A 144,179-nucleotide genomic window follows, 5' to 3' on the forward strand; every position below is an offset into this window, starting at 1 on the left:
AAGAGGCATGGCAGAAACGGCAGAAATATTGTACGTGCCAGCTCATACGCATGATGAAAACTCTTGGAGTTCTTGATTCAATGAAGCAAATACCTCAGCTAGGAGGACGATTTCGGCTGAGAAGCTTGACTGAACTTGGTCGTTGGTTCTAAGGCATTGATGAAAGCAAACTATAGGTCTTGGTCATATTGAGCCGACGAGTTCTGACTTCGGTAATAAATGATGAAGCAAACTTAGCCGACGTGCTAGATGAAAGAGATAATATAGGTTCCATCACCTTAGTTTGCCGAGGTAATAGAACCTAGGAGGCAGTTGTGGGGACATATTTTTTGGGTAGTCCACGTGGCCGAGGTTGTTAGCCGAGGTGCTACGTGGGCAGATCATGTTTGCCGAGATATTTGGGGCACTGCTAAGGTATTCTGCGGCAATACCAGAATCCGGGATAAGCGGAAAAAGGACAAGAGTCCTAGAACGGGGAGAAGACTTCAGTTTGGGTAAAGATAAGACTCTTAGAGAGTTTATCCTAATCCTACTGGGAGTCCAAGATTAGCAATAATCCTAAGTCCATTAGAGCTAGGCTTCTATTGGGACTAGGATTGAGTTTGTTATAAAAGAAAGGCACCCCCATGGGCCTAATGTATGCTTTTGATATTCTGTCTAGTGAGTTAAGCACTATTGGTTATCTTTGAGAGATATTTTACTGACTTGATCGTCGGAGTGCCCCCGGGTGGACGAGCCACCGCCGGAAACTCTTCTTTCTGTTACAAGTCGTTCGGGCTTAATCTATTCTGCCGGTGCTCTCCAGTTGAATAACTAAGTTGGCAGTGTGATCAGAAAATCATGCACATGACCTATCTTTAAATAACTATTTTCACGTTGCTCCAGCTGTTTCTAAATAGATATTTTCGACCTAAGGCTCATGTTTTCTATATATACATGACCTATCTCTCATATTTCAAGGTTAGAAAAACTTTGGGAGAAAAAATATCCTCTCTCTCTCTACAATTTTCTCTCTCTATAATTCTCTCTCTCTCTCTTTTGCAAGTTTGTGCACATTAGCCTACATACACTATACTTTTGCCTACACCTCCTTAATCAAAGTTGATCACCTTTTGATTGAGGTTCCTTAGGGCCTTCTTGGAGCTTCTGAAGTTGGTTTTGGCTTAAATTGTTGCCTAAAGTTGATCTTTGCTTCAAGAGGTATAATACTTGCATTTTAAACTTGCTTTGCATACTTGTTTTTATTATCTTTTCCCACTGATTTTGGGCTGTTTTTGGGCTATAAAAAGTCTATTTTTGTGGGCTGAAATTGGTAGTTTTAGGCCATTTAAAGGTAAGGGTGGTTCACCTTTCTTTCTTCCTTGTTTGTAAGGCCTTTCCACCTTTGTTTCCCACTTTCAAACCATCTTTTTTGGGGCTTTTGAAAATTGAATTTCAGAGTAATTTCAGTGGTGAAAATCATGTTTTGAAGTCCAAATTTGGAGGGGTTAGCCTTCCCTCATTTTGCCTTGTTTGCTAGCCTAGTTAGCTCTATGTGATAGCTAATTTTTCTAGCCTTTTGTAGCTTAATTTTAGCATGTTTTAGGCTGTATTTTAGACTGTTTTGCCTTTGTTTTTGGTTAGTTGTTGCATTTGAGTCTTATTTTGCATGCTTTTAGTGTAAGTGTCCTGACAAGCTTGGTGTTTTAGGCCTTTAGACACCACTTGCTTGAGTTGATTGCATTGTTTTAATGCTTTTCTCACTTCATTTCAGCACTCATAATCTCTACAACCTCCCTCACTTCTTGACTCTTTATTTGCTTTGAGGGTTGTTTCAACCTTGAGATTGTTTAAGCTTGAGATTGAGGTCCATGCTTAATGGTTTAATCCTCTTTTGGGGGTTCATTATCAACGGCATGGCATCTCTCTCTTGCCTTAAACTATCCCTTGTTTGACACTTCCTTCTCTTTTAGAGGACTTAACTCACCAATGGACTTAATTGGTTAAAGAATTGAAGGGTAATTAAAATGAGTAACTAAAAGTTGAAACTAAAATTGTGCAAAGATAAGAATTTGGTTATGTTTTGGTGTGTTCAATCGGACGTTAATTGAACACAAGAAAAATTGGGGCATTTCATACTCAAAGTGATGAAATGTGCCAAGTTTCCTATGTCTCCATTGCCCTTGATCATGCATGATAGGGTGATGATTTTTGGTCTTGTTTGTGCATTTATTAAACTTGTACATCTTAGTACCTTAGCCATCATGCAATGAAGTTGCTTGAATTAATGGTTTGAGGACCAAGTGTATCACTCATTTGAGATGTTTTGATGATAAGAAGGGATACACAGTACAACAACCTGTGAGAATACCATTTCTTTGCCCTGTTTGCTCTCTGTTACAGCAAGGAATGGTGCATCATCAGTGGCCGGCCGGGCACTATTTCTGGCCTATAAGCCATCAGTGTTGGACGGCAACCCCCTATTGGTGGCCGGCCGGCCACCACTTCTAGCCTACTAGCCACCAGTGAATTTTGAGCAGAATGTTTGTAAAGCAAAGCAGAGTTGATCTAGAAACGGAAAAACCAATCCAAGGATTGTGCAACAAAGGCTTTCGGGAGCAAACAGAGGACATTCTTCGGGTGGAAACCGAGCACGCATGGGCCTCCCTCTCTTCCCGGGACTAGTTAATTAGTTTAATTAGCAATTAGTCATTTATTTGTTGTACTTAATTAGTTATAGCTATCTAGTAAAGTGTTGTACTTAGTATCCATGTTGTAATTAATTAGTTGTAGCTAATTAGTTTGTTTTGTGCTTATTTAATTAGTTTAGATTGATTAATTAAATTAGTTTATGTTGTAAATATTTAATTAGCTTAGCCTAGTTAAATTATTTAATTGTTGTAATTAAATAATTAGCTTAGGGTAGTTAATTATTCAAGTTTTGTAATAATTAGTTAAGTAGTTTAGCTTAGCTAGTTTATTCATTCGGATCCTCCTGCACGGGGGCATCAATGTTGTAATAATGTGTATATCTCCCAACTCCACGTCTTTCTCCTTTTTATTTATCCGCTTTTGATGGTTAGATTAGGGGCATCACGTTTCAATTAGCATATCAGATGTTTGCATCCATTCATTTGTATTGCATGCATTGAGGCTCTGTTCATCATTCAAACTTGCATTGTCATTTATTACCTCGTTGAATACGTGTTTAAACGCATGCTATGAAATTGTTGCAAATAACATGTTAAGTAGCCGAGTCTATTTTAGTTGCATTATTACATGCGTTGCATTAGCCATCTTGTATAGTTAGGTATCATGCATATTATTGTAACTCTTTTGTTTTATCTTAGCTTGGAGTACTAGGTGAGTTTTTAGTGCTTTAGCATGCTTGCATGAGTGTGAGTGACTACCATGACTAGCATGCTTGCCATGAGGCTAAGTGCTTACTTGTTAAACTTCTTGAATGCCTGTGGATGAAGGCTGTTGCTTGAATTGAAACGATTCAATGAATGTACGTTTAAGCCCACTTTGTTAAGTGGCAAATTCACAAACTTTAAGCCTACTTTGTCAAGTGGCAAATTCTCAAGCTTTAAGCCCACTTTGTCAAGTGACAAATTCAAACCCTTTTCGAAAAACGAACATGAAATTGAATTGTTCCAATTTGAGAAAACTAGTCTGTACTTGTGTGTGCACATCACATGGTAAATGCTAGCCTAATAAACCGGAATCAGTGCATATAATGTATATAAGAATCATATCACGATTAGTAGAGGCTGATCTTTGATCGAGCGAGCGGGGGTGCTCAATTCATGACCTTCTGCTCTCGTACCTAAGTTCCCGAGCCGAGACAACCTTGGTGATGACGGACACGTGGCCTTTAGCACCTATCATGGGTTTCCTAAAGTTCCCCAAAATAAAATATTTAGGTGGCGACTCTGTATCTGGCAAAGCAGTCCATTTTTTGCATTTTTTTATTCAAAATCAATTTTTCAAAAAGATTTGCCGGATTTGGACTCTTTGGTGTTTATCAATTTCACATTGCACTTGTGAGATTAGATTTAGAATCGCGGGAGTCTGAACTATAGGGCTTCTCGTTCTTCCGAAAGGGGGGTGGAAAAATCAAGCTACAATAGTTATGTTTAACTTTAATTATTTTCTGATGACATGTAATGATCGGTTTTCGGAAATGCTATGTTTTGTATGAATGAATAATTATCCAAGTTTCTGAAATGTATTCGTGGCATCCTTAGCATCATATGACATGCTTCCCTTTCTGGGTCATCAGAATGCCTTTATGGCCGTTTCTTTATGGGTCATCGAAAATGTTTGTGTACATGAGTCATCGGAATACCTTTATGGCCGTCCCTTTTATGGGTCATCGGAATGCCTTTATGACCATCTCTTTATGGGTCATCGGATTTGTTAGCGCTAATGGATGTACCACGTATGATCATATGGAATATGTGAACTTTGAATACAAATATGAATATGGATTTGTTTCTGATCTGAATTTTTATTTTTGAATTTGTTATGGACATCATTCATTAAAACCTTTACTCTGTTATTATTCACGGGGCTCCAGTTCACCGTATTATTTATGTGTGTAGGTGATTAGGCGCATGATCAGGCCTAAGCTGCTGCCTGGATTCTTTTGTGTCAGCTAGCCACTATGCCTCCCAAGGAGATTCCCATTTTGATGTGGTCATATTCTATTATCAAGTTTTAAGTTTTTGTTTTCTTCTGTTTGATTGAACAAGTTTTTGTAAGTTGTATTTATGTGGGTTTTGGTGGCATAAGACTAATGTAAATATGACGTCACTGATATGTATATAAATTTTTAATTTTTCTGTCTCATGTATGTCTACACAGTTCTATGGACGTTATATGTTTGTATTTGCTTCCGCTAGCCCTTGTATTTTGTTTAATTCATTCAGAGGCCTTTGGTAATCTAAGGATTACTGGCTGGTTGCGGCACTAAACCTATAAGGGCGGGTTTGCGTCGTGACAGCTCGAGTAACCAAACCATGGCTCGAGTGAAGAAACAGTGCGCTCAAACTACCCGTCAGTCTGAGGATGATAAATTGTACTAAAAGTCAACTTAGTGCCCAAAGCACTCTATAGGCTCTACCACAACAGAGCCGTGAAACACGGATCCCTATCTAAAACAATAGTCATGGGGACCCCGTGAAGTCGTACAATGTCTCTAATATATAGCTCGACAAGAAAGTCCATTGAGTCACTCGTGTGCATAGGTATGAAGTGAGCAGGCTTGGTTAATCGGTCGACAACTAGCCACACGACATTATTACCCCCATTGAGTCCTCGGAAGACCTACAACAAAATCCATCATGATATGCTCCCATTTCCATTCAGGTACAGGTAAGGATTGCAACAAATCCGCTGATCGTTAGTGCTCGGCGTTCATTTTTTGACAACCAAGGCACCTCGAAACAAACAAAGCCATATCTCTATTCATCCCCTTCCACCAAAACTAGAGACAATGATCGTGGTACATCTTCGTGCCTTCCAGGTTTACTGCAAGACGTGAATGATGGAACTCTCAGAGTACCTCCTTTCTACAAGACTTTGGTACAGAAAGGCAATCTAAATATCTCACACTCAAGTTCGAATGAACATTCAAACCTTTCTCTACTTTCCCATTGGAGATCTTTCCCCGGATAGTCTCTACCTTGTGATCATGCTATTGTGCCTCCATAACCCTACTAACCAAGGTAGGTTGTGCAATTGCATAAATAAAATGGCCAACTCAATGGACTCACTAAGATGCAGGTCAAACTTGCCGAGGACACACATGCTAACATAATAAACCACAATCACACTCCCTAACCAGATTCACCAAAGGTATACACCTATTTTTCTCAAAATAATACAGTTTCAATATTTAAGTATGAAACAATGCTCAATGTAAGATGTATGAGTAATTAGTTTCAATTAACCTAATCTTCATGCAATTTATACGACAATCAAAGCTATCTTCTACTGATAGCCCAAAATAGATATTTCCACTCAACATATAATTGTTGGCAATAAATATAATGTGATAAATTTCAAAATGGGAGCGATAATGTATATCAAACTCCACTCTCATTATCAACATTTACATACTTCTTATCTTTTCAAACCCAACATCTTTTCCCTTTCTTTCATAAATCAAACATCAATGATTTTTCAAACAAAACCTCCTTTACTTTCAAAATCACATTTAAGGAAGGAAATTCTAATATTTCAACACAACCCAGCAATATACATACTCCCACAACCTTTCTTAAGAATTTATTTGAAAAACCCTTTTTTTTACATTTCAAAATCAAACCCTAAACCTTTTCAAAGATAAATTAATTATGTTAGGAATCATACCAAAGGTAGAAGAAATCTTTACCATAAGAGTAGAAGAGAAAAAGAGCAAGGGTAGAAGTTTGACAGAGCCAAAAAGAAGATCTTCTTCGATTAAAATGAAACTTTCGACGAGCTCTACCTTTTTCTCCAAGGAACTATTGTAGAGAAATCAATGGATTAGGGAGTATTTGAGGTATTTTGAAAAGAACTAGAGAGAGAGAGAGAGAGAGAGAGAGAGAGAGAGAGAATTAGGGTTAGGATTGTTTTATAGAGAGAGAAGAAGTGAAATAGTGACAAAAATCCCTTTTTTTCGATCTGATATATGCACAGACCGCTCAAGCGTCAGACACAATAGGTGACACCGCTCCAACGTCCAATGACCTCCTCCCAGAAGTTCAGACCTGCAAAAGACAGCTTGAGCGAAGATCACCCTATTTCCAAAAGTTTTTCAGACCTGCAAAAATACTGAGAGATCTCATAGACTGCTCGAGCGACCAAAACATCGCCCGAGTGAACTAGAAGTGAAATAGACAAAACTCTATTGACAAACTAACTCTCAACCCGTTTCAAACACAACCAACAAGTCTAACAACCAAACTCAACTAACAACAAGAGGATAAGGGTATAAACAACAAGTAAAGGTACAGAATCCCGAATCTAAGAGCATGTAAAGGGTCGGGTCTAAACCGGAACCGTTATAAGAGGGGTCGGTGTAATCTACTTTCAATAAGGGCAAAAAGGAAAAAATAACACATTCCCAACAAGCTTCTAAGGCTCTGTTTGTTTTAAGAGGTAGCAGTTTGGGATTGGATTATTAGTGAGTTAGGAGTGCTAAAATCATATTTGTTTGAAAACTGGAGCTTGGGAGTGGTAGTCTATTGGGACTAGCATGGGCCTTAGAAGAGGGGATTAGCAAAGGACTTTAAGGGTTGGGTTTCAAAATTAGGGAAGGAATTAACTTAGAAAAATACTATTTTCCCATGGTGTGTGTTTGTGTGGGGGGGGGGAGGGTTTACGTCATGTTATATATATGTACATATATTAAAATAATATTGTACAAAAAAATATTTATAAAATATAATTTTTAATATTAAAATATATCAAAAACACCAAAAGGTATTTATGGTATTTCATATAGTTAATCCCAAACTAAAATATATCACAAGCAAGCACAATTTTCTTAGTCCCCTCACTAACAATCTCCTTACTAGTCTCATGCATTTGAATATGTGAGCCATGGTCCATTTTTTATTTTTTTTTCTTTTTTGAGCATTAAGGTAGCGTTTGGTAACGTTTACATTTTTTGTTTATGTTTTCAAAAATTTTATAAATTGGTTTTTGTTTATTTTTATAAAAACATAAACTACAAATGCGTTTGAATTGAACAAAATGTTCGAAAAATTTTAAAAATATAAACTAAAAAATATGTTTGTTCAATCCTAAAATATTTATATTTATTTTTTATTATTTATGACAATGTGATCATACACATTACAATTGAAAAAACAAATTGATAAAAAAAAATTAATAGAAAAAAAATTAATTGGGAAAAAATTAATTGGAAAAAAAATATTTGAAAAAAAATTAATTGAAAAAACAAATATTTAAAAAAAATTAATTGAAAAAAAATATTTGAAAAAAAATAATTGAAAAAAAAATTGTTTGAAAAAAAAAATTTAATTGAAAAAAAAAAATTGTTAGTCAAATTTTTAAATTTCTATTTAAAAACCAATGTAAACTCATTTTTTTGATATGAGTTCACATTTTTTCCTTAAATTAACAAACTAAGACAACCATTTATAAACCAAAAAAATTATCAAACAAGTTTCTATGACCGTTTTTAAATTTTTTGTAAATATAAGCTGAAAACTAAAAACGAAATAATTCCCAAACAGATCCTAATTATTTACTTTTGCGGCTAAAATGCAATAATACAAGAAATTATATTTTTCGCAACGCAACAAAATATGTTGCTAAAAGGGAAAAATCGTCGTTAAAATGTTTCGCCGACACACAAAGCTACATCGGTAACCCGTGAGTAAAAGTGAGTCGGCAAAACTTTTTGACGACAAAATTATTATTGTGTTGGTAAAAGTAAAATCTTTAGCGACAAACATAATCGTCGGTAAAAGCCTTCATCCATCGTCGGCAATTTACCTTGCGTCGATAAAAATAGTTCAAACATGATGATTGTGTGGCACTTTTCCCAACAAAAAATTGTGTCAGCAAAAGTAAACTTTTGGCGACACATTTATGCTTGTAAATGTTAACATTTGCCGACGATTTGTTTGTCGAGATAACTTTACTTTTGGCAACGACAAATTTGCGTTGTCAAAAAATACACTTCTAGCGACACAATATGAGTCGGAAAAAGTAAACTATTGACAACACATTTATCAACAAATTGTTTGTCAAGAAAGCTTTACTTTTTGACAACGATAAATTTGCACAAAAATAATTGAAAATCATTTATAATTTTTATAAGATTTACATATTTACAAGAGACATCCCTCAGGCGCAGTAGCTTATAAGATACATTTTGGACTAAATATAAAGCCAACCTCAGCTTTCCGAATTGGCAAACTTTATACTAATACACTTTTGAATTTAAGACTCATCCAATAACAAACAACAGATGAAGCTGCTCAAGTTTTCCATTTGTCTAAATATTCTTATCAAGGAGCTCATTAAGAGAAATTGACATCTGCAAAAGAAGTTCTATTATTAGGTGATGCTCCCAGACACGGCCCTTGTTGATGTTGTTGGATCTTGCTTTCAGTACAGCCCAAATTTGGTCTGGTAAAATTCGCCATAAGATCTCCAACTGCAGGTGTTCTCATCTCCTCGATGGATGCCAATCTAGGCGCTGCTATTATCTGCAACTTCAGAGTTGTACTAGTATGCTGATCAACCTGTGCAGAATTACACTATTTAATAACGCTGCCTTTTCCAACTGCTGCCCAGAGTAATTGACCATATTTGTGCTGCAAATTCAAACCAAGACAATTACGTGGCAGAATTACTAAATGCACACATATGTAATGAATAACTTGCAACTTTAGTCCAAAGCCTTAGGTCATGGCAATACTCAGGGTGCTAGAAATACTTTTTTTTATATAAAAAAATAAATAAATAAATAAAAACCCTATCCATCTGTAATGTAATTTGAAATGTTTTCAAATGCCCATAAAAGCAACTGCTTTTGCAATGTTACCATAAACTATTACACATTCCATACAGAACTTTTCTCAGGAAAAAAAAACTCCTTGAAAGCTAAAGAAGCCTAACGAAATATAACTTATTTTTTAGAGAGAGAAAAAAAAAAAAGAAAAAAAAAGAACATAATCTTGAATGCCTCACCCAAATCACATAAGACCCATTTTGATTTAGAAACCCATGTTGCATTTACTAATAATCTTCATTCACTACAGACTGGTTAGAATACATGAGGTGAAATTTGACACTAATCACTGCTGCCATGTTAACAATTTCCTCTATAGCTCACATGGTTCTTAGATGTCAAGCAAACAATTCTACCTATTAATTTTGGCAAGAAATGTAGTTAAAAAAGACTCCCCATAGCTGTTTTCTTAGCTGTAAGAGATGCTAATATTGCCGCAATTTTTTCCATTGCCTGCTTCTCTTCTCTAGCAGCCTCTTCCTGTTTAACAGCAAAGAAAAAAACAAACAAACTCAATATACTTCAATCCCAGAAAATGCTTTAGACCCCTAAAACATCATCCCTAAATTTAGTTTATGAATCAACCAAATAAGATCCACATAAGTATGAGAAAATGATGTAAGATTAACAAAATTAACATCCAAGTTTAACATATGAAAGAGACATCAGCTTTCAGTTCATACGTCATATTTACAAGCAAGAAATGAAGAGACATGTTCCTCCATGCATCTCAATTGTTGCTGTTGCTGAGAAACTGACCCCAAGATGGTCTTGTGCAGGTCTTTTAATGACAGAAAACCACAACAATGGAGAGAGAGAGTTCAACGGTAGGGGTGATGACTTTGACCAAAACAAACTGTTGAGCTAAAATTACCAAGAAGTGGCACAGAATTACCTATAGAAGCATGGACTATAATAACAATTAAAGATTTCTCCTTTTCCCATTCAAGAAGTGTGTTTAAGCAAAAATACAAAAGAATCAAGTTCCAACATTTCAATTGACGATGATGAGGGGGAAAAAAAAACTTAAAATTAAGAGAGCCAAATTTACCTGTCCGGAAAAGCAGCAGAGTTGAAAAGGCACATATGACTGACCCTTTCAAATTTAAATTGCTGTAGAGTAATTTCTTGTTACTACTATAAATGACAGTTGGCGTATCTGATGCAGCAAATACATGTGTTGTATTGCAAAGAAAGCAAAGTCAAATGGCAGATCTGGAATCAAGAGTGAGTTATATTATATGTTAAGCTAGATAACGTCTCCAAACGAACTATATGCTAGTTTCTAATACACACAAAGCGAGTTCAATGGTAAATGTGCCCACGAAGCTGTAAGTATAAACACTACGAATATAGAGCTTGAAATAAAAGTAATTTATTAGTCAATATTTCCATTGAAGAGATTTAACTTTTTGTCTCCAAAATGAAGAGAGTGCTGCCACTGTACATGTCAAGTCTAGTTTGAAGAATTTTAATGTCACACCCCAAGTGACCTACTGGCCAAACAAATTGAACAGAGTGGGTATACCAAGTTACCAACATGGCCCAAAAGCTTAAGCCCAAGTAATATACCAAATTAAGGTTTCATATTATAAAGAGGAAGAAGAAGAAGAAGAAGAAGAAGAAGAAGAAGAAGAAGCGACAGAGAAAAGCCGAAAAGAAAGAAAACGGTATGCCGATGTATCTTTCCAGAAAGATAGTTGGGCAACAATCCCCCACTCGTTAATCTTGAAAACGACAATGACTGAAGGCGTATTAAAAAATTCAACAGAAGACGAGGCTCTGTGAAACACATCCAGTGCAACAAAAACAATCGGGTTAAGGTTTGAGATTATGTTTGGAAGCAAAGATCAACACTGAACAACTACATTTTAAAAGTTAAAAGTAAAAAGCTTACCACCTTCAATAACAGTAGATCCACTATTTTTGACGATTTCAGAATTTTATGAACCTTCAACCAGTTGAAAAGTAGAAAAAATATTTTATCACAGTACAGAGAGTTCAATAGGCTTTGCTTATAAACATGTATTTTTGTCATAATTTACTTCTTTGCCATAATTTCTGTGTGATATTCTAGAAGCATACAACTCAACATCTTATTATAAAATGTGAAAAGAAACAAAGGTACAAGTAATGCCCAACAAGCTGATAATTCATAATTCAAAATCAATGACTACCTTCTGGCAGCAAATGTAAGAATCCGTTGCCGAGACCGACCCTCCTCATCAGTGCCAGTCACACTATTGATCAATTCCATGGAAGCATTGTTCTGGTCTACATGTTGCTGTTGTTGTGTACTCTCTCGACTGGAACAATTCAAATGCATGAAAATGAAATGATAACAGCTTGTTTATGAGATAACCACATTGACTAAAAAGCACGGACACGAACACAAACACTGATAACACTACTTTAACATGAAAAAAACACCCAGATTTTATGTCCCAAGAACTAAGTATGAACAAGCATATATGAGGGGAAAAAATAAGTATGAACTAAACAGGGGTCAGATTAAAGACACAAGAAGTGAACAGGATGAAATGCCCAGCCTTATGATCATTCTCTTCTTTTCTTTTCCTTTTTTCATATCCCACCCACTTGTTTTCAAATTAGTACATCACTCTACCAAACCACCTTTCCAGAATTATAATAAAACCCAAAACATGTCCTGTGGTGTGTCCAGAAATAAGACATGTGTCCTCGACGTGTCCTCCAACATGTCCACTAAAAAAATTAATATAAATGCCCCATGGCATGTCCGACACATATCTGAGTGGTGTCTTGTCCGACATGTGTTGCACACTACTACGGCAACAAAAATGGAATGTTTCATAGCATATAGAAATGAGAGCACACTATAGTGGGTTATTTTTAATATAAATTATAGACGACAGAAAACACCTCTTCTAAGCTATTTGCGAGTGTATATGTTAGGATATATACATGAGTATTACCAATACATGAATGAGAGTATTACTGAACAAGGTATATAAAATATTGCAACAAAAGAAAAAAAGCAACTTGACAGAATACTAATTGTTTGCAATCAATGCGACTTGAGTTTTTACTTTCTTGACACCAAAATAAATTTTCAAGGAAAAATAAATCCAAGTCAGCATGAAAAACAGATTAATGCAGATGAAACAAAGGCAGAGCATCTTAGTTGAAGAAAGCCACGAGAATGATCATAATGCAGGACATATCATCTTTGATGAGAAAGTGTGGAGTGTTATAGGCGGGGTCCCAAGGGACACCTTTTTCCTATCTGTCAACTCCCCAGTGCTTATGTTCAATAAAAAGTGATGACCATCTCCAAGGGCACATAGCAAATAAGATATCTGAAAAGAAATCAAGCATTGGGAGCATGAAGTAAGGATAAACTGCGTAGATATATTTTACAATTAACATGTTAACGAAAGTGGCACACGCTCAGTTCCAAAGCCATTCAACTTCATTTTTCAGGAATCTAAATGCCAAATTGGTCCACATTATTATGGTTCAAAACAATGCTAAAACAAAAGGGATCAAAGATCCAAAAATTTAAGTGGTTTATAATGGAAGACCGAGTCTAGAACGTGTGCCATTTGCATATATTGCAGTTGTAGAGCATTCTGAATCTATAATAGAAAATCCCACATTCCCTATCACAAACAATCTGCATGCATGCAAATCAAGATAAATACAGAACACAGAGGCCCATAAAGCTTACGAACAAAACATACCCCTTCAAACGAACATAAAAGAACAGAGCGTGGTATAATCTCTCCCCCCAAATTTTCTTTCGTAATGAGATTCAAGTCAGGTAGAGAAAATATTCTAACACTTATATCAGTCTACATTCCCACCGCAGCTAGCTGACTGCAGTTGGGATTTTCACCAACGGGATTTATATCAAGGCATGATATATCATACTCCAATTGTGCATGTTTCACTTCTGTTGATATCCCATCACCAATTTCTAGGTACACTAAATGACCACCATCAGTAGCCAAGAAAACCTATTAGAGAAAACGTATAATGAGAGGTCAAAGCTTGTAACATAACACTATATTGGATTAAGAGAAACTAATCATAAAGACAAAATGCTATGTCAACAATATAAAAAAGGATTCACTGTAGAGATCACAATCACAAATTCATGCTCTTGAAAACATTTAACATGTTCAAAGCGTTGTCAAGCTAATAAGCCTCAGCTGCCAACCACCAAGAATAAGTACAGAGGAATAAAAACGTATAGACTATATGGGAATTACACAGATGAGACAATCTCTGGAAAGTACACAAAATAATGCATTCGAAACCTTTGCATCCCTCCATGAGTAATGGCATCTAGACTTTGAAACATAGAAGCTTAAGGAGTAAAAACAAAAAAGTAATAAATGATAACTAGTATCCATGTTAAGCTAGACTACCTCTCCTTTAATGAAAAAAACCTTGGTCAGCATCTTCAGTGGATTTTAGCATAGTTGGCTCTCCAGTCAAGTAGGAGACTACAGTTAACAAAGGAAAAAATAATAATAACTAGCAGATATAAGTGAAAAGAAAAGGTTGAGAACTAGAGACATTAACAACCCTTAACCCAACAAGTGATGATGTGAGACAAAATTAAATCATATGCAGAGATAACAAAAATAATATTTTTGATAATAAGATGCCAAGACAGTTACAATCTTCCCATGCCTTTGTTTCAATTTTACTACTCTATATGCTTTGCCTACTTAAACATGGGAAGATAGAGAAAGAGAAAGGGGGGAAGTTTTCTGGATGATTTATTTAATTATAAACGTCGTTTAACTACGTAGACAAGGATTAAACGAACCTCTCGCATTTCCAAATCTTATTCCCAATTTGTGACGCCCTACACCATTCTTTGAAATTTATATCCCAAATTGAGTCTCATCATCAAAACCACCCAGCACAATAACATTCACACAACCAGGATTTGTGTCTTCCTTGGACCTTACTTCAGCACAATTTGAGTAAAATTCTGGCCTTATAGGTTACTAACTAGAGGGACTCGTAATCTCAGTTGGCCAAGTTTTTGGATTTTCACCTTCAAACTTAAAATTCATAAGCACTTCATGAATATTTACATTATTTATATAGTTCAAAACCAAGATTGGATATAGCAATGAATAAGACTATTATCATTCTCAAATCTTGTAACATGTTATTCATCAAATTCTACATAGTGAAAGACATTTTAAGGTGAGAAATCATATAGCACTATGATTCTAGAACTCCTAGAACTCCTCCCATCCAACACAACAACACTGATTTTATCCACAAAAGTGTACCAAAAAAATGAAAACTGTTCTACCCCCTATCTGACACCAACAGCACTATGATTCTATTCATGAAAAAACCAAGAGGGTATACAAAAGGGTATATATACCCCTCTCTGACACCTACAAACTCAAATAGCACTATGATTCTGTTTTACTCAGTGTATAAAATTTCTAGTTCTAGAAAAAAAAAAAAAAAAAGGTCAGTCTTATATTCAACATCTCTGTAACTTTGAGCATATTGTACCCAATCGGGCCTCTTTAAAATGTTCTTCAGATGATGAGAGCCGCATGAGAGAAAAGAACCAAGAGGGTCTCAATCTTTACAATAAATAACAATAACCCAGAACACTTTTCAATTTTCTTGACACAAACAGCAGTTACAGAACGAGTAGATAGAGACAGTAGTAGAAGAAGTGAAAATAGACAAACATTGATTCGAAACAGAAATTGAGAGACAAGTAGGGGAAATGAGATGCAAAGCAAAAAGGGAACAAACCTATGTGGGTGTGCGATTGTGAGGGGGGAGAGAACTACGAATTGTGAGAGAATCCTGTGCAAGAGTGAAAATCGTGCAAATTGATGAGGGCATTTACCTATCCTGGAAATAAAAAATAAAAAATAAAAAAAAAAAGAGGGAATTTTGGGAGGGAAATTTCCACCGCCTCATATGATTTTATTGCCTCTTTTTTAAATCAGTTTAAAACAGTTTTTAGGCAAGTTTCTTCATTTTTTATTGCCTTTCTCAAATTCTCAATAGTCATCGAAGCAAAAGTCAAAATTCAAATCAACCTTCTGATTTTATTTTATTTTTAATGGAATTAATTCCCAAAAATACAATGATTCTTTGTCAGCATAATATCTTTCTATTTAAAATTTTCACATTCTTTATCAAACAGGACATCTATAAATAGGCCTTGATTGCCCTAATATTGTTTGTCAAACAGGACATCCAACTCGTGGGAGATAAATGGGGTCTGATTTTTCTAAGCCAATGCACCATGGTTTGAGATCAAAAGGTTCTTTATATATATTTGCTCTCTCCTTATTTAATTTGCAGTTGCAGTGTTTATTTGCAACTATGTACAAGATTATACACTTGGACTACATAGTTTTTTTAATCACTAGCTTTTGTTTCATTCTTATTTTCAATCTCCTCATTTTATTGTATTGTTTTGTTTGGTTGTATTTTTGTTTCTTTCTATTTTTTGTTTTCATTTTTCAGAAAGCACAAGAAATATGTTTCATGAATCGTTTCCGAGAATTGTTTTCAAAAATAATTTTTGAAGACAATCCACTTTTTAAGAAACACTAAAAAAGTTTTTTTTTTTGTAATTTCCAAAATTATTTTTGCACGGAATGAAAACACTCGATGTTTATGAACTTTGATGAATGTTTGCAAACTTTTCTTGGTTTTTGTTTCTAAAAACACAACAAAACCAAAAACGGAAAAAAAAAAAAAAAATGAAAATCCAACCAAGCAGAGCTGTTAACAATATAATTCTTTCTTCTCTTTTCTTTTCTTTTCTTTTCTCTTTATTATGCTGAAACTTTGCAGTGTAACAATCACTTTTTGATTTGTCAAAACCTCTTTCAGGGAGATCATCAAGAAAACCAAAATACCGAAATGCTGGTGGTCAAAACGACTCGATAAGGCATAGCATTGGGGACCAAACAGATTTCCGAGCCGATGATATCAACCACTACGATGGCATTGATCATGCAAATCCAAGAAACAACCACAACCATGGTGTTCGTACAAACCATAGAAACAATGGTGTTCATGCAAACCCCAATACCAATACTGAAAGAACACATAGCTTTGGCATCCAAGCCAACTCATCTGATGATGATGATGAAGATGATCACGAACCGAGCTTCCCTCAGAGATACACAAGCGATGAGAAAGAAAAAGGAACAGCCATTGATGATGGATTTTCAGAGTCTTCTTCTCAGTATCCTCCAATTTATGACTCCGATAGGTCTGGACCGTCGTGTCATCGTCCGTTTTACCATGGTCAAGAGCCTGAAAGTGTGTACCAAAATTGGCAAAGAATGGAAGAGGAGGTTCCACATTGTGGAGGGTATGATCGTCAAATGCCTTGTGTAAACTATTATGAGCCTCCTCAAAATTATCGTGTAAACTATTATGAGCCTCCTCAAAATTATGGTGGAAACTATTATGAGCCTCCTCAAACTGATGAGCCTCCTCAAAATTATGGTGGAAACTATTATGAGCCTCCTCAAAATGAGCCTCCTCAAAATTATGGTGGAAACTATTATGAGCCTCCTCAAAATTGGGCATGGACTGGCTATCATGATAATAACTATGGAAGTTATTGTTATGATCATAATATGAATCATCAAAGTTCAATGGTTCGTGCTCTTGATGACCCTTTGAACTATGAACCTCAAAGTCATGGCCAAAATCAGGGAGTCTCATGGGGTGAAAGTTTTGCAAAGGATGCAACGGATCAAATTTTTGGTGGAGTCGATCCTTACTCTGAAGTTGGAAGATATTAGAGAGAGCGAGAGAGAGAGAGAGAGGGTGTTTCTTAGCTTTGTTAATGATTTGGATTTAGTAAGCATTGATATTGTAGGGTTCATAATTTTTTTGCTTTTTTTTTGTTTTTTTTTTTTTTGGGAAGAAGGGTTTATAATAGTTTTAGATGTGGAGATCTTTGAATTTTGGTTTGCGGTGTTCTTCATAGGTAGTATATCCTTTTTATTCAAGTATTGTGAACTTGGGTAATATTTATACATAAAAGATTTTTAGACAAATTATACCCGTAGTTTTTATATTTTGATGTTTGTATCATTTTAGTTTTTAATTTTAGATTTTATATCAATTTAGTTCAATTGATAATTCAAATTGAGTCACTAAATTAATTAAATTTATAATTTTATTTCTAAAAGTATGACACCTACTCATGTGTGCTTTTTTCATTAAAAAATAATAATAATAAATAAAAATACATACAATTGAAATTAATTAGACCAATTTGAGACAATCAAAAATTCATGATTAAAATTGAACCAATTCAAATTATAGTGACTAACATGACATAAGGGTTAAAATACCAAGACTAGCGGTATAATTTACCCAAGTTTTTTTTTTTTTTATCAAATTTTCTTATTACTAACACAAAAATCATAAATATATGTTAATAAATATATGTGAAATTCATTGTCCTTGTCTCTATTGATAAGAAAGTTTAGTTAAAAAATCATTTATGGGCAGCATTTTCTTATGGTGTTTAAATCTAGGGGGGTTTTTTGGAGTTGATTTTTTGACATTTTATAAATAAATAAATGTGTAAAAAAATATTTTAACAACTTATAATAATTTTTGTAACTATTTGAAGCCTCTTCAAACGGGCCTAAATACGGATAAAAGCTCTATCAAATCCTAATGATTCTCTTGTTCCATTCAATTTTAAACCTTTTTACATTGTTATTATGATGGACTAATAAAAAAAAATGGATATTAGCCCATTTTAACGTGGTTAAACCCCCCTAGGAAATCTTGCTTGATTTGCTTTTCCTTAAACCATCCCAAGTGACACTCTTCGAATACTGAATATTTTCTACATATCAAACTTGTCTTAGGTGATATTTGATAAAACTGAATATTAAAAATTAAAGGTTATTTGATAATGTACTAAATTCAATCAAGTTGACTGATTTATATAATTGATTGATTTATATAAGCAGCTGAAGTGGTTAAATTTTTAATTTTACCTTTTTTACTTTTTACATTTAAATATTTTATTAAATATTTTTCTCACTAATATAACTAGAAAAAAGAATATTATAATCACAATCATAAATCTAACCACTGAAAAAGTTTAGTACTCACTTTGTATGGTGTTTCAAGAAAAAAAGTCATGTTCAAAGTCTCTCCAAGATGTGTTGGAACTCAAGCTCCCCATACCTCACCGTACATAGAAGTTTACGCTTAGATTTAGCTTATGTACTTGTAAAAAGTGTGTTGGTACTGTTACAATACTAGTGTCATCATCTAGCCTATAGTTCACCCTCTCTGTTAGCATATAGGTTGCCCCCTCTGAGGCTTGAATCATTAAACAGTAACTCATATGATCCTATACTCGACATGGTAGCCAAATTTTGTACCAAATAATAAAAATCCATAAGTAGAATTAACCCTTGAAAACTAGCTTGCAAGGAGAGAATACCTAAGAGCTTATATTCACATGATCAAACCAACTGTTAAGAGATGTAGGATCACAACACTCAGCCTTTTAAAATCAACCAATATATGCGATAAATATATTACTTAGAGTTTACCTCTAAGAAATATGCTTCAAATTACAAGCAACCATGATTCAGAACATGCTTCCACTTATAAATTTGGCCTGATAATATTTTCACCATGCCGTGTGTGTGTGTGTGTGAGAGAGAGAGAGAGAGAGAGAGAGAGAGAGAGAGAGGAAGAACGTCAACATGATTTCAGCATAGTTCACTTCATTGTTAGGTTACAATCAAAAAGGTAAAATTGCAGCTTTGAAAAAGCTTTATAATGACATCCAAAAAGAGAGGAAAATGTCCAAGGAACAAAGAAACTCAAGTGAGACAGCTACTAAAGAAATGATCATGTAATGCCACAATGGCATATGGTTGTAAACCTGAATTCAAAATAAAAAAAAAAAGAAGAACAAGAAGAAGTTGCTTCAATATCCAATTCTCTAATTCAGCTCCACCTTCTCCAATCCTCTACCTCATCTACTGGAGTATACCAGGATTGTCGCCGCTTTGAGTTGCTTAACCGGTAGTTCAAGAGCACCTCTTCATCACAAAGTGGCCTGGTGGCCACAAGGACAAGAGCCTTAAGAACCAGAATATCTGATTCACCGTTGCTAGATCCCCAAGATTTAAACCAAAAACTTCCAAACCTCTTCATCTTCGCTTCCTCTCCACTTCCAAACTTTATGTTTGGTATATAGGTTCTCATATCCTTCTCAGTTAACGGAAAATCATAAGGGCAAACCATTACATTTGGGACCATCTCTTTTGCAGAGTGGTTCGCAAAATGGGCAAAAGCTAGTGGGTTTCTCCGCTCCAACACATCGCCACTACTGGCCACTCGTGTGGCTTGCAAAGGTTTATTGAGCATCTTCCAAATTTGGTCAGAACCTTTATTATTAGCATCATCTTTCACATTTGACCTAGATTTAATAACACTCGAGAGGTCCCACACTTCACGGATTTCACCCCCAACACCCCAAGGCTGTGCATTGATAACAGTTCCGTCGTACCTTGTGATCAAGTACGGGTTGTGTGTATCGACTCTTGGATATCCAGGAATATAACGGTAGTAAGCTGGAGAGTAAATTATTCCAGGGTAGAATGCTATTACAGTACCAACATCGTCTTGACCATCTATGAATAAACCTTGGCCAGCGTCCTTATGCGGAATTTGAGATGGTTTGAGCTCAAGAGCGTAGCCTATGAGATTCTTCAGACTCTGAGACAACTCAGCAGGTTTTAACGGTTTTGTATCAGGAACAGCTGTGCTGAAAATTCATGATAATCAGATTCCAGCATTAAAAGTTACTCAAAATTATTGGGAGTTCCACACCAAATAATATAGGTATAAATTCACCAGATGACCAAGCTAGGTACAGACTACAGTGATTAAAATTTGATACAGGCACAAAAACAGATATAATTATGTAATCTTCTGCTATTTCCATTGAATGCAATCAAGATAAATTCAGAGAGGCAATATAGTTATTTTAGTACTAGAACGTTTAAACCACAGATAAAATTGTCAGACAGTTTTAGTGTGTGTGTGTGTGTGTGTGTGTGTTGAGGGGGGGTGGGTGGACAAAGCATTGGTTGATCATCAATAGATCTTAATAACTTCAATGCTCCAAGAGGTCCTGGAAACCTCATTAAAGGAAAAAACAATATAACAATAATTTCATATGGATGGTTAATCATCAATAACATGTCACATAAAAGGACAGAACAACATCAGTATCATTATTTGGTAAAGAATCTGCGGTTCTGTATATCATATCGAAATGACTAAACCACAATATAAAGAAATTCGCATATAATAAAACAACCAAGATATGCATAAAAGATGACTAAATGCTCATTAAAAAATAAAGTTTGTAAGATCATACAATGCTAACATCCCAACTATTTATTTCAGATGCACACGCACACATACACACACAAACACACAAGGGGTCACATCAAATGAAAAAATGAGTTCTGAGTCGCCTTATGAGGCTCTTTGATACCACTATCCTTCTTTCCTAGTTCCCACATACCTCTAATCATTTTTCACAGTCACTAACTTGTTCTCTTTTTCTTTTTCTTTTCTTTTTTCTTCTTTTTTCCCCTGAATATAGTCATGATTGATATAGTGAAAATACAAGGAAAGAGATGTTATCTGAGAGATGTGATTGTTATAGTATTGCTGGGAACAGCAGAGGTGAAAGCCAGATTGGAGGCCTTGCTTTTGATAGTGCCAAATGTCAATGGTAATGGGGAAGTGAGATGGGATAAGGCATCAAGCACAAGTCAAGATCTTTTGTCAACAAGCTTAGATTTCTAAGAATGATCTCATAGTTTTGCCATAGTTGACTACTAGGATTCACATACCTAGACCTGTCAAGCTCTTCCATGTCAAGTTACTTATGCAACAAGACCGTAGTTATTGTTCATAATAACTATGTTATTATGCATTGTGTACTACCTAAATTGCCCATAATAAGATGATTTTTCAAGACCTGCTGCTATATAGTTTCGGCAAGGAGCACTTAAAGGAACCAATTTATTCGCAGTTCACTCACTTTTTTTTTTCCAGATGCCAAATAAATTCAATTTAAATCAATAACACAAAACTATGAAAGAAAAATAACAAATAAAAGAAAAAATAAACAATGTCTTAGATGGTTTTAGTAAACTATCTATTCGTTCTATAAGATAACAATAAATATTCTAAGATAAATTTTACAAATCAGGAAGTGGGTAAATTTAAGCAAACTCAGTGTTAGCTCAAATACAGTAAAAAGCTGTAGTAATTCCAAACACTAATAAAGTGAAATTTAAAATGCCCCGGAGTTGATAAAAACAAATTTTTGACAGTTTGAAATAAAGATGCAGATAAATACTCACCAGGACTTTTATTTTGTGGGCTCATCCTTCCAACAGCAAGGCCAAGGCCACTACGGGTCACAGCAGTATTCCTTTGTGAAGTTGATTCAGATGATTCATTTATGCTCTTTGAATCAGGAAGAAGAATTTCATCCATTGATGCACAGAAGGTTTTAATTTGAGAATGAATGTTTTCTTGAACCTGTTTCTGTTGATCAGCAAGGGAGGCCTTACCAGCCATATCAATGATTGCCTCTGCATCTGATTCATCAGCATTCCTTCCTAAACGATTATAGCTGGATATGCAAGGTTTTTCATAAGGAATTAAGTCTAGCATGACAAAAAGAAAAGAAGGCAACTATATGGCAACAAAGGCTGCATCGTGTTCACGTGAAAGCACATGGTAGATTAGAGCATCAATACATGACATGCAGAATATTAATCATGATGTTTGTCTCAATCTTCCAACACTATGAAAGTGAATTACCTCATCAAAGCTCAACAATCATCTATGTTACACGGACTCGGGTGAGGGTGTGTATCTAAGGGTCGGATACTTCAAAACTAAAAATTAAGGATACGTGGATATGGATCCAAATTTGAAAACAGGTACGAGGATACGTTAAATAGTTATTTTTTAAATATATTTATTATATGAAGATGAGTTAAATTGTTAATTTTTAAATATATTTATTATTTTTTTATCTTATGTATTATTTTTATTAATAATATTTTTAATTTATTTTATTTTTAATTGATATATATATATATTATAAATAAAAATATATATATAACAAATTATGTTAAGATAAATAAAAAATAAAAAATGGATGATTTGTTTTATAGATTTTATTAGATTTTTTTTATTATATATGATTTAATTGAATATCTTTCGAGAGAGACAGAAAAGAGATTGATATTCACCGACATAGAGAGGAGAAGAGAGAACAAAGAAGAGAAAAGCGATCGACAAAGAGAAGAGAGAGAAAACAAAGATCGACATATATATATATAGAGAGAGAGAGAGACGAAGACAAAGATTGTCTATAGTGGTGTTCATCGAAGTCGAAGGGGCCATGCTTGTCAAAGTCGAAGGAGAAGTCAAAGCCAACGACACAGGATTGAAGGGGCCACACTTGTTGAGTCGTCGAAGGGAGGATCGAAGCCAGCGATAGGTTCTCTCCTTGCTCTCTCTTTCGTTTTTTCTGCATTTAAGGCAAAATAGAGTCGTATCCACTTGTAAAGAGCCATATCCCGGCCGTATCCCGCACCCGTACTCACGTCGTATAGTGTTGTGTCGACATAGGTACCTCTCAAATTTCAAAGAGTCCGTGTAACGTAGACAATCATAAATACTTGTACACTTATGCCTAGTGTTATTAAAGGCGCACCTAGACCTAAGTCCCATCCAAGTCCAAGGTTTGAGCCTTGTAGTGTTCCAGGCTAGTCGACTTCGATAAGGCGCGCCCAACCGTGCGCCTAGGCCCAAGTCTCATCCAGACCCAAGATTTGCGCCTTGTAGTATTCTAGGCTAGATGACTTCGATAAGGCGCCTAACCGGTCCAAGGCACAATAATGTCCAAGGCTTGTGTCTTAGGGATTTTTTTCAGTATTGCTTTAATTAATTTTTTTTAAAATCTAACCATTGATTTAATATGGTGCAGCTACAGAAGATCCCTACTTTTATTATAGATGCCAATACATTGGGCATTCAACCCCAAATCAATGATAAAAGAAAAATTACCCTAATTCCTAATCTCTGAAGAACACTAAATGTTTAACATTTCATTTTGTTTATATTGAACCCTATCATTTACTTATATTAATTTTTTATTTTTATTTTTCCGTACAAGGTACGCCTCACTTCAATGGAGCCTGCTCCTCGGCTTGCACCTTGAGCCTAGGCCCCACAAGACTTTGGCGCCTTGGTGCACCTATCGCCTTTAATAACACTGCTTATGCCAAGTATTGCTATTCTATTATTGGAATCATACGGTTCGCGATTCGAATCGTACAATTCGATTCAATTCAATTCAGTCAATAATCGATACGAACATGTTGCATAAATCTCAAATAGTTGTGAACCGTGAGTGAATCAATGAATCGATTGATTCACTTTTGATTCGCTGAAATCAATTTTTGACTTCTTTTTTGCTTTTTTATTTTTGAAAAAGAGTTCACACAATTTTTCTAAGGTCTTTACAATTACTATATGCTATCCTTTGACTTTCTCCCTCCCTATTTACTCTCAAAGACTCAAACCTTGAACGAAAAAGGAAAAAAAAATAGAATCTTCTCTCTATATAATATTCTAGGTTTTGATAATCAACTTTATCTAAGTGTTTACAGTTATAAAAGGAATCTTTTAAAGGTATCTAGTGAGAATGGTTGATAACAAATATTTAAAAGGAAAAAGGTAAGGTGGAGATCTTATATTGGAACATGTGTTAACTTCTTATCTATTAGACTACTTTATCATTATTCAAAACAACACTTTTACAAGTTTGAGTCTAAATATTTCATATTATGAGATATATTTAATCCCTAAGTAAGTGTATAGATATATTTTTCTATATAATCAAAAAAAAAAAAAAAGTGACCGAACCTTTACAATTCACAATTCGATTTTATTCGCGATTCGATACAATGCCACTTTGATTCACAATTTGAATCCTGAAAGTTTCAAATCATCACTAGAAATCAAACTACTTCCTCCAAGTTGAATAAGGGAAAAAATAATAATGATGTAAACCAAAAGTTGTTCAAGGTCAACTAAATCTCTTAACTCCTGCTAGTCAAGATCTTTTTGTCATTTAAGCTAAGTTCATTAAGTATTTAATAAGTTAATATTGTCCCATTGGGTAGATTGTTATCTTGAAAGGCATTATGTTAAGAATTTACAAAATAGAATGCATACCCTAATTACAAATTCAAAGCCTTACTACTAGATTTCTTGGTAGAAACAAAAATTATATATTGCTCAAATTGAAATACCATAAGATTATTGTCGATAATAGATACTTCAGGAATTCAAGATGAATTTGCCTCTTATTATGACCTTTCCAGAATACATGACACCATTTTCAATACATTAACAATTGTTAAAATTTCTTCTTTTTCAAGGCCACAAAACTCAGGTCAATCAAGCATTAATGCATTCATAACTTTAAAGCACGAAACACAGGTGTTGTGAAAGGCAAAAGCAGGCTCGGGACAAGAGTAACATGAACAATGGTTAACTCAATAACCAAATGATATGAACCTCGTGTAAAGAAAGAGGCGATTTATATCAGCCTCAAATTGAATGTGCCTTGGATTTCTAGCAAATGTGGGACTTTTTGCAAGAATTCTCACAGCCTGATAGCAAAATGAAGAAACAGAAAAACCTTATTAAGAAGACGATGGAAAGATTGAACAGCAACAATGTTTAGGACTAAAGCAGGGGGGGCCACATTTAACATATGGGGAAATCTATCAACTAACAAATTCTGCAGTACTGTAACAAGATAAATTATCCCAAATTGGATGCAGATGCCATGTTGTAATTTTGTGGCCAACCCAATGGGGTCATTGATATTGTAAATACATATTTGGAATAAGGAGGTGAAATCTGTTAGTTGGTAGGAAAACTCCCAAAACATGCCTAAATATAACACAAGTATTCAAAATCTTGGCATGAAGGCATCTAAAGCAGTGGTATTGAGCATACTCTATATAACTCTTTGTCCCACATGTAACCATAAATTTATATTAAAAAATAAATAAATAAATAACATTGGAGATAAAGGTGCAACAATGAGTAAGGTTAATTGACAGTGGCGGGAAGTGAATAAGAGGTAGTGACAAATTAAAGTATGGAAGCTCAAGCTGCTCCACTATTTATGTATCATCTCAAATATGGATTCTTCGAAAAAACCACCTACTTCTAATGAGTAAAACCCCCTTGAATGTAATGAAGACAATTGATTCAAGTTAACAAACCAAGTGGATGATGTGGTTTGCTTCCACAAAAGAACCTTTAATAAAAAGGTGTATGTGCGATTAAAATATATAAACTCCTTCTCTTTAGAATCTTTTGGTGCAAAACATATCACGTTAAAAACCTAGCCAAAGGTTAAACAACATGGCTCTAAATTGTGGTACTAGGAGACATAACTGTAAGGGTGGTCACAGTGTAACAGTATCAAGTATCAAGCGATACACAAGCTGTTGTTGGACTGAAAAACAAAATCAAAAAATGAAGAAAAACTATTCATCATATTTTGATTGGCCAAAGCTAATTTCATTTCCCCAGCAAATAATAAATAAATAAATTTTGCAAATTTATTACATTTTTTTGTGTGTGTGTGTGTATGTGTGTGTTTCTCACATAATAGTTTCCTATGTACGTGAGGTTGTTATCCGCATCAATAGAACATAGTTTATTTCTCTTTTTGTCCCTTTTCACATAAATGTTCGAGTGACCTAACATGTTTCCCCCACTCTGTACTTGTCCCACCAATTACAAAACCTTTGTGCTCTTATCATTTCCGATACAAATTCTAACTAGTGACAATTGTCCATAAGATTACAGGTGACCCTCGTTTTAGATTGCCCAACCCATCTAGTGGTCTTATGTATACATCAATCTTCTAGTGGTCTTATGTATACATCAATCTTACACATCTACATCAATCATACTATTCATTATTTTTCTTCCTAACCAATTTTATTTTTCAAAAGCAAGTAAAAATCTTCATTTTTTACCATAAACTTATAAAATTTTCGGTAAATATATCCACCCAGGTTTATAAAATATACAATTGATTCCCTCACATTTTGAAAATTACATCCCGCTCTTTAAGGTTCCAAATCTCATTACAATGCCCCCTATTAACCCACAATCAACTAACGAATTTTGATGACATCATCATCAAAAATTTCAAAAATACCAATTTTAACCTTAATAACCCAAACCCAAACCCAAACCTAAACCTAATCCCCAACCCTAAAAATAATAAGATGTGTTATGATGGAAGAAAACAAAGAACGAAAAGAGGGGTGAGGCCAGCGATGGTTTGCAATGTTGTTGGGTGGAGGTGTATTGGTTGCTACGATTGAGGAATTGCTGCGTTGTTGTGCTAGGGGTTGTGTCTCTCTGGAATGGTTTGTCGATCAATTTTTTATCTCTTAAAACTTGTGATTGTTTGTAGGATGGCTACAATGGTGAATGTAGTGGTTTGATGATCGATTCAGTGTTGGTTGAGGGTGGAATGGGGGTGGGGATCACAAGGGAGGATGGATGAGTGATGGTAGAGGATAGGGGTTGTGGGGAGAGTGGAAGAGGATTGGGGGTGGCAGGGGAGGGTGAATGAAGGATGAGGGGTGGTATGGAAAGGTGGGAGTTAGCAGTTGAGGGTTAGGGGAGAATGGTGGCAACCCCTTGTCCCAAATCTTACTCACAAATACTTACAAGTTGTTTGAAACTTTGACGTAACGCTTCAGTGATGTAAGATTTGCTATGTTTAAAGTTGAATTATTGGGCCACCACTTTCCCTCACACGATACAGCATGCTCACATCCTCAAATTCCTCTTCTACCTCAAATCAATTTGGGGATTTCTCTGGTAATGATAGGAATTGGGGGTAGCCATAGGTTTCACACAATTTCCACTAACAACGGCGTTGTGTTGTTGGGGTTGTTGTCGTGGAATTTGTTGGTGGATGATGGCAGTGTTGTGACAATGGGTGTTGGCAACTGCACTGTTAGCCATGGATAATGAATAGCAGTTGGAGGTGGTTGGGTGCAGTGGACGGGGAAGTAATGAAAAATGGTTGGAGGTGGTTTGGTGGCACTGTTAATCGTAATGTTATATAATTTTGAAGTAACAGCAGTTCAACCAACTTATAGTTGCCTCTAGTTTTCCTCAAAACAAAACCATTTTAATCTACTTACCCCATATAAATTTTAACAAATTGAAGCAAAGAAAATACTAGCCTTACTTTTCCACTCAATGCACACCACCATAGGCACATATAAAAAGGAAGGGACCTCAATCCAAAGAGATTAAAACCATGAAATACAGCATAATAACTAGTCACTGTTTCTATTGTACTTGGGTTAAAAAAAATTGAGAAATTAGCTTAAAAAGCTCCGCAGAAATATTTTTGTAGGAAAATGAAAGTAGTAAATTTGTAAGTACATTCGTTCATTTGCCGGGCCCAAAGTCCAATCCTTGTCGCAAACAAATTGGGGGCTCGGTAAATATCCGATTTACATTACGAACAAATATAATAATAAACCCTTAATTTGGATGTTCATAGTTATGTGTGGGTATGCCAATTAAACTAGTTTTGAATGTAAAATGAGTAGTTCAACCAAACAGAAAGAGAAAGAGAAAGAGAAATGAATTGGAAGCAATTTCAATCAATTGCAAGCATTGTCCAGAAAGAATCATAGATATATACCAATAATCAAATAAAATTAACAACAAATGTGTAAAGCATTCATATATATATATATACCAATAATCAAATAAAATCAACAACAAATTTGTAAAGCATTCATATATATATATATATAGAGAGAGAGAGAGAGAGAGAGCGAGAGAGCGAGCGAGAGTACCTCTTGAAATTTCTGGAAAAGAAAAGCCATGAGATGTGTGTTTCTGTTCTCTCTGTATCTCTCGGAACTGAAGCTGGGGTTTGGGTTTTAGAGGCACCAAACCAAACCTTGTTCGGATCGGAGCCCCAAACCGACGCCACGCATCGGATTCGGGTTGATCCGAGGTTCCATTGTTCCACTGAATTTGGGTTGGTTCAATCCAAATCTGCTAGCATTGTTTGAGAAAAACGAGTTCAATTGCCTTGAGTTGAGTTGAATTGCATTGAGTGGCTTAGAGCACCACATCAGTATCAACAAACATATAGATTTTGGTTAAATATAGTTAATAAATTATAAAATTCTTATTGTATTAGTCTTAACAAATTATCTTAAACTAATTTTTGATTAATTTTGTTACAGGACATCGTTACATATAGTGATATACTATTTACAGGTTATACAATGTTTTATTATTTATTCTTAAGGGTGACGTCACATCCTGTCAAATGACCGGTTGTTGCACATTTATTTATATTTATTTTTTTAGGAATATAAAATTGCATAGATATATACTATGTACTTTAGATATCCGGCCAGACAATCGTTATTGGGCACAAATTTATTTATTTTTAAATATAAAACTACGCATATATAACAATACAAAATTAGCTTCTCCTATGCTACTTTGTCTACTTTTAACAATACAAAATAAATATTTTTCAAAATTTAATTTTAAAATAGAGGGTCTAATATCCTGTGTATATACCAAAAATACTAGCTAAAATAGAAAAGTAGCTTTTTAGTTATAATTTAACACAAAATTTGTTGAGACTGGTGTGGATTAACATTGGCAAATTGATTAAGCCTTCGCTTGGGAAGAATTTTTTTAACCTGATTTGTTAGTTTTTTTTACTATTTTAGCATAGTCCAAAAAGTTTCGTTTGAAATAAACTTTTGACTTTTTTTTATAGTTTTGTAAAAAAAAATGAAATAATTATAGTCTGAATGTGACATTTTATCTTATTAACTTTTTAACTTATTTTATCTTTTTAGTTTCAACCATCTTACCAAACAAAACTTAAAATTTATCAATTTACCTATAACCCGCTTACACAAATGCAAAATTATTTTATACTGAACTTTTTAAAATTCTAATGCCAGTAGTTGGGTGGCACTTATCATTTTCATTGTATAATTTTTCTTAATTTGATTATTTTGCTTATTACTTTGTAAAATATAATTTTGAATAATATGTATATTTGATTAATTTGTGAGTTTTTTTTTTTTTTTTGTCAATATTTAGAATAAATCATAATTTTTAAAAGAAAACACAAAAACAAAAATGAAAAAACCAAGGTTGTATATTAAGTCACTTTTTTTATTTATTTTGTATTTCTACTTGTCCAACTTACTCAAACTATTGGCTTAAAATAGTCAAAATATTCAACTAACTTGTCAATTTTAAGAATAAGTTGGTACCAGATTCAATATGTCAAAATTAAATTTGTTTATGAATTTTTCACAAAACCAACCGAAATCAACTTGTGTGAACCCTTATTTGTGGGACAAAAGTCCAGTAAAAATAAATATATAAAAAAAATGAGAAAATATCATATAAATACTTGGAAATTAGTAGAGTTTAAGTGAGTTGTGTTTCTAGTGCAACTAATTGCAAAATTTCTACTAATTTGAAATTAATTTTTCCATTTTCATTTATCTATATTTCCCTACAAAAAAGGTAAAATAATAAATTATTTTGAACAAAGAGTAAAGTAGAAATAATCTTACCAAAAGTTTAACAACATATTAATGAAGTTAAATTTTCTATACATATCCATGGAGATGATGATATTATTACTGAAAATTATGAATAACCACTCTATAAGTTTTTGTTAGAGTTCTAGTACACAAAAAGTTCGCTTACCCCCCTCTCTCTCTCTCCCTCCCTCCCTCCCTCCCACATGTCATCTTAGATTTTGAACGACACTACCTTGGCAAATCACAACCACCATTGTTATTATCACCGATTTCTTCATTAGATTGTTTATGCACCGTCACCTTCACTTGACTTCAATGACCTCAAACAACGACTACTGCCTTACGACATTGTTCACGTATAATCTCTACCACCTTCATTTCAAACATTCTACCACCAACGCCATCTTATTGCTTCTTCGTCTACTTCTATGGTCCAGATTTGTATTGGTTTCTCTTTATCTTTTTCCTTCTTTATTTCTCTCTCATTCATTGCTTTGTTAAAAAATATGTAAATTCAAAGTCACATAGTGAAATACAAACATAATAAAATACACAATGAAATTGCACTGTGTCTCAGTGAATTTTCACTGTGCGAGTTAATGAAATTTGGCTTTTTGCACCCAATGATATTTTAACTAAATATTAAAAATTGTTAAAAGGAAAAGAAAATGCAAAAATGCATTTTTTTAGTGTGTTTTTTAGAGGTAATATCATTTTGCTCCCTAAATTTTCATGTATTTTTCAATTTGACCATCAAATTTCGATTAATATCAATTTTCACATAAACTTTTCAAAATTTTGATCAATTTGGCCCCTGCCGTCACATTCTATCTATAATTAGACGAAACAAAATTGTTTCATAGCTCGAAATTTCAGAGGCTCTAGTGCCCTGAATGCTAAAATGACGTCGTTTTGCGTTTTGGGCATTTTTTTCCCTCTATTTTCTCTTTAAAATAAAGAGGCGAGAAAAGAAAGAGAGAAGGAACAAAGAGAAGAGAGAGGAAAAGAGAAAAAGAAAAGAAGAGAGGGGGAACAGAGAGAGAGAGAGAGATATATATACAAATCTATGTGTGTATACACAGATCTATGTATACACACAGAGAAAGGTCGCAATGGACAACGGTGATGACAGCGTCGGTGGGTGGAGATGTCTGCAACAGTGATGGCAATGAGCGACAGTGATGGCTGCGCTGGTGGGTGAAAGGTTTGTGTAAGGTCCCGGTGTCCCACATCGGGAATGGAGGGGGAGTTCCTAGGCTATAAAAGTAAAAATCTGAACCCTTATCTAATATCGAGGCCTTTTCCCAGGTGGTGAAATCCCTAATAGAACTCCCAATTAAGAATACTTAAGCTGGAGTAGTTCTGAGATAGGGGACCCACTGGAAAAAAACAAATCCATGCGGGCGTAGCCCACTGGGAAGAACAAATCCGTGCGGGCGTGGCCCAAAGCGGACAATATCGATGACATGTGAAAGGTTGGGGCGTTACAGTTTGCAAAGGTGATGGCGGCGCCGGTGGGTGGGAATTCCGGCTCTCTCTCTCTCTCTCTATTCCCTGTCTCTCTTCTCTTTCTCTCTGATCCCCCTCCCTCTTTTCTTTTCCTCCCTCTTTTATCCTTCTCTCTTCTTCCTCCTCTTCTTCTTTTCTTCTTCTTCTTTCTATTTTAGAGAGAAAACAGATAGAAAAGTAGGGAAAGAAGAAGAAGAGAAAAAAAAAACGTACCAAAATGACGTCGTTTTGGCACCTCGAACCATTCAAGCCACAAGTTATTCGAGTTACCTAGCGGGACTATTGGACGAAATGTGCTTACGTGACACCAAAATTCATTTGAAATTTTATTTTACCCCCAAACTATAAATTAAAAATCAATTTGTCCCTCAAATTAAAAATCAATTTGCCTTCCAAACTATACCTTAAAAATCAATTCGCCCTCTACGTCAGCACATTTCGTCCAATTGTAGACGAAATGTGATGGCAGTGGCCAATTTGATCAAAATTTCAGAAGTTTGGGTATAAAATTGATATTAATCGAAATCTTCAAATCAAATTAAAAAATTCATAAACGTATGAGGGGCAAAATGATATTTTTCTCGTGTTTTTGGTGTCCCCATGTGCACTGATAGGATATGATATAAAAATCTCAACAAAATATGTATGGATGCTTCATTTCAAGACCCTTTTAAAGCAATAAGTCCCACAAAATAGTTAATCCTAATCCTAAAGGAAATCTACTATAAAAATAATTACAGATTTAAAAAATTTAGGTTAAATTACAAATACACCCCTTAATTTTACTTAAAATACGAATTGCTCCCTGTGGTTTGAAAAATTACAAATACCTCCCTGTCATAATTTTTTATTTAACAGAATTAATTGAAAAAGTGAAATTTCTAACTGTTCACCAATACAACAATAAAATTATCTGAATTTATTAATTGAAATAAAATTTTAGTATTATTAAAAGCTGTTAATTAACTTAGTGATTTATTAATAAAAGGACATATTTGTTATAAATTAGAAACCTTAGGGAGCATAATGTAATTTCTAAAATCACAGGGGATAATTTGTAATTTAAGTAAACCTCATTGCTGCAAAAAGGTCATTATTTATTCTAAAGGCTTACGACTTGACCTCAATCCTATTGAACTTTTGCCCTTCCTAATAAGATTTGGGTTAAACCTGGGCCAAAGTATTGAAGCTTGGCCTGCAAGCCCAACAAAAAATATAAAAAAAAAAGAAAAAAAAAAGTTCAAAAGCCTGAATATCAGCTCATTGCGCTTAGGATGCGAGCCGGCTCATTAGCCTGTTTGGGAAAACCCGGCCCATACTTTTTAATAACAGATTTCGATGATATAACCAATATACAATAGATATGAGACAAAAGATGACAAATGGTTTGTGCTACTCATTTATCATTGTGTTAATACATGTTAGATAATGTGCACCTGATAACTACTGAACATTATTAATTAACCAATAATATATATAGTTCTAATATTATGAGATTGTGCTCCTCATTTATCTTTGTTTAAATACATGTTGGATAGTGTCGATCCTAATATTACTTATATATGGTTGGGACAACTATCTTTTTATCTCGTTTGTAAATCTTTTTTATTATAATATAACATCAATGACTGTGGACATAAATTTTACTTTTGGAATAAATCTCATATCTTTATGTGCGCATCTGATTTTTGCATTAAGATTACAACTTTCACACTGTCAAAACTCACAATTGTCTAAAAAAAATATTTAATAATCAGTCCTAGTTATGGTAAGGTATTGCAAAGCTCCAACTAGGCTATGATAGAGAGATGGTTGAGAAAAGGGGATAAGTATCTCCGAAGGAGGTGGAGAATTGGTAGCCACGGGAGAAGAGTAAGATTCACAGTTGGACATTCTTGCTTTAGCAAAAATTTCTAAAGCATACTTATGTTGAGACAGAAACAAGAAATATTTCATAACTCTTTCATGGAGAAAACAGAGCACATATGCTTAATAAGAGTTGCAATTTGAGCTAAATCATTGCCAAAAATAAAAATCTCATCTATATAGACTAGCAATAGTGTGATACGATGAATAAACAAGGAAAAATCACGGTGGTTATTTGTAAAACCAGTGGACAGAATAAATGAGGAGAAGGTTGAATACCAGGCCCTTAGAGCCAATTTAAGACCATACAGGGCTTTTTACAACTTGCACCTATGAGAAAGATGAACAAAGTCTTCAAAACCTTGAGGGCGAACCATCTCTTCTTCAAAAACACCATAAAAAAAGGCATTGGAAATGTCCAATTATTTTATTTGCCAATTTTAATGAAGAGCAAGACTAAGAAACACTCTAATGGTGGGATGCTTAGCCATTGGGTTGAATGTTTCATGATATGCCTTCCTTTTGCAAATAACCCTTAGCAACAAGACAAGCCTTATGATGAGTACTTGAACCATCAGAATTCTTCTTAAGACGAAACACCCACTTACAACCAATGGCTTGCTTATCAGATAGAAGAGGAACTAAAATCCAAGTCTTTTGCTTTTGTAAAGCTTGATATTCCTCATTCATGGCTGCAGACCAAGCTGGAGTTTTAATATCCTCATAGAAGGAATTGGATTCCACCAGAGCAAGATCAAGAGAAGAAAGAAGAAGAATGAAAAGGAGTATGAGCAGCCATAAGAGACTGCATTTAAATCTAGTGATCATAGGATGATTATTGCAGTTAAAGCATAGGGAAAATAAAAAGAATTGAGATCAATAACTAGAGATTCAAAGGGAATTCCAAAACTTGAGAAGAATTGACTAGTAAAATATATGGTAATGGGACTAGAGATGAAATAGGAGATAGAATAGTAGAAAGGACTATAGTAAGAGCTACAACAGTAGGCCTAGAGGAGTGGAAACGATTGGAACAGGTGAAACAAGTGAATTAGGTGGAGAAGCTATGGGATTAGGACAAGAAGATTGACATATGAGGGCTTAAATGAAAAAAGAAGGATTTGATCAAAAGAATGAATGAAGCTAAGGAAGAGTAGGAGTAGGCAAGGGCAAAATAGAAGGTTGAGGAACTAAGGGAAACAAAGTTTCATAAAAAACAACATAGTGCGACAAATAGAGTTTACTTGTCAGAGGATCAAGACATTTGTAGCCTTTAACAGATAGATAATAGCCAATGAAAACACAAGGTAAGGAACTAGGTTGAAGCTTATGAGAATTATAGGGCTTAATCCAAGGAAAACAACTATAACGAAAACTTTTAAGAAAATGAAAATCAGGGGATAGGTGAAACAATATTTCAAAGAGAGTTTTATTTTGCAACTTGGAACTAGGCAATCTAATTATCAAAAATACAAAGTTAACTAATGCATCAAACTAGTAAGAGAAAACAAGAGCTAATTGGTGGAGAAGAGCAATGGTAGTAGTGATAAGATGGCTATGCTTTCTTTCAGCAAACTCCATTTTAAGAAGGTGTATGAGAACATGAAAACTGATGCCAAATGCCATGCTTCTTAAGATACAACTCAAACTAATTTATTGTGAACTCACTACTACCATCAATACAAAAAATCTTAAGCCTTGTTTCCAATTGATTTTCAACAAACACTACGAATTCTTGAAACTGAGAGAAAACTTCACTCTTACAAATGCAAATGAACTTCAGTCATCCATAAAGAGAACATAGTATTTAAAGCCAAAACTAAATGAAGAAAATGGTCCCCAAACATCACTACAAATGAGGGACAACGATTTATTTACTGTAGAATTAGACAAATTGAAAGGTAGTCTGTGGCTTTTGGCCATAGCACAATGAGTGCACATATGCATATTACTAGTAGTAAAAGTAGGTAAATGAAAATTCTTCAGGAAAAATTAAAACTTCTTGTCACGACCCAAACCCGGCCCTATGGGTTTAGCACCGTAACCTGCCAGTAATCCGAGATTACCGAAGGCCTGCAGAACACTAGAATAGTAAAACAGAGTGCAGGGCCTGGCGGAAGCCAATACAGTAAATGAATAGTGTCCATGGAGCTGTGTCAGTCTGTATGCCAAAAAGATTTTTCATGCATTCACATATACAAACAGTACAGTCTATACAAAATTTACAGTCACACAGTACAGGGACCTAATCCCTCGATAACAGTACGGTTAGCAGTTAACAGTCTATACAGTAATCCAAACAGTATGGAGACAGACGGGGGAAAAACAAGACACCCCAAAGCCATAACATGGCAACTCGGAACCTCTCAGTGAGGCACAAAGGCTGGCTTGACAAAACTGGAGTCTAACCCACGCTCCTAGCTTCGATCTGGCGGCTGAGCACCTACATATGTATATAAACAGTGAGCTAAAGCCCAGTGAATAACATAATACGTAAAGGGGTTATGAATGAAATGTCCTTACAGTAATGAAATCAGTTCATTAAACAATACTTCAGTCTTTCAGTCAGAACAGTTATTCAGTCATATGTGGTACATCCATTAGCATAGCAGTAAACAGTAGGTCTTAAAGACCGAACAGTAATGATGGCCATCAATCAGTAAATAGTAGTGGTTCCACGAGGGAGCCGACAGAGATCTCTATAACAGTAACAGTAAACAGTAGGTGCTAAGGATGCCACAATACAGTTCAGAAGATAGGACATACATTCATTCAGTAAACAATATCAGTTCAGTAAACAGTTCAGTTCAGTATTCAGAAGATAATCATTTGAACATATCTTTACACAATTGTTACTCACAGAGTTTGGGCTACAGTATGCTAGAGAGTGTCTCCCCAGTCGCCAACCCTACACAGTTCACAGGTTGAACACACACTAAGCTACACAGTTGGGAAAGATAACAACTTAATCCCTAATTTGCGGAAAAATGACAAGAGTCCTAGAACGGGGAGAAGACTTCAGTTTGGGTAAAGATAAGACTCTTAGAGAGTTTATCCTAATCCTACTGGGAGTCCAAGATTAGCAGTAATCCTAAGTCCATTAGAGCTAGGCTTCTATTGGGACTAGGATTGAGTTTGTTATAAAAGAAAGGCACCCCCATGGGCCTAAGGTATGCTTTTGATATTCTGTCTAGTGAGTTAAGCACTATTGGTTATCTTTGAGAGATATTTTACTGACTTGATCGTTGGAGTGCCCCCGGGTGGACGAGCCACCGCCGGAAACTCTTCTTTCTGTTACAAGTCGTTCGGGCTTAATCTATTTTGCCGGTGCTCTCCAGTTGAATAACTAAGTTGGCAGTGTGATCAGAAAATCACGCACATGACCTATCTTTAAATAACTATTTTCACGTTGCTCCAGCTGTTTCTAAATAGATATTTTCGACCTAAGGCTCATGTTTTCTATATATACATGACCTATCTCTCATATTTCAAGGTTAGAAAAACTTTGGGAGAAAAAATATCCTCTCTCTCTCTACAATTTTCTCTCTCTATAATTCTCTCTCTCTCTTTTGCAAGTTTGTGCACATTAGCCTACATACACTATACTTTTGCCTACACCTCCTTAATCAAAGTTGATCACCTTTTGATTGAGGTTCCTTAGGGCCTTCTTGGAGCTCTTGAAGTTGGTTTTGGCTTAAATTGTTGCCTAAAGTTGATCTTTGCTTCAAGAGGTATAATACTTGCATTTTAAACTTGCTTTGCATACTTGTTTTTATTATCTTTTCTCACTGATTTTGGGCTGTTTTTAGGTTATAAAAACTCTATTTTTGTGGGCTGAAATTGGTAGTTTTAGGCCATTTAAAGGTAAGGGTGGTTCACCTTTCTTTCTTCCTTGTTTGTAAGGCCTTTCCACCTTTGTTTCCCACTTTCAAACCATCTTTTTTAGGGCTTTTGAAAATTGAATTTCAGAGTAATTTCAGTGGTGAAAATCATGTTTTGAAGTCCAAATTTGGAGGGGTTAGCCTTCCCTCATTTTGCCTTGTTTGCTAGCCTAGTTAGCTCTATGTGATAGCTAATTTTTCTAGCCTTTTGTAGCTTAATTTTAGCATGTTTTAGGCTGTATTTTAGACTGTTTTGCCTTTGTTTTTGGTTAGTTGTTGCATTTGAGTCTTATTTTGCATGCTTTTAGTGTAAGTGTCCTGACAAGCTTGGTGTTATAGGCCTTTAGACACCACTTGCTTGAGTTGATTGCATTGTTTTAATGCTTTTCTCACTTCATTTCAGCACTCATAATCTCTGCAACCTCCCTCACTTCTTAACTCTTTATTTGCTTTGAGGGTTGTTTCAACCTTGAGATTGTTTAAGCTTGAGATTGAGGTCCATGCTTAATGGTTTAATCCTCTTTTGGGGGTTCATTATCAACGGCATGGCATCTCTCTCTTGCCTTAAACTACCCCTTGTTTGACACTTCCTTCTCTTTTAGAGGACTTAACTCACCAATGGACTTAATTGGTTAAAGAATTGAAGGGTAATTAAAATGAGTAACTAAAAGTTGAAACTAAAATTGTGCAAAGATAAGAATTTGGTTATGTTTTGGTGTGTTCAATCGGACGTTAATTGAACACAAGGAAAATTGGGGCATTTCATACTCAAAGTGATGAAATGTGCCAAGTTTCCTAAGTCTCCATTGCCCTTGATCATGCATGATAGGGTGATGATTTTTGGTCTTGTTTGTGCATTTATTAAACTTGTACATCTTAGTACCTTAGCCATCATGCAATGAAGTTGCTTGAATTAATGGTTTGAGGACCAAGTGTATCACTCATTTGAGATGTTTTGATGATAAGAAGGGATACACAGTACAACAACCTGTGAGAATACCATCTCTTTGCCCTGTTTGCTCTCTGTTACAGCAAGGAATGGTGCATCATCAGTGGCCGGCCGGGCACTATTTCTGGCCTATAGGCCATCAGTGTTGGACGGCAACCCCCTATTGGTGGCCGGCCGGCCACCACTTCTAGCCTACCAGCCACCAGTGAATTTTGAGCAGAATTTTTGTAAAGCAAAGCAGAGTTGATCTGGAAATGGAAAAACCAATCCAAGGATTGTGCAACAAAGGCTTTCGGGAGCAAACAGTGGACATTCTTCGGGTGGAAACCGAGCACGCATGGGCCTCCCTCTCTTCCCGGGACTAGTTAATTAGTTTAATTAGCAATTAGTCATTTATTTGTTGTACTTAATTAGTTATAGCTATCTAGTAAAGTGTTGTACTTAGTATCCATGTTGTAATTAATTAGTTGTAGCTAATTAGTTTGTTTTGTGCTTATTTAATTAGTTTAGATTGATTAATTAAATTAGTTTATGTTGTAAATATTTAATTAGCTTAGCCTAGTTAAATTATTTAATTGTTGTAATTAAATAATTAGCTTAGGGTAGTTAATTATTCAAGTTTTGTAATAATTAGTTAAGTAGTTTAGCTTAGCTAGTTTATTCATTCGGACCCTCATGCACGGGGGCATCAATGTTGTAATAATGTGTATGTCTCCCAACTCCATGTCTTTCTCCTTTTTATTTATCCGCTTTTGATGGTTAGATTAGGGGCATCACGTTTCAATTAGCATATCAGATGTTTGCATCCATTCATTTGTATTGCATGCATTGAGGCTCTGTTCATCATTCAAACTTGCATTGTCATTTATTACCTCGTTGAATACGTGTTTAAACACATGCTATGAAATTGTTGCAAATAACATGTTAAGTAGCCGAGTCTATTTTAGTTGCATTATTACATGCGTTGCATTAGCCATCTTGTATAGTTAGGTATCATGCATATTTTTGTAACTCTTTTATTTTATCTTAGCTAGGAGTACTAGGTGAGTTTTTAGTGCTTTAGCATGCTTGCATGAGTGTGAGTGACTACGATGACTATCATGCTTGCCATGAGGCTAAGTGCTTACCTGTTAAACTTCTTGAATGCCTGTGGATGAAGGCTGTTGCTTGAATTGAAACGATTCAATGAATGTACGTTTAAGCCCACTTTGTTAAGTGGCAAATTCACAAACTTTAAGCCCACTTTGTCAAGTGGCAAATTCTCAAGCTTTAAGCCCACTTTGTCAAGTGACAAATTCAAACCCTTTTCGAAAAACGAACATGAAATTGAATTGTTCCAATTTGAGAAAACTAGTCTGTACTTGTGTGTGCACATCACATGGTAAATGCTAGCCTAATAAACCGGAATAAGTGCATATAATGTATATAAGAATCATATCACGATTAGTAGAGGCTGATCTTTGATCGGGCGAGCGGGGGTGCTCAATTCATGACCTTCTCCTCTCGTACCTAAGTTCCCGAGCTGAGACAACCTTGGTGATGACGGACACGTGGCCTTTAGCACCTATCATGGGTTTCCTAAAGTTCCCCAAAATAAAATATTTAGGTGGCGACTCTGTATCTGGCAAAGTAGTCCATTTTTGGCATTTTTTTATTCAAAATCGATTTTTCAAAAAGATTTGCCGGATTTGGACTCTTTGGTGTTTATCAATTTCACATTACACTTGTGAGATTAGATTCAGAATCGCGGGAGTCTGAACTATAGGGCTTCTCGTTCTTCCGAAAGGGGGGTGGAAAAATCGAGCTACAATAGTTATGTTTAACTTTAATTATTTTCTGATGACATGTAATGATCGGTTTTCGGAAATGCTATGTTTTGTATGAATGAATAATTATCCAAGTTTCTGAAATGTATTCGTGGCATCCTTAGCATCATATGACATGCGTCCCTTTCTGGGTCATCAGAATGCCTTTATGGCCGTTTCTTTATGGGTCATCGAAAATGTTTGTGTACATGAGTCATCGGAATACCTTTATGGCCGTCCCTTTTATGGGTCATCGGAATGCCTTTATGACCATCTCTTTATGGGTCATCGGATTTGTTAGCGCTAATGGATGTACCACATATGATCATATGGAATATGTGAACTTTGAATACAAATATGAATATGGATTTGTTTCTGATCTGAATTTTTATTTTTGAATTTGTTATGGACATCATTCATTAAAACCTTTACTCTGTTATTATTCAAGGGGCTCCAGTTCACCGTATTATTTATGTGTGTAGGTGATTAGGCGCATGATCAGGCCTAAGCTGCTGCCTGGATTCTTTTGTGTCAGCTAGCCACTATGCCTCCCAAGGAGATTCCCATTTTGATGTGGTCGTATTCTATTATCAAGTTTTAAGTTTTTGTTTTCTTCTGTTTGATTGAACAAGTTTTTGTAAGTTGTATTTATGTGGGTTTTGGTGGCGTAAGACTAATGTAAATATGACGTCACTGATATGTATATAAATTTTTAATTTTTCTGTCTCATGTATGTCTACACAGTTCTATGGACGTTATATGTTTGTATTTGCTTCCGCTAGCCCTTGTATTTTGTTTAATTCATTCAGAGGCCTTTGGTAATCTAAGGATTACTGGCTAGTTGCGGCACTAAACCTATAAGGGTGGGTTTGCGTCGTGACAACTCGAGTAACCAAACCATGGCTCGAGTGAAGAAACAGTGCGCTCAAACTGCCCGTCAGTCTGAGGATGATAGATTGTACTAAAAGTCAACTTAGTGCCCAAAGCACTCTATAGGCTCTACCACAAGAGAGCCGTGAAACACGGATCCCTATCTAAAACAATAGTCATGAGGACCCCGTGAAGTCGTACAATGTCTCTAATATATAGCTCGACAAGAAAGTCCATTGAGTCACTCGTGTGCATAGGTATGAAGTGAGCAGGCTTGGTTAATCGGTCGACAACTAGCCACACGACATTATTACCCCCATTGAGTCCTCGGAAGACCTACAACAAAATCCATCGTGATATGCTCCCATTTCCATTCAGGTACAGGTAAGGATTGCAACAAATCCGCTGATCGTTAGTGCTCGGCGTTCATTTGTTGACAACCAAGGCACCTCGAAACAAACAAAGTCATATCTCTATTCATCCCCTTCCACCAAAACTAGAGACAATGATCGTGGTACATCTTCGTGCCTTCCAGGTTTACTGCAAGACGTGAATGATGGAACTCTCAGAGTACCTCCTTTCTACAAGATTTTGGTACAGAAAGGCAATCTAAATATCTCACACTCAAGTTCGAATGAACATTCAAACCTTTCTCTACTTTCCCATTGGAGATCTTTCCCCGGATAGTCTCTACCTTGTGATCATGCTATTGTGCCTCCATAACCCTACTAACCAAGGTAGGTTGTGCAATTGCATAAATAAAATGGCCAACTCAATGGACTCACTAAGATGCAAGTCAAACTTGCCGAGGACACACATGCTAACATAATAAACCACAATCACACTCCCTAACCAGATTCACCAAAGGTATACACCTATTTTTCTCAAAATAATACAGTTTCAATATTTAAGTATGAAACAATGCTCAATGTAAGATGTATGAGTAATTAGTTTCAATTAACCTAATCTTCATGCAATTTATATGACAATCAAAGTTATCTTCTACTGATAGCCCAAAATAGATATTTCCACTCAACATATAATTGTTGGCAATAAATATAATGTGATAAATTTCAAAATGGGAGCGATAATGTATATCAAACTCCACTCTCATTATCAACATTTACATACTTCTTATCTTTTCAAACCCAACATCTTTTCCCTTTCTTTCATAAATCAAACATCAATGATTTTTCAAACAAAACCTCCTTTACTTTCAAAATCACATTTAAGGAAGGAAATTCTAATATTTCAACACAACCCAGCACTATACATACTCCCACAACCTTTCTTAAGAATTTATTTGAAAAACCCTTTTTTTTACATTTCAAAATCAAACCCTAAACCTTTTCAAAGATAAATTAATTATGTTAGGAATCATACCAAAGGTAGAAGAAATCTTTACCATAAGAGTAGAAAAGAAAAAGAGCAAGGGTAGAAGTTTGACAGAGCCAAAAACAAGATCTTCTTCGATTAAAATGAAACTTTCGACGAGCTCTACCTTTTTCTCCAAGGAACTATGGTAGAGAAATCAATGGATTAGGGAGTATTTGAGGTATTTTGAAAAGAACTAGAGAGAGAGAGAGAGAGAGAGAGAGAGAGAGAGAGAGAGAATTAGGGTTAGGATTGTTTTATAGAGAGAGAAGAAGTGAAATAGTGACAAAAATCCCTTTTTTTCGATCTGATATATGCACAGACCGCTCAAGCGTCAGACACAATAGGTGACACCGCTCCAACGTCCAATGACCTCCTCCCAGAAGTTCAGACCTGCAAAAGACAGCTTGAGTGAAGATCACCCTATTTCCAAAAGTTTTTCAGACCTGCAAAAATACTGAGAGATCTCAAAGACTGCTCGAGCGACCAAAACATCGCCCGAGTGAACTAGAAGTGAAATAGACAAAACTCTATTGAAAAACTAACTCTCAACCCGTTTCAAACACAACCAACAAGTCTAACAACCAAACTCAACTAACAACAAGAGGATAAGGGTATAAACAACAAGTAAAGGTACAGAATCCCGAATCTAAGAGCATGTAAAGGGTCGGGTCTAAACCGGAACCGTTATAAGAGGGGTCGGTGTAATCTACTTTCAATAAGGGCAAAAAGGAAAAAATAACACATTCCCAACAAGCTTCTAAGGCTCTGTTTGTTTAAGAGGTAGCAGTTTGGGATTGGATTATTAGTGAGTTAGGAGTGCTAAAATCATATTTGTTTGAAAACTGGAGCTTGGGAGTGGTAGTCTATTGGGACTAGCATGGGCCTTAGAAGAGGGGATTAGCAAAGGACTTTAAGGGTTGGGTTTCAAAATTAGGGAAGGAATTAACTTAGAAAAATACTATTTTCCCATGGTGTGTGTTTGTGTGTGGGGGGGAGGGTTTACGTCATGTTATATATATGTACATATATTAAAATAATATTGTACAAAAAAATATTTATAAAATATAATTTTTAATATTAAAATATATCAAAAACACCAAAAGGTATTTATGGTATTTCATATAGTTAATCCCAAACTAAAATATATCACAAACAAGCACAATTTTCTTAGTCCCCTCACTAACAATCTCCTTACTAGTATCATGCATTTGAATATGTGAGCCATGGTCCATTTTTTATTTTTTTTTTCTTTTTTGAGCATTAAGGTAGCGTTTGGTAACGTTTACATTTTTTGTTTATGTTTTCAAAAATTTTATAAATTGATTTTTGTTTATTTTTAGAAAAACATAAACTACAAATGTGTTTGAATTGAACAAAATGTTCGAAAAATTTTAAAAATATAAACTAAAAAATATGTTTGTTCAATCCTAAAATATTTATATTTATTTTTTATTATTTATGACAATGTGATCATACACATTACAATTGAAAAAACAAATTGATAAAAAAAAATTAATAGAAAAAAAAATAATTGGGAAAAAATTAATTGAAAAAAAAATATTTGGAAAAAAATTAATTGAAAAAAAAAATATTTAAAAAAAATTAATTGAAAAAAAAATATTTGAAAAAAAATATTTGAAAAAAAAAATTGTTAGTCAAATTTTTAAATTTCTATTTAAAAACCAATGTAAACTCATTTTTTTGATATGAGTTCACATTTTTTCCTTAAATTAACAAACTAAGACAACCATTTATAAACCAAAAAAATTATCAAACAAGTTTCTATGACCGTTTTTAAATTTTTTGTAAATATAAACTGAAAACTAAAAACGAAATAATTCCCAAACAGATCCGAATTATTTACTTTCGCGGCTAAAATGCAATAATACAAGAAATTATATTTTTCGCAACGCAACAAAATATGTTGCTAAAAGGAAAAAATCGTCATTAAAATGTTTCGCCGACACAAAGCTACGTCAGCAACCCGTGAGTAAAAGTGAGTCGGCAAAACTTTTTGACGACAAAATTATTATTGTGTTGGTAAAAGTAAAGTCTTTAGCGACAAACATAGTCGTCGGTAAAAGCCTTCATCCATCGTCGGCAATTTACCTTGCGTCGATAAAAATAGTTCAAACATGATTGTGTGGCACTTTTCCCAACAAAAAATTATGTCGACAAAAGTAAACTTTTGGCGACACATTTATGCTTGTAAATGTTAACATTTGCCGACGATTTGTTTGTCGAGATAACTTTACTTTTGGCAACGACAAATTTGCGTTGTCAAAAAATACACTTCTAACGACACAATATGAGTCGGAAAAAGTAAACTATTGACAACACATTTATCAACAAATTGTTTGTCAAGAAAGCTTTACTTTTTGACAACGATAAATTTGCACAAAAATAATTGAAAATCATTTATAATTTTTATAAGATTTACATATTTACAAGAGACATCCCTCAGGCGCAGTAGCTTATAAGATACATTTTGGACTTCCGAATTGGCAAACTTTATACTAATACACTTTTGAATTTAAGACTCATCCAATAACAAACAACAGATGAAGCTGCTCAAGTTTTCCATTTGTCTAAATATTCTTATCAAGGAGCTCATTAAGAGAAATTGACATCTGCAAAAGAAGTTCTATTATTAGGTGATGCTCCGAGACACGGCCTTTGTTGATGTTGTTGGATCTTGCTTTCAGTACAGCCCAAATTTGGTCTGGTAAAATTCGCCATAAGATCTCCAACTGCAGGTGTTCTCATCTCCTCGATGGATGCCAATCTAGGCGCTGCTATTATCTTCAACTTCAGAGTTGTACTAGTATGCTGATCAACCTGTGCAGAATTACACTATTTAATAACGCTGCCTTTTCCAACTGCTGCCCAGAGTAATTGACCATATTTGTGCTGCAAATTCAAACCAAGACAATTACGTGGCAGAATTACTAAATGCACACAAATGTAATGAATAACTTGCAACTTTAGTCCAAAGCCTTAGGTCATGGCAATACTCAGGGTGCTAGAAATACTTTTTTTTATATAAAAAAATAAATAAATAAATAAAAACCCTATCCATCTGTAATGTAATTTGAAATGTTTTCAAATGCCCATAAAAGCAACTGCTTTTGCAATGTTACCATAAACTATTACACATTCCATACAGAACTTTTCTCAGGAAAAAAAAAACTCCTTGAAAGCTAAAGAAGCCTAACGAAATATAACTTATTTTTTAGAGAGAGAGAAAAAAAAAAAAAAGAAAAAAAAAAGAACATAATCTTGAATGCCTCACCCAAATCACATAAGATCCATTTTGATTTAGAAACCCATGTTGCATTTACTAATAATCTTCATTCACTACAGACTGGTTAGAATACATGAGGTGAAATTTGACACTAATCACTGCTGCCATGTTAACAATTTCCTCTATAGCTCACATGGTTCTTAGATGTCAAGCAAACAATTCTACCTATTAATTTTGGCAAGAAATGTAGTTAAAAAAGACTCCCCATAGCTGTTTTCTTAGCTGTAAGAGATGCTAATATTGCCGCAATTTTTTCCATTGCCTGCTTCTCTTCTCTAGCAGCCTCTTCCTGTTTAACAGCAAAGAAAAAAACAAACAAACTCAATATACTTCAATCCCAGAAAATGCTTTAGACCCCTAAAACATCATCCCTAAATTTAGTTTATGAATCAACCAAATAAGATCCACATCAGTATGAGAAAATGATGTAAGATTAACAAAATTAACATCCAAGTTTAACATATGAAAGAGACATCAGCTTTCAGTTCATACGTCATATTTACAAGCAAGAAATGAAGAGACATGTTCCTCCATGCATCTCAATTGTTGCTGTTGCTGAGAAACTGACCCCAAGATGGTCTTGTGCAGGTCTTTTAATGACAGAAAACCACAACAATGGAGAGAGAGAGTTCAACGGTAGGGGTGATGACTTTGACCAAAACAAACTGTTGAGCTAAAATTACCAAGAAGTGGCATAGAATTACCTATAGAAGCATGGACTATAATAACAATTAAAGATTTCTCCTTTTCCCATTCAAGAAGTGTGTTTAAGCAAAAATACAAAAGAATCAAGTTCCAACATTTCAATTGACGATGATGAGGGGGAAAAAAAACTTAAAATTAAGAGAGCCAAATTTACCTGTCCGGAAAAGCAGCAGAGTTGAAAAGGCACATATGACTGACCCTTTCAAATTTAAATTGCTGTAGAGTAATTTCTTGTTACTACTATAAATGACAGTTGGCGTATCTGATGCAGCAAATACATGTGTTGTATTGCAAAGAAAGCAAAGTCAAATGGCAGATCTGGAATCAAGAGTGAGTTATATGTTAAGCTAGATAACGTCTCCAAACGAACTATATGCTAGTTTCTAGTACACACAAAGCGAGTTCAATGGTAAATGTGCCCACGAAGCTGTAAGTATAAACACTACGAACATAGAGATTGAAATAAAAGTAATTTATTAGTCAATATTTCCATTGAAGAGATTTAACTTTTTGTCTCCAAAATGAAGAGAGTGCTGCCACTGTACATGTCAAGTCCAGTTTGAAGAATTTTAATGCCACACCCCAAGTGACCTACTGGCCAAACAAATTGAACAGAGTGGGTATACCAAGTTACCAACATGGCCCAAAAGCTTAAGCCCAAGTAATATACCAAATTAAGGTTTCATATTATAAAGAGGAAGAAGAAGAAGAAGAAGAAGCGACAGAGAAAAGCCGAAAAGAAAGAAAACGGTATGCCGATGTATCTTTCCAGAAAGATAGTTGGGCAACAATCCCCCACTCGTTAATCTTGAAAACGACAATGACTGAAGGCGTATTAAAAAATTCAACAGAAGACGAGGCTCTGTGAAACACATCCAGTGCAACAAAAACAATCGGGTTAAGGTTTGAGATTATGTTTGGAAGCAAAGATCAACACTGAACAACTACATTTTAAAAGTTAAAAGTAAAAAGCTTACCACCTTCAATAACAGTAGATCCACTATTTTTGACGATTTCAGAATTTTATGAACCTTCAACCAGTTGAAAAGTAGAAAAAATATTTTATCACAGTACAGAGAGTTCAATAGGCTTTGCTTATAAACATGTATTTTTGTCATAATTTACTTCTTTGCCATAATTTCTGTGTGATATTCTAGAAGCATACAACTCAACATCTTATTATAAAATGTGAAAAGAAACAAAGGTACAAGTAATGCCCAACAAGCTGATAATTCATAATTCAAAATCAATGACTACCTTCTGGCAGCAAATGTAAGAATCCGTTGCCGAGACCGACCCTCCTCATCAGTGCCAGTCACACTATTGATCAATTCCATGGAAGCATTGTTCTGGTCTACATGTTGCTGTTGTTGTGTACTCTCTCGACTGGAACAATTCAAATGCATGAAAATGAAATGATAACAGCTTGTTTATGAGATAACCACATTGACTAAAAAGCACGGACACGAACACAAACACTGATAACACTACTTTAACATGAAAAAAACACCCAGATTTTATGTCCCAAGAACTAAGTATGAACAAGCATATATGAGGGGAAAAAATAAGTATGAACTAAACAGGGGTCAGATTAAAGACACAAGAAGTGAACAGGATGAAATGCCCAGCCTTATGATCATTCTCTTCTTTTCTTTTCCTTTTTTCATATCCCACCCACTTGTTTTCAAATTAGTACATCACTCTACCAAACCACCTTTCCAGAATTATAATAAAACCCAAAACATGTCCTGTGGTGTGTCCAGAAATAAGACATGTGTCCTCGACGTGTCCTCCAACATGTCCACTAAAAAAATTAATATAAATGCCCCATGGCATGTCCGACACATATCTGAGTGGTGTCTTGTCCGACATGTGTTGCACACTACTACGGCAACAAAAATGGAATGTTTCATAGCATATAGAAATGAGAGCACACTATAGTGGGTTATTTTTAATATAAATTATAGACGACAGAAAACACCTCTTCTAAGCTATTTGCGAGTGTATATGTTAGGATATATACATGAGTATTACCAATACATGAATGAGAGTATTACTGAACAAGGTATATAAAATATTGCAACAAAAGAAAAAAAGCAACTTGACAGAATACTAATTGTTTGCAATCAATGCGACTTGAGTTTTTACTTTCTTGACACCAAAATAAATTTTCAAGGAAAAATAAATCCAAGTCAGCATGAAAAACAGATTAATGCAGATGAAACAAAGGCAGAGCATCTTAGTTGAAGAAAGCCACGAGAATGATCATAATGCAGGACATATCATCTTTGATGAGAAAGTGTGGAGTGTTATAGGCGGGGTCCCAAGGGACACCTTTTTCCTATCTGTCAACTCCCCAGTGCTTATGTTCAATAAAAAGTGATGACCATCTCCAAGGGCACATAGCAAATAAGATATCTGAAAAGAAATCAAGCATTGGGAGCATGAAGTAAGGATAAACTGCGTAGATATATTTTACAATTAACATGTTAACGAAAGTGGCACACGCTCAGTTCCAAAGCCATTCAACTTCATTTTTCAGGAATCTAAATGCCAAATTGGTCCACATTATTATGGTTCAAAACAATGCTAAAACAAAAGGGATCAAAGATCCAAAAATTTAAGTGGTTTATAATGGAAGACCGAGTCTAGAACGTGTGCCATTTGCATATATTGCAGTTGTAGAGCATTCTGAATCTATAATAGAAAATCCCACATTCCCTATCACAAACAATCTGCATGCATGCAAATCAAGATAAATACAGAACACAGAGGCCCATAAAGCTTACGAACAAAACATACCCCTTCAAACGAACATAAAAGAACAGAGCGTGGTATAATCTCTCCCCCCAAATTTTCTTTCGTAATGAGATTCAAGTCAGGTAGAGAAAATATTCTAACACTTATATCAGTCTACATTCCCACCGCAGCTAGCTGACTGCAGTTGGGATTTTCACCAACGGGATTTATATCAAGGCATGATATATCATACTCCAATTGTGCATGTTTCACTTCTGTTGATATCCCATCACCAATTTCTAGGTACACTAAATGACCACCATCAGTAGCCAAGAAAACCTATTAGAGAAAACGTATAATGAGAGGTCAAAGCTTGTAACATAACACTATATTGGATTAAGAGAAACTAATCATAAAGACAAAATGCTATGTCAACAATATAAAAAAGGATTCACTGTAGAGATCACAATCACAAATTCATGCTCTTGAAAACATTTAACATGTTCAAAGCGTTGTCAAGCTAATAAGCCTCAGCTGCCAACCACCAAGAATAAGTACAGAGGAATAAAAACGTATAGACTATATGGGAATTACACAGATGAGACAATCTCTGGAAAGTACACAAAATAATGCATTCGAAACCTTTGCATCCCTCCATGAGTAATGGCATCTAGACTTTGAAACATAGAAGCTTAAGGAGTAAAAACAAAAAAGTAATAAATGATAACTAGTATCCATGTTAAGCTAGACTACCTCTCCTTTAATGAAAAAAACCTTGGTCAGCATCTTCAGTGGATTTTAGCATAGTTGGCTCTCCAGTCAAGTAGGAGACTACAGTTAACAAAGGAAAAAATAATAATAACTAGCAGATATAAGTGAAAAGAAAAGGTTGAGAACTAGAGACATTAACAACCCTTAACCCAACAAGTGATGATGTGAGACAAAATTAAATCATATGCAGAGATAACAAAAATAATATTTTTGATAATAAGATGCCAAGACAGTTACAATCTTCCCATGCCTTTGTTTCAATTTTACTACTCTATATGCTTTGCCTACTTAAACATGGGAAGATAGAGAAAGAGAAAGGGGGGAAGTTTTCTGGATGATTTATTTAATTATAAACGTCGTTTAACTACGTAGACAAGGATTAAACGAACCTCTCGCATTTCCAAATCTTATTCCCAATTTGTGACGCCCTACACCATTCTTTGAAATTTATATCCCAAATTGAGTCTCATCATCAAAACCACCCAGCACAATAACATTCACACAACCAGGATTTGTGTCTTCCTTGGACCTTACTTCAGCACAATTTGAGTAAAATTCTGGCCTTATAGGTTACTAACTAGAGGGACTCGTAATCTCAGTTGGCCAAGTTTTTGGATTTTCACCTTCAAACTTAAAATTCATAAGCACTTCATGAATATTTACATTATTTATATAGTTCAAAACCAAGATTGGATATAGCAATGAATAAGACTATTATCATTCTCAAATCTTGTAACATGTTATTCATCAAATTCTACATAGTGAAAGACATTTTAAGGTGAGAAATCATATAGCACTATGATTCTAGAACTCCTAGAACTCCTCCCATCCAACACAACAACACTGATTTTATCCACAAAAGTGTACCAAAAAAATGAAAACTGTTCTACCCCCTATCTGACACCAACAGCACTATGATTCTATTCATGAAAAAACCAAGAGGGTATACAAAAGGGTATATATACCCCTCTCTGACACCTACAAACTCAAATAGCACTATGATTCTGTTTTACTCAGTGTATAAAATTTCTAGTTCTAGAAAAAAAAAAAAAAAAAGGTCAGTCTTATATTCAACATCTCTGTAACTTTGAGCATATTGTACCCAATCGGGCCTCTTTAAAATGTTCTTCAGATGATGAGAGCCGCATGAGAGAAAAGAACCAAGAGGGTCTCAATCTTTACAATAAATAACAATAACCCAGAACACTTTTCAATTTTCTTGACACAAACAGCAGTTACAGAACGAGTAGATAGAGACAGTAGTAGAAGAAGTGAAAATAGACAAACATTGATTCGAAACAGAAATTGAGAGACAAGTAGGGGAAATGAGATGCAAAGCAAAAAGGGAACAAACCTATGTGGGTGTGCGATTGTGAGGGGGGAGAGAACTACGAATTGTGAGAGAATCCTGTGCAAGAGTGAAAATCGTGCAAATTGATGAGGGCATTTACCTATCCTGGAAATAAAAAATAAAAAATAAAAAAAAAAAGAGGGAATTTTGGGAGGGAAATTTCCACCGCCTCATATGATTTTATTGCCTCTTTTTTAAATCAGTTTAAAACAGTTTTTAGGCAAGTTTCTTCATTTTTTATTGCCTTTCTCAAATTCTCAATAGTCATCGAAGCAAAAGTCAAAATTCAAATCAACCTTCTGATTTTATTTTATTTTTAATGGAATTAATTCCCAAAAATACAATGATTCTTTGTCAGCATAATATCTTTCTATTTAAAATTTTCACATTCTTTATCAAACAGGACATCTATAAATAGGCCTTGATTGCCCTAATATTGTTTGTCAAACAGGACATCCAACTCGTGGGAGATAAATGGGGTCTGATTTTTCTAAGCCAATGCACCATGGTTTGAGATCAAAAGGTTCTTTATATATATTTGCTCTCTCCTTATTTAATTTGCAGTTGCAGTGTTTATTTGCAACTATGTACAAGATTATACACTTGGACTACATAGTTTTTTTAATCACTAGCTTTTGTTTCATTCTTATTTTCAATCTCCTCATTTTATTGTATTGTTTTGTTTGGTTGTATTTTTGTTTCTTTCTATTTTTTGTTTTCATTTTTCAGAAAGCACAAGAAATATGTTTCATGAATCGTTTCCGAGAATTGTTTTCAAAAATAATTTTTGAAGACAATCCACTTTTTAAGAAACACTAAAAAAGTTTTTTTTTTTGTAATTTCCAAAATTATTTTTGCACGGAATGAAAACACTCGATGTTTATGAACTTTGATGAATGTTTGCAAACTTTTCTTGGTTTTTGTTTCTAAAAACACAACAAAACCAAAAACGGAAAAAAAAAAAAAAATGAAAATCCAACCAAGCAGAGCTGTTAACAATATAATTCTTTCTTCTCTTTTCTTTTCTTTTCTTTTCTCTTTATTATGCTGAAACTTTGCAGTGTAACAATCACTTTTTGATTTGTCAAAACCTCTTTCAGGGAGATCATCAAGAAAACCAAAATACCGAAATGCTGGTGGTCAAAACGACTCGATAAGGCATAGCATTGGGGACCAAACAGATTTCCGAGCCGATGATATCAACCACTACGATGGCATTGATCATGCAAATCCAAGAAACAACCACAACCATGGTGTTCGTACAAACCATAGAAACAATGGTGTTCATGCAAACCCCAATACCAATACTGAAAGAACACATAGCTTTGGCATCCAAGCCAACTCATCTGATGATGATGATGAAGATGATCACGAACCGAGCTTCCCTCAGAGATACACAAGCGATGAGAAAGAAAAAGGAACAGCCATTGATGATGGATTTTCAGAGTCTTCTTCTCAGTATCCTCCAATTTATGACTCCGATAGGTCTGGACCGTCGTGTCATCGTCCGTTTTACCATGGTCAAGAGCCTGAAAGTGTGTACCAAAATTGGCAAAGAATGGAAGAGGAGGTTCCACATTGTGGAGGGTATGATCGTCAAATGCCTTGTGTAAACTATTATGAGCCTCCTCAAAATTATCGTGTAAACTATTATGAGCCTCCTCAAAATTATGGTGGAAACTATTATGAGCCTCCTCAAACTGATGAGCCTCCTCAAAATTATGGTGGAAACTATTATGAGCCTCCTCAAAATGAGCCTCCTCAAAATTATGGTGGAAACTATTATGAGCCTCCTCAAAATTGGGCATGGACTGGCTATCATGATAATAACTATGGAAGTTATTGTTATGATCATAATATGAATCATCAAAGTTCAATGGTTCGTGCTCTTGATGACCCTTTGAACTATGAACCTCAAAGTCATGGCCAAAATCAGGGAGTCTCATGGGGTGAAAGTTTTGCAAAGGATGCAACGGATCAAATTTTTGGTGGAGTCGATCCTTACTCTGAAGTTGGAAGATATTAGAGAGAGCGAGAGAGAGAGAGAGAGGGTGTTTCTTAGCTTTGTTAATGATTTGGATTTAGTAAGCATTGATATTGTAGGGTTCATAATTTTTTTGCTTTTTTTTTGTTTTTTTTTTTTTTGGGAAGAAGGGTTTATAATAGTTTTAGATGTGGAGATCTTTGAATTTTGGTTTGCGGTGTTCTTCATAGGTAGTATATCCTTTTTATTCAAGTATTGTGAACTTGGGTAATATTTATACATAAAAGATTTTTAGACAAATTATACCCGTAGTTTTTATATTTTGATGTTTGTATCATTTTAGTTTTTAATTTTAGATTTTATATCAATTTAGTTCAATTGATAATTCAAATTGAGTCACTAAATTAATTAAATTTATAATTTTATTTCTAAAAGTATGACACCTACTCATGTGTGCTTTTTTCATTAAAAAATAATAATAATAAATAAAAATACATACAATTGAAATTAATTAGACCAATTTGAGACAATCAAAAATTCATGATTAAAATTGAACCAATTCAAATTATAGTGACTAACATGACATAAGGGTTAAAATACCAAGACTAGCGGTATAATTTACCCAAGTTTTTTTTTTTTTTTTTATCAAATTTTCTTATTACTAACACAAAAATCATAAATATATGTTAATAAATATATGTGAAATTCATTGTCCTTGTCTCTATTGATAAGAAAGTTTAGTTAAAAAATCATTTATGGGCAGCATTTTCTTATGGTGTTTAAATCTAGGGGGGTTTTTTGGAGTTGATTTTTTGACATTTTATAAATAAATAAATGTGTAAAAAAATATTTTAACAACTTATAATAATTTTTGTAACTATTTGAAGCCTCTTCAAACGGGCCTAAATACGGATAAAAGCTCTATCAAATCCTAATGATTCTCTTGTTCCATTCAATTTTAAACCTTTTTACATTGTTATTATGATGGACTAATAAAAAAAAATGGATATTAGCCCATTTTAACGTGGTTAAACCCCCCTAGGAAATCTTGCTTGATTTGCTTTTCCTTAAACCATCCCAAGTGACACTCTTCGAATACTGAATATTTTCTACATATCAAACTTGTCTTAGGTGATATTTGATAAAACTGAATATTAAAAATTAAAGGTTATTTGATAATGTACTAAATTCAATCAAGTTGACTGATTTATATAATTGATTGATTTATATAAGCAGCTGAAGTGGTTAAATTTTTAATTTTACCTTTTTTACTTTTTACATTTAAATATTTTATTAAATATTTTTCTCACTAATATAACTAGAAAAAAGAATATTATAATCACAATCATAAATCTAACCACTGAAAAAGTTTAGTACTCACTTTGTATGGTGTTTCAAGAAAAAAAGTCATGTTCAAAGTCTCTCCAAGATGTGTTGGAACTCAAGCTCCCCATACCTCACCATACATAGAAGTTTACGCTTAGATTTAGCTTATGTACTTGTAAAAAGTGTGTTGGTACTGTTACAATACTAGTGTCATCATCTAGCCTATAGTTCACCCTCTCTGTTAGCATATAGGTTGCCCCCTCTGAGGCTTGAATCATTAAACAGTAACTCATATGATCCTATACTCGACATGGTAGCCAAATTTTGTACCAAATAATAAAAATCCATAAGTAGAATTAACCCTTGAAAACTAGCTTGCAAGGAGAGAATACCTAAGAGCTTATATTCACATGATCAAACCAACTGTTAAGAGATGTAGGATCACAACACTCAGCCTTTTAAAATCAACCAATATATGCGATAAATATATTACTTAGAGTTTACCTCTAAGAAATATGCTTCAAATTACAAGCAACCATGATTCAGAACATGCTTCCACTTATAAATTTGGCCTGATAATATTTTCACCATGCCGTGTGTGTGTGTGTGTGTGTGAGAGAGAGAGAGAGAGAGAGAGAGAGAGAGAGAGGAAGAACGTCAACATGATTTCAGCATAGTTCACTTCATTGTTAGGTTACAATCAAAAAGGTAAAATTGCAGCTTTGAAAAAGCTTTATAATGACATCCAAAAAGAGAGGAAAATGTCCAAGGAACAAAGAAACTCAAGTGAGACAGCTACTAAAGAAATGATCATGTAATGCCACAATGGCATATGGTTGTAAACCTGAATTCAAAATAAAAAAAAAAAGAACAAGAAGAAGTTGCTTCAATATCCAATTCTCTAATTCAGCTCCACCTTCTCCAATCCTCTTCCTCATCTACTGGAGTATACCAGGATTGTCGCCGCTTTGAGTTGCTTAACCGGTAGTTCAAGAGCACCTCTTCATCACAAAGTGGCCTGGTGGCCACAAGGACAAGAGCCTTAAGAACCAGAATATCTGATTCACCGTTGCTAGATCCCCAAGATTTAAACCAAAAACTTCCAAACCTCTTCATCTTCGCTTCCTCTCCACTTCCAAACTTTATGTTTGGTATATAGGTTCTCATATTCTTCTCAGTTAACGGAAAATCATAAGGGCAAACCATTACATTTGGGACCATCTCTTTTGCAGAGTGGTTCGCAAAATGGGCAAAAGCTAGTGGGTTTCTCCGCTCCAACACATCGCCACTACTGGCCACTCGTGTGGCTTGCAAAGGTTTATTGAGCATCTTCCAAATTTGGTCAGAACCTTTATTATTAGCATCATCTTTCACATTTGACCTAGATTTAATAACACTCGAGAGGTCCCACACTTCACGGATTTCACCCCCAACACCCCAAGGCTGTGCATTGATAACAGTTCCGTCGTACCTTGTGATCAAGTACGGGTTGTGTGTATCGACTCTTGGATATCCAGGAATATAACGGTAGTAAGCTGGAGAGTAAATTATTCCAGGGTAGAATGCTATTACAGTACCTACATCGTCTTGACCATCTATGAATAAACCTTGGCCAGCGTCCTTATGCAGAATTTGAGATGGTTTGAGCTCAAGAGCGTAGCCTATGAGATTCTTCAGACTCTGAGACAACTCAGCAGGTTTTAACGGTTTTGTATCAGGAACAGCTGTGCTGAAAATTCATGATAATCAGATTCCAGCATTAAAAGTTACTCAAAATTATTGGGAGTTCCACACCAAATAATATAGGTATAAATTCACCAGATGACCAAGCTAGGTACAGACTACAGTGATTAAAATTTGATACAGGCACAAAAACAGATATAATTATGTAATCTTCTGCTATTTCCATTGAATGCAATCAAGATAAATTCAGAGAGGCAATATAGTTATTTTAGTACTAGAACGTTTAAACCACAGATAAAGTTTTGTCAGACAGTTTTAGTGTGTGTGTGTGTGTTGAGGGGGGGTGGGTGGACAAAGCATTGGTTGATCATCAATAGATCTTAATAACTTCAATGCTCCAAGAGGTCCTGGAAACCTCATCAAAGGAAAAAACAATATAACAATAATTTCATATGGATGGTTAATCATCAATAACATGTCACATAAAAGGACAGAACAACATCAGTATCATTATTTGGTAAAGAATCTGCGGTTGTATATCATATCGAAATGACTAAACCACAATATAAAGAAATTCGCATATAATAAAACAACCAAGATATGCATAAAAGATGACTAAATGCTCATTAAAAAATAAAGTTTGTAAGATCATACAATGCTAACATCCCAACTATTTATTTCAGATGCACACGCACACATACACACACAAACACACAAGGGGTCACATCAAATGAAAAAATGAGTTCTGAGTCGCCTTATGAGGCTCTTTGATACCACTATCCTTCTTTCCTAGTTCCCACATACCTCTAATCATTTTTCACAGTCACTAACTTGTTCTCTTTTTCTTTTTCTTTTCTTTTTTCTTCTTTTTTCCCCTGAATATAGTCATGATTGATATAGTGAAAATACAAGGAAAGAGATGTTATCTGAGAGATGTGATTGTTATAGTATTGCTGGGAACAGCAGAGGTGAAAGCCAGATTGGAGGCCTTGCTTTTGATAGTGCCAAATGTCAATGGTAATGGGGAAGTGAGATGGGATAAGGCATCAAGCACAAGTCAAGATCTTTTGTCAACAAGCTTAGATTTCTAAGAATGATCTCATAGTTTTGCCATAGTTGACTACTAGGATTCACATACCTAGACCTGTCAAGCTCTTCCATGTCAAGTTACTTATGCAACAAGACCATAGTTATTGTTCATAATAACTATGTTATTATGCATTGTGTACTACCTAAATTGCCCATAATAAGATGATTTTTCAAGACCTGCCGCTATATAGTTTCGGCAAGGAGCACTTAAAGGAACCAATTTATTCGCAGTTCACTCACTTTTTTTTTTCCAGATGCCAAATAAATTCAATTTATATCAATAACACAAAACTATGAAAGAAAAATAACAAATAAAAAAAAAAAAAAAACAATGTCTTAGATGGTTTTAGTAAACTATCTATTTGTTCTATAAGATAACAATAAATATTCTAAGATAAATTTTACAAATCAGGAAGTGGGTAAATTTAAGCAAACTCAGTGTTAGCTCAAATACAGTAAAAAGCTGTAGTAATTCCAAACACTAATAAAGTGAAATTTAAAATGTCCCGGAGTTGATAAAAACAAATTTCTGACAGTTTGAAATAAAGATGCAGATAAATACTCACCAGGACTTTTATTTTGTGGGCTCATCCTTCCAACAGCAAGGCCAAGGCCACTATGGGTCACAGCAGTATTCCTTTGTGAAGTTGATTCAGATGATTCATTTATGCTCTTTGAATCAGGAAGAAGAATTTCATCCATTGATGCACAGAAGGTTTTAATTTGAGAATGAATGTTTTCTTGAACCTGTTTCTGTTGATCAGCAAGGGAGGCCTTACCAGCCATATCAATGATTGCCTCTGCATCTGATTCATCAGCATTCCTTCCTAAACGATTATAGCTGGATATGCAAGGTTTTTCATAAGGAATTAAGTCTAGCATGACAAAAAGAAAAGAAGGCAACTATATGGCAACAAAGGCTGCATCGTGTTCACGTGAAAGCACATGGTAGATTAGAGCATCAATACATGACATGCAGAATATTAATCATGATGTTTGTCTCAATCTTCCAACACTATGAAAGTGAATTACCTCATCAAAGCTCAACAATCATCTATGTTACACGGACTCGGGTGAGGGTGTGTATCTAAGGGTCGGATACTTCAAAACTAAAAATTAAGGATACGTGGATATGGATCCAAATTTGAAAACAGGTACGAGGATACGTTAAATAGTTATTTTTTAAATATATTTATTATATGAAGATGAGTTAAATTGTTAATTTTTAAATATATTTATTATTTTTTTATCTTATGTATTATTTTTATTAATAATATTTTTAATTTATTTTATTTTTAATTGATATATATATATATTATAAATAAAAATATATATATAACAAATTATGTTAAGATAAATAAAAAATAAAAAATGGATGATTTGTTTTATAGATTTTATTAGATTTTTTTTATTATATATGATTTAATTGAATATCTTTCGAGAGAGACAGAAAAGAGATTGATATTCACCGACATAGAGAGGAGAAGAGAGAACAAAGAAGAGAAAAGCGATCGACAAAGAGAAGAGAGAGAAAACAAAGATCGACATATATATATATAGAGAGAGAGAGAGACGAAGACAAAGATTGTCTATAGTGGTGTTCATCGAAGTCGAAGGGGCCATGCTTGTCAAAGTCGAAGGAGAAGTCAAAGCCAACGACACAGGATTGAAGGGGCCACACTTGTTGAGTCGTCGAAGGGAGGATCGAAGCCAGCGATAGGTTCTCTCCTTGCTCTCTCTTTCGTTTTTTCTGCATTTAAGGCAAAATAGAGTCGTATCCACTTGTAAAGAGCCATATCCCGGCCGTATCCCGCACCTGTACTCACGTCGTATAGTGTTGTGTCGACATAGGTACCTCTCAAATTTCAAAGAGTCCGTGTAACGTAGACAATCATAAATACTTGTACACTTATGCCCAGTGTTATTAAAGGCGCAACTAGACCTAAGTCCCATCCAAGTCCAAGGTTTGAGCCTTGTAGTGTTCCAGGCTAGTCGACTTCGATAAGGCGCGCCCAACCGTGCGCCTAGGCCCAAGTCCCATCCAGACCCAAGATTTGCGCCTCGTAGTATTCTAGGCTAGATGACTTCGATAAGGTGCCTAACTGGTCCAAGGCACAATAAGGTCCAAGGCTTGTGTCTTAGGGATTTTTTTTAGTATTGCTTTAATTAATTTTTTTTAAAATCTAACCATTGATTTAATATGGTGCAGCTACAGAAGATCCCTACTTTTATTATAGATGCCAATACATTGGGCATTCAACCCCAAATCAATGATAAAAGAAAAATTACCCTAATTCCTAATCTCTGAAGAACACTAAATGTTTAACATTTCATTTTGTTTATATTGAACCCTATCATTTACTTATATTAATTTTTTATTTTTATTTTTCCGTACAAGGTGCGCCTCACTTCAATGGAGCCTGCTCCTCGGCTTGCACCTTGAGCCTAGGCCCCACAAGACTTTGGCGCCTTGGTGCACCTATCGCCTTTAATAACACTGCTTATGCCAAGTATTGCTATTCTATTATTGGAATCATACGGTTCGCGATTCGAATCGTACAATTCGATTCAATTCAATTCAGTCAGTAATCGATACGAACATGTTGCATAAATCTCAAATAGTTGTGAACCGTGAGTGAATCAATGAATCGATTGATTCACTTTTGATTCGCTGAAATCAATTTTTGACTTCTTTTTTGCTTTTTTATTTTTGAAAAAGAGTTCACACAATTTTTCTAAGGTCTTTACAATTACTATATGCTATCCTTTGACTTTCTCCCTCCCTATTTACTCTCAAAGACTCAAACCTTGAACGAAAAAGGAAAAAAAAATAGAATCTTCTCTCTATATAATATTCTAGGTTTTGATAATCAACTTTATCTAAGTGTTTACAGTTATAAAAGGAATCTTTTAAAGGTATCTAGTGAGAATGGTTGATAACAAATATTTAAAAGGAAAAAGGTAAGGTGGAGATCTTATATTGGAACATGTGTTAACTTCTTATCTATTAGACTACTTTATCATTATTCAAAACAACACTTTTATGAGTTTGAGTCTAAATATTTCATATTATGAGATATATTTAATCCCTAAGTAAGTGTATATATATATTTTTCTATATAATCAAAAAAAAAAAAAAAAGTGACCGAACCTTTACAATTCACAATTCGATTTTATTCGCGATTCGATACAATGCCACTTTGATTCACAATTTGAATCCCGAAAGTTTCAAATCATCACTAGAAATCAAACTACTTCCTCCAAGTTGAATAAGGGAAAAAATAATAATGATGTAAACCAAAAGTTGTTCAAGGTCAACTAAATCTCTTAACTCCTGCTAGTCAAGATCTTTTTGTCATTTAAGCTAAGTTCATTAAGTATTTAATAAGTTAATATTGTCCCATTGGGTAGATTGTTATCTTGAAAGGCATTATGTTAAGAATTTACAAAATAGAATGCATACCCTAATTACAAATTCAAAGCCTTACTACTAGATTTCTTGGTAGAAACAAAAATTATATATTGCTCAAATTGAAATACCATAAGATTATTGTCGATAATAGATACTTCAGGAATTCAAGATGAATTTGCCTCTTATTATGACCTTTCCAGAATACATGACACCATTTTCAATACATTAACAATTGTTAAAATTTCTTCTTTTTCAAGGCCACAAAACTCAGGTCAATCAAGCATTAATGCATTCATAACTTTAAAGCACGAAACACAGGTGTTGTGAAAGGCAAAAGCAGGCTCGGGACAAGAGTAACATGAACAATGGTTAACTCAATAACCAAATGATATGAACCTCGTGTAAAGAAAGAGGCGATTTATATCAGCCTCAAATTGAATGTGCCTTGGATTTCTAGCAAATGTGGGACTTTTTGCAAGAATTCTCACAGCCTGATAGCAAAATGAAGAAACAGAAAAACCTTATTAAGAAGATGATGGAAAGATTGAACAGCAACAATGTTTAGGACTAAAGCAGGGGGGGCCACATTTAACATATGGGGGAATCTATCAACTAACAAATTCTGCAGTACTGTAACAAGATAAATTATCCCAAATTGGATGCAGATGCCATGTTGTAATTTTGTGGCCAACCCAATGGGGTCATTGATATTGTAAATACATATTTGGAATAAGGAGGTGAAATCTGTTAGTTGGTAGGAAAACTCCCAAAACATGCCTAAATATAACACAAGTATTCAAAATCTTGGCATGAAGGCATCTAAAGCAGTGGTATTGAGCATACTCTATATAACTCTTTGTCCCACATGTAACCATAAATTTATATTAAAAAATAAATAAATAAATAAATAACATTGGAGATAAAGGTGCAACAATGAGTAAGGTTAATTCACAGTGGCGGGAAGTGAATAAGAGGTAGTGACAAATTAAAGTATGGAAGCTCAAGCTGCTCCACTATTTATGTATCATCTCAAATATGGATTCTTCGAAAAAACCACCTACTTCTAAATTCTAATGAGTAAAACCCCCTTGAATGTAATGAAGACAATTGATTCAAGTTAACAAACCAAGTGGATGGTGTGGTTTGCTTCCACAAAAGAACCTTTAATAAAAAGGTGTATGTGCGATTAAAATATATAAACTCCTTCTCTTTAGAATCTTTTGGTGCAAAACATATCACGTTAAAAACCTAGCCAAAGGTTAAACAACATGGCTCTAAATTGTGGTACTAGGAGACATAACTGTAAGGGTCACAGTGTAACAGTATCAAGTATCAAGCGATACACAAGCTGTTGTTGGACTGAAAAACAAAATCAAAAAATGAAGAAAAACTATTCATCATATTTTGATTGGCCAAAGCTAATTTCATTTCCCCAGCAAATAATAAATAAATAAATTTTGCAAATTTATTACATTTTTGTGTGTGTGTGTGTGTATGTGTGTGTTTCTCACATAATAGTTTCCTATGTACGTGAGGTTGTTATCCGCATCAATAGAACATAGTTTATTTCTCTTTTTGTCCCTTTTCACATAAATGTTCAAGTGACCTAACATGTTTCCCCCACTCTGTACTTGTCCCACCAATTACAAAACCTTTGTGTTCTTATCATTTCCTATACAAATTCTAACTAGTGACAATTGTCCATAAGATTACAGGTGGCCCTCGCTTTAGATTGCCCAACCCATCTAGTGGTCTTATGTATACATCAATCTTCTAGTGGTCTTATGTATATGTTAAAATATATCATCACCTACCACCTCCACTCAACTCACCTACCACACACACTCACCTACTCCCCAATCCTCTCCTATATAATGAGTACCTCACCATCTGTAATTAACACATCAATCAATAAATCAATCAATAATACATCATTTTTAACAGTATACATCAATCTTACACATCTACATCAATCATACTATTCATTATTTTTCTTCCTAACCAATTTTATTTTTCAAAAGCAAGTAAAAATCTTCATTTTTTACCATAAACTTATAAAATTTTCGGTAAATATATCCACCCAGGTTTATAAAATATACAATTGATTCCCTCACATTTTGAAAATTACATTCCGCTCTTTAAGGTTCCAAATCTCATTACAATGCCCCCTATTAACCCACAATCAACTAACGAATTTTGATGACATCATCATCAAAAATTTCAAAAATACCAATTTTAACCTTAATAACCCAAACCCAAACCCAAACCTAAACCTAATCCCCAACCCTAAAAATAATAAGATGTGTTATGATGGAAGAAAACAAAGAACGAAAAGAGGGGTGAGGCCAGCGATGGTTTGCAATGTTGTTGGGTGGAGGTGTATCGGTTGCTACGATTGAGGAATTGCTGCGTTGTTGTGCTAGGGGTTGTGTCTCTCTGGAATGGTTTGTCGATCAATTTTTTATCTCTTAAAACTTGTGATTGTTTGTAGGATGGCTACAATGGTGAATGTAGTGGTTTGATGATCGATTCAGTGTTGGTTGAGGGTGGAATGGGGGTGGGGATCACAAGGGAGGATGGATGAGTGATGGTAGAGGATAGGGGTTGTGGGGAGAGTGGAAGAGGATTGGGGGTGGCAGGGGAGGGTGAATGAAGGATGAGGGGTGGTATGGAAAGGTGGGAGTTAGCAGTTGAGGGTTAGGGGAGAATGGTGGCAACCCCTTGTCCCAAATCTTACTCACAAATACTTACAAGTTGTTTGAAACTTTGACGTAACGCTTCAGTGATGTAAGATTTGCTATGTTTAAAGTTGAATTATTGGGCCACCACTTTCCCTCACACGATACAGCATGCTCACATCCTCAAATTCCTCTTCTACCTCAAATCAATTTGGGGATTTCTCTGGTAATGATAGGAATTGGGGGTAGCCATAGGTTTCACACAATTTCCACTAACAACGGCGTTGCGTTGTTGGGGTTGTTGTCGTGGAATTTGTTGGTGGATGATGGCAGTGTTGTGACAATGGGTGTTGGCAACTGCACTGTTAGCCATGGATAATGAATAGCAGTTGGAGGTGGTTGGGTGCAGTGGACGGGGAAGTAATGAAAAATGGTTGGAGGTGGTTTGGTGGCACTGTTAATCGTAATGTTATATAATTTTGAAGTAACAGCAGTTCAACCAACTTATAGTTGCCTCTAGTTTTCCTCAAAACAAAACCATTTTAATCTACTTACCCCATATAAATTTTAACAAATTGAAGCAAAGAAAATACTAGCCTTACTTTTCCACTCAATGCACACCACCATAGGCACATATAAAAAGGAAGGGACCTCAATCCAAAGAGATTAAAACCATGAAATACAGCATAATAACTAGTCACTGTTTCTATTGTACTTGGGTTAAAAAAAATTGAGAAATTAGCTTAAAAAGCTCCGCAGAAATATTTTTGTAGGAAAATGAAAGTAGTAAATTTGTAAGTACATTCGTTCATTTGCCGGGCCCAAAGTCCAATCCTTGTCGCAAACAAATTGGGGGCTCGGTAAATATCCGATTTACATTACGAACAAATATAATAATAAACCCTTAATTTGGATGTTCATAGTTATGTGTGGGTATGCCAATTAAACTAGTTTTGAATGTAAAATGAGTAGTTCAACCAAACAGAAAGAGAAAGAGAAAGAGAAATGAATTGGAAGCAATTTCAATCAATTGCAAGCATTGTCCAGAAAGAATCATAGATATATACCAATAATCAAATAAAATTAACAACAAATGTGTAAAGCATTCATATATATATATGCCAATAATCAAATAAAATCAACAACAAATTTGTAAAGCATTCATATATATATATATATATATAGAGAGAGAGAGAGAGAGAGAGCGAGCGAGAGTACCTCTTGAAATTTCTGGAAAAGAAAAGCCATGAGATGTGTGTTTCTGTTCTCTCTGTATCTCTCGGAACTGAAGCTGGGGTTTGGGTTTTAGAGGCACCAAACCAAACCTTGTTCGGATCGGAGCCCCAAACCGACGCCACGCATCGGATTCGGGTTGATCCGAGGTTCCATTGTTCCACTGAATTTGGGTTGGTTCAATCCAAATCTGCTAGCATTGTTTGAGAAAAACGAGTTCAATTGCCTTGAGTTGAGTTGAATTGCATTGAGTGGCTTAGAGCACCACATCAGTATCAACAAACATATAGATTTTGGTTAAATATAGTTAATAAATTATAAAATTCTTATTGTATCAGTCTTAACAAATTATCTTAAACTAATTTTTGATTAATTTTGTTACAGGACATCGTTACATATAGTGATATACTATTTACAGGTTATACAATGTTTTATTATTTATTCTTAAGGGTGACGTCACATCCTGTCAAACGACCGGTTGTTGCACATTTATTTATATTTATTTTTTTAGGAATATAAAATTGCATAGATATATCCTATGTACTTTAGATGTCCGGCCAGACAATCGCTATTGGGCACAAATTTATTTATTTTTAAATAAAAAACTACGCATATATAACAATACAAAATTAGCTTCTCCTATACTACTTTGTCTACTTTTTAACAATACAAAATAAATATTTTTCAAAATTTAATTTTAAAATAGAGGGTCTAATATCCTGTGTTTATACCAAAAATACTAGCTAAAATAGAAAAGTAGCTTTTTAGTTATAATTTAACACAAAATTTGTTGAGACTGGTGTGGATTAACATTGGCAAATTGATTAAGCCTTCGCTTGGGAAGAATTTTTTTAACCTGATTTGTTAGTTTTTTTTACTATTTTAGCATAGTCCAAAAAGTTTCGTTTGAAATAAACTTTTGACTTTTTTTTATAGTTTTGTAAAAAAAAATGAAATAATTATAGTCTGAATGTGACATTTTATCTTATTAACTTTTTAACTTATTTTATCTTTTTAGTTTCAACCATCTTACCAAACAAAACTTAAAATTTATCAATTTACCTATAACCCGCTTACACAAATGCAAAATTATTTTATACTGAACTTTTTAAAATTCTAATGCCAGTAGTTGGGTGGCACTTATCATTTTCATTGTATAATTTTTCTTAATTTGATTATTTTGCTTATTACTTTGTAAAATATAATTTTGAATAATATGTATATTTGATTAATTTGTGAGTTTTTTTTTTTTGTCAATATTTAGAATAAATCATAATTTTTAAAAGAAAACACAAAAACAAAAATGAAAAAACCAAGGTTGTATATTAAGTCACTTTTTTTTTTTTTATTTTGTATTTCTACTTGTCCAACTTACTCAAACTATTGGCTTAAAATAGTCAAAATATTCAACTAACTTGTCAATTTTAAGAATAAGTTGGTGCCAGATTCAATATGTCAAAATTAAATTTGTTTATGAATTTTTCACAAAACCAACCGAAATCAACTTGTGCGCACCCTTATTTGTGGGACAAAAGTCCAATAAAAATAAATATATAAAAAAAAATGAAAAAATATCATATAAATACTTAGAAATTAGTGGAGTTTAAGTGAGTTGTGTTTCTAGTGCAACTAATTGCAAAATTTCTACTAATTTGAAATTAATTTTTCCATTTTCATTTATCTATATTTCCCTACAAAAAGGGTAAAATAATAAATTATTTTGAACAAAGAGTAAAGTAGAAATAATCTTACCAAAAGTTAACAACATATTAATGAAGTTAAATTTTCTATACATATCCATGGAGATGATGATATTATTACTGAAAATTATGAATAACCACTCTATAAGTTTTTGTTAGAGTTCTAGTACACAAAAAGTTCGCTTACCCCCCCTCTCTCTCTCTCCCCCCTCCCTCCCACATGTCATCTTAGATTTTGAACGACACTACCTTGGCAAATCACAACCACCATTGTTATTATCACCGATTTCTTCATTAGATTGTTTATGCACCGTCACCTTCACTTGACTTCAATGACCTCATACAACGACTACTGCCTTACGACTTTGTTCACGTATAATCTCTACCACCTTCATTTCAAACATTCTACCACCAACGCCATCTTATTGCTTCTTCGTCTACTTCTATGGTCCAGATTTGTATTGGTTTCTCTTTATCTTTTTCTTTCTTTATTTCTCTCTCATTCATTGCTTTGTTAAAAAATATGTAAATTCAAAGTCACATAGTGAAATACAAACATAATAAAATACACAATGAAATTGCACTGTGTCTCAGTGAATTTTCACTGTGCGAGTTAATGAAATTTGGCTTTCTGCACCCAATGATATTTTAACTAAATATTAAAAATTGTTAAAAGGAAAAGAAAATGCAAAAATGCATTTTTTTGTGTGTTTTTTAGAGGTAATATCATTTTGCTCCCTAAATTTTCATGTATTTTTCAATTTGACCCTCAAATTTCGATTAATATCAATTTTCACATAAACTTTTCAAAATTTTGATCAATTTGGCCCCTGTCGTCACATTCTATCTATAATTAGACGAAACAAAATTGTTTCATAGCTCGAAATTTCAGAGGCTTTAGTGCCCTGAATGCCAAAATGACGTCGTTTTGCGTTTTGGGCATTTTTTTCCCTTTATTTTCTCTTTAAAATAAAGAGGCGAGAAAATAAAGAGAGAAGGAACAAAGAGAAGAGGGAGGAAAAGAGAAAAAAAAAAGAAGAGAGGGGGAACAGAGAGAGAGAGATATATATATACAAATCTATGTGTGTATACACAGATCTATGTATACACACAGAGAAAGGTCGCAATGGACAACGGTGATGGCTGCGCTGGTGGGTGAAAGGTTTGTGTAAGGTCCCGGTGTCCCACATCGGGAATAGAGGGGGAGTTCATAGGCTATAAAAGTAAAAATCTGAACCCTTATCTAATATCGAGGCCTTTTCCCAGGTGGTGAAATCCCTAATAGAACCCCCAATTAAGCATACTTAAGCTGGAGTAGTTCTGAGATGGGAGACCCACTAGAAAAAAATAAATCCATACGGGCGTGGCCTACTGGGAAGAACAAATCCGTGCGGGCGTGGCCCAAAGCGGACAATATCGATGATATGTGAAAGGTTGGGGCATTACAGTTTGCAAAGGTGATGGCGGCGCTGATGGGTGGGAATTCCGGCTCTCTCTCTCTCTCTCTCTATTCCCTCTCTCTCTTCTCTCTCTCTCTGATCCCCCTCCCTCTTTTCTTTTCCTCCATTTTTTATCCTTCTCTCTTCTTCCTCCTCTTCTTCTTTTCTTCTTCTTCTTTCTATTTCATAGAGAAAACAGATAGAAAAGTAAGGAAAGAAGAAGAAAAAAAAAAACGTGCCAAAATGACGTCGTTTTGGCACTTCGAACCATTCGAGCCACAAGTTATTCGAGTTACCTAGCGGGACTATTGGACGAAATGTGCTGACGTGACACCAAAATTCATTTGAAATTTTATTTTACCCCCAAACTATAAATTAAAAATCAATTTGTCCCTCAAATTAAAAATCAATTTGCCTTCCAAACTATACCTTAAAAATCAATTCGCCCTCTACGTCAGCACATTTCGTCCAATTGTAGACAAAATGTGACGGCAGTGGCCAATTTGATTAAAATTTCAGAAGTTTGGGTATAAAATTGATATTAATCGAAATCTTCGGATCAAATTAAAAAATTTATAAACATATGAGGGGCAAAATGATATTTTTCTCGTGTTTTTGGTGTCCCCACGTGCACTGATAGGATATGATATAAAAATCTCAACAAAATATGCATGGATGCTTCATTTCAAGACCCTTTTGAAGCAATAAGTCCTACAAAATAGTTAATCCTAATCCTAAAGGAAATCTACTATAAAAATAATTACAGATTTAAAAAAATTAGGGTAAATTACAAATACACCCCTTAATTTTACTTAAAATACGAATTGCTCCCTGTGGTTTGAAAAATTATAAATACCTCCCTGTCATAATTTTTTATTTAACAGAATTAATTGAAAAAGTGAAATTTCTAACTGTTCACCAATACAATAATAAAATTATCTGAATTATTAATTGAAATAAAATTTTAGTATTATTAAAAGCTGTTAATTAACTTAGTGATTTATTAATAAAAGGACATATTTGTTATAAATTAGAAACCTTAGGGAGCATAATGTAATTTCTAAAATCACAGGGGATAATTTGTAATTTAAGTAAACCTCATTGCTGCAAAAAGGTCATTATTTATTCTAAAGGCTTACGACTTGACCTCAATCCTATTGAACTTTTGCCCTTCCTAATAAGATTTGGGTTAAACCTGGGCCAAGGTGTTGAAGCTTGGCCTGCAAGCCCAACAAAAAATATAAAAAATAAAGAAAAAAAAAAGTTCAAAAGCCTGAATATCGGCTCATTGCGCTTAGGATGCGAGTCGGCTCATTAGCCTGTTTGGGAAAACCCGGCCCATACTTTTTAATAACAGATTTCGATGATATAACCAATATACAATAGATATGAGACAAAAGATGACAAATGGTTTGTGCTACTCATTTATCATTGTGTTAATACATGTTAGATAATGTGCACCTGATAACTATTGAACATTATTAATTAACCAATAATATATATAGTTCTAATATTATGAGATTGTGCTCCTCATTTATCTTTGTTTAAATACATGTTGGATAGTGTCGATCCTAATATTACTTATATATGGTTGGGACAACTATCTTTCTATCTCGTTTGTAAATCTTTTTTATTATAATATAACATCAATGACTGTGGACATAAATTTTACTTTTGGAATAAATCTCATATCTTTATGTGCGCATCTGATTTTTGCATTAAGATTACAACTTTCACACTGTCAAAACTCACAATTGTCTAAAAAAAATATTTAATAATCAGTCCTAGTTATGGTAAGGTATTGCAAAGCTACAACTAGGCTGTGATAGAGAGATGGTTGAGAAAAGGGGATAAGTATCTCCGAAGGAGGTGAAGAATTGGTAGCCATGGGAGAAGAGTAAGATTCACAGTTGGAAATTCTTGCTTTAGCAAAAATTTCTAAAGCATACTTATGTTGAGACAGAAACAAGAAATATTTCATAACTCTTTCATGGAGAAAACAGAGCACATATGCTTAATAAGAGTTGCAATTTGAGCTAAATCATTGCCAAAAATAAAAATCTCATCTATATAGACTAGCAATAGTGTGATACGATGAATAAACAAGGAAAAATCACGGTGGTTATTTGTAAAACCAGTGGACAGAATAAATGAGGAGAAGGTTGAATACCAGGCCCTTAGAGCCAATTTAAGACCATACAGGGCTTTTTACAACTTGCACCTATGAGAAAGATGAACAAAGTCTTCAAAACCTTGAGGGCGAACCATCTCTTCTTCAAAAACACCATAAAAAAAGGCATTGGAAATGTCCAATTATTTTATTTGCCAATTTTAATGAAGAGCAAGACTAAGAAACACTCTAATGGTGGGATGCTTAGCCATTGGGTTGAATGTTTCATGATATGCCTTCCTTTTGCAAATAACCCTTAGCAACAAGACAAGCCTTATGATGAGTACTTGAACCATCAGAATTCTTCTTAAGACGAAACACCCACTTACAACCAATGGCTTGCTTATCAGATAGAAGAGGAACTAAAATCCAAGTCTTTTGCTTTTGTAAAGCTTGATATTCCTCATTCATGGCTGCAGACCAAGCTGGAGTTTTAATATCCTCATAGAAGGAATTGGATTCCACCAGAGCAAGATCAAGAGAAGAAGAAGAAGAATGAAAAGGAGTATGAGCAGCCATAAGAGACTGCATTTAAATCTAGTGATCATAGGATGATTATTGCAGTTAAAGCATAGGGAAAATAAAAAGAATTGAGATCAATAACTAGAGATTCAAAGGGAATTCCAAAACTTGAGAAGAATTGACTAGTAAAATATATGGTAATGGAACTAGAGATGAAATAGGAGATAGAATAGTAGAAAGGACTATAGTAAAAGCTACAACAGTAGGCCTAGAGGAGTGGAAACGATTGGAACAGGTGAAACAAGTGAATTAGGTGGAGAAGCTATGGGATTAGGACAAGAAGATTGACATATGAGGGCTTAAATGAAAAAAGAAGGATTTGACCAAAAGAATGAATGAAGCTAAGGAAGAGTAGGAGTAGGCAAGGGCAAAATAGAAGGTTGAGGAACTAAGGGAAACAAAGTTTCATAAAAAACAACATAGTGCGACAAATAGAGTTTACTTGTCAGAGGATCAAGACATTTGTGGCCTTTAACAGATGGATGATAGCCAATGAAAACACAAGGTAAGGAACTAGGTTAAAGCTTATGAGAATTATAGGGCTTAATCCAAGGAAAACAACTATAACGAAAACTTTTAAGAAAATGAAAATCAGGGGATAGGTGAAACAATATTTCAAAGAGAGTTTTATTTTGCAACTTGGAACTAGGCAATCTAATTATCAAAAATACAAAGTTAACTAATGCATCAAACTAGTAAGAGAAAACAAGAGCTAATTGGTGGAGAAGAGCAATGGTAGTAGTGATAAGATGGCTATGCTTTCTTTCAGCAAACTCCATTTTAAGAAGGTGTATGAGAACATGAAAACTGATGCCAAATGCCATGCTTCTTAAGATACAACTCAAACTAATTTATTGTGAACTCACTACTACCATCAGTACAAAAAATCTTAAGCCTTGTTTCCAGTTGATTTTCAACAAACACTACAAATTCTTGAAACTGAGAGAAAACTTCACTCTTACAAATGCAAATGAACTTTAGTCATCCATAAAGAGAACATAGTATTTAAAGCCAAAACTAAATGAAGAAAATGGTCCCCAAACATCACTACAAATGAGGGACAACGATTTATTTATTGTAGAATTAGACAAATTGAAAGGTAGTCTGTGGCTTTTGGCCATAGCACAATGAGTGCACAGATGCATATTACTAGTAGTAGAAGTAGGTAAATGAAAATTCTTCAGGAAAAATTAAAACTTCTGTATTAAGGGATGACCTAGCATGTGGTGCCATGTGTTAGTAGAAATGAGAGCAGCAAGTTATGCAGTTAGAGAAGTCAGAAAAGATGGCTGAGTTGGTTTATTAGAACATAGGGCTGAAGGTAATTGGTAGAGACGTTGAGTATGAACACCTTTATAAAGAGGTGTCTCGATACTCTTGTCCTAAATAACAAAACACTTATCATCAAATGTGATAGTACAATTATTATCAAAGGCTAGTTAATGAACAGAAAGTAGATTGGAAGAAATAGAGGGCATATGAAGAATGTTGTTAAGCTTGAAAGCAAAAGGAGTAAGAAGAATACCTTGGCATGTGTGTTGAATAGGAATTGAACTACCATTACCAACAATTGACACTTCCTTTTCTTTTAGAGGACTTAACTCACCAATGGACTTAATTGGTTAAAGAATGGAAGGGTAATTAAAATGAATAACTAAAAGTTGAAACTAAAATTGTGCAATGATAAGAATTTGGTTGTGTTTTAGTGTGTTCAATCGAATGTTAATTGAACACAAGGAAAATTGGCGCATTTCATACTCAAAGTGATGAAATGTGCCAAGTTTCCTAAGTCTCCATTGCCCTTGATCATGCATGATAGGGTGATGGTTTTTGGTCTTGTTTGTGCATTTATTAAACTTGTACATCTTAGTACCTTAGCCATCATGCAATGAAGTTGCTTGAATTGATGGTTTGAGGACCAAGTGTATCACTCTTTTGAGATGTTTTGATGATAAGGAGGGATACAAAGTACAACAACCTGTGAGAATACCATTTCTTTGCCCTGTTTGCTCTCTGTTGCAGCAAGGAATGGTGCACCATCAGTGGTCGGCCGAGCACTATTTCTAGTTGCAGGCCATCAATGTTGGACGGCAACCTCCTATTGGTGGCCGGTTGGCCACCACTTCGGGCCTACCGGCCACTAGTGAATTTTGAGTAGCATGTTTGTAAAGCAGAGCAGAGTTGATCTAGGAAAGGAAAAACCAATCCAAGGATTGTGCAACAAAGGCTTTCGAGAGCAAACAGTGGACATTCTTCGGGTGGAAACCGAGCACGCATGGGCCTCCCTCGCTTCCCGGGACTAGTTAATTAGTTTAATTAGCAATTAGTCATTTATTTGTTGTACTTAATTAGTTATAACTAATTAGTAAAGTGTTGTAGTTAGTATCCATGTTGTAATTAATTAGTTGTAGCTAATTAGTTTGTTTTATGCTTATTTAATTAGTTTAGATTGTTTAATTAAATTAGTTTATGTTGTAAATATTTAATTAGCTTAGCCTAGTTAAATTATTTAATTGTTGTACTTAAATAATTAGCTTAGGGTAGTTAATTATTCAAGTTTTGTAATAATTAGTTATGTGATAACCCTGTTCCATGTTATGCTAATTGGTCCTTATTATGAATGTGATTATGTGTTGATATGATTTTGTGTGCCATTTATGTGAAAATATGTGGTTTTGAATTTCTATCTGTTCACCGTAGGAATATCTGTTTGATTATCTGCTTTAGAATTTAAATTAAGGCCCTATTGGCCGTAGAAACTGAAATTGATTACGCCATTGTGATTAGTGTAATTTTTAGAGCTTACGGTAAAATTTAATTGAAAATTGATTCGGATCAAAATAATTAGATTCAGAACGATTAATTAAGTGCCATTAGTTAGCTATAATCAAATTTGATTTAGTGGGACTATAAAAGGACCTTTATACACTCAATTCCTCTCTTTTATTTCATTTTGGCTGATTTTGGCTCTCTAGAAAGTGAGAGAACCGAATTAGAGAGAGAGAGTGTAGGAGATTGAAGGTTTGATCAAGAAGCTTGAGAATTTGAAGACCAACTCAAGAATTAAGTATAAGTTTGGAGGATTAAAGCTCCTAGGTGAGTAATCAACCCTTAATTCATGAGTTTGAATTGTGATTTTGTGAATTGAAGATTAAATGGTGAGTTAGATCATGAGTTGAGTTGATTAAGTTGAAATTGAAGTTGCTATGTTCATGCATGCATAGAATTGCTATGAATTGCCATAAATTTGCATAATCTAGCATGTAGCATGCCAAATATGCAAGATTGGGAATTTGGATCATACATGCAAGCATGGTTTTGTTGAATTTCATGAGAATGGACACCATTTGCATCATTTGAAATAGAAATGAAGCCAAAATTGGCATGCATGCTTGAATATGGAAGATATGAAGCTCATGTGAGGATTGAATGCATGAACCTTGATTATACTAAAGAAATGTTGATTAATTTTGAAGATTGGACCATGATTTTGAATAATTGGCCTCATGTTGTTTACATCCATATGCCATATGATGTATTTGCATGTTTTTGGTGCCTTAATTTGGGCTTTAAAGCCTTTGAATATCGAATTTGAGCTCAAGAACAAGTTCTGGAAAACCCAGAATTCTTGAAGTCCGTTCGAGCGGGGGAACCGCCGCTCGAGCATAAAACACGAGCTCCCAGAATATTTTGCAAACATGATGTCTGCTCGAGCGGGGAAGTTCACGCTCGAGAGGGGAGCCATGTAGTGAGGCTTTCAGCTCGAGCGCCCGACTTCACGCTCGAGCGTAAAAATGATGTAACCAGTACTTTTGCAGACCTAATGGGTTCGCTCGAGCAGGGAAGTCCACGTTCAAGAGGGGGACCCTTGTTTCTGAAATTTTGAAAATGCGTTATGTGCTTCGTTTTCTGTTCTCCTTCACTTCTAAGTACTCTTGGGCATGAATTGAGCATTATGAATGAATTAAAAGAATAAGAAAGAAACCTAAGAGGGATGTATGAATTTAGAACGGATTGAATTGTTTGTGACCCATTGTGTTATGTAATGTGTAGGGTCGAGCTCCAGGACAAATCATCCAGCCGATCACTGTGAGTAATATCTTAATAAAGATATCTGAAATATGCTATTTGTCCAATTGCTCATCTTCCCATAAGTCTGTTAAATTGAATTGTGGACAAATGTTTGCTATGACATGAATGAAAGCATGAATAGGCCAAAGGCCAGTTGACATAAATGAAAGTATGAATGGGCCGAAGGCCAGTTTGACATCAATGAAAGTATGAATGGGCCGAAGGCCAGTTTGATATGAATGAAAGTATGAATGGGCCAAAGACCAGTTTGACATGAATGGAAGTATGAATAGGGCCAAAGACCAATTTAACATGAATGAAAGTACAAATGGGCTAAAGGCCAGTTTGACATGAATGGATTGGGCCTGAGGCCGTCTGATGTGTTTGAAACTGCAGTCACCTGCCCTATGTATACCTATATATATATTAGATAGAATATGAATTAGGCCCAAGGCCGTTTGTCGTATCTTGTTCTAGTATATCTTCTTTATTCGATATTATTAACTGGGCTTTCGCTCATGCTCATTCATGTGTCCGTAGGTGAGCCAAGGGAGGTCCAAACCCAGCCTCAGTGAAGTTTTGAGAAATAGCCAAGGTTTTGAAGAGTCAGCCATACGTCTCACGCACGAGACTTGTTCTCGCCCTTTTGCTAATTTATTATATTTTGTCATGTTGGCGTGAACCTCGAATTACAGTTGTATATAGTTTTGATTGGCTAACTTAGACTAGAATAGGAATGGCAATGGGGCGGGGCGGGGCCGGGGATCACCCTCCTCGTCCCTGATCCCCGATGGCAGAACTCCCCCCCGTCCCCGTCCCCATCCCTGACGGGGAACCCACCACCACCCCCACCCCCGCCCCCTACGGGGATCGGGTTTCCCCGACCCCGAAAATCCCCGGCCAAAACAACAACATCAACATCGCAGTGAGCTCAAAAAGCAACATTAAGAAGATCATAAAAAATCTGTTCTTCTTCATCAGAAAAAAAATCTTCTTCAGATTTGTATATATATATATAACATAAAAATTAATATACAAAAAAATTAACAAAAAAATTAAATCTTCTTCACACAAAAAAAATCTGTCATATATATATATATAACAATCATAAAAAAAAATTAATCATAGATATATATATATACACAACAATCAGATCTGTTCTTCATCAGATATATATACAGATCTGTTATTCTTCTTCAGATTTTCAGATCTTCAGATCTTCAGAGAGAGGCCGAGAGAAGGGAGAGGGAGGAGTGACGCCATGAGCATCGCAGTAGAGAGAGGGAGAGAGGCCGAGAGAAGAGAGGGAGGAGTGACGCCGTGAGGGAGAGAGGAGGAGCGGCCGACGCCGACGCCGGCGCCATCGCCGACGCCGGCGCCATCGCCGCGAGCATCGCAGCAGAGAGAGGGAGAGCATCGCAGATTCGCAGCAGAGAGAGGGAGATCATCGCCCCTAGAGAAGAGAGTGTGAGTGGGAGAGAGGAGTGAAATGAAATGAAATAACCTAAACACATATACTATATATATTCGGGGATATATACGGGGTGTACTCGTGCCGGGGCCGGGGCGGGGCCGGGGTTGGAAAATCTATCCCCGTCCCCGGCCCGAAAATGATCGGGGGTTTATTTTTTAATACTATCCCCGGCCCGTGGGGAGTTTTTTTGGGGGAAAAACCGTTCCATTCGGGGTCGGGGGGTCGGGTCCCCGTCGACGGTCGGTTTCAAATTGCCATCCCTAGACTAGAATGATCCTGTATGTACAGAACCTCGTGTTATTACATATTTTGATGTGAGTTATTAACACGCATATGTATGGATTGTTATGATGTGCCATGTAAGCACAGCTCTATGGACAAAGTTTTAAATTTTGCTTCCGTTTGGCCCCTTTACTCTGATGAGTTATGTCTGGTTTGGTTTGAGGCCATAGGTAATCTCAGGATTACTTGCCGGTTATGTCCTTAACCCATGGGGACGGGTTCGGGTCGTGACAGAGTGGTATCAGAGCACGAGTTAATAACTCACACACTTGTCCAAATAAGCATTAAGCGTCTTGAAAAGATCTAGGATGCATTCATGTGGTAAGTATGAATTTGGAAGGATCGAGAATATGCTTAAATGTTTTGATATGAACAATTATGTGCTATAAGTTTGTTATTTGCTTGCATTGCAAATTATTTGAATGTGTATGCTCGTTAGTATATGCATACCTGTGAATCTTTTGTATAAAGTATAATGCAAGTTTAATCAGATGGTGAGAACAAGAGGTGATGAGATAGAGGAGTCTTCCACTGCCAGAATGGATAGAATGGAAAGATTGATTCAGGAAATGGCAGAAACATTGAGGCAACAATAAGAGTGGCAACAACAGTGGTAGCAACCACATCCTCCACCTCCACTTCCGGCACCACCTATGCCAAACCTACAGAATAATGATTGAATAATAGCTCTCACCAAAGAGTTTAAGAAAATGAAACCACCACTGTTCCACGAGGGATTAGATCCGTTGAAAGCCGAAGCATGGGTCCTCGGCATCGAAAAGCTATTTGAAGTGTTCCCTTGTTCGGAGACACAAAAAGTACTTCTAGCCACCTTTATGCTAGAAGATGAGGCAAGAAGATAGTGGATGTTAATGCGTGAGAATCACAAAGATGTTGACTGGACCAAATTTCTGGAAATTTTCTACGATAAGTACTTCCCGCAATGTGTCCGGGACATAAAAGTATCAAAGTTCATGGAACTAAAGCAAGACAGTATGACGGTGGCTGAGTATGAAGCCAAATTCACCGAATTGGCTAGGTTTGCACCACATGTGATTGATACTGATTATAAGAAGGCAAGGCATTTTGAAGGTGGGCTTCAAAGCGACATTTTAGAAAGGGTGAATGTCTTGAAGCTGAAAACCTATATTGGGGTGCTAGACCGGGCCATAATATCAGAAGCTAACATAGCCAGACAGACCAAGTCAACAACTGACTGGAAAGCCAACAAAAGGCAAGGCTTCTTTTCAAAGAAGAAATTTTTGAAAAAGCAAAACACGGGCTCCTCAAGTACTTCGAATTCTTCTCGAGATACATTCCCTATGTGCAATATCTGTAGTAAAAGGCATCGTGGGGTTTGTTACCGTGTGTCGGGAGCCTGTTTTAAATGTGGTAAACAAGGGCATATGGCCAGAGATTGTAATCAAAACAGTGGAAAGCTAGCTGCTAGCTCGACTGCATCAATCCTGAAGCTGAGAAATACTATGAGATCTACTACCACCGGAGATACCGTGAGACAAGGGAGAGTTTTTGCGCTTGTTCCGGGCGATACACGGAATGCCAACGCAATTGTCTTAGGTACTATTTCTATATGTAATCAGGATGCTTTTGTTTAATTGACTCCGGATCAATACACTCTTTTGTGACATGTGCATTTGCATCTAGACTAAGTAGACCTCTAGAATTATTGCCATATCTGCTATGTGTATCCGCTCCATTCGGGGAATGTATGTTGTGTGAATCTGTATATTGTTTTTGTGACATGAGTGTTGGGAAAATGTGGATTTGTTGCCCTTGAACTTTAGGCACTTTGATATAATTCTGGGCATGGATTGGTTAACTAAATACTGTGCCACCATTGATTGTGTGACAAAACGGGTTGTGTTTCGACCAGCAGAACAGGAAGAAATTGTGTTTGTGGGTAACGGGGTAGTGCCTCCACCTTATTTAATATCTGCAATGAAGGCATGTAAACTAATCAGGAAAGGGTGCCAGGGTTATTTGTGTTATGTGTTGTCTGAACAATCTGTAAATGTTGAATTGAATAATATCCTTATTGTTAGAGAATTTCCAGATGTGTTTCCAAATGAATTACTAGGGGAATTGGTAGACAGGGAGATAGAGTTTACAATTGAGATTATGCCAGACACCCAGCCTATTTCTAAAACTCCCTATAGAATGGCTACTGCTGAAATGAAAGAACTGAAAGAACAGTTGCAAGACCTGCTTGACAAAGGGTTTATCCGGCCTAGTACTTCACCATGGGGTGCACCGGTGTTAGTTGTGAAAAAGAAAGATGGAACCTTACGCTTGTGTATCGATGATCGAGAATTGAACAAGGTAACAATAAAGAATAAATATCCCTTACCCCGTATTGATGACCTGTTTGACCAGTTACAGGGCTCGCAAGTATTTTCTAAAATTGATTTGAGATCCGGGTATCATCAGCTGAAAGTAAAGGCAGAAGATGTTGAGAAAACCGCATTCAGAACGAGGTATGGTCATTTTGAATTTCTTGTTATGCCATTTGGAGTGACTAATGCTCCGGCAGCGTTTATGGACTTAATTAACTGAATTTTTAAAACCTACCTTGACAAATTTGTTATGGTTTTTATTGATGACATTTTGATATACTCCAAGAATAGATTTAAACATGAACATCATTTGAGAACTGTCCTGCAAATACTTAGGGAAAAGAAATTATTTGCTAAACTAAAGAAATGTGAATTATGGTTGGATGAAGTTGTTTTCTTAGGGCATGTTATCAACAAAGAGGGGATTTCCGTGGACCCACAAAAAATAGAGGCAATTGTGAATTGGCCTACACCGACAAATGTAACAGAGGTTCACAGTTTCATGGGCTTAGCCGGGTACTACATGAGGTTTGTGAAAAACTTTTCAAGGATAGCTGTACCTCTTACCCAATTGACACACAATGGGCAATCATTTGAATGGAATAGCGAAAGAGAACCTGCCTTTCATGAACTGAAAACTAGACTGACCACTGCACCAGTATTGACATTGCCCACAGGTACGGAAAATTTTATAATTTTCAGTGATGCGTCATATAAAGGTTTGGGTTGTGTATTAATGCAGAACGGAAAGGTTATTGCTTACGCCTCCCAACAGTTGAGACCACACGAGAAGAACTACCCAACACATGACTTAGAATTGGCTGCGGTTGTGTTTGCTCTAAAAATCTGGCGGCATTATTTGTATGGGGCAAAGTGTGAAGTCTACATGGACCACAAAAGTCTGAAATACTTCTTTACGCAGAAGGAGTTGAACATGCAATAGAGGAGATGGCTTGAACTGATAAAAGACTATGATCTTGAGATTCAGCATCACCTCGGGAAAGCTAATACAATTGCTGATGCCTTGAGCAGAAAATCAACGGGGAGTATGGCTTGTTTGCTTATTGAACAAAAAGAAATCTTGCAAGACTTTGAAAAGTCTGAAATCCGAAAGCAAAATTCAGCCTTGAAGGCGAAGTGTTGAGATTCCGGAACCGAATGTGTATCCCAGATATTCCGAGACTAAAGAAAAGAGTTTTAGATGAAGCCCATAAATCAGTGTTTGCTATGCATCCGAGCAATAACAAAATGTATCGGGATTTGAAACAAAGTTATTGGTGGCCTAAAATGAAGAAAGAAATTGCAGAGTATGTGTCCAAATGTCTTCAATGTCAGTAAGTTAAAGCTGAACATCAGTTACTCGACTAGTCCTGAAGATTTATCCATTTTATTTGTTACGGTTTTGGAAAAAGGTTTTAGCAATGTATTTGTTGTTGTTTAGCGATGTATTCGCATTTCATTTAGTAATGTATTTGCTAGTTGGTATTGAGATACCTAGATCGATTTTTGGAGAGAGATTTTATATCAAATGGATGATTTGAACTCGGAAAACATTTTGATTAAACTTAAGGTTTTGGTAATTAGAAAGAAAGGATTTTGTTGAGAAATCAAATGGATTTGAAAATGCATTTGGGCATATTGTATATATGTATTGCATCATGATCAGTTATGCTGGTGGAGCATGTTTAGTTTTTGAAATATTCTCTAATAGGCTTTATGCTCACCCTATGTGGCTGAAAATGTTTTCCAGGTGTACATGTATGGATATGTATTGAGACGTAAAGCTGTCTTCAGAACTGTGTAGGGTGGTTTTATTATTTGTAGGCCACGGGTCATTTATGTTATTTATTGGTTGTGTGCCATTCTTGTAAGGGTTACACCTTTATGTATGATGTAAGCCTCAAGGCGTTCAATTTAATTTATAACATCTGTGTATGTTTTTAGTTGCGGAACATCTATTCAACTTAGATGTTGTATCTAGGAATGTATAAAATCGGATAAACACATGTATTGCGTGACTATATTATATTCATTTGCATGAGAGTTATTATCTATTGTTTATCGTTGGGTGGTTTATTCACGTGAGCTGGACCATGTAAATCCGGGGCGTGACACTTGGTATCAGATCTAATCGGGTTTGAAAACCTTGGGCTCACGAGAAGTGGTTAGCCATAATGGATTTATCATGCGCGGTGAGGACATTTGTATATTGTGTGCTATATGATAACATGCTTATGTGTTGCATTTTATGTAGGCATGGGGTTAAGACTCATGGATATTATTCAGTGTCTAGTTGACTAACTTGGAGGTCTTATTGAAAATGCGCTTGATCAACCTTGTTTCTAACGAGAATTCTAAGGAAGCGCTGGAACGAATAACTATCTTTGTAGGCTTAGCTCGATTATGTGTTATGTGTTATGTAGTAGCTAATGTGTGAGTTGATTAGAGTCTAAACGCGATTGTTTGAGTATTTGCTTACATAATGGTACTGTGTTAGTATTTCGGTGAATGGTACTTGTGTTATGTATCCTAGGTTACATGTTTTCTCTTTAATAGAGACATGTTGGGCGGTGGTAGCAAACGTTGAGTGGGCGCCTATGCGTATGCCATATAAGTGATATGTTGTGTGTCTAATGCTAAAGTGTATGAGATATTATTGAGAATACCATTTGATGTGTGCTAAATTTGTTATGTTTGTTTTTATTAGGATGTCTAGGCGATGATGTGATGACTTTCCTCTTTCCACACGAGAAGAGTTGATAAAGCAATTTGTGGAGTTATGCCAAGGTACTACACCTTTGGCACAATTTGAGGCATGGTTTACCAATCTGTCTAGGTTCGCTCCGGAGTTGGTGGAAATCGAGGAGCTCCGATGTGCGAAGTTTGAGAGTAAGTTATATGATGATATTCAAGGAAGGATTACTGGGCCTTAGCACAGGAATTATAGTACACTTGTAGAAGCGACGACTTATGTAGATGCCGTAGTCCTAGTCATGAGATAGAGTGTGAAGGGGGCCACTTCGGTAACTCCTATGGCTGAGGGTCGTGGTAGACCTAGTAAGAACCAAAGGAGAGAGGAAGGTTGTTGCCTCAACTAATAATTGTACTAACGGGGTCATTTAGACAACCGGGACTTGGGGTGATTGAGTGCTTACAAAGGGAGCAATTATTGGAATCCTTACCAGTTCAAACTTTGAACCAGTCACATATTCAGGGATCGCATGTTTGTTATGAATGTAATCAACCGAGTGTAGACACCCCATTTTGACCGTCCTTAAGACTTGGGCACCTTACGCTGAACACTCGATAATAAAATGTTATGTTGTACAATTGTTCGATTTCTTCAGCAAAAGGCTTTGATTTTTGAGCTTCAAAACCTAAACCTTGCACCCTTTTTGGATCAAAACCTAATTTTTTCTAGCCTAGCCACTCAGTGACCCACTAGCCAACAAGTGGCCGGCAAACCATTCTTGTTTGGCCGGCCGTCCCTTTTCATGGTCGGCTGGCCATGTTTGCCGACAAATAGATATTTTTGACTGCCAGCTATCCCTATATGTATGTCTTGCACCAGCTGTCTCATTAAAGAGATTTTCGATATGAGGACCTATTTTTCTATAAATACATGACCTCCCCTCATGGGTTGGGGTTAGAAAAATTCTCCAAGTGCCTATAGCTTTCTCAACACACTACCTCTCTCTCTCTCTCTCTTGCAATATACATACACTATACATACACTTCCTAAGCCTAAACTTGAGGCCTTTTGCTGAGATTCTTGAACGCACATTTCAGCTCTTAAGAGTGTTCAACTCGTGGTTTGTGAACTAAAGAGCATTCTCTCTTTGAAAGAGGTAAACTTTGAGCTTTTATACCATCTTTTCTATATCTTTTCTTTGTTTGGTCATACTATTTTTCAGAGTTTTTTTAAGTTCAAAAATGTGATTTTAAGTCACAAAAAAGAGGAGGGGTTAGCCACCCTTCCTTAGGCTTGTTGATTATTTGAAACCCCTTGGCTTTAGCCCATTCTTGCTCACTTTTTCCACCTCAAAAACTCAATTTTCAGCACTGTTTTTGTGTTGTTTAAGTGTTGTTTTGTGTGTTAAATTATGCTTTAAATACCATAAATGTGTTGTTGTAAGTCCTCATGGATATAACTTTCAATCCATTTGAGTTTATAGTCTTTTCTTGTATGTTTTTATAGCTTTCATACATGTTTTTATCATTATAATCATCTCTGCAACCTCCATCCATTCTTTGTTTATTTTGATAAAGAGTTGAATCAAACAAAAGATTGATGTTCAAGGTATAAGAAAGAGACCTCCTATGCTTAATAGTTTAATCTCTTCGAAGGTTCATTACCAAGGCATTACATCTCTCTTATGCTAAGCACAATCTCTTGTTTGATAATTCTCTTTATCACTTTTGGACTTAGTGGACGTAATTATCACTCTTGGACAAAAAAGAAAAAAAAAAGATAAGAAATGGAAAGGTAATGTAAAAATAAGCTAATAAAATTGGAGTAAAAAGGTAATAAAATTAAGTTGGGTTCAATCAGACGTTATATTGAACCCATTGCGTCGTGGACCATTGCATACTTTTTAGTGATGTTCAATGATTCATGAAGCAATGTCTACCCCTTTCCTTGAGGTAACTCCATAATAGGGAGGATATGTCGTTGGTTTTTCATTTCCTTTTAGTGAGCTTTTGTCTTATCGGTTCTACGATCATCATGCAACAAACTTGTGACAATTGATGATTTGTAAACCGAACCTACCCTTTCTTTGATCATCTTCATGATAGGGAAGGGCATAGATGATAAACATATCCTGAAAACACTCTGTTTTTGCTTTGTTTTAGCTCTGTTGCAGCAGGGTAATCCCCAGAAAATAGTGGCCAACCGACCACCATTCTGTACGGCCGACCACTTTTAAGGTCGACCGGCCACCTATTTTGTACAGGCAGTGGCATTTTTGTGGCAGAATAGAGCAGAACCTGAGGCCAAAACAAAATAAATTTCTGACTGCAAACAGAGCAAATTATGGCTGCAAACAGAGAGATTTCTAAGAGGATGTTCTCGGTTGTGTACGTACGGCTCCTCACTTCCCGTTCAATTAAATTAGCACTTTAATATTAGTATGTTGTAATTAATTAGTTGGATTCATTCGAATTTGTAATAACTAGTTAATTTAGTTAATTTATTTGGTATTGTAATAATTAGTTAATTAGGACATTCATTCAGACTCTCTTGTGTGACGATAGATTTGTAACACTTGTAATATGTGTATGTCTTCCAACTCCTATTTTTTTTCCCTTTTATTTATATGCTTATCGTCGTAGCATCATATTTTTTTCATATCATTACCATGTGTTGTATCTATTTTTGCATGCATTGGGTTTAGTTTATCATTCAAACATTGTTGTCACGTCTTACTTACTTGAATACATGCATTACCACATACGTTGAGTTGATCCATATAACATATTAAACTGAATCTAGTAGTTTCATTTTGTATGTGTTGCATTAGTCATTTGTATATTAGAGCATACATTTTTCTAATTATTTTCTTTCTTTTGGCTTGCCTCGATTGAGTACTAGGTGAGCATTTCTTGTTTTAGCATAATACATGTGTGTTCGTATTGCCATATCAAGCATACTATCACGAGGCTAAGTGCTTATTTGGAATAACTCTTTGAATGTCGGTAGATGAAGGTTATTTTACTTGCATTGGAGATGATTTTGATCAAATGTATGTACAAGCTCATTATTTTCCTTTTGAGTTGTGTACACTCAAAAACCCTTTCCAAAAAAAAATCGCATAAATCAAGTCATTTTCAAAGCAAGCGAAATAGTCTATACTTGTGTGCCTCACATAGTAAGTTAGCATTAAATAATCAGAACAAGAGCATATAATGTTGATAAGAATCATATCATGATTAATAGAGGCCGATCTTTGATCGGGTGAGAGGGGTGCTCAATTCATGACCTTTCCCTCTCATGCCTAAGGTCCCAAGTCAAGACATTTTTGTATAACGGACAAGTGGCCTTTGGCAAGAGTTACGGGTTTCCTAAATTTTTTCAAAAATATTTAGATGGCGACTCTGAAATCTAGTAATGTAGTCCATTTTTGGCATCTTTGATGATAAATGGATTTTCTAAAAATTGTTGAATTTGGACTCTCATTTGTGTATTGTGTTTCACATTGCATTTGTCAAACTAGATTCAGAACCATGAGAGTCCGAACTGTAGAGCTATTGTATCCAAGGAAACTAAACCCCTTCGAGGAGCACGAAAAACTAGCTACACTGGGTCATACTAGGTGTTTTTGTACGCAACAGAAAACTTCTTTGGATAATCTGTAATCTAGTTGGGTTCAACCTTATCCATCCAGGTAGGGGTGATACCAATACCAGAACCGAGTAGACCAGACTTTGAGGGTAATTGAAGGGTCGAACTTCAACCCGAGTGAGAAGATGCGTGTTTGTTTCAAATGTGGCTAGCTGGGTCGCATCTATAGCTCTTGTCGTTGGCGTCATAGTTCAGGGATTGTTCTGGGGGTTGAGGATAACCCGTCTCGGCAATAAAGATAAGAATGTGATGGTGGTGTTGGAGGAAGGATAGTTGTTTTTGTCAGTTAGTTTTGAGTATCTTGTTTTGAGAACTGGAAACGGTTATAATTATTATGTGATCGTTTTGTTTTGTAACCGATACGATGTGGACTGTTGAAATATTATGAATTTTGTTTATGTATGTATACATGGTGTTTATTTTGATAAGTTGGATATGTTATAATTTTGAGTTTTCCTTAATGTGATGAGTATTTTGAGGGTCGCTATGATTAGTTAGAATATTGCGAGGGTGAAGTTGTACTAGTCAATATATTCGGTTTGGTTAATGTTGGTTTATGTTAGAGGTATAAGTTTTAATTTATTGCGGTGGAAGTTTCTTGGGAAGTAAGAGGGTTGTGCCTTGTAGTGACAGGAGGAGTGTTGTGTTTGTTGGTCAAGGTTCGGAATGATAGTGATGGGTGGAAGGAGGTTGAGAACTTATTTTGTTCATATGTGAAGTTAGGATAGTATGACTTCAAAGGCCTTGTAAGCGTTGTGTATATGTGTTGGGGTTTGGTCCAGGGTAATTATTCAGTACGTATTAGCAACTAGTAGTTTGACCAGAGGACTTAGTGTTTTGGTTGTACTGATATACTGAGTGATGAGATAGAATGTAGATTAAAGAGTTTACTTATTGGTCATTGATGGATGAAGGCGTTGCATTTGCTTGTTGTTTGGTTTGGGTTGTTACGTAGTGTCGGTGGCGTTGTAGCGTGGTCGGCTTTTGAAAGTTAGTTTGGTACGAGAGAATAAATATGTGAAACTCATTGTTGTGAACTTAGTCGGGATTGTGAATACATAGACAAAGTGAGGGCATTAGTGTTTAGATAACTCATTTGGGGTTAAGCAAGTAATGGGTTTTGCTTGCATAGTGTGTACTGGTGCATGGTTGGGGGTTGTTCGATGATGTATCGAAGGGATTGGTCATGAGACTATCCTAGGAGGTTGCCTTGGTGTAGCAATAATGTATTTAATGTGTTGTTAAGAGTGGTCAAATGTTCAATAGTTCTGTGTCACTTTGGTGTGGTGTTTGTTGTTTGGTTTGGATAATGAAACTCCGAGTGAAATAGTAACATTGTGTAGAGTGATTGGTGCGTTCTATCATAGTTGTTTTGACCTTATCGGTCCTTATGTGCGTGGTGTAAAATGTTGGTGTATGTATTGACTTGAGGGCTTCTTAGATACAGAACTGTTCTTAGATCTATTCTTCAAAATTTCTTCAGGTAGTGGATTTGGTTCTTCCTCAAAGAAATCAATCACAGATGGAATTCCTTCAGATAACATATTGATGCCAAAAAGCACGTATACTCCGAAATAGCCTTTGTATGCATATTAGATACGTATTGGACATGAATACGCGTTCGATATGACGGGATATGTATTAGATACGATAGAGAATTATTCTTTTTTTTTATTTTAATTTTTTGAATTCGGATACGTTTGGGGATACACAAGGATACTTCAAGGATGCGTTTGGGATACTTTTGGGACACGGCAAGATAAAAAAATAATTTTGAAAATTTGTAATGGAGTCAAAATGTAAATTAACAAAAGTAATCTAAAATAAAAATAAAAAATAAAAAATAAAACAAACAAACCCTAGCTCAGTCGTCTCTATCGCTCGCTCTCGCTCTCGCCCTGTCTCTGTCACTCGATCTCAGTCCCTCTCTCGCTCAATCTCACTCACTCTCTGTCTGTGTCTCTCCGTCTCACTCAAGAACTAGAGCTTGGTAGTGAGATGGCAGTGGAGACAGTGGTTGGATTATCTAAGCCAGCTGAAACTTGCTATGAGACAGATCAAAGCACTGAGCAGCCTACCAAACTGAAAAAATCTAAGACTAAACTGGATTCTTCAAAAAATACTGATTCAGCTGCAGTGAAGATGGTGAAAAAAAAGAAAACAAAGTTTGAAGAATATCTACAAATGAAAACCCGACATGATCGTGTATCTGCCGAGGCAGATTTGTATTTGGAAAAAAAACTTGCTAAGAAACTCAAGGTTAAAGAGGGGAATTTACGGGGTGGTGATGATGACATCAATTTGTTAATTGAAGGAATTCCATCTGTTCTTGATTCCTTTGAGACTGAAGACAGTCTAGATGAGATGCCACTCGAAAAAGTTGTTGCAAAGGCACCTCAGTTGGATAGAAATACAAAATATGTAGCCCCACACCTGAGATCTCGTGTGGCAAAGGAATCAGAAGAGTTCTCTCAAATTCGTAGAAGGGTACGAGGTATGTAGATTGAGTTTTGCATTGAAGTTTGGCATATCATGTTATTACCATCAGATTCTGCAATATTTGCAATGCATTTTCTTAATAAAATTTAACATGCTCCAGGACTTCTGAATAGGATGTCTGAATCTAATGTAGAATCAGTTACCAGAGAAATCTCCACTATCTTTCGTGTAAGCCTATTTCCTTTGCACAGCCTGTTGTTTATTATTTTTCTCTTGAATGTTAGTCTTCTATATGAAGCTTGGTTTGAAAAGGGAGATGTATTTGTATCGGATACTTATGGGATACCAATACTCCTTGATACTCGCAGATATGTATCGGATACTTTTTAATTAATTTTTCCTAAATTTTAGAGTGTCCGATAATTTTGAAGTCTCAGATACTCGAAGTTATATGGTACTTGTAATACTTTGTTTAGTTCTAGGATAAGAGGAATATAGTGAGAGTTAAAAGTAAGGGTAAACTATTGATAGGTCTTAATAGTTAGACTTAGTTCTCATAAGATCCTATTGAAAATAAGTCCTAATAAAATTGTTGGTAAAGATAATTTTTTGCGACGATTTTTTGCATGTCATTAAAAATTGACAATTAATGACTTTTTTTGGTCATACTTTTTATAAATTGTCCCTAAAATTTGCAATTACTGACATCTTTTTGTGACGAATTTTAAACTGACGTTGAAAGTTGAAAATAAGTGACTTTTTTGTGTCAAAATTTTCAAAATGTCGTTGAAAATTTACAGTTAGTGGCAATTTCTAATAGTGTTTGATAAAAATGCCATTAATTATTATAGGACCTATTGAATAATAAGTCCACCTATTAGGATCTACACGTTAGTCCCTCTTAAAGTAGTAGAATTTGTCTAATTGATGTATCCTTATTGTCTCTCTCGCTCTCTCACTCTCATGTTTCTTCTCTCGGTTCTCGTTCTTTTTTTAGTGTTGGCATGTAAGGATGCTGTTTAATTTGCATTTGCATTTGCATTTGCTTTTGCTTTTAGTTTTGGATGTTTTATGAATGTTTGAAGACTCTTAGCTTAATAGGAATCCCTCTCTTTATTTATTAATTTGCTTAAGGTTTTATTTTCATGCATATTACATTATCGAAATTATAAAAAAATAAATTTTTTTTCACAAAAGTATCTCCGCCGTACCCGTGTATCTTACTTTTTCAGATTTTGGCATATCGCCGTATCCGTATCCCCGTATCACCGTATCCTGTATCTATATCCGTATCCGTACTTCCTAGTCTATATATATGTTAACTTTTCATAGAAATTGGTAGGTTTAGTCCTAATATAACTAAATACCCTTTATAAGTTGTAAATAAAAAATTAAGGAAAAAGAAAGGATCTGGTGAATGTTGGATGTCAGGATGGAGACATTTCCCCTAGGCCCTTGGGGACACCCCAGTGGCTTTAGGTCACATTCCCCTAACAAAAAGACTCAAGTTCGATTTTCCTTGCCTTACCTTTAAAAAAAATGTCAGGATGGAGTCATCACAAGATACATCTTCTAGACTTTTTAGTGAGTCATTAGTACTGCAGCTACTTTTATAATAGATTTTAAATGGAGTCATCATGGATACATCTTATTTCTGAGTTTATCTGGTTATTTAAAAGACCTACATAGCTAAGATTGTTGGCGTCATCTATTCCGTTTGCCTTGTGAACTCTGAGACATGTCCAGATGAAACTTGGTGCTCTGCGGTCTTGCATAGTATAGTGGGCATATGCTTGCAGAATTCCAGTCGCCCCATAGTCAAATATTTGTTGTGTTATTTTTAATGTGTTCTTGTTGAATATGTCTTGTTTATTGCTGACGTAGTATTCTCTACCAATCAATCTGCATTGGTTGATCCTGTATTGAAGCTTCAACCTTTTAATTTTCCCGATTTGCAGTCTGTTGCTCGCGATACTGGTTCTAAGCTTATTACTGAAGAAGTTTTGGCATCGTGTTCTGGAGGTCCTTGTGGAAATGAACAGTTAAGTGTTCATTCTATTTTTTACACCTTAAGTTGTACTCCCTTTTCGCGCTCTCTTGATCAAGTCCAGATCTAAGTAAAACTCATACTGAAGACTAAGATAGAAGAACTTTCTAAATGATAATTAAAGAAGATTTATAGATTAATCACCGTGTATTCATTATTGTCTTTACATTATAAATTTGAACTCTCTTATGCTAAATATATTTAGTATATATGCATTGGGAACAAATTTGCCATGCATCATCATAACGGATCCAACTTGTACTGGAAATTTCTTTCCTAATTTGTTTTAGCTCTACAAGGGCATAATTGGAAAACTTCCAATTATTTGGGGAGGTGGTTTGTCTTGGTAAATTTTGCTTGTGTGAAAATCATATTTGTGATGCTTACTTTCTTTGTTGCCAATGAAACAGTAAATTTTAGAAAGACTTTTAGTGGATAGTATGAGGCCTTTAAACTAGTTTAAATAATATTATTTTTCTCTTAAAGTTTGCACATATTTAAGGGTATAAATGTTTTTTATTTTAAACTGTTGGCAAAGGAACTTATGTAATAATTTTTGTTTTGGTTATCTATCTTGAGATTCCTGTGATCTTGTGTTGATCTTTTTTCTCTATCCTTAGTTGGATCCTGAAAATGCTTTTCACTTTTGAATTTGTCCATCTTAGAAATTTCAACGTGAACCTCAATGACCAAATCTTGCCACCCAGCAACTCTGAAAGAAACAGGATCTTTCTGCTGACCATTGGTTCAATGGTTAAGACTTGGCCTAATAACCTTAAGGTTATGGTTTCAAGTCTTGGGGCCACCACTTTGTGCATTATGCTAAAGGTTAGGTGTGTACTCAATCTTTTCCCTCCCAAACACACATTAATGTGTACTAATTGGGCGTTGTTTTTTTATTTGTGTATAATATTGCATCTAATAATTTTTAGTGCATGTCTTCTCGCAGTAAGGTGGTTTGGAATCCAATAGTACCCAAAAAGCATAGTTGTTGTGTTGAAATTATTTTTATAGAATTGATGTAAATGTGTTTTAAAAAGCGAATCAAATTCTGTATGATTGTAAGAATGGAAATATCAATTTTCCCTAGTGGCTTGTGGCTTGTGGCTTGGGAAATAGAGTATCTTTTTTATGCGGCTTTCCCTTAAAATGCTTGAAATACATGCTACATTTTATTATCATCTCTTTCCTATGAAGCACGGACATGGACACGGACACGGACACGGAACACGACAATTTCCAAAAAATGAGGACACGGACACGGACACGGACACGGACACGGCGGGGGACACTGTGATTTTTTTTTATTTTTATATATTTTTATGTGTTATGTAGATTCATATTACATTCATCCTAAATCAAAATTAACAAACACTAAGATAGTAACATTAATTCAATAAATATAACCACTACATTTAAACAAATTAATAGATCATCCATTCACAATGAAGTCATAACAAACGATAACTAGAACTAAGATGAGAAGGAAAAACATTCAGCATTCAACATCCAACAATATTCTTCACAAAAGCACTAAATAAGAGAGGCAAAATAAATAAAAAAAAAAAAAAAAAAAATAGCCCCTCTATGTCCCATGCCGTGTCCCGATGGGGACACACATGTCCCCGCCGTGTCCCCTACAAAAAAATCATTAAATTAAAGGGACACGCCATCTGGCGTGTCCCGCACGTGTCCCTGGCATGTCCCCGATGTGTCCACGTGTCGGACACCACCACGGCACTGATGTTGGAATGCCCATGCTTCATAGTCTCTTCCTTAGGTTGCACATAACTTTCTTTTTGTTAAATCTGATAGATTTCCGTGCCATTTGTATTGTACAATTTGATTTTAAGCCATGCCCTTTTTCTTTCTAGTGTATTTGTTATTCTCTTCATATGTTTGTATTCTCAATTGATATTTTTGTCCTTATTTCTATGTGAAGGTATGCTGCTGTTTTCGCCGCTTTTGTTGCAGGCATGGCTTCTTTGGTTGGGATTGACTTCGGTGCAAAGCTTTTGGCTTCCCTAGCTAAATGTTTTGAGGTGCTTCATTTTTTGAATAAGATTTCTATTATTTTGCTACATGAAGTATATACCTTTCCAACAATCAATTGTGAGATTCAGGCAGTCCAGGGGGAACCATCGCAGCTCGTCTCTTATTGAGAATCCATGCATCCCTATATTAGTGTATGGACAGTTATCTCTCAGGCATAGTTTTAGGTTCGGCATCAATGAAAAAAACAAAAACTAACAACGCATCTTCACATGCCAAGAACAATGAGATCACCCCTTTCATTCTTGGGTGACAAAAGGATCATATGATTCATGCCTTTCTTTTTTTGCATGCCTTTCCTGGAGGTCTAGAGAAAGCTGCAATGAATAGGATTTCACTAATCCTTTTTTTTTTTTTCCGAAAGGAAGAGCGTGAAATTCTTTTACCTTTGCACACCCCTCTGGTGCCTCTTATATGTAAATATATATATATATATATATATAATAAATAAAATAGCGTAGGCCATTTTTGAAGGCTCACACAATTGTGTGAATATAAGCCTTTTGTTCTGGAACTTTCAGAAAATTACTGAAAATGACCTCTTTTTTTTTTTGTTTGTTTTTTCTTCCCCCCCCCCCCAGGATGAGTACCTGGAAGAAGACAATCTTTCTCTGCGAAATCTGACACTTCTACTGTCTTATTTATACATTTCTGGAGTTTGCTCAAGGTGAGTAACTTCTATCATTGTGACCTCTTGACTGTGCTAGAAATGATAGTATACAAGCAAATTATGAAATTTTCCTTGTTGTCAAAAGCGAAGTTTTAAACGGCTAAAGGCTCGCCTCGATGCTCACCTTGAGGCGAGGCTAAGGAAAAATGCCTCAAGGCTTTTATTTCTAGGCTTTACTCCCCAAAGGCTTGCACCCACAGTCTGAGACATGTGCATTAGGTGCATCTTGTATGTCTTTTGCGCATAAGCATGTGAGGAGTACGCATATGGAGAGTTTGTCTTAGGGTCTTGTTAAACTTACTCTAGTAGATGGTTTAAACATAAAAAATAAAAAATAAACAAGAACCCCTTTCACAACTATATTCTATTGGAAAAATTAAGTAAATGACCAATCAAGAAAAAATGAAGTTAACGCTGAGGGAGAAGCTCAATCTAAGAATATAAATTTCACTTTCAATAAAGCAAAGCTTCCTTCTCTGCAGTGAACCTTAAGCATAAAAGTATTTACACCTTTATATTTAATTTTGATGTATTTATTTATTGTTCTAAAATATTTATTAAATATAAAAATTCAGAATTTGAAATGCTTACGCCTCACCCCATGAGGGGTAAAACACCTCACATTATGCATTCGCTTTTAAAAACTTTGGTCAAAAGCATGTCCCGGAACTCCCTTTCAAAGTGGGTTTTTCCGTTGTGACTATCTCTTTGTATGTTGCCTGTTATTGCAGTACGGCTTATTGAAATTTTCAAATGCATGCTAATAAACCTGAACCTAGCAGAACCTGGATTGTGCTGTCAATACCACTCTAGCACTTTGCATAATTTGGGGTTCAGGAGTACTGTAATTACCAAACCCTGTGGCCAGAAAAGTGATAGTGTTACCACAATACTGCAAATGAAATCCATTTTCATGCTTCTGATTAGCATTGGTTGTTTGAGCAATTGAGTTATTCCCTTTTTCAACAAAATGACCACAGCACTTCACAGCATGATCAGGCAATATGGCAACTGCTGGATTGTCACAAAGTTACGAAAATTGTATCAGCTGAATTTTCGTGATTGATGTTGCTTCTTTTTATTTATTTTTAGTTGCTTTGCCATTATACGTCTTTACCTGAGAATGATAACTAAGATACCATTACTTTCGGTTACTGTGTCATTTAACTTTGTGTCTTAAATATTTATAGCAACCCCATTATGCTAAACAAGCAGTTCCATTGTTGATCTTTTTCAGTGATTTGATATATGACTTCATGATTATGCTGAGCAAGAGGTTGATGGAGATAGATGCTTCTACTATCTTGACAATTCTACAGTGTAAGCCACTTAAATAATTGGTCCTGGTTTCTCTCTGACTTCTTTTATTAAAAAGGAAAAAGGAAAAAAGAACGAAGAAATAGAAGTATGTGGTTTCCATGAGTTTGTGTGTATTTGGATGTTAATTTTCAATTGGTTGCACTTTAAATACTTACCTTTTAATTTTGTTTACAACCACAAATTACCCGCACTTGGCTGTTTCGTTTCTGTTCTTTTCTTTTTCTAACTGAATGAACTGTCCGTCCCACATTGACTTCTTATAGTATCATTAGATTAATATTGAGTAATGTCAAAACATGCCATTGCTAGTGTAGTAGAGCAGCAATTTATGTTTTAACTTTAATTGCTTTTGCCTAAGCAGGCTGTGGGATGAATCTAAGAGGTGATGACCCTGCTGCCATGAAAGATTTTGTTCTGAGTGTGCAGAATAGGGCAAATGAGTTGAAGGCCTCTTCTGGAAACGGCCAAGCAAATACAAGTAGCAAAAGGGTATGCATGCATGAATATATGAGATATTTTTTCTATTGTTCACTTGTTTGTTCTTCTTGTCTGCAACTTGCTTACTCCATAATCCTCACAGATGGAGTTCATGCTTGAAACCATATTTGATATCAAGAACAACAAAAGGAGGGCAAAAGAGGATACTCCGCGGCATACACGGATAAAAAAATGGCTACAGAAGGTCTTGCAAATTGATATTTTTTCAGTATTTATGTAATTAATTTGTTGCATGGGATTGTTCCATGAGCTTAAGGCCATCCTGTTGCATTGCAACCCTAAGCTAGCACTGGGCTAGAGTAATGCCATGCACACCTTTTCTATTGCACCACTAATCCACTCTGTGTTGAAGAGGTGCAACATATCTCAGGGTATATGTTTGGTAGGAAACTGAATTTACAGCCTTCAGCATGGCTTACCAGCTATGAAGCATGACACTTACGTAAAGTAACTATGACTGTGTTTGACAGATGTCACACATGACACCCCTATCTTAGGGAAGTTATCTTTATTTAGGATATTTGGAAAGAAGACATGGGAACACAATTCTTTGCACCTGCCACAAAGGATATAGCATTAATAATGATAATTGATAAGTTAATGTTATCTGCTTTGAATGAACGAACTAGGTTATAAGAAGGTTACAATTACTGATTACTCTCATTTGGTATTTACCCTTATTATCCATCTCTAAGCTTTTGCAGCATCAAACTGTAATTGTGGTCTCTCATTTAAGTTTATCAAACCTATCATTCAAATGCTAACCAATGAAGGGTGTTATTCCTTTCTATGCGCATCGTGTCTTGAGGAACCTGATGAGTTGTCAAATCTTTTTTTTTTTTTTTTTTTTTTTTAACTTGATTGTGTGTTTGCAGCTGAGGGTAGAAGGTATTTTAATTCGAGGGCTCAAATGGAGCAGGCTCGTTGATCCTGACAAGAAAGGCCAGTGGTGGTTGTCTGGGGATATGGCATCCACAACTAGCAATTTTGAAGAGGTTGCGAGCACAATGGACAAGGAGTCCCTCGAAGCCCAGAAACTGCTACAGCTTGCTGCTGTACAGAGAATGAACACAGACGTTAGAAGAGCAATCTTTTGTGTAATAATGAGTGGGGAGGACTATGTTGATGCTTTTGAGAAACTTCTAAGGTTGGATTTGCAAGGGAAGCAGGTAAGCATCATCTGTTTGTCTTCTTGATCTTTATATGGATTGTGGTTTATTTTTACTTGTTTTGCCATCTTCATTACTTATTTTTTGTGTACAGGATAGGGAGATCATGCGAGTGCTCGTGGAGTGTTGTTTACAGGAGCAAATCTTTAACAAGTACTACTCCGTTCTTGCTATCAAGTTATGTAGCCATGATAAAAACCACAAGATCACTTTACAGGTATTACTTTTAGTATTTGGATTGATTCTCTCAGAAATGTTTATTTCATATTGTGCGAAAAAGAAAATGAATTAATTAGAAATCTAAGAAAGGACACAGTATTGCCTAAAGCTTTTTCCTTAAAGCGTTTGCCTATGGCACAGCCGACTTTTCCTTAAAGCTTTTTCCTTTCATTATCTTGCTCGTCTTATTTTTTCTATTTTTTTTTATTTATTTTTGCTGCTGATATTACTTCACAGTATTGCCTATGGGACCACTTCAAGGGACTGGAGTCGATGCAGTTGATGAGATCAATGCATCTATCAAAATTTGTTGCAGAAATGGTTACCTCTTTCACCCTCTCTCTAGCAGTCTTGAAGGCCGTTGATTTCAGTGATACAACGCAGCTGACTCCAAAAAGAATAAAGCATTTTCAGATGCTATTCGAGGCCATCTTTGAGCATCCTGATAGCCTTGTTTGGAATGTATTCACTCGTATAGCAGCTAGTCCCGAGTATGAATCCCTTCGAAATGGTGTAGAGTTCTTCATCAACAAGTATGTTGTCGGTAATGAAAATTCCCTTGCCAGAAAATTCAAGATTGCAAAGAAAGCATTTACTAATATTGAAGGAGTCCTCATGTGAGTGTTATACATAATTGTATTCTGATTATTGCGGTACTTGGCTGGAGACAACAAATTTTGTAGTTCAAATTAGGGTTTAATTTTTTTTTAGGAAATCAATTTTGGGTTGTGCTTGACCTATGGAGGTAATTGAATGAATTTGTTTTTTGTGATAGTTTGTCAACAATTTGATTTGTTTTGGATTGTTGAGAGGCTTTTTAGCCTTTCGCAAAACACTAAACACTAGTGATAGGGTGACCACTTTTGCGTATTATATTTGGGTATAATCGGACATTACATTGTACATAGATAAATTGATGAAGGAGAAAAGTTAATTATTTGTTAATTTAATTAGTATTTATTATTTTTAATGCAGTGTGTGCTAGTTGTTAGAGAATTGATGTTCCACAAGAAACATCTTACAAATCATTTTCTAAAAAAAACAGCATGATAAATCATGATAAAGCTCTAATTGTTTTTTGTAAATAAAGTTATTGCATACGATCGCAGAATAAAGAAGGAAAAAAAAATTCACATGTATATGTTTTTATTTAGAGCGAGAGAGAGAGAGAGGTGGTTGGGTGGAGAAATAAGAATGGGTTGGTGTTGGAGGAAACAAGAGGAATGGTGCACGAATAGTGGAGGGAGGTTGATGGAGAAGATAGTCGGTAGAACCTATTTCTATTTTTCTCCGTTTCCTCTTTTGTCGCATGATTTTCCTCTCCTACTTTTGAGTAGAAGCAATATTTTAACAATGAAACCTGTTAATCAAGTCTGGATGGGTTTGAAGCATTCGTGTCTGGAGAGGAGCTGACCCCTACTCCATAAAAGAGGTCAGGCAAGCCATAGAGACACCACAATTCCTTCCAGCCAAATGGGGCTTGAGAGAAAAAAGAAATTTCTCACCATCTTTCCATTGATAAATTCCTTACCACCTCTTGTTATCATTTAATTTAAAAGAGGAAAAAGGAAAAATAAATAAATAATTTTTAACATTTAAAATATATATATTTTTTTGATCATTGCCAAGCAAGTCGAGGGCATTATCGGTCATGGAGGGCTGTATATTAGCCACTGTAAAAGACCATTAATCCTCTCTATATGCAGTAGTATAGACGTGTAACTTCCCAAGTCTAATGGAGACAAAAGCTCCGACCACAAGAACCTTAAATTACCAATGTAAAACCTATCATACCACCAAACCCACAAAACATGCATATCTTCCCATTTTCACTCACCTGAATTGATAAAAAGGGGCACATTCGGTGATAGTTTTTGACTACAACTTTCAATACATTAAAGTTCGTCCACAAACTAAGAAAAGACCCAAACTACTCTTTCAACACATAAAAGTTAGTCAACAAACTAAGATAAGATTGAAACTACTACCTTTAAGCAACAGACATTAAGTTGTAAATGTCTAAATCACCATCTGAAAGTTCATAAGTTCTTAACAAGACAACATAAACAAAGAGGAGATGTCAGTTTCAATCCTTCATATTACTGGCTTGCATTCATCTTATAGCCTGCCCATTTGTGATCGCTTAAGGGCATAGTGGCACCATTAAGAGATTTCATGTTTTGCGTACTATAAACCACAATATTCTCGTGAGTTAAGGTATTCATTATACTTGCCCCAGGGACAGAATTAGGGGAAGACTATGAGAGGCCATGGTCCTTCTGTTTCTGTGAAGAATATGATTTGTCATAGCATTGTAAAACATATCTCATTTTATACATAAAATGGCCCCCAGTATAAAAAATACATGTCTTATTTTTCTCTTATCTTGCACTATTTTTATTTTGCACCAAAAAAACTTCATCCTATTAGAAATTACTTCTATGGTATTTGAATTTTTTTTGTGTATATAAATAATTTATATATCATATTGTACATACATGCGTGCATATATATATGGTGAAAATTTTTTATTTGTCTTTTCGCCTCTTCGGTGATGAAATCTTAGTTCCATCCCTGCTTGCCCAAACAACAATCTCATTGTTTGAGTCCATAGATGAATTAGTACAGACTTCTGAATGTGAAGGTGAAGACACACCATCACGAGGAGAGGAAGTGGTCGAAGGAAATGGATCACGCAAAGAGGCATACATGAAGTCAGGTGAACGAGAATATCTGCATTTCTTTGCATTGGTATTTGCATCTGAAGATGGGTTAGGAACAAAACCAGTGCTAAGCAAATTACATTACAAATCTAGAAATTTAAAATATGTGAATTCGTCTATTTTACCTAAGAAAAATCTAAAACACTAATGAGTACGCAAATCATATTCTAGCATAAAAGGACATGCAAAGCATGGTAGGAAATCATGAACCATACTCATACAATAAAATTATACTAAAACAAAGAAGTATGCAACTTTTACTAGAGATCTAGAAATAAAAGAAAACATAACTGTGCAAATATTAATGTACAATTATGTATCCTCGGAGGAAAAAAAAAAAAAAAAACCATACTGAAACAGTGCTCTTATGCATTGTAGCTACATAAAAATATTTCCTATTTGTTCTCAATACAAGAAGTGAGTACAACAAATTATGTAGTAGACTAAATAGACTTTCAAGGCAAGAATATCATGGCAGCAACAGTGGGCTACAATAAAGTGTACATTCATGAGAGGGAGTTTTTTATGTGCATTAGGGCCGAGCTAGGCTAAGGTGTGGTAATGGGCCATTCTATGGGCCGAGGTAAAAAGGGCTGAGTAAAGAGGACCTTATAATTAGCTCAGTCCAAATGTGGTTACAGTCACCACAGTCGGCGTGGTGATTAGCTCGGTCATGGTATTCAGAGATGAGGTATTTGGGCGTCCTGCGGAAGACCTTGCTCTTGTTAGCTCGGTCGAAGCTTGGTATAGTTAGTTCGGTCTCAGCAGGCCAAAACCGAGGTACAAGTGAAAAGAGAGCCGAGCTATGTGTTGCATGAGAAGACAGTGGATTAAGTATGACAAATGGCTAGTGTTAGCTCGGTCATACTATCATCCAACCGTGGTAAAACCATCTCACTTGGTTTAAGCAGTGAGGGGGGTGTTGAAGGATAAGCATTATCTTTCAGGAGTGTGATTCCTAGAAGGACTCTACTTGGAGGAATAAGAGTCCTACTAGGATTATGCTATGCGGAACCTATAAAAGCTCACAACATAACCTATGTAGAGGTAACACAACTTTGATTCCTGAATACACAGAGCTTTTTTCTATTTGCCTATTTTGCTAACTTAGGTATCGGAGAGGTATCCGGCACACACCCACCGGCTAGCTCACGTTTGTGTTTTCAGGGAGTAAAGCGATAACGTTTGGAGGAGCGCAGACTTGATCAACAGGATTATACGAGAAGATTATTTTGTACTCGTACAATTGGCGCCGTCTGTGGGAATTCCAGAAAGAACAAAACCTCTTGATTGAGTTTTCCTCTCTAATTGGAAGCAATGGCGCACAATGAAGACTTGCCGCAATCAGCCATTGATGGGCAAACCTCGGAGGGGGGTGGGAGGCGTGAAGGTTTGCCTTTTGTCGCTCCCATGGCGGATTTGGAACCCCAGCGACAGAACCCCCGGAGGGATGCAAGGGGGAGGCGGGCTAACAGCCCCCGTCGCTCTCAAAGTCCTGAAAGACAGAGGCGGAGGTTGGACCCTCAAGTTCTTGAGGATCGCGTGAAGGAGTAGGACGAATTAATAAGGAGGATGACGGCAGACATGGAGTTGATGAAACACTAGATAAAAGGAAAATGGGTGGCGACAGGAGAGGGGCGCAAAGGCAACACGCCCCCTCGCCACTCGGAAGATCGTGATAGGCGTACCACACCATCGCAAGTAGAAAGTAAGAACCTTAGAATAGGCGACACTCAATCAAGGACTTCCAGGACTCGTTACTCCAGGTCTGAAAGAACGAGAACTGAGAGGTCATATACTGAGGGAAGCACCTATCTGCCCTCACACACGCACCAAACGTCATTTAGGCACACGGAGTTACGTAGGTCATCTGACTTGCGAACTGTGCTTGAAGAAAGGGCACGATGGAAGGAGGACACCAGGGCACGCGACCCACGCAGAGTTTCAGCCCTTCAGCGGTTGGCCCCTCGGACGCATGGGAGCGTCGAGGTAGGAATGCCAATACCGCGCCTTGCTTATGAACCAACAGACAAAGCATTAGCAAGGTTACAGAGCTCGCCGTTCGTTCCGGCAATAGAGAACGCGCCACTACCTTCGGGCTTTCTCCAGCCCAAATTCACTACTTATGAAGGGAAGACAGACCCTTACATGCACCTAAGCCACTTTCGCCAGGTTATGGCAGTATACCGGCGGAACGAGGCCTTAATTTGTATCCTGTTCCCATCCAGCCTGGGCGACCTAGGTTTAACCTGGTTCGAAAGGCTACCAGAAGGTAGTATCGCCTCATGGGCACAGTTGGCAAAGGCATTCGTGACTAGATTCAAGACGAACACCAAAACACCAGTGGAGATCAACCAGTTACTCTCTATTGACATGGGCGAAAAGGAGACGTTGAGGTTCTACAACAGTCGCTATTGGGAAACCTTCAACCAAATTGGGGATTGCCCTACGAACCTCGCCATTGCACAATACAAACGGGGCCTGCTAGTCGGCAACAAATTGAGGGATTCAATTACTATGACTCCCCCTCTCACGATGGAGGCCTTAATGGAGAGAGTACATTAACATATTCGCATGGAGGAAGATGGCACCCGTGCTAAAACAAAATCTGGCACAACAGCAATGCCAGATAAAAAGACTACGGCAAAAGTCAACACGGTAGAATGACCAAGTAGGAATGAGCGAGGCAAGCGGGCCAACAGAGAGGACCCAGACAAAAGGTGGCTAAGAGTTCGCACTGCTATTATCACGGTGTTCAAAAAACTGATCTACCGAATTCTCAGTGAAATACGCAGTGAACCTTTCGTCCGATGGCCAACAAAGTTGGGAGAAGTACAAAAGGACTATGACGAGAGGTCCCGGTGCACCTTCCATGATGAAAAGGGGCACCGCACTGAAAATTGCACGCCGCTGAGGCAGCATTTGGAGGAGTTAGTGGCAGCTGGGCACCTGACCAGTACATAGAATGAGTGACACAGCCAGCCTCCTAGAACCACAACAACCCAAACGGAATGCAAGTCGACGCCCCACCTCAAGGCGTAATCAACGTAATACATGGATTATTCAAACCTGAGCAGGTATGTGAGCTCAGGGGAATGATCAAAAAGGCTGAGCACTTAAGGGAGGTATTAAGTGCACAACCTACCATCAAAAAAGGGAGAACAAAGGCCACGAATGTCATATCTTTTTCAGGCAGAGACTTGGCAAGGATATATTGCCCTCACAATGATGCACTGGTTGTCACTCTCTACATCAAGAATTTCGACGTCAAACGGGTTTTGATTGACCAAGGGAGCTCATGTGAGATAATGTATTACGAAACCTTCAAACAACTGAAACTGGAGGATAAAGACTTGGCACCTGCAACATCTCTCCTGATCGGATTCAACTCAATGCCAGAGTGGCCAGTAGGCAAGATAATCCTCCCAGTCAGAGCAGGAAGCATGACGAAACAGGTGAAATTTTGGGTATTGAAAGTCCCTTCCACTTACAACATAATCTTGGGAAGGACATGGTTGCATGCCATGCGATCGGTAACGTCAACATGCCATCAAGTACTACGGTTCCCCAGCGAAGCCGAAGTAATTGAAGAGGTCTTTGGAGACCGAATTATGTCCAAACAGTGCTTCGTCACAGTAAATGGCAGCCGAGCTGCCAAAAGATATGTACAGATGGTGGAAGAACCTGAGAGCAATGAATTGTTTGTGGATGTAGGCAAAACCGCTGAACAAAAGGCAGTGGAAGACTTGGTACAGGTAAGGATAGATGAAAAGAACCCAGAAAAGTTCTTTTTGCTCGGCTCATCTATATCCAGCACTGAGAGAATAGAGGTCATAGAATTCTTAACCTCTAACATCGAAGTGTTCGCCTGGACGCTGTATGACATGCCTGGCATTGACCCAAACTTCATCTGTCACCAATTAAATGTCCACCCAACTGCCAGACCAATTATATAGCGCACTCACAGATCAACACTCCACCACGCCGAGATAGTGGCGAAAGAAGTAGGAAACCTTCTAGAGGCAGGAGCTATCAGAGAAGTGCACTATCCCAAGTGGATATCCAATACAGTAGTAGTACCAAAGAAGAATGGAAAATGGCGTGTTTGCGTGGACTACAAAACAGTCAACAAGGCATGCCCAAAAGATAGCTTTCCTTTACCCAGGATAGACCAACTGGTAGACTTGACGGCAGGCCATAATCGACTTAGCTTCCTTGATGCGTATAGAGGTTACCATCAGATTGCTATGTATGAGCCTGACCAGGAGGTCACATCTTTTACAACGCCTAGATGGTTGTATTGTTATAAGGTCATGCCCTTTGGCCTAAAGAATGCATGGGCAACATTCCAACGGATGGTCACCAAGATGTTTGAACCATTGTTAGGCAGAACAATGGAGGCTTACATAGATGACATGGTGGTCAAGAGCAAGGATGAGAAGGACCATCTCAGGGACCTGTTCCAGATCCTGAAGAAGAACAAGTTGCACCTTAATGCATCCAAGTGTGCGTTCGGCGTAGGATCGGGCAAATTCCTAGGTTTCCTGGTGACCAACTGAGATATAGAGGCAGACTCCTCTCAGATCAAAGCAATCCAGGATCTAGAGAGGCCCAACTCAGTAAAAGAAGTGCAACATCTCACTGGCATGGCAGCTACGCTCAACCGGTTCATAAGTCGGTCGTCAGACAGATGTCGACCATTCTTCCAAGCTCTAAAGGCCAAGTTTGAGTGGGATGAAGAATGCAACCGTGCCTTAGAAAGCCTGAAAGAATACATGTCTTCTCCACCGTTGCTAGTAACCCCAATACCTGGAGAAGAGCTTTTTTTGTACCTAGCAGTTTCACAGCACGCAGTCAGCGCGGTATTGGTCAGAGCGGAAGGAATCCAACACTTGCCCATCTTTTATGTCAGCAAGACCTTGCTGGGCGCAGAAACCAGGTACTTACCATTAGAAAAACTGGCTTTAGCCCTGATAATGGCCTCTAGGAAACTGTCGCATTACTTCCATGCCCACACCATAATCGTCCTAATAGCTTTCCTATTAAAGGCTTTGTTTGAGAGGGCGAACTTTTCTGGGCGAATCTTAAAGTGGGCGGTGGAATTGGGATAGTATGATATCAAGTTTCAACCCAGAACTGCAATAAAAGCTCAAGCTTTGGCAGATTTTGTGGCAGAGTTCACGCCAGGAAGTCATCACATCTGCCCAGTTAACTTGACTAGTACAATCAAAATGGGGACGGAAGGTGCTGCAGGAAATGCGCAACCCCTAATACAGGATACTCAGCCACATCCCAAGGCATATCGGATTGAGGAAAGTACAGAAGAGGCAAACCATGCTGCACTAGGCAAAGACTCATCAACAAACAAAAACTTGGTACAGTCAGATAGTGAGGGGCAAACAGTAGGTGTGGACTTGGAAGAAAACATCAGCAACGCTCACGACCCAAAGACATCATCTGATCTCTCAACTTGCTGGAAGCTATTCGTTGGAGAGATGCGGAAGCTCTTTGTGGATGGAGCATCTAACAGGCATGGTGCAGGACTTGGCATAGTCCTCATCTCACCAGATGGCCTAGTAGTGGAACAAGCAGTCAACCTAGGCTTTACAGCATCAAACAACGAGGCGGAGTATGAAGCGCTCTTAGCAGGCCTAAAATCAGCACTTTTCATGAAGGCCACTAAACTAATGGTTTACAGTGACTCCCAGCTGGTAGTAAACTAGATTTCAGGCGACTGCGAGGCAAAAGATGAGAGGATTGCTAAATACCAAGAGTTAGTCAGAAAGGAGATCATGAAGTTCGAAGTAGTGTGGATAGAGCAGATCGGCCGTGAAGAAAATAGTAGATCAGATGAACTAGCAGGCTTCGCTTCGATGGCAGATACATCCATCCCACATTCGTTACTGATCGACTTCCTACCAAGACCAAGCATTGAAGAACCCGAAGTAGCTAAGGTATGTTGTGCCGAACTAGGCCCTTCATGGATGGATCCCATTATAGTGTTCTTGAAGGACGACATCTTACCCGAAGAGAGGAAAAAAGCCAACAAAATAAGAACAAAGTCACAGCGATTTTGGCTCTCTCCATCAATGGCCTTGTACAAAAAATCCTTCACAGGACCTTACTTGAAATGTGTCCATCCTAGCAAGGTCGAGACATTTTTGTTCGAGATACACGAAGGCGTATGAGGAAGCCACAAGGGGGAAGATCATTGGCTTACAGAGCAATTTTGCAAGGATATTGGTGGCCTTACATGCAAGCAGATTCAGAGAAGTATGTCAAGAAGTGCGAGAAATGTCAGAAGTTTGCACACCAAATACATCAACCAGCCAGAGAGCTTCTACCATTAACTAGCCCATGGCCCTTTGCAATGTGGGGCTTGGACATAGTAGGACCACTTCCAACGACACCCGGCAACAGAAAGTTCTTTCTTGCAGTAACAAACTACTTTACGAAATGGGTAGAAGCAGAAGCACTCGCCTCAATAAAAGAGAAAGATGTGAAGAAGTTCGTCTGGCAGAATATCATCACTCGTTTTGGCATACCCAAGGCTCTAATATCTGACAACAGCACTCAGTTCGATGCAAAGTTTTTAGAGGCTTTTGTGAAGAATACAAGATAGAATTCTACAACTCTACACTGGCATACCCCCAAGCAAATGGCCAGGCGGAAGCATCAAACAAAGTTGTCTTGGATGGATTGAAGAAAAGGTTAGAGAAAGCAAAAGGAAAGTGGGCTGAAGAGCTTCCTCATGTTTTATGGGCTTACCGTACCACACCTCGGCGATCAACTGGAGAAACGCCATTCTCCTTATCCTACGGCATGGAAGCAGTAATCCCACTGGAAATCGGCCTCCCCACCATCAGAAGCGAAAATTTTGACCCAGAGTTAAATGGAGAAGCCATAGCCTTGGAACTCGACCTTGCGGAAGAAAGAAAAGAAAGAGCACTGGTTCACATCGCCTCATACCAGCAAGAGTTATCCAGAAAATATAACAAGACAGTACATCCGAGGTAATTCAAGATTGGAGATTGGGTGCTACGCAAAGTAATGGGATTGGAGATTGGGTGCTACGCAAAATAATGGGAAACACCCTGGTACCCAGAGATGGCAAGTTAGGGCCTAATTGGGAAGGACCTTACAAAGTGGTTGGATTAGCAGGAAAATAGGCATACCACTTGGAGGATGGAGACAGCAAGGTCATTCCCAGGCCATAAAACACTGCTAATCTCAAACTATTTTATTTTTAGCTTTTCTTTAAAGTACTTGTAATTTTTCCTTTTTCAATAAAGCAAGTAGTTTCCTTTTCAGCATAATGGTTTTCTTCTGTAAAAGTAGTTTAGTGAGCTAGGGGCAATGAAATCAGAGTTGGCCGAAATAACCAACTTTGAGCTCTCTTCAGCCAAGATCAGGATCTAGGTTGAAGAGGTTGGCTGGAAAAACCAACACTTACTTCTCTTAAGCCGAGATAAGGATCTGGGCTGCAGGAAGTTTGGCCGAAATAACCAAACGCTTTCCTCTAAGTTGGCAGGAATAACCAACTTTGAGCTCTCTTCAGCCCAGATCAGGATCTAGGCTGAAGAGGTTGGCTGGAAAAATCAACACTTACTTCTCCTAAGCCGAGATAAGGATCTGGGCTGCAGGAAGTTTGGCTGGAATAACCAAACACTTTCCTCTAAGTTGGCAGGAATAACCAACTTTGAGCTCTCTTTAGCCAAGATTAGGATCTAGGCTGAAGAGGTTGGCTGGAAAAACCAACACTTACTTCTCCTAAGTCGAGATAAGGATTTGGGCTGCAGGAAGTTTGGCCGGAATAACCAAACACTTTCCTCTAAGTTGGCAGGAATAACCAACTTTGAACTCTCTTCAGCCCAGATCAGGATCTAAGCTGAAGAGGTTGGTTGGAAAAACCAACACTTACTTCTCCTAAGCCAAGATAAGGATCTGGGCTGCAGGAAGTTTGGCCGGAATAACCAAACATTTTCCTCTAAGTTGGCAGGAATAACCAACTTTGAGCTCTCTTCAGCCGAGATTAGGATCTAGGCTGAAGAGGTTGGCTGGAAAAACCAACACTTAGTACTCTTCAGCCGAGATAAGGATCTAGGCTAAAGAGTGGTTGGCTGGAAAAACCAACACTTAGTACTCTTCAGCCGAGATAAGGATCTAGGCTAAAGAGTGGTTGGCTGGAATAACCAACTTTTAGTACTCTTCAGCGGAGATAAGGATCTAGGCTGAAGAGTGGTTGGCTGGAATAACCAACTTTAAGTACTCTTCAGCCGAGGTAAGGATCCAGGCTGAAGAGGTTGGCAGGTATGGCAGAACAGAATACAAGGTTAAGACCGAGATAGGTATCTCGGCCAGAAAATGTCATACTTCATTTATGGTAAGAAAATAAGTGCAAGCATAGAGTTAACCGAACTAACAGTTCAAACAACAGAAGATTTCATTGAAATTTCAAATGAAAGGTACAAAAGATGGGGCCTCAGCCCGGTTACACATTCTTTCCAAAAAAGTAAAAAGAAGAAAATATTGGCTCAAGCAAAAAGGTCATCGAGATCCGCATTTAGATCAACTCGAAGCCCGGTTTTAGCAGGTAGCTCGGTCACACTTTCAACCAAGTCTTCCACCGGCGGCTCCACCCGAGCTGTCTGGACAACGGGATCATTGGCGACGACCGGAGTATTATTGGGTTCTGGGGACTCCTCTTCTTCCTTAGCTTGAAGAAATTTTTGTTGAATGGCAGTAGCATACTCCACCATGTAGCTCGGTATGAAATGTGGAGGAGGGTTTTTGAAGACCTCGGTCTCCTGGCCTTGACCGAGCTGCGCCACGGCTGCTTTCCACCCACATTTGAAAAATATATCGTAGGCAGCTTCGCACTGCAAGATATACGTGGCTTCACCTTCTTTGTAACCGCGGTCTTCCGCGTCTTCCACCTTCTTCTCCAGCTCAATTTTCTCAACATTCTTCTTTCTCTCGAGCTTGGCCAGCTCGCGTAGATATTTGTCTTTCAATTCAGCCGCAGCTTTTTGCTTATCTGCTTCAGGCGAGCTGACAAGATCGGTCAGGCGGGCCATCTCGATATGTAGCTTGGCCATTTTCTTTTTGGACTCCTCCAGCTCGGCTGATTTAGCATTGACCTCTGCCACGGCCTGCCTTGTGGTTTTTCAAAGCTCTAACACGCGCTTGTGAGCGACGTGGTTCTTTTGTAGGGCCTGCAAAAAGAGGAACAATTTTGAGTTGAACTGAGCAAACAAATGTAGAAATTAGGGCAAGAAAAAGGAGAACTTACCAACACCATTGATTTTGTTGCCGAGAGAATGGCCTTTAGCTCAATGAGATAGTAGTGGTGCTCCATGTCGGCTGGAATACATACGCTCTTGGCAAGGTTAAAAGCCAGCGAATGGTCTTTCTTGACGACCACCGAGTCAGAGACAGTGATAGCTCGGTTCTTGTAGGTGACCTTGGGCACCCATTCTAATGGGCTAGCCCGGTCTGAGCGCTCAGGTTGTGGGCTCGGTGGTGTGGTTTGGGGAAGCACGGTTTCATCCTCGTCAACAAGGCGTAGCTCGGTTGTGGAAGTCCGTGCACGCTTGCTTGGCCGAGATAAGGACGGTTGTGCGGTTAGAAGGGCTACTACGGCGTCTTGTGTGTGGCCGGCTAGTGGTACCTCGGCCTGATTTGTCTCGGTGATGAGGGCCCTTACTGCTATCTTTTTGGCCATTTCTTGTTCTGCAGTTAATGGGATAAGGTTGATTTATGGAAGGGTTGGATTAGGCTCAAGTGATGGCTCTAAAAGAAAATCTGTCACCTTGGTCTTTCTCCTGCAGCTGTATCTGTACGTCGGTTCAAAGTTGAGTAGCTCGGCCCAACCTCGATCTCGATATCTTAGTGCGGTGCGGAGTGCATCAAGATTGGGGTAACTGTACTCTGACTTCAGATGGTTCAAATCTGCATAAGAAGAAGCCAACGGTTAGCACGGTGCCAAACTTATAAACAAAGTAAAGAAAGCACAAAACTAAGCCGAGGTAATTATACCGGCTACTCCTTTATTCCAGTTGATGTGGTCTCCTGGTATTTGGGCTTCATGGTCCTCGAAGTTACCAGAAACTCAGAAAAAATCGTCGTCATTTACATCTTTGTCTAGGGTGTTCTTTATTATCTTTTCTCAGCGGCGTCTTATTCTTAGGTAATATACCCAGCCATCTTCATTCTGGCCAAGGGAGTATTGGTGAAACAGTTCGGCTAAACCGGGGTTAAGGCCAAGCCGGCAGTTTAGCTTGGCGATACCATTTATTATTCTGTATGAATTTGTGGAGAGCTGGGTAGGGCAAAGTCTGGTTTGTCTGAGGAATTCATAAAGAAGGGGCTGTACGGGGAATCGAAGTCCGGTTTCTACAGTAGAAAGAATGGTGAAGGGAACGAAGCTCGGTATTCCCCAGGGAGTGGTGTCTAGTTCGGCTAAACTAAGGTGGACATCATCAGGGATATGGTAGTCCCTTTGGAACTCGGCCATAGCCCCTGGAGAGTTTACTAAAAACCTATATTTACCCACGTGGTCTTAAATTATGTGTAATTTAGCTGGAGTACTGGCTCGGTGGTGAGATGACGCTGAGTATCTCGGTTGAGCGTTCAAAGGAGTGCCTGGCCAACCTAAGTCTGCAAAGTGAAAAAAAAAGGTGTTAAGCACAGATCGTTGGACCGTGCTAAAAGAAACAAAAGCAAAATAAATGGTCCTAGCTCGGCTACATGGGATGCTATCCGTCCTTAGCTCGGTTGAAGCGAAGGACTTTAGCCCGGTTAAGTAAACGAGAGGTTCGTATCCTGGTTGAAGGTTAGGGTGCAGCATTCTTAGTTCGGTTTTGACTAAGTCAGAGCTGGTTTGGCCCCCTAATAGCTCGGTCGTTGGTAAAGGCTTTCTAGTGCGATAGTGCGCAAACCTAATACAGTTTGCTAGCCCGGTTAAATGATATAGAAGGTTCTTAAACTGATTGCAACTACAGGTATGGCATGAAGTTTTAGTCCGATTGTTAGAAGAGTTATCCAGTTTGGCTAGGCTTGCAGCTAATACAAACAAGATCCTAGTTCGGTTGGAGTATTATTTTGGATCTAAAGCGTCATTTCTCAGATTGTTTGTGAATCTAGTGGTTTTACTAAGTGGTTATTTCCCATGGAAACTGCAAGAAAGTGCTTTTGCAAAACATATATATTATCCAATGTATTACAGTACAATGCAAAATGAATGGAAAGAAATAGAGGATTGAGCTACTTACGAATTGAAAACGAAAGGATGCAGATCTGAAACCACGAAGATGGTGATAAGAACGCAAGCTTCGCAGGTACTGAGGTTACAAAAATAGAGGCTCAAGCAAAAGAGAGAGAGAAGATGAATAGTAGAAGTAGTTGGTTTAAGGCATTCAAATTTTTCGGAGTGCGAAGACGGCTGTGACAGTTGTACTTCACCAATGGGGGCTGGCCACGTGTCCATGGAAGAGAAAGCGATTTAGTTTTACAGCGACTGAAAAGATGTTTTTTGACCGAACCAATCAGTAGCCCGGTAATAACTTGGCTCGGTTGAAAGTCTAAAGTTTTAGCTCGGCTGGTGATAGGTAATCCCAATCATGCTACGCAGATGGAATTAAGGGGCAATTGAGAGGGAGTTTTTTATGTGCATTAGGGCCGAGCTAGGCCAAGGTGTGGTAATGGGCCAAGGTAAAAAGGGCTGTGTAAAGAGGACCTTGTAATTAGCTCGGTCCAAATGTGGTTACAGTCACCACGATCGGCATGGTGATTAGCTCAGTCATGGTATTCAGAGATGAGGTATTTGGGCGTCCTGCGGAAGACCTTGATCTTGTTAGCTCGGTTAAAACTTGGTATAGTTAGTTCGGTCTCAGCAGGCCAAAACCGAGGTACAAGTGAAAAGAGAGCCGAGTTATGTGTTGCATGCGAAGACAGTGGGTTAAGTATGACAAAGGGCTAGTGTTAGCTCGGTCATACTATCATCCAACCGTGGTAAAACCATCTCACTTGATTTAAGCAATGAGGGAGGTGTTGAAGGATAAGCATTATTTTTCAGAAGTGTGATTCCTAGGAGAACTTTACTTGGAGGACTATAAAACCTCACAACATAACCTATGTAGAGGTAACACAACTTTGATTCCCGAATACATAGAGCTTTTTTCTATTTGCCTATTTTGCTAACTTAGGCATCGAAAAGGTATCTGGCACATACCCGCCAGCTAGCTCACGCTTGTGTTTTTAGGGAGTAAAGCAACAACGTTTGGAGGAGCGCAGACTTGATCAACAAGATTATACGAGAAGATTATTTCTTGCTCGTACAATTCAAGAATTTGTTTTGATGGTACACAATATATATAAATTTAAATAAATTAAAACAGTAGCCTATTCGAATAAATCAATTGAATCTCGAAATATGCAGTTTGCATATATATAAAATAATGGTTTCGGTGGTTAGGAAATCAGTAGCATGCATATATATAATATTCCAAGAGTCACTAGGATGTGGGCTATCAAAATTGCTACAGGTGGTTCGGTAAATAAAAACCAAAAGTAATTGAAATCATACACGAATCTATTTGGTCAATTTGATAGAAAATATGTAATCTGTTTTAAGATTGTTGTACAAATTAACGTAGTGAACTAAAATAAATAAATTCATGATTAATCAAATTAAATTACATACTAAGAAAATATACTGGAATTTACAATGATATTGCACAGAAATACACAAAACAATAAATTTAAAGAAAACACAAACCAAAGCTTGTGTGATATCATAGTCTCCTTAAAACAAATTACCCACCTTACCGTGGGTGCTATAGGTATGTCGGCTTCTGTCTCCCAGGATGCGACGGTTTAGATCGACTAATGCAGAAGCACCTTCTGATGGCTTTGGCAAACCAACAATGGCAACACACTCACACAGGAAAAAAAATTATAGGCAGAAGCAAACTGATTATATATATTCTAGAAGCAAAAAATTTGTGTCTATAACCTAAAAGGTTAGTATCTATTTATACACCATATGGGAGAGAGGAGGAGCCTCCAGCCATTAGGTTGGTGGACCACTAAACCGCCCAAGCCCAAGCCTTAAGCCTCAAGCCCACAATCCACCGACCTGAACCCGGCCCAGCTCAGGCAGCGCGCGCGCCTGCGTGTGTGGCAATTTTTGCGTAACCAACTTGGACCATAGTCTTGGCCAAAGCCCATCCTTGAAACATCCATAACTCCTTTCATTCGGAAAATTTGGATGCCTTAAAGGGCTTATGCCCTTATCAAAATCTTGAGGTTTAAATACCCATCAAAGTTTTCCTCTACAATCAATGTGGGATTGTGTAGCTTGCTTTTCGTGCTTCTTTTGGATTTGATTAGCCCTACAGTTCAGACTCCCATAGTTCTGAATCTAATTTCACAAATGCAATGTGAAATAGATAAACACTAATGAGTTCAAATTCGACAAATCTTTTGGAAAATTGATTTTGAATTAACATGCCAAAAATTGACTGCATTATCAGATTTCAAAGTCGCTACCTAAATGTTTTTGAAAAATTTAGGAAACTCGAGACTCGTGCCAAAGGTCACTTATCCGTCATCACCAAAGTGTCTTGGCTTGGGAACTTAGGTATGAGAGGGGAAGATCATGAATTGAGCACTCTACTCACCTGATCAAAGATCGGCCTCTACAAATCATGATGTGATTCTTATGTACATTATATGCTCTTGTAGGGATTTATTAGGATATTTTTACTAGGCGATGTACACAAGTATAGACTAATTTGTAAAAGTTGGAACACTTTGATTTCATGTTTGTTTTTGAAAATTGTTTTGAATAAGTGCCACTTAAAAAAGTGGGCTCCTATGTACATTAATAACACTATCCCAAGTTAAGAAATTAGCCTAGGCATTCAAATAGGTATATTATTTAAGCACTTAGCCTCATGGAAAGCATGCTTGTCATGGCAACAATCATGCGCATGCAATATGCTAAAGCAATAAATGCTTACCCCAATATCCGAGGCGAGCCAAAAGAAAGGAAATGGTAATGCATGAACCTACAAATGCAAAATGAATAATGCAACACACATGTGTGCGCACGCATTACAATAATGTCTGCGCACGCATTGCAATGGGGAATATGCTCTTGTCGAAGTATTTGGTAGTGATTTTTCTTTTAGTACATGAAGGTATTTGGTAGTGATTTATCTTTTAGTACATGTGTGCGCACGCATTGCAATAATGTCTCTCTGGGTAGAGATTTATTTCTTTCGTGGAAGCTTTCTTCCTTGTGTATGTAGTTTGTTCGAAATAGATCGTCAGAATTAATGGAGATTGTCGAAAAACTCACCAGAGAAGACAAATTCACCGAAAATTCCACAAACTCCTATGAAAATGAATAGTAGAGGCTAAAATGATTCATGGAAGTACTTTGATCAAGGAATTGGAGATGGATTTACCCACCCCCCCCCCCCCCCCCCAAAAAAAAAAAAAAGGGAATTGGAGATGGATAGATAGTTGGGTGAAAAGTTGGGTGAAAGAAGAAGCTAGAGAAAGAAAAATGGCATAGCTCCCTTAGATCCCCAATCTCACCTCTCAAGAACAATGAACTATGGAGAAAACCAATTGAATTCTAACTATTCTCTCAAGGCTATGGGTGGATTCTTATTTATAGGCTCCTCAAAGTTACTCTTCGATGAAGTAATAACTGATCATGGTTGAGCCCATGTGATCAAGGGATCATATGGGGAATATGTTCTCTCTAACCAATCATCTGAGGAAGTTGCATCCCGAGGAAGTCTCTCATCATTTCCTCGGATATCTTCGAAGATGACGGAGGTCTGAGAACATTGCGAACTTCTTAGAGAACCTTCTCTTTTAGCCATACCGAACCAAGAATCCCCAACATCCCAATGGGTCAGGGGTGGTCCAATAGGACATCCTGCCACAATAATGGTGCTAAGTCCAACGAACCTCCCCGATCATGCCACCTTGACTCGGGGTATAGGCTAACTCGAAGGATCTTTGGGTCTAGAGATCTTAACCTTTTTGAGTCTAAGCATTTATCTCGGGAAATGGATATTCCCCGAGGGTTTCACCTTCTTTGAAAACAAGACACTTCTCCAAGGATATGATGATCGATTCCCTCGAACTTTCCTTTTTGTTGAGACTTGCTCAGGCCGATTTGGTTGAGACTTTCTTGGGCCAACTTGGTTAAGACTTGCACAAGCCTACTTAGTTGAGATTTGCTCAAGCTCACTTGGATTTCATACTCCAAATTAACACCTTATACCCTGCATAGAGGATTGTTTTTCTTCCTGCATGAAGGCTTTATTTTATCCCTTTTGATATCCATCTTATACTCTGATGTAATTTATTGGACAACTTATTATCGAATGTATAATTTTCGATAAAACAATTTATAAAAAATAAAAAATTTAGGGTAAACTACTAATAGGTCCTAATAGTTGGACTTAATTCCAATCAAGTCCTAGTAAAATCGTTGTTAAAAATAATTTTTTGTGACGATTTTTTGCATATCGCTAAAATTTTGACAATCAACAACTTTTTTTTGTCACGATTTTTTCAAATTATCATTGAAAGTTGAAAATTAATGACATTTTTTTGTGACGATTTTTTAAACTATCACTAAAATTTATAATTAGTGGCATTTTTGTGACAATTTTCAAACTGTCACTGAAAATTAACAATTAGTGACTTTTTTAATAGTGGTTGATGAAAAATGCCATTAATTATTATAAGACTTATTGAACAATAAATCCACCTATTAGGATGTATACATAAGTCCTCCAAATTTTTATGATCTTAGTGTATAAACTTGGTGAATACATCTAACAAAGAAAAACAGCATTAGTTTCATGCTTTGATACTTCCACAGAAACAATTAATTGGGAAGTTAGAATGCCTCTCCTATATGGACATGCCAATTACCAAGAGAGAAAAAAAAACAATCAAAACAAAAAATAAAAATAGAGAAGAGAAGTGGAAATTAAGAAATAATGTTGGGATTATTGATATCCCATGTAAAATGTAAGCTTCATTTCTCTTTTAATTTCTTTGTAATGACAAAAATAGCCCCAGCCACAGCCACAACGATCCCGGAAATAATTATGGTGGATTTGAGTGTTTGCAGAGCATCCTTCTTCTCCCTTTCTTTCTGAGTTTTTGCGGCTTCAGCTTGTTCCTTCAACATAAACATTTGTTTGACATTATCATCAAAATACTTCAAGAAAAATGAATACTTGTATAATGAAATCTTTAGTTAAATAAATTCAAGAAAAATGAATTCAAGAAAAATACTTCAAGAAAAATGAATACTTGTATAATGAAATCTTTAGTTAAATAAATTCAATGCATGCATCTTAGAATTTTTCATGTTTTCTTAGCCGAGGCTCAAAATAAACATGTAATCTTTGTGTTTGTATATATGCAAGGGGTTATATAAAAGCTCATCTCTTGTTTTAAAGTCCTTACCTTTCCATCAAAAGTATTAACATGCATATGGATTATACATCCAAAGAGTATGCATAATTATAATTCAAAGAGGAGACACACAATACTATATATGAGTCAATTATTTAAATTTTGTTTGAAAATTCAATAGTTTTGAAATGTGTTTGAATTTGATTTATTTAACTTTTAAACCAATCTCAAACAAATTTTAGTTGAGTCGACACGAGTCAAATTTGAATAGTTTATTTTTCATAATGCATATAAACTTATCAACCCAATATCAGAAAATCAACAAGTTTTAAATATTTTGAAAGTTTAACTCATTTATATAACTAGTGGATCTCAAATAAAACTTTTAGAAACTCAAAATTGAGTAGATTGATTTGTTTTACAATCTCAAATATCAAAATTATATGTTTCTCTCTTTTTATTGTTCCAAGCTATCATTAAATTTCTCTCTTTGGAGAATGAAAAATTCTACATTACACACTCCATACCATATTCCAGTTCTGATATTTGTGATATATGGTTATGACCTATTGTGGTGTTAGTGATGTTCAGCAAATCAATAACGGTTTATGATTGTCTTATTAACTATTTTAACTTATTTGATCTTTATTGACTATTTTAACCAAATAGCCTTTAGCCAAACAAGGCCTATGACTAATTTTCTTTTTAATTATGATTGAAAATCATTTAGTTATGGCATTTATAACAATCAAACCTATAAATATCATAATTTATATATGATATGAGGGTGGATATTCTAATAATAATAATAATAATAATAATAATAATAGGATACACTACTTGGTCAAAAAGTGGCTTTTGATTAGCAGAATGCTAGAAAGATGGAAAATAATTAGTTATTTTTCTAGAACTTGTAGTAATACAAAAACAGTAATTGGAATATTCAATATCATGATAGTCCAATAATTTAACTATGGAAAAATTACACTGGTGGTTCTTATATTTTATTTATTGTGTCATTTTGGTCCTTACATTTTCAATTGGTTCAATTTTAATCTTTAATTTTATATTTTGTTTAAACTTGGTTCAATTAATAATATTGTTAGTGTTTTTTTGAGGAAAATTATCACTAAATCAGTTGACGGTAACAAACTAAATTGAGTAAGTTTATAACTTTGCCTTTAAAAATATGGCATGTGACACTTATGTGCGTATTTTTCATAAAAAATACTAAGAGTTGTAATCAATTGTACTAAATTGAAACAAAATTATAAATTCAAGATAAAAATCGAGCCAATTAAAAATATATGGACTAAAATGAAATAAGATATAGGGACTACCGTTGTAATTTATCCTTTAAATAATTATATGCACATTTATTAACAAACCGAATTTCTCTATAAATAGAAAAATGATATTGGGAAATGTCACAGTGAGAAAAAAAAATGGCTATGTTGGTATAAATAAATGGATAAAGAATGAAGGATGCATAACATGTAGCTAAAATTTTACTAGTTCACAAACTATAATCTATCACAAATCGATTTTTCCATCAAAGAGAAAGAAAAAAACAGAACTAGATTTTTGTATTGTATTTGTAAAATCTATCATTTAGAAGAAGAGAATAATAATAACAAAAAAAAAAAAAAACTCATCTATTTTTAAGTATTAACCAATAATGGATTGATCTAGCGAACGAGGTACTTTCTTACCAAACTGTGATATTTGTATACGAGTCTCACCACCACACTAAGTTGCTTCCTCTTCTCTATTCCCCTCATGATTATGAAAAAATTCAAAAAAAAAAAAAAAAAAAAAAACCATCTAATGCTCTTATTCTTTCTTCTATATCATGTTTAAGTTAAATCTTTGTTTCCTAGCCAGGGCACAAAATGCACCAGCTACAATTTATGGCATCATTGAATAAGAGAACAAGAAGGTGATTTGGGAGAATGAGATGCTTCTTTATCAAGTGAGATATCTGGATTTGAGTCTTAACGTTGCGTTGCCCAAAAAAATATAGGGAAAAAAATGGAATCACCCGAAAACGTACCTTAGTCTCAATAGAGGCAGCGACTTGGGATGATACCGGATCGACCTCAAAGTTCTTATTCTGGCCAAGATTTAGTTCTTTGTCTACATCGGCTGCTGGAAATGTCTGATCGGAGCTTTTTGTTCCCTCCATATTTTTATTTTCTTGACCATAAAAATCTTTTTCCTTAGGAATTACTTTCTTTCTTTTATCTAACTCTTTTTTCTCTTCTTGTTCTCAACTCAACGAGAATTGTTGAGATCTATAAAACTAATCTAAGCTTATTTTACAACACTCGTGTCAGTATTCCCATAAGTTTTACTGAAAATTTGGAAGTTGGATGGAGAAAAGGGGGCTAAAAGTTCCAACTGCCCAGGGAATGTGGTTGGGATTACGTTAACTAACTCTGGAAGTTAAAATGACAAAATTACCCTTTAAGATACTGCTGCAGTAAACCACATGACGTTTTACAATTTGGGTTGTTAGCAATTATAATGTAGGAAGTGTTTTGGGTGTTTTTAAATATATTCGAGGGTTTTTTTTTTTTTACATCCACACGATACTAGTATATCAATAATAATGGAGTGTATCATACAAGCTTTTGAAAAGTGGTTGTAGTCGGCGTAACGGTGGCGGTGGCACGGTTGCGGCTGCGGGGTGTAAAGGCGCGTAACGGTTGTGGTAACCGGAACTGTGAATTTTTTTATTTTTCGCACAATTTGAAAAAAAACTTACCGATATGTATATTTTTTTTCCATGATCATATTTATTGGGTTTAAAATAAATATTGATCAATTTTTATAAATTTTTAAGTATGATCCAATATATTTTATATTTTTAAATCACTATAAACTGAGTTTTTTTACATTTTATATTAGTAATTAATGACCTTATATTATACAAAAAATCAATTACTAACTATTATATATAAGATAAATAATGACAAAAGTAAGAGAATAAATAAGAGTCTAAATATATATATATATATATACATATTTTAATCAAGCCAAATAGCTAATGACCACACTTATTATTATTATTATTATTATTATTATTATTATTATTATTATTATTATTATTCAAACAATATATAGATAGACCCACATAAACAAAATGATTGAGTGATAGCAACTGAATAGAATAGCATAGGTCTTACAGCTTCAACAAATCAATAACATGTTCTTCATCTTCCATTTTCTCTCTCTCTCTCTATCTCTTGCTCCTTCTCTCTATCCCTCTTCTCCCATTTTTAACTTTTTTTTTTAATATATTTTTTCGAAAGAAACAGTTCAGAAACATAACGGTTGCAATTGCTTTTTAAAACTTTGATATCACATTAAGTGATAAATATAAAAGGTCATACAATAAACATGACAACTGTACTTGTCACTATAGAAATTGTCGAGTAAGTTATTTATTCATTTGATGTATTTAAAAGCTCTCAAGATTCTTTTTCCTTGTTTTCTTTTGCCAAAGTGAGTGCGGTTTGAGAAATTCCATAACTTGAGAGAGAGAGAGAGAGAGAGAGAGAGAGAGAGAGATGGCGTCACTTATGCTATACCCAAAATGAGTTATGGTAGATGGAATTAGCTTTGCACAATAAGAGCCAATATACCTTTCTAAGTAAAATATATTTATTGTCTTAAAATATATGTTTTGTATTATTTCCATCTTTTAAATTTTAATTTTGTCTAATTTTTTTCTCTAAGTTTTTAGTTTGAGTAAAATTAATTCAATTACGAAAGACTGTTTAAATCATTAACATATTAATAGCAAAACTCACCAATAGTCTTTAAATTATTCCTTTTTTTTTTAGTGATTTGTGAATTTTAATTTTATCAATTTCGTCACTCAATTCTGTAAGATTATGTTTTGTTTTCTTCATTAGCATTTAAGAACCAAAGCAATAAAATTAAAAATTTTAAGAACCAAATTGATACAAAACTCATATTTTTATGACCATATGTGTGGTCATTATTATTCCATTGAACAATTAAATAGATTCGTTTAAAGTTGTATAATGTTGACTCAAACAAAAAACTTTAATAACGAAATTGACAAAATTAAAACTTTAAAAATCAAAGTGGCTTGTGTGGGATGCTTTTGGGGTTACCAAGCACGCCTAACAGTTCAGGCTCCCAATCTCTTGATTTACTCTCACTAGTGCAATGTGAAATAGAAAATAATAGTCCAAATCCAGCAATTTTTATAGAAAATCCATTTATTGCAAAATATGCCAAAAATGGACTATATCACTTGATCTCAGAGTCGCCACCTAATCTTTTGGAAAAATTAAAAAACTCGAAACTCATGCCAAAGGCCACTGTTCGTCATAACTAAAGATGCCTCGAATCGGAACCTTAAGTATGTTGGGGGGGGGGGGAAGGGGGAGATCATGAATTGAGCACCCCCACTCACTCGATTAAAAGATCAGCCTCTATTAAGCCATGATATGAGTTTTATAAACATTATATGCTTATATTCTGATTATTTTAATAATGCTAACATTATTATGTGAGGCATGCAAGTACAGATCATGTCACTTATTTTGATATGCTTTCATTTTATGCATCTTCGAAAGGTTTTTGAATAAATGTACAACTCAAAGAAAACTGAGCTCACATGCATATCAATCAACATTATTACAACCTAAGCAACACAACCTTTATCTACTAGCATTCAAGGGGGTATATCATTTAAGCACATAGTCGCATGGCAAGATGTTAAACATGGTAAAATAACATACGCAACCGGAATGCTAAAGCTATAAATGTTCACCTAGTACTCCTCTGTGGCAAGCCAAAAAAATATGCTATATATGTATGCATGATCCTATATGAAAATACCTAATGCATTACATACACAAGAATGAAAATACAGATTCGATTGCTAAGTACATGGTATGTGAATCATTTCAATGCATGAATTAGTGCACAAAGGCACATAAGAATTGATGAAACCCACAAATGCAAATTACCCAAAATTCAATGCATGAAAAATGGATGCAAAGCATGGATATGATAAATAAAACACGATACTATATTGAAAGCATTTAAATAAAAGGATCAGAAAGATGTGGAGTTGAAAGATTATTACAACAATTCAAATGAAAAAAAAAAGAAGAAGAAAGGGGAGGGGGAAAAAATTATAATAATAATTAAATGAATAATAATAAAAAAATAAAAGAAGTGGGGTTGGAGGAGTTTGGCCAGACAGTTTTTTTCAAAGGATAAATAAGATTTTTTCTAGAAAATTCTCATTCCTTCCATTCATTTCTGCTTTGTTTTTGCTCAATTTAATAAGAAAATATAACACTTGAATTTTGAAAATACGAGCCATGGAACTTTGTAGAAATGTTTGAATCTACACACACACACACACACACACACACACACACAAAAAAAAACTGAAAAGATTTTAAAATGGTCTAAAATAGTTTGGCCAAAATAGGTGTAAGGTTAGGATTAAAACTTGAACCCGACTCTCCTGCTAATGAATTAAAATAATAGCACATTCTAACTTTTATCATTTGATGTTTGGAAAAGAGCACATAAGTCTTAGAACCGGTCAAAATGGGGTGTCTACAGTTGTCCCTCTTTAATAGAACTCGATGCATCATTTCATGACGTGAGTGAATGTCAAAGCCGAAGACGACCCTTTTGACAAGACCATAAGACTTGGGCAAACAAACAAAATGTAAATGCAATTGGTTGAACCAGAGGGTTGCATACATATCCTTTTACAAGGAATCAAACTAGTGTAGTTTAGGGGTAGAATGCAAATGAAATGCAACATGCTAACAGTTTGCATATGCAATAAAGAATGTTATTCAAACATGTTTTCTACACGAGTGATATAAAACGAGATATGTGAAGCATGTTCTCTACACGAATAAAAGAAATGCAAATCCAAACGCGTTTCACGCGAGAGGAGGAGGGGTGGTCGAGGCCAAACACATTCTAAACACGCCGTGACGTGAGAGGAGGAACACACTCTAATCGCACTGAAATCGTAAGAAGAGGAACACAACGCTCTAACCGCATTAAAATCGCAAGAAGAGGAACACAACACACTCCAATCACACTGAAATCGCGAGAAGAGGAACACAACACACTCTAATCACACTGAAATCACGAGAAGAGGAACATGCACAAACTCTAACCACGCTGAATTCGCGAGAAGAGGAACACACTCTAACCGCGCTGAAATCGCGAGAAGAGGAACAAACTCTAATCGCACTGAAATTGCGAGAAGAGGAACACACTTTAATTGCGCTGAATTTGCAAGAAGTGGAACACAACACTCTAAACGCACTAATATCGGGAGCATGACCAAATTCTAATCTCGCTGAAATTGAGAAAAGAGAAACATAACACTCTAATCGCGTTGAAATTGTGACAAAAAGAAGGGTGTTAACCAAGAGGAAACAAACGTGGTGTTAATCGATAACCCTAACCATACTTTCATATGGGAAGATGAAGGTATTAACCAAGAGAAAACAAACCAAAACACTCCTTATGCATAAAAGGTAAAGGCAATAAGGCGAAGAATGCAATGCATGCAATATAACATGCGGTAGACACAAAAAACGGTACCCCATAGCTTCGAAAATAGACGTACAAGCTGATTGAGAGTTGGACTTACGTGTTTTTACACTGCCTTGGAGCTGATGATTTATGCAATGTAGTGAAATAGAATGATGATAAAATGTGAAGATGGCGATATGCGAGGTAAGCCTTGTGCAACTGATGATGAAGTGTAATGAAATATGAAAATATGAGGGTCGCAACTTTTTTTGAATACAAAAGGGATTGTGAGAGGGGATTCACTTTATGTAAAAAGAGTGCATGATGCATATCTAAAAATATGGATGGCATGGAAAGCAGTGCATAATGAATGATGTGACATATGCATAGTAGATGGAGCGATACATGATATGACTTTATGAAATGAGCAAGATGGAGAGTGGTGCATCACATATCTCATGAAATGAACGCAAGGCAGTGTGTAGGACACACCACATAATGCGACGAAGCATGATAATTTGTGCAACTTAATAGTTCAAATCCACCAAAGTATGTGAACATGCATGCATGAGCCAAAGCACACATCAATCCGAGGAAATAAGGCGACCAAAGAGAGTCTTGAATTGGTCCGGGATAGCTGTCAAAGGTTGAATCATATTAGAATCATCATGGGGGGTGAACCCACCCTTACTTAAGGGAAAGTGCCTAACATATAGTTAGGAGAAAAGTATGGTTCATGCCCCTTGTTTAGCTGATAGCCAGGTCGGATGTACTCTTTGCCTCTAGTGTCCAGTCCTTAGTTGTATTTTTCCAACATTATGAAGGCGTCTATGATGGGGATTATCATATCATAAAACAGTTGCCAACCAACTTAACTCATGCTTCTCCCATGCCCCAGAGTGTTGAGAACTTGTTCTAGTCCCTGAAGTAGTGATGGATTTCTCACATACACTTTGCAATGATCATGGACTTGATGCCCCTTGTGTGGGCACTCTTAACTTGTTTAAGACTTTCACTCATGGACTTGTTTTGAATTTGAAGCAAAGGTTCGTGTATGGGATTTTGACCACACCACCATTGAACTTTGAACCATGCTCCCACTAACAGACATAAGAGAGACTCGATAAGCACAGACTGAGACACACACCCAACATGAAAATAACAAGACTCTCAATTGACCCCAAATGCCAAAGAAGAAGAGAAAAGAGTCAAAATGTTGATCATTCATTGTGCCCCTAGTATTCCTTATGCTTATTCATTTATTCAAGAATCGCCTTTAGAAATAGTTGCAAAATGTCACGCTTCAATTCCCTTTGGGCTCAAGTCGAAGATTTCACTGATAAGTTCAAGTATTGAAAATTTCTCCTTTTACTGATTCAAACTAGTTCTTCCTCACCCGATGCAAATATGCTATTGAGGCAGTCATTGTAGCTCTTGGATGGATGTGAAGCTAAAGATGTGGGTTGGGCAAAGATATTGGGTCAAATCGTAGGAAGAGGTTGCCTGTGTCTCTCAATGTGAGAATCAGACCTCGCGTAGTTCACGGTTAAGGTGCACTCGAGGGTTGACACTCTCCTTTTGCGCTCTAACTTTTGCTAGAGCTGCCCTTTTGGGTTTTTGGCTCTGCGAGCTCTCATTTTTTCATTTTTCACTTTTTTACTTTTTCATGCTCTAAGTTTTGCATGGGTTGCCCTTTTGAGTTTTTGGCCCAACAAACCTTTCAAGAGTAGTGTTACAATATTTGCAGTGAATTTGATCAGTAATCATCCTTGCCCTAATGATGAAACTTGCTTCACCTTGATTTCAGCTTGGTTCTCACTTGTGTATGTCGTCTTCTTTGCTTTCATTCCACTTTCAAAGTGAATTCTTCTCATAATGTGATACCTCCTTGCATTGGCTTCTTTGAATTCATACAGAACTTCCTTTCTTCATAGCTGATTGGATTTCATCCCATGGATGGCCCTAGCTTGATAGTTGATTTTTTCTTCTCTTTTCTTCTTGTTTTCCTTTTTTTTCTTTTTTTTTTTGTGGGTTTTTTGGATTTTTCCTATTTCTTCTTCTTTTCTTTGAGTGATGAAAATGCCATAGGGAGGAATTCTAGGATTTGTGAGGTCTGAAAGCCATCTTGTGCTCATCAAAAATATTGCCAGAGTGTGAAGAGAATTTCTAAAACAGTGTAGAACACTACGTACGATTCTGAATTCATCCTCAGAGGTGTGTAACAAGAAACTGCTTGAAATTTTGGAATGATCATGAAGAGCATTGTGTAGACGCGCCCGTGGGCCTCACTACAGTTCGGACTCGATTTGTGTCACGGTTCTTAATCTGAACCAAAGAGTCCAAATCCGGCAAATCGTTTTGAGAAACAGATTTTTTGAAAAGAAGTGCCAAACATGGATTGCTTTGCCAGATACAGAGTCGCCACCTAAATATTTTAAAATGGGGGAATTTAGGAAACCCTGACTCGGTGCCGAAGGCCACGTGTCCGTCATCACCAAAGTTGCCTCGGCTCGGGAACTTGGGTACGATCGGGGAAGGTCAGCTACGAGCACCCCCTCTCGCCCGGTCTGAAGACCGGCCTCTACTAACCGTGATATCCAATTTTGAAAACGTTATGTGTTCTTAATCCGGTTATTAGTCTAGAATTACTATGTTATGCGCACAACAAACAAATATAGACCAAATCACCTAAATTGGAACAAAACATTTCATGCTTGTTTTGAAAATGGTTTGCTACTCCCAAGTAGGCTAAAATGCAGGTTTTGCCACCCTCGAGTGGGCTTTTAGAAAAGGTGGTTTTGCCACTATCTAGTGGGCTTAAAACTCACAGTTTTAATGCGTTATCCCAATTTAGGTAATTTAGCCTCCATCCACAGGCATTCAAGCAGTTATACCACATAAGCAGCTAGCCTCATGGTAATCATGCTGTTATGGCAACACTCACACGCATGCGGTATGCTAAAGCATAAATGCTTACCGTGTACTCCGAGCCAAAACAAAAACTAGTTAATAATTATATGCATGATCCTAGTTCATGTTAAGATGGCTAATGCAACACATGCAAGATGCAACTAAGATAGGCTCGGCTAATCTACAATGATATGTGAAATGCTACAACTAACACGTATTCAATTTGGAATTGAAATACAAATGCAGTTAGAATGATGTGCCGAGCCCGGTGCATGCAAGGCAAATGTATGAATGCACGCATGCATAGCATAAGGTGTGCTAATTTAAATATGCCCTAGTCTACCATCATAAGCGGGTAAATAAAAGGGAAGAAAGACGTGGGGTTGGAAGACATACACACACTCACGCACACTTATTACAGATTTGTCCTCACTCGGAGGGACCAAAAGAATAATACAGATAATTAACCTACAAGCTAATTAATTATTACAAATTGCCTAATTAGCTAACAAACTAACTAAGCTAGGAAAAACAATAAACCGCCTCGGGAAGAGAGCTCAATGCAATGCGTGCTCGGATCTTGCTCGGAAGTGCACCGCCATGCATAGGCTGCCTCTGTTTTCCTTTCTTTACTCCTCTGGAGGCTGCCAAAACCTCAGGATTGCTTCTCTGGATACTGGGGAATGCCATCGGCTGGGTAGAATGCCCACCGGCAGTGGCATGTAATCACCGGCCATTGGTGAAGCTATCGGCAGAAGGGGGATTGCCGGTCGGCACTTAGCACTGCCGGTCGGCAGAAAGCTCCTGCAGAATCTGCAATTGACAGCAACAGAGGGCAAGGCAGAACATGGCAATACAATTCAAGGCATATATGCACCAATCATGTCCCTTATCATGTTAATGACTCAAAGGGACATGCTCCTTGGTTCTCAGACCATCAATCGCGTATTTCCATGCGTGATGGCCCAAAGAACCAAAGTGTGCAATTTCAATGTGGAATGAAATGCACATAAACAAATAATGAACTCAACCTCTATCATACTCAATTCAAGAGGCAAAGTATGCATGCCAATGTAATGCAACCTAGGCATGTGAGCTAAGTGTGCAACATAATCATGCAAACAACAAAACCATGTGCAATGGGCCATGAACTAAATAAGTAAGCATGCAAGGCATATAACATCAATGTTAATGACACGCATGCCACAACATGAAAGGTATAACACATGTAAATATGCAAAGCAACTTAACACAAGAAGCATGCCAAATGCGATAACACTTAAACATGCAACATGTTAATAGACTAAGTGCCTAAACATACAAACATGTATAGCATGCAACAACATGCCAAAGGGATGGTCTTAAACTAATTTGGACAGCTCTCTACTAGGTCCAAAACAGTAGCCACAATGATGCAAGTGAGGCAACAAAATACATGGAATGCATGCACAATGCATTAACCAAGCTTAAGGCACAAAAATGCAACTCTACCAAAGCATGGCAAGGAGGAAATATGGCATACAATGGTGCATGTTCCAGATCTGAAATAGCATACCAAATGACTCCAAAATGACCCCAAAACATGAAAACACTACCATTTAAGCACGCAAGAAGCTTCAAAACTCAAAGCTAGGCATGGGCATTGCACTACAAGCATGCATAACAAGCGTTATTCGACCATGAGGCATGAAAACAGTGCTAAGGCAGTCCAAAACATGCATGAAATCAGTTTAAAGCATGGCCAAAAGATGTTAGCAAGATGGACTAAAATAGCATGCAACTTTGACTAGCAAACATGGGTTGTATGGCAAGTATATGATGCACATGGAATCTCACCAAACCATCAAAAATCAGTGAATAAAACATGTGAAAATAGGCCCAAATAACCACTGATATGCAACCATGGCATGCAAAAATGATGAGTTACTTTAGAGGGCCACTCAAGGAGTTATTAAGCACATGCAAGGTAGACATTTAGCAAGACCAAATCAACTCTGAAAATGAGTTCTAAGGGTCCTAAAACCCACTGAAAAATGCCTGAACTGAGCTCAAGAAGTGTGCAAACATAGGCCCCTTTGTAAGGCCAAAAATGCAAGTAATGAAGACAATAAGGAGAGGGGATGGCCCTCTCCTTCTTAGGACCTTAAACCACCATCCTCACCACTGAAATCCCTCAAGATTTCAGTGGTGAGGAGGCCCAAACAAGGTGGTCCCGGAGCTCACTAAAAATGCACAAAAATGAGGCCAAACAAGGCCTAAGAGAGGGTAGACAACCCCAAACACAAAAGTGTTCTTAAACAAACTTGAATTTGAGCTAAAAACAAGACTTTTTTCAGTTATACACTAAGCTCAAAACAGAAAGAAAGACAGGCCAAAAGTGAGTGCAAAAATGGGGAAACTAAAGCAAATAAGTTACCCTTGAAGAACCTTTGATGAACAGCAAGGTCAGACCTCTTCTTGTGATCAAAACCAGCTTAAAACTCCAAGAACAAACCCTCAAGGCCTCTCAAGTCAAAGTGTGGTGTAATGGTGTGTGTGTTGGTGCAATACTATGGTCAAAACACACTTTAAGGCTCTTAAACACACACAAAGGATGAGAGAGAGGGAGATATATAGAGAGAGGGTATATATATATCAGATATATATGCCCTAGGTCTGGTTTTTGCTCAAAATCTCTAACCTTTTTACAATGGGAGAAGAGGGGTCCTTATATAGGCAAAGGGAAATGGTTTAAGCTTCTCAAAGAAGCTAAGTGAAAGGGGCAAAGGGGGCAAAGGAGGTCAAGGCTTCTAGAGGAAGCTAGGACAGCTGGCCAAGCTTCTTGAGGAAGCCAAGACAAGGGGTCAAAGCTTCCTCAAGAAGCCTTGAGCAAAGGGTGCAAAAAGAGGGGTCAAAGGTGGTCAAAGGTGCAAAATAGCCACACCTGTGCATGGGGGGACGGGTCTGTGCACTCCAGCTGGCACAGCTGGCATGCACCATGCTTGAGGGATGAAAAAGGGGCATATCGGCCATGAAAGGAGGTCATCGGAAAAATAAATGGCCGGTCAGCACAATATATTGCCGACCTGCAATTTATACTGGCCGGTCGGATAAATGGAGTGCCGATGGGTGGCTGATGAGGTCAAAAAGTGCCAGTGGATGTCCAAATTGAAGCCCCGGAAGTTAGCTTTCCAATGGCACAAACCTTGCATTAAAATTCCTCCTGTGGAAAAAGTTATCCCCATTTTGGTGAAGCCGCGCAGATTCGATCCAACCGGGATGATGCCCAACTTCAGCTGCTCATATCTCCCCCATCCGGACTTGGCTTTAAGAGATTCTTGAGTGCAAAATGAAGCCCCGGAAGTAAGCTTTCCGACGATGGTGGCCCCATAGCTAAAATCCAAGTGTACAGACAGATAAGCCCGATTTAGCGAGGGCTGCTCGACTCGCTTCTACCCAGATTCATGCCGAACTTCTCCCAAACTAATTTTCTCCTCTCCTTTCCTCTCTTCTTCGACTCCAAACCCCTAAACAAAGTGTTTTGAAGGATTTGCCTCTCTCCTTGCCGAAGAAACTGAACATTTGCCCTGCACACCTTTCTCCACCAAGTAAAACATCAGTAACGCCCAAGTCTTATGGGCTGTCAAAAATGGGGTGTCTACACATTGCGACGACAATTCAGAATTCGTTTGAACCATTTGGGGGAGCCTCTTCAATACTCGAGCTTATTAGTGAAATCTTATTCCCATTAGCACATTTCCTTTGTTTAATTTGAAATTTTCAAAGCTTTTCTTGTTTTCATTAGGTCACACATGGATTACTGTAGGCACAATTAAATGATCAAGAACTTGACTCTCTTTCTCTTATTGAAAAGACGGAAATGCGAGGACACACATAAGAGTAACTAAAAGGAAAAGACTTGGCTGACACAACGACACAAGAAAAGACAAAGAAAACAAGACTGTAACTCGGCACACGACACAACCACCCACAAGACACAACTCAAAGTCTAACCAAAATCACATTATTAACACAAAAGAGTTCTTTATTTTCCAAGTCCATCGGCAGAATTTATAACAAACTTCAAGTAGCCCTTTGATGAGTCGCAATTCGTCTTTATTTTAGCATCGCTATCCAAAACCCACCTGGTAGCCTCCAAACTTTTCTTCGACCGATGTAACTTCCCTTTGCAATTTCTCACATCATGCCCCTAGTTCAGAAAGTCCTTTCTAAGCACTTTCAACAATTGCCTCTAGTTGATTGTTGGCCATACATGGATAGATCTTATATGGTCAAGTGGTAATGGATTGGTAATGACATTGGATTTTTGAAATGGTGCTATTTTTTTCTTGTCAATGAGATCTTGAATCTCATGACGAAGGCGATAGCAACAATCGGTGTCATAACCGTGCTGTCGGTGAAAGACACAGTATTTGGTAAGGTCATGCCAAGTTGGGAGAATATCAGGGAAAGGTCAGGATCAAGAGGTTTGAGGTGGCCTTCCTTTGTGAGGATTTAAAGATCTTTGGATGAGGTCATGTAGATGGGATTGAAGGTGCGATATTAGGAGCAACGAGCACCAGTCCTAGGAACATTGGCAAAGAAGTTAGTGCGTGTAGACTGGGTACTCATAGGAAGGACTCCTATAGGTTTGGGATTGGAGTAAGGATGGGTATTTCTAGTAAGGTATCCCTGTCCATGGCTTGGTCTTCCTTTGTTTCTTGACCCCTGATTCAAAATGCCTTCAATTTGGCTTCTCACGTTGAGTTCACTTTCGGTAACCCTTAACTTGGTATTGGGATATTGAGTAACAAAAGTTTCATCCACAATCTTCTCAACAACTGTAAGGACTTGTTGATTGTTTAGGCCTTTGGTCTTCACGGTCTCAATAACCCATCGAAGATGTGTACAAGGATCAATACTTGCCTCCAACTCAATCTTACTACTTGCTTTAGCCTGATCAAGGAATTGAATGGCTATATCTAGGCAAGGCCCATTTGCTTTTGGCATGGTATTACCTAGGCTTGAGATATCTTTGCACAATGTGTCCAATTGGGCTACCTTTCAATTATCACCATCAATATTCATCACAATTTTGACTTTGGGTTGGCCCATTCCATTTTTAGGTTGCCCCAAGATTGGAGAGCTCTTTGATATGAGATTCCTAACGTGGGATATAGTAGATGAAAGGCTAAAACCCCAAAGGTTAAATCTGCCACAGTTCTTTGAAGGTCTTCAATCATTCCCAACATCTCAAAAGTAGTGGGTTCGGCCATTGGTGCACTTGGTGTATCTGAACTGGGTTAGTCTGGATGGATTGACTAAGCTGAGCCTTTATGGAGTTCATTTTTTAGGGTTTAAGAGAATTAGGGTTCAGGTGCATCCATCATGCACAAGTCGGTATCTTCTGGAATGAACACCTCAGGCTTAGGTAGATGAGACAGAGTGATGTACATACTAGGGTTGTAGGTGGATGACAGTGTATGAATGAGGTTAAGGTGAGAAAGTGGTGGTACTCTGTTTTGAGTAGGTAGTGGGTTTGTGGTGGCGTTTGGCCTTTGCGGTGGAGCTATGATTTCATCCTCAATGAGATTCTGGATCTTATGATGGATGTGGATGCATCGATCAGTACTATGGCCATGTTGCTGGTGAAAGGAACAGTATTTGAATGCATCATGTCTGGGTTAGAAGAGGGCCAGGAAGGGGTTTAGGATCTAGGAGCTCGATGTGTTCCTTATCCAACAACACTTTCATGGTTTGGGACAGGGACATGTAAAGAGGGTGAAAGCTTCGGGTTTGGGGTTGGGTTAAATTGTTAAGTTATAGGTTGGTTTTAGTAAGCGGGTGGGTTATTTTGGTTGAGGTGTGCTACTACTGCTAGTAACATTGGAACCACAAACAAAGGTCGTTCTCACTGGTTCTTATTCGTCTAATATAATCCCTTGCTTCATGGCATCTTCAATTTGGACCCCCATTCCATGAAGATCTTTAAAGGCAAAGAGAGGAAGGACTATCATCTTTTGTAGCATCTTGCCATGTAGATTTCTCATAACCATTCGAATCTGATCTTTTTTTGAAGGCCTGTTGGTCATCATGGCCGCCTTAGCTCTCCATCTTGTTATAAATTTCACAAAATTCTCTTTAGGCTCTTGAGGAGTTGCTTCTAAGTCCTGAGTGGTTACTTCAATTTGTGAGTTGTAGGAGTACAAAGTGATGAATGGCTCAACCAGCTCTTTCCAACTTTGTTTCACTAAATCCTCTAATTTAGCATACCAGAGGGTAGCTACACCTGACAAAGTTCGCCTAAACACAGATAGCTTTTGGGCTCTAGCTAAGCCCATTGGCTTTAAGACATCTCAGAACAACTGGATATGCACCACGGGGTCCCCTGATCCATCAAGCCAGTCTACATGTGGCATCTTGAATCTTTCTGGTAATCTAACAACAGTTTCGGTATACCCATCCTCGATATTGGGGATAGAATAAATCCCTTGTGACTTTTTGAATTGCTTTTCAAGTTTAGCTACTTTTAGCATGGCAGGGTCAAACTCACTAAGATCGAAAAGGAAAAGTCCCTCAACAGGCTGTGCCAGAGTTCTGGCAGTATGAGTTTGGCTTGGTCTTCTTGTAGTTTGGACCCTGGAAGTTTTCAGTTGGCCGAGGAAAATGTGGGACTAGATGATCGGCTAGAAGTAGATGAGTAGTGGACACACCACATGGGTGCTGCAATCCACCAATAGTCTCAGCTTGGGTAGCAACTATGTGATTGAGAGCATCTATAGTCTACTGTAGGGCTATAAGTATGTCTACTAGATCCACTGGATTTTGAGCCATTATGGGACTTGGTGAGTTGGTAATTGGGGGACTGGGTGGATGTGACCTTGTCGGAGATGGCTTTTTTGGCATTGGATGGATTGGAGTGTTTTTTATTTGGATAGGTCGGATTTATATAGAGTGGGATAGGTTAGGCTTTTTTTCTAAATTGGGTTGGACTGGGCTTTTTTTGGATTGGGTATGGCTGTTTCTAAATTGAGGATGACTCTTCGTGGACGACCCACCAAAGCATACATAATCAAGCTCTCCTGACCTCAGTGAATCCTAGTATCAAAACAAATACTCCATCAAATCATGGAACTGGACATGTTGATCAAAATTCAACATCCTCAAATTCTAATCCTCCACCAAACAAATACAACCCCCTTGATTCTGACCCCAAGTTTTGATTCTGATATAACCCCAAATTTTGAAAACGATCCCCTAAGACTCTCCAAGGATTGGATGCCTATAGACACCCCATTTTGACCGACCCTAAGACTTAAGCAATTTCTTTTGATTACCCAATGATGAAAACAAGAATGTGTTTCTCACATAATTCTCAGTAAGAAACATGGAATTTGTGCTTCATTTCCAACCCTAAGCCTGTTTTGGCCAAATGTTTAAGTCTCGTTCAAAACTTTCTTTCGAAACCTTCTTTCCGCGCTTTGTTCCGAATATTTTCATAGTGTTCCTAGGCTCACTTTGAGACTTCAAAATGAAACTTTTTCTGAGGAAATCGAGCAAAGAACAGTGTGGAAATAGGAGGAAAGGATGATAATTCTGTCAAAAAATCTTGTTTTGGGCAAAATAGTCAGCCACTACTAACTTGTTTGGCTGGCTAGCCAGCCAAGGTTTTTTGGCCAGTCAGCCAATAAATTGGTCGGCTAGCTAATTTGTCCAAGAGCAGGGCAGTTTCGGTAGAATTCTTATTGAATGCGTGTGGGTCATGCCATTTCAGATCTTTTGTTGATATATTCATGCGTGAGGTAAACACCCACCTCCTCCATTATCCTCTCTTAGCCTCCATTGTCAAAAGGGGGATTGTCTTCTTCCCAAAAGGTGGCATCCATTTTCAATCACCCTTGTCATCCCATTAACCTTGTCTCCTACCTCCTTGATTGGGCTTGCATTCATTATCTATATGGAGGATTGGGATGGGGAAAAAAAAGAAAAAAAAAAGAGAGGAATGAATTAAGGGAAAAAAGAGAGCTAAAGAGAAAAAGAGAAAAAGCCTTAAGCTTGGAATCAAAACTTATATACACTGATATACCAAGTTCTATATATCAAAACCATTCCAAGAAATTTTGTTATAACCAAATTCGTGACCCTTAATACAAAAGAGAGTGAGTGTTGTTGAAATTGAGAAAAACTGAGAGTTTGAACAACTCCCTCCATACACATTGTTAAATAGCCCCAAAACACCATTCTAACTAAAATTTCGAATTTTCAAATTTCGAATTGAGAACACACTTCCTAAGCTTGAGAGTGATCAAAAGGAAGTTTAGAAATCAAATCCTTTCCTTGGAAGGTGAATTTTGCACACTTTTCATTTCTTGTATTTTCTTGCATTTTCTTTTTTATATTATTTTTCTTGCTTCAATTTCATGTTATAAACCTGTTGTAAGCAAATTAAAAGTGGTTAGTTGCGCCACTTGCATATTTTTCATTTGTTTTTCTAGTATTTGCGCAAAATCCAGTTTTCGGCCTGGCTTGATTGGCCAGCCGACCAATTTATTGGCCGGCTAGCCACCTTTTTAGCCGGCCAGCCACTTTCTCTCGGACATAACTCAACAACCTCCCAGTGTCGAGCAGAATAGTCTCCGACAATCTCCGAGGCCCCCTCCAGCTTCTGTTTCTATTGTTTTTCTTTTAATTAGAGAGTGTTTGTGAGGATTTAATTTTGTTGCAATATTTTTCCTCTCTTCCCCCCATTCGGATTTGTAATATTCAAAGCGATGTAATAATTCCCCATCCCCGCTTCTTTCTATCCCATTCTTTCATTTGCTTTCCGTATTCTGTAAATATGTAATATGTCATGCTTGTCATCATATCCATGCTTTGCATACATGTTCCATGTCTTAAGATCCGGCTAAATTTGCATCTGTGGGTTTAATCGATTATTATATAATTTTGTATGGTATCTCATATTCTTGAGATAATTCACATGTCATATAATAGAAATCGAATCTTTAGCTACATTTCATGAGTGAATTGCATTAGGATCTTGTATATAGAATCATACATATTTTTACTAACTTTGTTTTGTGATTATTTGCGGGACGTCAGTAAATATGTTAGCTTTTATATTTTAGCATCCCGCTTGTGTGTGTTTTTTCTACTATGTTTAGCATTCTTACCATGTGGCTATGTGCTTAGTTGATATAACTCTATGCATGCCAGTATGTGAAGGTTGTATTGTTTAACTTGGAATAAAATTTATTTTCATAATTGCTCTATTCAAAACATTTTCGAAATAAGGAAATCAAATTGTTCCAAAATGAACGACACAGTCTATATTTGTTTGCTTCACGTAGTAAATTTTAGGATTATTAATAATTAGAATATGAACATATAAAGTAAATAAAAATCATATCATGGTTTAGTATAAGCCGATCTTTGATTGGGTGAGTGGGGGTGCTCAATTAATGACATTCTCCCCTCATACCTAAGGTTTCGAGCCAAGCATCGTTGGTTATGATGAACAGTGGCCTTGGCACGAGTCACGGGTTTCCTAATTTTTCCAAAACATTAGGTGGCGACTTTGAGATCTGGTGATGTAGTCCATTTCTAGCAATGGTTTTGCACTAAAATGGGTTTTCTATAAAAGTTGCCGGATTTGGACTCTCATCTACGTTTCACAGTGTACTCGTGAGGCTAGATCAAAGAAATCGAGGGTCTGAACTGTTTAACGCGCGCGGGTACTCCCTGAGTAGTGTTACAACGCCCTTCTTCCCAAGATTTCACATCTTAGACATGGGAAACCATCCTGTCCTAATTTTGGAAATTGCTATAGTCAATACATGCACTAGGTCAGTCTGGTCAAGAAGGGTATCTCAGCAAGACACCAATATATCTACCCTACCTAATACCTAAATTAAGGGAGGATCAAGCAATACGTTGACAATCCAGATCTGAGGCTTGTATTCCCACCATAACAGTTCCCACGTCCGGCAAGCCGTCCGGGATGTTAGACGCCAAATAAAGTGACTTAAGCGCACCATGCATGAAATGCAATGAATATATAAATGTAAATAAATATCATATCATGCGAGTCAAGATCTTTTAGTTTCCTTAGCAGTGTCGCCAGAAAATGTGAGATGTTTTTGGGGTTACCAAGCACGCCCAACAGTTCAGACTCCCAATCTCCTGATCTAGTCTTACTAGTGGAATGTGAAACAGAAAATAAGTGTCCAACTCCTACAATTTTTATAGAAAATCCATTTGTTGCAAAATATGCCAAAAATGGACTACATCACCAAATCTCGGAGTCACCACCTAATCTTTTGGGAAAATTAGGAAACCCAGGACTCGTGCCAAAGGCCACTGTTCATCATAACCAAAGATGTCTCGGTTCAGAACCATAAGTATGAGGGGGGAAGGTCATGAATTGAGCACCCCCGCTAACATGATCAAAAGATTGGCCTCTACTAAGCCATGATATGAGTTTTATAAACATTATACGCTCATGTTTTGATTATTTTAATAATGCTAACATTACTATGTGAGGCATGCAAGTATAGATCATGTCACTTATTTTGATATGCTTTCATTTTATGCATCTTTGAAAGGTTTTTAAATAAATGTATAGCTAAAAGAAAACTGAGCTCACATGCATATCAATCAATATCATTACAACCTAAGCAACACAACATTCATTCACTAGCATTCAAGGAGGTATATGATTTAAGCACATAGCCCCGCATGACAAGATGCTAAACATAGTAAAATAACATACGCAACCGGAATACTAAAGCGATAAATGCTCACCTAGTACTCCTCCATGGCAAGCCAAAAAAATATATACAATAGATATTTTAGGGAAGAGACCAATAAGCCTTAACCCTCAACAATGATATAAACAAATATATACAATAGATATTTTATAATAAATCAACAATTAAATGAATCAAAATCAAAACAAATTCAAGCCCAAAAAATGGATAGGAACCTACATATTCGCTTTGTGAATAAGAGCAAATTAATACCCAAATCTATTCTATTAAGTGAAGAGGGTAGATTAATGCAAATGATTTCTTAGTGGAAGCTTTGCTTCAAAGTAAGAGGTTCATTAAAGGATATTGATAACTCCTTTCTCATTCAATGAAACAAGGGTGTTCTCACCCCTTTTCATGTTCACAAATGATTGAGGAGGGAGTATTTAGCACCTTTGACATAAAATCTCTTACTTTACTTCCAAAATAAACAAAAAAAAAGATAACACAACTCTCTCAACATCAAATCCCAAGAATCACTGAAGTAACCCAATGAAACAACCATTCTACTCATTATCTTTGAGCATAGGTTGAAACACATGGATTGATACACTTAAGAGATAGGATATGTGAAAAGGAGGATTGTAACAACAAGAAAAGCTATTCTACTTATTGAACTTGTGAATGGATGGCTAATAGCTACTCCCAAACACATCCACAAGGATCCAAGATACATAACAACAATAAAGTTAAAGCTAAGGAAAACAAGAAAATGAAGAGAAAAAAAACTATCAAATGGGTGGCTGAATTCGACTCCCTCCACATCCATGAGGACTTAAACAATCACATGATTAAAACACAGCAATAATGAGATATAATGCTTATAAATAAAGAACAAGAGAGAAATATGAGAAAATTACAAAAGTTTCAACTCTTGAAAGAGGGTGAGCTTTCTTGTCCACAAACTCTCTCCTAGTATCCTCAAGGTTCTTGAAAATGGCTTAGAATCTCAACAAGAAGCTTTAAGCTTAAGGTTTAATGGTGTTTTAGGTGATGGGTGTATGAAAAATGGAGGTTGAAGATGAAGTGTAGGAGGTGGGTGTAAACAAAGCTTTAGTTTTTACAAATATTATGTAACCTTTTAGAAATATTTCTCAACCTTAGTTTTTAGTTTTAATGCAGTTTTGGGTGGTGTATCAGTGAATAATAGTGAAGAAAAAGGAGAAGGAGATTGGAGATGATATGTGGGTGTAAACAAATTTTGTAACCCTTTGGAATGAAGAAGCAGAGGTGTATTTACAGACTTTTGAGGAAAAGAAAATATCTGAGATATTTGTGGAGCAACCTTAGAGTCAAAATATCTAAGATATTTGTGTAAAATTCAGAGAAAATGCTGAATTTCCTGAAACTACTTTGTTTTCCGGGTAAATCATCTGGCTAGACAAAAAAGTGTCTAGCCAGACAAAAAATCGTTTGGCCAGACAATTTTTTTCAAAGGGGAAAATTGGATTTTTTCTAGAAAATTATCATTCCTTCCACTCATTTCCACTTTGTTCTTACTCAATTTAATAAGAAAATATAACATTTGAATTTTGAAAATACGAGTTCCAAAACTTTGTAGAAATGTTCAAATTCACACGAAAAAAAAATATATATTTTGAAAAAGATTTAAAAAGGATCTAAAATAGTTAGGCGAAAATAGGTGTAATGTTAGGGTTAAAGCTTGAACCCGAGTCTCCTACTGAGGAATTCGAATAATAGTGCATTCTTGCTCAATTTAATAAGAAAATATAACACTTGAATTTTGAAAATACGAGCCTCAAAACTTTGTAGAAATGTTTGAATCCACATGAAAAAAAAAATATTTTGAAAAAGATTTTAAAAGGATCTAAAATAGTTTGGCCAAAACAGGTGTAAGGTTAGGATTAAAGCTTGAACTCGAGTCTCCTACTGAGGAATTCGAATAATAGTGCCTTCCAACTTTAATCATCGGGAGTTCAAAAAAGAGCACCTAAGTCTTAAGGCGGATCAAAATAAGATGTCTATAACATGCAATACATATTTTAAGCACCTTAAACATATTTTTTTTATCCCATCTTTCTTCAACCTTCATATTCTATTACCATATTTATCACTTTATTTGCATCTTTTTCATTTTTTTGTATATGCATGTGAAAGAATAATGTCGTACAAACAGAGAAAGTATACAAAAAACTTATGGGTAATTCTAATAGCATACTAGCAATCCTCTCATCACACCACACACAATTATTATCAACTTTTTTTTTTTTTTTTTGGTATTTTTCTCAATTCACACCACCAATTTCCTAAAACACCCTCATCTTCAACATTTCTTTTTTCCCCTAACTCTAACCCTAAACAACCATTCATTAGCACCACCTCCGTTGCAACCTCCCCTCCCCATTGCTACCTGTCTAGCCCCATCGCCCAATCACCACCCTTTCCACAACTCTCCTCCCTTTCCCATCACCCCTCTCCAAACCCTAACTCCACAGGCTCGCGACCACCACCATCACAACTCCCTTCGATGACTCCAACATCTGCAACCTACAAACCTTGCTCTTCTTATTCTTCCAAACCCTAGATCTAAAAACCTTAGATCTAGGGTTTGCGATGTAGCAACAAAGAAGGGCTGGAAGGGGGTTCATGATGGGGGAGGGGTTTACGATGAAAAGGGGGAAAACAGAGGGAAGGAAGTCGCGGCAATGTTAGGGGCTAGGTTAGAGTTTCGCAGTGGTAGAAAAGAAGTAGAAGATAAATGAGAAGAAGGTGGGTAGTGACAGCGATGAGAACAATGGTAGAGGGGGTAGGTTAGGGTTTGTGGCGACAAAAGGGCAGGGGATCTTTGGTTGATCACAGCGGTTGGTTGTGGCTAGGGTTAAGATTGAACAAGAAGGAGAAACAAAGAAGAGCAAGGGTGACGCAAGAGGTAGATGAGGGAGTTGAGAGCTAGTGGTGTGCCGACGGCAAGGTTTGCAGCTGTTGCTTGCAAAAGAGAAGTTTGGATTGGTGTGTCCTTAAAAGGGTAATTTCAATGTGGGACAAGATAGTTATTAAAAAAAAAATGAAAAATTGGTGTGTACTGGGCAATTTAATGGTGTGTAAATAGAATTTATCAAAACTTATATAGAATGATGTTGCAGCATTATGAGCTTATCACTTTAAAACAAAGAATCCATCAAGTTGACTATTAATAATATAAATACCACTGTCGCATCATTCTTATAACAAATTATGTATGATTTTTTAGGAAAACTACATGTACGTGAAAGTTAGGGGAAAAAAATTACCAACAGATGAAAGGGTGCAAATGACCCTTAAACCCCCACAACCTTTTATTTGCAGCCCACCACAGACACACTTGCACCCTCATGTGTTTGTAATTTTTTTCTACCTGCATGCATTATCCCCCAATTTTTTTGTAAGAATATCTCATCTTTTCAAGTGACTGCTTTTGAGTTTTGAGCCTACATTCTTGGACAAGACAAAATCTAAGCATGGACCATTTCACCAACACAAGGTCATTACATATTATTTGGAAACACAATGAGATTTATATTATTGGCAAACTACACAAACAAAAGCATGTTCATACTAAATTGTTAAATGATACTTTCATTCACTTCAAGATTATACATGTTTATACAACACAAACAAGTTTGAAAGATTGAGAAGAATGATTTCAGATCATATCCAGTTTCATCTTTCATCAGGTCAAATATCAAGGGGCTATTTTATTTATTTTTTAATTGAACTAGCAACAAGCATCTGCTAAAACCTCCTAGCAGAAAATACAATTGAGACTCTCCTTTCTTTCCATGATTGGAAGACAATGCAAGCAAAAGATACAAACAGAGAGATAACAACCATTGATCTCTCCAGGTCCTTGTTGCCATGTCCACTGAAAGTTGGAAAACTCAATTTCTGGCCCCAAAACCACGAGGAATTGGTCTTGTTGATGCTGAGTCCGCAAACTGCCTCCTCGACTCTGACCTTCTTTTCCTCCTTGCTGTACCAGGGGGAGCCTGATATACAATGGGTTGTAAATGTTTCACTTTGTCAGATTGAGTCATAATCATAACACCAAAAAGCTAGCAAAACCAAATCAGGACTGAGATAAAAGTTTGACAATGCCTAAAAAGTGACAGGAAATAAAAAGAAGAAAGAGAACTCAGATTTGCATACCAATTTGGTTTTTTTTAACACACATCCTTTCCACAATAATCCACCAATGTGTGAAAGGGTATTATTATTATTATTATTTCACATATTGGATAAGTGGTATGAGGTTGTGGCTTGGCCTGGACGCTTCTTAAAGGCTGAGGGTTCAAAACCATGGAAGAGGATCAAGCGGATATGTATTCTTTCATATATATCCCTACGGAAGGAGAAGGTTTGTTTACAGATAAATCAAAAGGATAACTTTTGGAGGGTCAAATATGCATAAAAAAAGGATATTTATGATCCAGCCATCTAAAGTATCGATTACAACACCAGCATGGGCCTAAATAGTGCTTGTGCTTGAATTCCAACATCAGTTTTTTCCTCATTTACAACATCTCAGGAAAACAGAATAAAGATGGGATACCATATAGCAGTTACAACATACAAGTCCAACAGAAGGATGGAGGACCTATTACAGTTTCCCCCATGAAGCATATGACAAATAAATGCAATGTGAGAGTTAAGAGCATAAAAGTCAATATGCATGAACTCCAATAAAAATATATATAGTGGCATATCAACATCCAATGCAAACATAAGCAAAGGAAGGCACCTTTTCTTCAGATTTAAGAGCCTCCTCAAGATTGCTCAGTGCAGGAATAGATCCACCTTCCATTACACCCAGTAAATTTTTCATACGTACACGCATTTGGAAAAGTTGTGCAACAAGTTGGTTCACCTAAAATTGTGGCAATATTTAATCATTCCAGCAATGATATATCAGAAAAGAAAGGAAAAAGAATCATCAACTTGCAGTACCAATATATTGAAGTTAAATCACCTTGCAATTCTACATACCTGTTGCTCTGTCTTCCCAGAATCTTGAGCAACTCGCTTCCTCCTGACAGGGGATTCTGCCAACAGTTCTGGTTTCTCCCTTTCCTCTGCAGATAAAGAGTTGAATCAGAGGGGTTTACAAGAAAACACTATTCAATTGATGACGAGAAAATGTAAAAAAGAGTACTTAATTAATTTGAAAACAAGTGCGGATCATATTTGAGAGATATTAGACCTATGGCAGTTTGAGAATTGCCATCATAATTACACTGAGTGCTAGCTTTTGTTTCAAGCAGAGGTGCTCATGGCACATGATGAAGATTGGCAAAAGCCGTTTAGATGCAGAAACCCAAGCCAAAGAAAAGGTGAAAGTAGATTAAAACTTCGCCATGAGCACCAAAGAGAGGTTCAAATGCCAACAAAGACTCAAAGCCGGAATACCTTTCAAATAGAAAAGACATTAAGCACGAGCGACGATTACAAAATTACATAACCTCAAAAGAAGAACCTAAATAACAATAATGGGTAAAAGGAAAGATGCAATTCAATTCAAACCATAATCACAAGGAAGAGGACGAAATTCCATGCAACTAACTTCTGCCATGTTGTCTTCGGATCGACTGCAATTTCCGGAGATTACTTATATTAATCTGTAGTTTACAAGATCCTTGTGCTAATATAATGGTACCATCATACACACCCCACTAAATTCCTGCATGGGGTACCTCTCTTTCTAAGAAGCATAAACGGACACGCCGACACAACAATTTTCAAAAAATGTAGGACACAACACGTGGGGTGCGCACAATATATATAATTTTATATACCCATATGTCATGTATACGAATATATCATTTAAAGATAATAAAAAATATACAATATATCACTAATTTCTATAAATTTACATTATTTTTATTTTATCATTGTATCCTAAGTCACAACGGCTAGGGAGATGGAGCGGATGTGGTCCATAGAATTAAGGCGGGATGGCTTTAAGTGGAGAAATGCATCTGGCATACTATGCGATAAACGAGTACCCACTAGACTAAAAGGAAAGTTCTATAGAACGGCTATTAGACCAGCAATATTGTATGGAACGGAATATTGGACAACTAAGAAACAACAAGTACATAAGATGAGTGTTGCTGAGATGAGGATGCTAAGGTGAATGCATGGCAAGGCTAGAAAAGACAGAGTTAGGAACGAGTATATTCATGAATGGATAGGAGCAGTACCTATGAGAATATTAGGTTTATGTATATATGGTAGTATATATATTCTGTATATATTAAGGATTGAGTATACTTTTGTTTCCTTTTTTCAGTTCTAGGGTTTGGATTGTTATATATACTGATGTATTCTTGTATCAATTACACAATTTGAATATACAGAGTTATTCAGAATTCTTACATGATATCAGAGCAGGTTCGTGTCGTCACGAAACCCTACACCGTCGGTTGAAGAGTGTCGCAAACCCTCTTTAATCCAGTTTTCTGATTTAGGCTTTGTTAGGTGATTGCTAAAATCGCAATTTTCTATTGGTCGTGAGTCTTCTCCTTGGTTCAGTCTGGTTCGTGATCAATCTCTCTCTCTCTCTCTCAGACTTGGTTGTTGATCGAATCTTCTTGCTTCGTGGGCTGTCTAGTTCGTCTGGGTCTAGTTCAAGTTGACCCATCTAATTCGTTGTTCGTCTGGTTCATCTAGGTCATCTACCTCGACTCTTTTTGACTCATAATCTTTGGTTGTTCGCGAACTCTCTCACTATTTCTTTAATTCTCACGAAGATTTTCTCTCTGTTTCATATTTGAGTCACGAAGCTCTTCTCTCTTGCTAGAAATGACTTTGAGAAGATTGTCTCTCTAGCTCAGCTTCACATTGCGAAGGCTTTCTTCTTCATTGGTTTTGATTCACTGGGTATCTCTCTGAACTGGGTTTGGATTTTTAACCCATCTGATACTGTTTTTCATTTATTACAGTTTGACCCTTTAGTTCCGTGTTATTACACTTAGTCCACCATCAGTTCTCTTTCTTTTTCTGATTCATTATAACGTCAGATGATAAGATCGTTAAGCTAAAAAATAGGCCACTAGCTTTAGATGAGTGTGCTTTCTGTCATCAGAAGAGCCATTGAAAGTATCACTACCCCATGAAGACCCAGTTCTGCTCCTCTTATCTTGCATCTGCCCCTACTCCTGATCCTAACTTGGCTTCCTTAAATGCTCAGATTAGTTAGTTTCAGCATATAATGTCTACCTACCAGCCATCCCCGTCTGTCTCCATTGTTTCCTTTCTTCATTCAGATTTTTTTAGGTCTTCTTTAGGTATCTCTTTGTCTGTCTGGATTTTTGACTCTGGTACCTCTCATCATATGACTTTCCATCTATCCTTACTACAAAATTGTACTCCTCCCTTTTTTATTACTGTCAATGCTGCTAATGAGTTTGGTATGTCTATTATATATGTTGGGTTTGTCCTACTATCTGCTATGTCTGTTGTCTCTATTCCATCTGTCTTATATGTTTCTCGGTTATTTATCAGTTTATTATCTATCAATCAACTTGATGCCTCCAGTTTTGATGTTATATTTTCTATTTCTATTTGTTTTTGTACAGGATCGGATGTCCAAGCGGCAGATTGGGACTGGCAGTAGAATTAGAGACCTCTATGTATTGAAGAGTTTGCATCTGCCTATGACTACCTCTCCGACTGCCTTTTCCTCTTCAATTAGATTCTCTGTCAAGTCCTTTCTATTTGTGGCATTCCAAATTAAGGCATCTGTCTGCTGACAGCCTACGGTCTTTAACTCAGTCAAGTATGTTGGGTAAAGTTTCTTCTACTCACCTTAATGAGTATCGAGGGTATAAACTTGCCAAAATGACAACCTTACCTTTTCGTAAAAGTACTTCTATACTTGATCCACCTTTTTTTTAGTTCATACTGATGTCTGGAATCCTTCTCCTGTTCTCACTAAAATGGGTTCTGCATACTATGAGTAATTTGTTGATGACTGCACTCGTTACACTTAGATTTATCTCATGACTTACAAGTCTGACTTCTACCAGATATATTGTACTTTTCAGTCTATGGTCACTACACAGTTTGCGTCTACTATTAAATTGTTACGATTTGACTTAGGTGGGAAATATTTTAAAACTGAGTTCTGTGAGTATTTGGCCAAATTAGGTAACCATTTACCAGACTTCTTGTACTGATACACCTGGCCAAAATGGTTGCGCTGAGCGTAAACATCGTTATCTCCTTAAGACAGCTAGGTCTCTCCTTCTCTCTGCCTCTGTTCCAGCTTCGTTTTGGGGTGAGGCAGTTCTTACTGTTGCTTTTCTTCTCAACCGCATGCATACTTCTCCTCTCTGATTGGTCTCCTTATAAGGCATTGTTTTCTCAACTTCCCAATTACTCCTTCCGTGTGTTTGGGTCTACTTGTTTTGTCCTTTTATCCCGTAAAGATAGGACCAAACTAAGTGCCCGGTATATCTTGTGTGTCTTTTTGGGTTACAATCGCACTCAAAAAGGTTATCGCTATTATAATCCTGTTTCCTGTTGCCTATATGTCTCTCACCATGTTGCATTTTTTGAACGTCTACCTTACTTTCAGCTTCCTCCTTTCACAACCCCAGTTTCCAAAGAGGATTTGGTTCATATTGATCCATTTTCTTCTAAGGTCCCTCCTGATGAGTACATCTCTGCTGTTTTCTATGAGCTTGTTCCCTTTTCTCCTCGTCTCACCCCGCCTAATGAGTTCCTCTCCCTTGACCCCCATGAGTCTGTTCCATCTTCTCCTCCTCCCCCACCACTTGCTCATTCTCTTTCTCCGTTGTTAGTCTATTCTCGTCGCAAAGCTCTCCCTCCACCAATTGTCTTTGCCCCTACTGTCGATCCCCCTGCTTCTGATGACTTTGATCTTGCTACCCGCAAGTATCCTCTTCGCATCCGTAAACAAGTAGTCAAACTTGATTTTGCTTAAACATATTTTTCTCCTTCATACTACACCTTTTTGTTTGTTATTCACTCTTTTTTAGAACCTCAGTCTTTCAAAGAAGCCTGTCAGGATCCTAATTGGGTTCAAGCTATGGAGGACGAACTGTCTACTTTGCAGAAGACTACTACTTGAGAGCTAGTTTCATTGCCTGCTGGCAAAAATCTGGTTGGTTGCAAATGGATCTATAAAGTCAAGGCTCACTCACTCTAA

The 144,179-nt window shown here is 36.6% G+C and overlaps 3 protein-coding genes and 2 long non-coding RNA genes across 14 annotated transcripts in view; 1 reads left to right on the top strand and 4 right to left on the bottom strand.

The window, feature by feature from the left end:
• Positions 1–12,731: 12,731 nt before the first annotated feature.
• Positions 12,732–15,497, bottom strand: LOC145801214 (uncharacterized). Its single transcript, XR_014342330.1, has 3 exons — positions 15,302–15,497; positions 13,930–14,007; positions 12,732–12,855 (listed from the first exon to the last, which is right to left on the bottom strand). It is a non-coding gene; the product is annotated as an uncharacterized LOC145801214 (long non-coding RNA).
• A 3,755-nt stretch (positions 15,498–19,252) lies between these two features.
• On the bottom strand, positions 19,253–65,086 carry LOC114266110 (uncharacterized). 5 transcript variants are annotated; one of them, XM_082891835.1, is made up of 4 exons: positions 28,537–28,730; positions 25,196–25,290; positions 21,955–22,229; positions 19,253–20,331 (listed from the first exon to the last, which is right to left on the bottom strand). In XM_082891835.1, the coding sequence occupies exons 1-4, from the start codon at positions 28,564–28,566 to the stop codon at positions 19,514–19,516; spliced, it is 1,218 nt and encodes a 405-aa protein (XP_082747961.1). In that variant the 5' UTR covers positions 28,567–28,730; the 3' UTR covers positions 19,253–19,513. The 5 variants fall into 5 exon arrangements, with proteins under 5 accessions (XP_082747961.1, XP_082747963.1, XP_082747964.1 ...); XM_082891836.1 differs by lacking the exons at positions 19,253–20,331; positions 21,955–22,229; positions 25,196–25,290; positions 28,537–28,730 and adding exons at positions 55,359–56,434; positions 58,049–58,323; positions 61,291–61,385; positions 64,791–65,063; XM_082891837.1 differs by lacking the exons at positions 21,955–22,229; positions 25,196–25,290 and adding an exon at positions 64,791–64,968 and having other exon boundaries at positions 28,537–28,741.
• LOC145801212 (uncharacterized) lies at positions 44,923–51,638 on the bottom strand. Of its 4 annotated transcripts, XR_014342325.1 has the most exons (7): positions 51,404–51,567; positions 50,032–50,109; positions 49,342–49,617; positions 47,797–47,925; positions 46,694–46,857; positions 46,000–46,123; positions 44,923–45,440 (listed from the first exon to the last, which is right to left on the bottom strand). It is a non-coding gene; the product is annotated as an uncharacterized LOC145801212 (long non-coding RNA). The 4 variants fall into 4 exon arrangements; XR_014342326.1 differs by lacking the exon at positions 50,032–50,109 and having other exon boundaries at positions 51,404–51,638; XR_014342327.1 differs by lacking the exon at positions 49,342–49,617 and having other exon boundaries at positions 51,404–51,539.
• A 21,900-nt stretch (positions 65,087–86,986) lies between the features above and the next one.
• LOC114301540 (uncharacterized) lies at positions 86,987–96,360 on the top strand. 2 transcript variants are annotated; one of them, XM_082891840.1, is made up of 12 exons: positions 87,016–87,654; positions 87,760–87,827; positions 89,558–89,640; positions 90,312–90,479; positions 91,589–91,688; positions 92,280–92,365; positions 93,606–93,688; positions 94,050–94,177; positions 94,269–94,370; positions 95,062–95,355; positions 95,450–95,572; positions 95,812–96,360. In XM_082891840.1, exons 1-12 carry the CDS (start codon positions 87,159–87,161, stop codon positions 96,193–96,195), a joined length of 2,115 nt encoding a protein of 704 aa, XP_082747966.1. In that variant the 5' UTR covers positions 87,016–87,158; the 3' UTR covers positions 96,196–96,360. The 2 variants fall into 2 exon arrangements, with proteins under 2 accessions (XP_028102289.2, XP_082747966.1); XM_028246488.2 differs by lacking the exon at positions 90,312–90,479 and having other exon boundaries at positions 86,987–87,654.
• A 42,199-nt stretch (positions 96,361–138,559) lies between these two features.
• CPSRP54 (chloroplast signal recognition particle 54 kDa subunit) overlaps positions 138,560–144,179 on the bottom strand; it is a 38,406-nt gene continuing 32,786 nt past the window's right edge. For both annotated transcript variants that reach the window (XR_003629706.2, XM_028204357.2), the window contains 3 exons: positions 139,994–140,079; positions 139,749–139,874; positions 138,560–138,996 (listed from right to left, as the gene is read on the bottom strand). Coding sequence is in view for 1 of the 2 variants with exons in the window: in XM_028204357.2 (XP_028060158.2) it covers positions 138,889–138,996; positions 139,749–139,874; positions 139,994–140,079 (320 nt within the window). In the remaining variant the exon portion in view is untranslated. The remainder of the gene's footprint in view (positions 138,997–139,748; positions 139,875–139,993; positions 140,080–144,179) is intronic.

This window comes from Camellia sinensis, chromosome 10 (genome assembly GCF_055761805.1).
Source record: "Camellia sinensis isolate YWXY chromosome 10, ASM5576180v1, whole genome shotgun sequence".
NCBI lineage: Eukaryota > Viridiplantae > Streptophyta > Magnoliopsida > Ericales > Theaceae > Camellia > Camellia sinensis.

Excerpts from the sequence above, each read along its gene's own strand:
- LOC114266110 (XM_082891835.1), bottom strand. The coding sequence starts at position 28,566 with ATGGCTTTTCTTTTCCAGAAATTTCAAGAG. Across the intron at positions 25,291-28,536 it reads TTTTCCAGAAATTTCAAGAG|GCTGTGAGAATTCTTGCAAA; the intron begins GTACTCTCGCTC and ends TTTTGCTATCAG. Across the intron at positions 22,230-25,195 it reads CGCCTCTTTCTTTACACGAG|CTATAATCGTTTAGGAAGGA; the intron begins GTTCATATCATT and ends TTGCATATCCAG.
- LOC114301540 (XM_082891840.1), top strand. The coding sequence starts at position 87,159 with ATGGCAGTGGAGACAGTGGTTGGATTATCTAAGCCAGCTGAAACTTGC. Across the intron at positions 87,655-87,759 it reads AATTCGTAGAAGGGTACGAG|GACTTCTGAATAGGATGTCT; the intron begins GTATGTAGATTG and ends AACATGCTCCAG. Across the intron at positions 91,689-92,279 it reads CCCTAGCTAAATGTTTTGAG|GATGAGTACCTGGAAGAAGA; the intron begins GTGCTTCATTTT and ends CCCCCCCCCCAG.